Source organism: Physella acuta, unplaced genomic scaffold (genome assembly GCF_028476545.2).
Source record: "Physella acuta isolate Inbredline_101_S28 unplaced genomic scaffold, ASM2847654v3 ptg000579l, whole genome shotgun sequence".
Classification (NCBI taxonomy): Eukaryota; Metazoa; Mollusca; class Gastropoda; family Physidae; genus Physella; species Physella acuta.
The window spans coordinates 623353-745143 of NW_026732098.1; the positions used below are offsets into that span (position 1 = coordinate 623353).

At 37.4% G+C, this 121791-nt stretch overlaps 4 protein-coding genes across 10 annotated transcripts; 3 read left to right on the forward strand and 1 right to left on the reverse strand.

The window, feature by feature from the left end:
• Positions 1 to 8269: 8269 nt before the first annotated feature.
• Positions 8270 to 54293, forward strand: LOC131946980 (dynein axonemal heavy chain 7). 2 transcript variants are annotated; one of them, XM_059308042.1, is made up of 79 exons: positions 8270 to 8394; positions 8740 to 8920; positions 9252 to 9390; positions 9507 to 9615; positions 9801 to 9905; positions 9991 to 10069; positions 10477 to 10675; positions 10845 to 10964; positions 11182 to 11365; positions 11652 to 11831; positions 12136 to 12294; positions 12526 to 12639; positions 12746 to 12873; positions 13030 to 13240; positions 13374 to 13466; positions 13737 to 13883; positions 14090 to 14226; positions 14489 to 14624; positions 14840 to 15103; positions 16261 to 16409; positions 16662 to 16807; positions 16984 to 17111; positions 17393 to 17499; positions 18023 to 18221; positions 18661 to 18822; positions 18934 to 19125; positions 19511 to 19620; positions 19879 to 20047; positions 20299 to 20401; positions 20522 to 20649; positions 20828 to 21040; positions 21505 to 21738; positions 22078 to 22191; positions 22304 to 22453; positions 22675 to 22857; positions 23014 to 23193; positions 23498 to 23629; positions 24041 to 24136; positions 24409 to 24534; positions 24911 to 25108; positions 25501 to 25656; positions 26398 to 26566; positions 26771 to 26897; positions 27067 to 27283; positions 27618 to 27761; positions 27876 to 28048; positions 34947 to 35088; positions 35385 to 35498; positions 37146 to 37264; positions 37572 to 37752; positions 38119 to 38241; positions 38528 to 38634; positions 38743 to 38932; positions 39291 to 39431; positions 39648 to 39851; positions 40027 to 40169; positions 40638 to 40749; positions 41053 to 41192; positions 41421 to 41535; positions 41751 to 41914; positions 42751 to 42904; positions 43089 to 43280; positions 43459 to 43592; positions 43797 to 43929; positions 44146 to 44424; positions 44786 to 45031; positions 45173 to 45265; positions 45890 to 46066; positions 46177 to 46338; positions 46535 to 46735; positions 47227 to 47388; positions 47497 to 47682; positions 47870 to 48007; positions 50055 to 50185; positions 51262 to 51361; positions 51535 to 51785; positions 52079 to 52158; positions 52717 to 52820; positions 52980 to 54293. In XM_059308042.1, exons 1-79 carry the CDS (start codon positions 8380 to 8382, stop codon positions 53184 to 53186), a joined length of 12030 nt encoding a protein of 4009 aa, XP_059164025.1. In that variant the 5' UTR covers positions 8270 to 8379; the 3' UTR covers positions 53187 to 54293. The 2 variants fall into 2 exon arrangements, with proteins under 2 accessions (XP_059164025.1, XP_059164026.1); XM_059308043.1 differs by lacking the exons at positions 52717 to 52820; positions 52980 to 54293 and adding an exon at positions 52273 to 52564.
• Positions 54294 to 54995: 702 nt separating this feature from the next.
• On the reverse strand, positions 54996 to 76793 carry LOC131946988 (krev interaction trapped protein 1-like). Of its 4 annotated transcripts, none has more exons than XM_059308059.1 (20): positions 76477 to 76793; positions 75151 to 75301; positions 74176 to 74278; positions 73943 to 74044; positions 73006 to 73144; positions 72328 to 72604; positions 71985 to 72052; positions 71520 to 71663; positions 70331 to 70484; positions 69988 to 70065; positions 69306 to 69341; positions 68617 to 68721; positions 68295 to 68358; positions 67084 to 67241; positions 65387 to 65547; positions 61618 to 61738; positions 60709 to 60801; positions 60509 to 60583; positions 58585 to 58653; positions 54996 to 57245 (listed from the first exon to the last, which is right to left on the reverse strand). In XM_059308059.1, exons 2-20 carry the CDS (start codon positions 75265 to 75267, stop codon positions 57117 to 57119), a joined length of 2193 nt encoding a protein of 730 aa, XP_059164042.1. In that variant the 5' UTR covers positions 75268 to 75301; positions 76477 to 76793; the 3' UTR covers positions 54996 to 57116. The 4 variants fall into 4 exon arrangements, with proteins under 4 accessions (XP_059164042.1, XP_059164043.1, XP_059164041.1 ...); XM_059308060.1 differs by lacking the exon at positions 69306 to 69341 and adding an exon at positions 69537 to 69572; XM_059308058.1 differs by lacking the exon at positions 69306 to 69341 and having other exon boundaries at positions 69952 to 70065.
• An 8784-nt stretch (positions 76794 to 85577) lies between these two features.
• LOC131947013 (uncharacterized) lies at positions 85578 to 97837 on the forward strand. The gene is made up of 5 exons (XM_059308095.1): positions 85578 to 85803; positions 91960 to 92303; positions 92644 to 93061; positions 97210 to 97426; positions 97815 to 97837. Exons 1-5 carry the CDS (start codon positions 85783 to 85785, stop codon positions 97835 to 97837), a joined length of 1023 nt encoding a protein of 340 aa, XP_059164078.1. The 5' UTR covers positions 85578 to 85782.
• On the forward strand, positions 97819 to 119659 carry LOC131946986 (chitin synthase chs-2-like). 3 transcript variants are annotated; one of them, XR_009387813.1, is made up of 26 exons: positions 97819 to 98110; positions 98981 to 99186; positions 99325 to 99447; positions 99797 to 99978; positions 100577 to 100670; positions 100837 to 101000; positions 101994 to 102073; positions 102329 to 102437; positions 102613 to 102766; positions 102924 to 103029; positions 103349 to 103453; positions 103917 to 104117; positions 104574 to 104740; positions 105115 to 105193; positions 105442 to 105593; positions 106047 to 106252; positions 106365 to 106498; positions 108164 to 108421; positions 108818 to 108927; positions 109450 to 109554; positions 109874 to 109969; positions 110922 to 111080; positions 111575 to 111862; positions 116182 to 116262; positions 116698 to 118050; positions 118231 to 119659. XR_009387813.1 is itself a non-coding variant. In XM_059308054.1 (25 exons), exons 1-25 carry the CDS (start codon positions 97918 to 97920, stop codon positions 117358 to 117360), a joined length of 4212 nt encoding a protein of 1403 aa, XP_059164037.1. In that variant the 5' UTR covers positions 97819 to 97917; the 3' UTR covers positions 117361 to 119659. The 3 variants fall into 3 exon arrangements, 2 of the variants coding, with proteins under 2 accessions (XP_059164037.1, XP_059164038.1); XM_059308054.1 differs by having other exon boundaries at positions 108821 to 108927; positions 116698 to 119659; XM_059308055.1 differs by lacking the exons at positions 97819 to 98110; positions 98981 to 99186; positions 99325 to 99447 and adding an exon at positions 99466 to 99511 and having other exon boundaries at positions 116698 to 119659.
• Positions 119660 to 121791: the final 2132 nt, after the last annotated feature.

The following is a 121791-nucleotide window of genomic DNA, read 5'->3' on the forward strand; positions in this document are numbered from 1 at the left end:
GTGAATTAAATTATTTGTATTACAAATACGTTTTAGATTGTATTAAATATACGGCGATCTTGGCAAGATAGCTTGAGTGATTCGAATGGAATGTCAGCGGATGACACTTTCACAAAAGAAACAAAAACTGTACAGCTGTAACCGAGGTGTTCCACCTACGATTGCTATAAATTGTGTGTGTCATGAACAAGATACTCCTGACGCTTGTATCGGGCAACCCAACAGATTAGCGGTGACACTAATCTGTTTTGTAAAAACTAAATGATAAATACTGCCATTTTTACATTAAATTCTAAATTCACCTTTATTTCACAAGTGCGTGTTGCATAATGTAACTTTTATTACTAGCCTACCGAACTTCTCTATATCTGTATAAAAACAAATATATTGAAATGTCCTCACTTTAAAAACTTATATTTTGACTATTTTCCGTTTTAAATACATTTTAATAAAGTGTAGGCCTATATATTGTGTAGCCCGTTTTAAATTGCAGTTAGTTTTAAAACATCACCGACAACAAACCCATCCACCTTTTTTTAAGTGGTGGGCCAGTGTGACACTCGCTTTCACATCGGCTCGTGTAGCCTCAACAGCTGCAGGCTTTCCCTTCCCCCTCAATAGTCATTACAGAATGACAGATGTCAATAAAGCTTGGCCTTATTGTCAAGATGTTCTGTGCGAGTGTTCTTTGTCTTCTATAGGACTGCAGTTTACTATTTACATATTTTACATTATTTTTTTTTTTGTTAGAAGAAAAATGTTATTAAAGTCATAACGCGTCTTTCGTTTTAACACGACTATTTTTTTTAAAGATCATTAATTGCTAGATTAGTAACATTACAATAAGTTTAAAAAAAAAATCTTTACAGTTTAAGTATGTCCGACGCAATGGTCTAGATTTACTTTGAAAGCACCTATCGCCAGTGGGGGAGATGAGTGGGGGGAGCTGCATGAATAATGTTACGCAACAAAAGTGATTTAGTTCTGAAACTTGTAGCTGGTTAGCTATAAGTGAAAAATAGCATATTATTTTTCTTTAAATGATACCATCGTGTGTATGGCGGGGAAGGGGTGGTGGTGGCGGTTGTAACGTCATTTATACGAGGAGCTGTCTCCAGTGACGTAGTATGGAACTGGTCATGGGGAGATTCAAAACTTTTCTATTCGTAGTATATATATATATATATATATATATATATATATATATATATATATATATATATATATATATATATAGCTCTCTAAAAATTAAGTTACGTCTGGTCAGTAGGCCAATTGTAGGCCTTTGGTCAGTAGGCCATCAGTAGTCGTCTGGTCAGTAGGCCAATTGTAGGCCTTTGGTCAGTAGGACAATAGCGAGCCACCATAGCAATCTTGGCTTATAGGCCGATGGCAGTAGTCACTCGTTTTTGTCTCTATCTGCGTAGCGTCTCATTGATCTTTGATTTGATTTATTTGAACCTCCGAGCTTTTGGCGAAAAGCAACACCCATCTTCAGCTTATTTATTTAAAAAAATGCACGATATAATGACAAGTTATATAGGCCTACACATGGCAAATTAGAGTATGTGTCTCTTTGTACTGAAAGCTTACACAATATAATCTATCAATTGATACGTATGCCTGTATGCCAGTTTGCAATTTCGACAACCTTGACAATAATAGCCCACATCAACACAAGTGGCTTAAAGTATCGATAAGAGTGAAACAATATATTGTTACTCCTGGCAGGACGGTGGAGCCTGTGGAGGGGGGGGGGGGGGGGGTTAATTTGTATGGACACAATGGGGAGGCGGTTTAAAATTTCCAGATAAAATGTGTTGAAAACTAGCGTTGATGTTGTCAGCGCCGGTGGTGCGAGTTTGTTGGTGCGAGTTTGTTGGTGCGAGTTTGTAGGGCCATTGTGGTGGTGCGAGTTTGTAGGGTCATTGTGTCAACCCGAGATGCTCGAGGAGACAGACCACGTGACTATAAGCGAGGGGAAAGTCAGGCCGTACCAGTGGCGTAGGCAGGGGGGGGTTAGGGGGGGTCATAACCCCCCCCATAGACCCCTCGGTATATATAAAAAGTATGAGGGGGGGGGTGCAAATCGAAAGTTTGAGGGGGGGGGGGGTGCAAATGGAAAGTTTGAGGGGGGGGTGCAAATTGAAAGTTTGAGGGGGGGGTGCAAATCGAAAGCTTGAGGGGGGGGGTGCAAATCGAAAGTTTGTCCCCGGGTAAAAATTGGAACCCCCCCCCCTTGAGACGATCCTGGCTACGCCACTGGGCCGTACAATACCATCGCGGGAGTCCTCCAAATTGACACCCCCTCCCCGCCCCCCCCACCCACCACGACCCACACAACGAAAGTGTATAAATGCTCTCTTAACATAATTCCAACGAATACAGACGACAAATTCAATAGGCTCACTGTTGTTCTGTAAGATGAATACTAATTTTCTTGGGTTAGTTTTTATTTCTTCCCTAAGCTAATGGTTGTCCTTATACCGAAGTCCCGAGTTCGTACCCCGGACTCGATAGCTGGGGATAGCAACCCATCTAGGGGAAGAAGAAAAAACAACTCCAAAATCCGTAACTGTTGCCTTGTTCTTGGTTGGACAAAATCTATGGAAGCAAATCCAGAAATAAAAGCATGATGAAATTGGAGTCAAAGGCCTATATGTCGCATAACCAGTTGACACATAACCAGTTGACACATAACCAGTTGACACATAACTAGTTCACACATAACTAGTTCACACATAACCAGTTGACACATAACCAGTTGACACATAACCAGTTGACACATAACCAGTTGACACATAACCAGTTGACACATAACCAGTTCACACATAACTAGTTCACACATAACCAGTTGACACATAACCAGTTGACACATAACCAGTTTACACATAACCAGTTGACACATAACCAGTTGACACATAACTAGTTCACACAAAACTAGTTCACACATAACCAGTTGACACATAACTAGTTGACACATAACCAGTTGACACATAACTAGTTGACACATAACCAGTTGACACATAACCAGTTGACACATAACCAGTTGACACATAACCAGTTGACACATAACTAGTTCACACATAGCTATTTCACACATAACCAGTTGACACATAACCAGTTGCCACGTAGGCTAATACGTGTGTTTCAACATGACAATTAAGAACGAAGATCGGCTTCCTACACGTGTGCGTGTCTGGTGTGTTAAAAATGTGTGGGCCCAGTCTATAATATCATCATATGCAGTGGCGTCGCTAGGTCGAGTTACATCATCTGATGTTTTCGTCCCCCCTCCTCCCCCACACTCCAAAAGAAAAAAAAAAAGCCTATAATACGCCCTATGTATTTGTGTATTATAGGTCTACATATGCCTATAATTTAAATTTATGCCATAAATAGGTGTGTATAAGTTCGTTGATTAACATATCAATTATTAAAAATATTAAACAAAACCTTTTCCCTGTACATTTTGAAGTTGGTGTCAATAACACCCCTTCCCCCCATACACACATACCAAATGATAGATTTAATATGTGTACACTAAGTAAATAGTACCCATGTTTATCTTTAGTTGGTTATTAATACAGTTGGCTATAGCATCGTTTTCTCTATAGTTGGCGAGTTTACGTCACGGTATCACCAGTAGCGTAAGCGGGGGGGGGGGGGGGGGGGGCGGGGGGGCGGTCAATCCACTACGACCATTTTGAGGATAGTGGCGCCTTTTTTTCGGAGATTTATTAAATAAAATTTAAAACAAGTTTCATTAAAAAAAAAACCAACAGCAAACAGATCCACACAGCAGGCGTAGCGACCCCCCCCCTCCCCCGGGTACAAACTTTTAATTTGGCTACCCCCTATATTTTTTATGTTTATAATTCAAAACTGCAGCTAAAATGAGCTTTTAATTTTTTTTGTCCAATCCATTTTGGCGCCCCTATGGTCGGCACCCGGGGACATATGTACCCCCCCCCCCCTTCGTTACGCCTCTGCCACATAACAGAAACTACCAATTTAAAATTGTCTTACTGATCGGCGCCTAGCGAGGCGCCATTTCATCACAATGGCAACCCATCTTTAACGCTTGTTCATCTGCTGTTTGTGTTATTCCTGCTGGATATAGACCGTCAAACCTCCACACACCGTGCTTAGGTTGACAAGTGTAGCCCTTGCTTGAGTTGTCAGAATAACTCAGCTATATATCTGTAAAGTGGGAGGCATGTTTATCTTTGGGTTGTAAGATCAGTCTCGGCATGTAGGTCAATTGTTTACGTAGATTGCGCCCCGTAGAGTAAGATTTTGCTCATCTATGAAAATACTAGCTGGAAGTGACATCTAGATCTAGAACATCATCCAAATGCATCTTGTACAGAGACACAACATATGTGTATTGCATAAAAAAAGTATGTTCAAATATATGGGGGGGGGGGGGAGGTGGAGGGATACAACAAGTACAGATGTACTTAACGAACATACTCGTAAAGACCTCGGGTACATGTAGTTAAAACCGTTGAAAACACTGAAGATAAAAGTAAAAATGTCCCCAGAAGATGAATAACCAAGCTGCAGAAATAAAATAACTAGTTTTTTTTTTAACATTTAAATTTTTATTTTTCAAAAATGATAATTCCTTATATTTTTTTTAAGTAACTATTGGTCATGACAAAGTGACTAATCATACAGTAACTTAAAATAACAATGTTTATATTAAGATGAAAGATCCAAAGATGAGAGCTCAATGCAGAAGAAAAAAAAATTGACTGATACAGATTTACAATAGTAATATTTCTTTCTTACTTGTAGCCTGCTTTTATTCATTTAAGATGGTTTACTTATACATAGATCTAATACAAAACTTCTAGATATAAAGAAAAAATTAAAATTAAAAACCAACCTGAAACTGAAAATGCAAATGTGTAATTAAATGATGATTCAAGGGATTTTTTTTCGCGGCGAAATGCACAATAAAATAAGAGATATATTGACTTCTTTTGTGTTATCGTCAGTAAATTTAATGTGCAACTCGCATTTATATATTGACTCCGCTTTTACTAACATTCTTTGAGCTATGATTAGCATTTATAAAAATAATATATTTAATTCTAACTGTAGAAAAAGTTATTTGCAAAAATAGAATTGCAATAAATTATACAAATTTTTATTAAATAATTAAAGAATGATTGATCTGGATAAATTTTAAAATTATAATTAAAGTTGTCGGTTTTTACATTGATAGAGTAGTTATTTCCCCTACTGTTGTTCAATTTTCTTAAATCTTTTTAATAATACTATTCCAATATTAAAAATAGTTTTTAGCGCAATTTCCATTCTGGAGAATTGCGTTTATTAACTCGTCATTTCTGGGAATGGATGGATGAATGAATGTATGCATGTATGAATGTATGGATGTATGGATGAATGTGTGTCCGGGCTTTAAGTCGTATCTCCTCCTCAACGAAGCAATATCGATGACTAGTTCCAAAAGCAATTATGTTAAGCAAGTTACGAGGATGAACATAGGCCATAAAAATTACGGGTTTCTTTCATGGATTTCCCGGAAAAGCCAAAAAACCTCGAAAAAATGCAGTTTTTGGCCCATATCTCGGCAACCAGACCACTAAGCGACTTGAAACATGTACCAATCGATTCCTGCCATAATTTTTTCCAACCACACCACACGCGTCATCACGTTCAATAGCTGCGCCATCGCGTTCCATGGCTGCGCCATCACGTTCAGTAGGCGCGCAATGGTTTTTAATCATGTAACTCTATTGTAAATAAAACATGTAAAATACTGAAAAAAATTAATAAAAAACGTTTTAATAACTAACCAATGGTTTTACTAACCCTGCTCTTGATTTACGCTACGACAGAGCTATTTTTAGATAACATAAGGAAATTGCGCTAAAATTGTCACTAGACTTTTTAATTACCTTGTTTTAAAAGGATTACAAAGGATTACAAAGCATTTTGTGTTGCGTTTCTGTTTTGTTTTTAGTTGTGTTATGTGCATATTTTGTGTGATAGGTTATTTTGTGTCATACATTGTGTATTTTGTTTTGTTTTGTGTTCTTCAAAGAGCAGCCTACTTTTTAAATGTATTTTACACCGAAGCGAAGCAACCTACAGCTAGTATTATATATATATATATATATATATATATATATATATATATATATATATATATATATATATATATAAGGGGAGGTTACAGCGAGTTTGTTGCCACAGTTTGTTGTTATGCACTGGGTTCTGTGCCGTGTTTCTTCCAGACTTTTTTTCCCGGGGTTCACTTAAAATTTCCGGGGGGTGGGGGTGGGGGGGGGGGGGACAACAATTTTCGGAGGGGGGGGGGCGGACACTGTCAAAAGTATATATTTTCTATATAAATTCCATTTCGTTCGGGGGGTGGGGGGTGGTAGACTTTCTTCGGGGGGGGGGGGGGCGTTGCGCCCCGAAGAGATGCCTGGAAGAGAACTCTGGTTCAGTGTGTTCGGTTTATCTGTGCATACTAGATGGAACAATGTTAATGGAGCAAACCCTAACAACCCAAACTAAACGAGGCTAAGAAAAAAAAAACAAAGCCAAGAGTAAGTATGAGGTACTTCATTCCACAACTAAACTAAAAGAAACCTACACAAGAAATAATTAAAATGTGAAACTATACTCGAAAAAACAAATTTATGATGTAACAGAAAAATACAATTAGGCCAGGTCGAACTTAAAATGCAGTAACGTGTATTCTGGAGTTCTAACAGGCCCTAAGGACGAATAAAACGTACATCGCAACAAAGATGTTCTTTAAGGCTATTGCATAAACTATTTCTAATTGTTTTCCTCCTCCTCTGGTAGACATCGGGTCCAGAGTTTCTTCCAGGCATCTCTTCCAAGTGCCCCCCCCCCCGGAGAAAAAAGTCTGGAAGAAACACTGATCGGGTCATCGGGGAGGGGGAGGGCACAATGCCTTCCTGTCTGGTCGCTAATCTGACTTGCCACTAGGCTCAACCGCACTATAGCGACGCCTTTTCTCGACTCGACCACCCACTAACCCGAAAACCTGCGAACGCCTATGGGTACCCCCCCCCCATCCCCTTTGTCGGAATCGTCAATGCGTACATAAAAGACTATTTAATTTTTATTAATCGTTAATTGAACAGGTAAAAAGCATTATTGTTGTGTGAATTTTGCTACTTTTTTTTTATTTTGGTCACCCAGCACGGCAGCACCCCCGCCGCCTCAGCCTATATGTGTCTATGGTTTAAATAATTTTGTTTCATCCTTTAAAAAATGCAAAATAAATACTACGTGATGCCTTCTTAATCTTATTAATCCCCTCGTTATTGTCGATAGTCCACCCCTCCACCCCCCTCCCCTTTATTGTGTACAACCTAAGCAAAAGTATTTTGAAAGACGCGGAAGTGCGGAAGAGCAAATGTAAACATGGGTAACATTCCATCTTTTAATTTATTAATAAATGATGTGTGTAACTATGCGGCTGCGTGGCTACTCTTCCAGTTTGGAAACGGAGCTTCCTATTTACTATCTATATATATAATTCTCTTCTGGGAGCCGTTAGAAAACAAGCTGCAAGCGCCTCCTTGCAGTCCCCTCTCTTTCTCTCTATCACTATCACTATCACTACCACCCCTACCCCACCCCCACATTGTCTGGTGAGCTGTGTTCACTCTAAATGTCTACAAATTGTCGAGCCGTAGAGCCGGGTTTCTATTAGGGGCAGATAATTTAGTTCGATTTTAAACTTACAGGAGGTAACTAAGAAATAACTAAGAGGACGCTGCTTTCACGGTAAAGGTTAGAGGTTGGGGGAAAGGGGGGTAGTGTTTTAATTTAAAGCAAATATTTTCAGTGGCAGCATTGGTACTGTCGAATTCACAAATTATGAATTACTGAAAAGTAGAAAATAAAACAACTAAATAGCGGCTTATGATACGCCGCGGGTCGGCTCGTTAGAATTATTTTGCTAATCGAATAGTTTACATTCAGTTTCAAATATATCGAGATTCTAGGACTAGGTCACATGTAAAACTGATAGTCGGCTTTTCACTTTGTTATAATAAGGTTTCAAAACAATAGCGATTGTTTTCTAAATTAGAAATTTTCACAGTTAAACCATGTTAAAATAGTTTTAAGCAACTCATAGATAGACTCATCATACATTCTAATTCAAATAAACTTAATTTTGGCTTTTAAAATAAACTCTCGTTTTATTTCACGAGCACGGCACCTAGCAACGGGACTTGCAAAAAGGGTGCCATATTGTTTATTGTGGTGATCAATCTACGCTGGCAACCCTTGCTAGCGGGAATTAGAGAACATTAATGAATAAAGCTAATACATAATTTTACCGTCGGTTGGAATATGGAGCATGTAGTTGTAAGTTTTACGATAATAGTTTACGTTGTGTTTTTAAATTAGAAGATACATTTGATTTTGATAAATTATTTAATTATTAAAATAAACAGTAGGGCCTACTGAGTAGGCCTAACGACTACTAACGAGCCCTTATTATTATATTTTTTAAATTTAAATTTTCAATACAACACAAAATATTCTAAAATGAAGTTTGAAAATCTTTCTAGATCTAAATCTTAGAATGTCCTACATCTAAATTTAATTATTGATATTAAAATTTAATAATAAACTGCACTTTATTCACAACTTTATTGTTAATTAATAATTAATATTAATTTTATTTTAAAATTATTCCAACCAATGTAGAAACTGCCCCATATAGGACCAAGTAAGGGAAAGGCAACAGATGAACCAATAAGATTTCTCCCTGCCTTGCCAACATCAAGAGGAAAGCCAGCATGGCAAATAAATCAACCAACTTTTATGCTATCTAGTCGCAACAATGATGAAACACCTGAGCGCATTGACTTTATAGGTGAAATAACAGGTGTGAATCACAAACATTTTACATTTTGTCACCTCGTTTAAATTTTTTTTGGCTAGACCTGTATTGAACTTTTGAAACAGATTTTAAAACTGTAATTTACACATATTATATTAATCTTAATAAAATACTTTTTTACAAAGTAAAAAATGTTTAACCTTGTAAAAAAATATTTTAAAAAATAGAAGCTCGATTTATACAATCTCATTTTACAAATTTACAACTTGAGGTAAACTTTAATCTTTAATGCACAATTCTTGCAATTGATTAGAATAAATAATATTTTAGCATTTTTGTTCTTTCTGTTTACTGAAGTTAAAAAAAATACTTTTAGGGGATGCCAAAAAGAATAAGAAGCACCCATTGAAGCTTAAACCCCTTGACCAAACACAGAAGAATGGAGATATTGACACATTCAAACAACCTAAAAGAGACAGAGAGAACTTTAGAAAGGCCTTGGTGGAAATCATTATGTGTGTTTTTTTTTCTTGGTGTTAAAATTTAGGAAAGTTAAGATAAAGTTGTATCTAATATGTTTAAAATGAAGTTAAGCAGTTTACATTATTTAATTAATTCAACATTTTTCTAGGGAGCAACAGGGGAGCCTGCCTAAAACAGCAGCAGACATGGTTGAAAATGGTGAAATACCAGATGTACCTAGAGTGCCCTCCCCTACATCAGCAGAAAAAGATGTTTTGGTGAGCTAAGTCATTTATTGATTTAATGATTACTCCCCATAACCTCTTACTGTAAAGGTTACATTTCACCATAATCTATTACTGTAAAGAACATTTATGTGGATGTAACATGACTGCTTACGATGTAGAGTCTACTTATTTTAAAATTAATTTATTATAGCCTGCATATTAAACAAATATTTCAGCGCTACTACTACTACATTAATCATGGCATAGACACTGAGCATGTTGCACCTATGGAAGACTCTTGGCTTGAACATGTTCTCAATCTTGTGTCAGATGACTTAAAGGTGAGTGGAAGAGTCCTCATTTAAAAAAAAAAAATTTCTAGAACATAAAGCAGTGTGTTCACATAGAATTTTTGTTCTGTCTTAGGAGGGTCATGCTGAAACAATTGAAAGCCTCTCAGATGAGATGAAAGAAGACTATTTGCTCAGTGTCAAGAAAGCTATAGGTAAAAATATTTAAAAGTTTTTTTTTTTTTACATGAAACAAAGTTTCATATATATGTGTAATGGTATGTATTAAGATACTAATGAAATATAGGCTACAAAACAATCATATCAGTATTAAAATCATTCTAAAATCTAAACAATTTATAATTAAACCTCACAGTTATGTTGTTTAAATAAATTATTTTGTGGAGTTTATTTGCCTTATATAATTTATATTCCGCTTACCATTTACTATTAAGTACTCTTAGGTAATTTATTGAATACATCTTTTAACTTCACACAATTTAATGACTGAAATTGAAAAGATTCCTGCTAATGTTTTACAGTGGACTTTGTGCTGAAGGATCCTTTAAGTTCACATAATTTAATGACTGAAATTGAAAAGATTCCTGCTAATGTTTTACAGTGGACTTTGTGCTGAAGGATCCTAGACAGCAGGATGATGACAAAGATGAAAAACTTCCACCTCACAGAGAGGAAATGGCAGTCAAGCCAAAACCATGGAACAAATCTTTTTTGGCTGCTTTGGAATACACATCAGAGCATCTCCATAACACCAATCCATGCATGATGCAAGTTCTAGACCTGTGGCACTTTAGCTTTGGGTAAGTTGTACATCCTAAATGTCAAGAATGCTTACATTTTAAAAACATTATTGTGATATTTGTTTTGATATGAATAGTAAAATGCATACATTAGTTGACTTGACATTTTATCTTGATTTATTTTGTTAAAGTTAAACTCAGATATTTAAAAGTGTTTTTTTTAATTTAGAAAGCTCAGATTTATTGACATTGAAGAGTTCCATTCAAGAGAAGAATCAATGGAGTTGGGCATCTTCCAAAACCTTTGCATGAGACATATTGAAGCAGCAAAAGAAAAATTACTCAAAAAGTATGATGGATTTGATCTTAATACAGATTATTATTTCATTTATTTAACTCAGTATTAACAAATTATTTGATAACTTTGATTAAAATGATAACTAGTTTAGACATTTTTAGGGATACATTAAAATTGATTGAATCAAATTTAGTAATTCATTTAGCCAGAAAAAAAATAAAAATATTTGTAAATCATTTAGAAAAAATGTACAAACTATTCTCAACAGATGGTTTATTGAAGTCCAGGGCATTTTCTACCAAGGAAACAAAAGAAAGCAAGTGCCTACCAGCCAAGAGCAAGAAAAACTCGAGTCTTTTTTCAACTGTGCAGCTACTTTGATGAGCCAGAACCTACAGAACCTGACTCTTGACTCCATAGATGACTACACAAATCTGCTTGTACAACCACCTGTAAGCTGGTGACATTCACAACTATTTTACAATTAAATAACTGCCATAACATTTTTTGAGAATATGGAAATTTTTTTTGAAAATAAAAATACATTAACATAGGACTTCACTGGTTTCCGAGCTGCCTCAAAGAAGCAATTAATCTATTTAAGTAGCCTAATAGTTTATCTAGCTTTTTATATTTCATTAGAAATCCCCTTATCTCCCTTTACACAAAATAGTTTTCTCTCTTGTGTTACACTTTTTTTTAAAAGTTTCAATAAAAATGACATTTTTATTTCCTCAGACTTCAGTTAGAGCTTATGAACATTCTGGATTTATTTTGCGTCTAATCTTGGAAGAAACTGAGATCAAATGTGAGCCCACCTTCAGTGATTTTCAGGTGGTGCTAGTCAATGTCTTTGATGTAATAATAAAGGCATCCAGGGACATCCCTCGCATTGAGACTAAACTCTATTCTGAATGGGTGAGAGATTCTTTTCTTTCTTGTCAAACTCAATAAAGTTTTCTCTATTGTAAAACTATAAAAATTAAAAAAAAACCTGTTTGTTGTAGTTGTGTTTCATTTGTGTTATATACTGAAGTTGGAATCTAATCTGTTAAATAGATTAGATTCTTTAATCATATCAAACCAATACCTAATAGAATTTTATTTTCCTTTTCACATTGATGCATGATAGTTCAAAATCAGTAACAGTAAAAAAAGGGTTAATTTAAAAACAATGTTTTTGTTTAAAATATGAATCCATTAAAATATTTTTCATGAGCAGAGTGGCAACAAAGCCAAGGCCTTCCTGCGCCCTGTTGTCCTTGATGAGATTCTTGATGTCCACAAGGCCAAGGTCAATGAGCTGATCATTCAGGAGAGTGTCAGGCCCACAGAACACACAAAGCACTATGAGAAGTATGCTCAGCTCATTAGCAGACAGGTAGGCCACACATCTGTTCAAATATTTTCTCATGACTTTTATTTAGAATAATTTATTAAGACAACTCCAACCTTTTTAAGAGTAAGTGATAAAATGCTGTTTGTTAGTGAGAACCAATAAAAAAAAAGTATTTTGTAGCTAGAGAGTGATTGTCCTTGTGAGAGGGAGCTCTCCTGGTTTGAAATTTAAAAAAAAAGTTTCTACCCAACTAATGTAAACATTTGTTGTCAGGCTGACGAGGATGTCACCAAATTTATTGAAGAGCAGCACAGCTTTGATGACTATGCTAAAGAGTTGTTGAAGTATGGCAAGCTGGTGGATGAGATTATGTACAACTCTGTCAAGGTCAGCCGAACATTTTGTAACACTGGTCTTTAATGCTATGTTCAGACTACGGAGGCTTTAAGCTGCTTCACAAATATCAAGCAAAATTAAAAATTTTTATTTGTAGGTTGTGAGGCTGGGGATGTTTGAAGTACATTGTGATGAACTAATTAGAGCACTGACCAAACGAGCTGAAGGTCTGCGCAGCCGTTTATTGGCCAAAATGTGTGAGGACCACCAGAAAGAAAACAAAAAGTAAGTGGCGGCTTGTTTAAAAATTGTTTGATTAAAATTATCAACCTAGTTAGATCCCTTTTGTAATATGTGATGCGTATTTAAATAAGAATTCGTTTATTTAGAAATATTTATAGTCAGTATGACTATCTTTTTAAAAACAAATCTATTGATCAGGCTTGTGGACCAGTACAGGGAAATATCTGACAAGGCACTCTCCACACCTGAAAACACAGAAAAGCTGGTAGAGCAAATGGCCTACATCAATAAATGTGAATCTGAAACCATATTCCTTCTGGAGAAACAGCTGATCCAAAGCAAGGACCGCCTGACTTTCCTCAGTGACCACGCCAATTTTTCACCAACTGAAACAAGACTAAATGCTGAAGTAATCTACAATACTCTTTTGTTTTAGTTTTAGCAGTTTATAAATAAAACTGTATTACAAGTTATAGTTACATTTTACTCTCTCTACATTATAGTTACTAAAGTAAGAATTTTGACTTTGTCTGATTGATTAGGTGTTTAAATGGAATCAAAGAATGCCCTTGGTATTTGAGGAATACAAACAACAAGCTAATGAGAAGAAGATGCAATATGAGGAAGCTCTTAAGGTATTTTATGATTGTAGATTTACACAAAATATCATTTTTTTTATTCATGCTTATTTTACTTCTTAGACTGATTAGAAAAATATTTGTACTGGTTTACTGATACCTGAAGTTATTGTTTCATTGAGGAAAAAATTTTGATTTTACAAGAGTTTTTTCCTATATTCTTCATTTAAATCTAAAGTGTAGATTTCTTGAACATTCTGTTTAAAATTGAAAAGTAATAAATAATACATTAGCAAAAAATTCTGATGCAAATAAATTTTATTTTAGCTTCGACGTGAGCGCTTCATTGAAGAATTGGAAAGTTATGCTAAACAAGTTGAAGAGTTCCAAGGATTTGGGGACATGTCAGAAATCAACAGATACCTTAAAAAAGCTCAGGCACTGGATAGCAAACTTCAAATTGCGGCTGACAAGGTAGCTGTATTCATTGTGGAATAGTGCCAAGAAATTATTTGTGTTCTTCTATTGCAGCCGTGTAATTTAATTCTGAATGTTGTTGAATTATAGTTTAATAATCATTACTATGGTTATTTTAAAGAACATCTAAATAATGGAATACTTATGAAAATCAACAAATGTAAAAAAAAAGTGAAATAAGTGGTTATATGATATATTTTTAGATTGATGCATTTAATACGGAGGAAGAAGCTTTTGGCTGGGATGTGACCACGTACCCCCAGCGTATGAACATCATCAACAACCTGAAACCTTATCAGCAACTGTACGAACTGACTGTTGACTTCAACACCAAACACAAGTCAGTTTAAATCATTGTTTGTTTTGTGAGAATTTAAGTTTTTCAGAGACTGTATGGATGGCCAAATAAAATTTCTAATGTGTTTTCAGAGACTGGATGGATGGCCAAATTAAATTTTTAATGTGTTTTTCAGAGACTGTATGGATGGCCAAATTAAATTTCTAATGTGTTTTCAGAGACTGGATGGATGGCCAAATTAAATTTTTAATGTGTTTTCAGAGACTGGATGGATGGCCAAATTAAATTTCTAATGTGTTTTCAGAGACTGGATGGATGGCCCTATGAATGGAGTTGACCCAGATGTTGTGGACCAAGAAGTTGGCAACTTCTGGAGGTCATTGTACAAACTGGAAAAAACATTTGATTCTGTACCTGCCGCCAAGAAAATAGCATCAAAGGTAATCTTTCACCAGTATTAAACAATAGAAAAATGTTTATATAAAAATAGGTTTTTAAATATTTGCTTAATGTCTATTGAAAACTGAAGTCTGTTCTCCCTTTCTACAAGTATATAAATAAATAATTTCATACTTTTAAAAGAAATTTTAATAAAATTTTAATTTTTCAAATTATATGAAATTACAATTATATTTATTACTGCTCTAATGTAAAGGTCAAGGTAAAAGTGGAGGAGTTCAAGGACCACATGCCTCTGATTCAAACACTGTTCAACCCTGGCCTAAGGGAGCGTCACTGGGCTCAGATCTCTGAGATAGTGGGCTACAACATGCGTCCTGATGACTCCTACTGCCTGAGCAAGCTGGTGGATATGAACTTGGATCCTTTCATCCCCAAGTTTGAGTCCATATCTGAGTCGGCCAGCAAGGAGTTCTCACTGGAGAAAGCCATGCAGAGCATGAAGAAAGAATGGGCACCGGTAAGACCAATTTTAACATGTTGATTGGATTGAAGTTTTGGGTGCTAGAATTTGTCTAAACAATAATTTAGAAACATGAACCATGCAATTTGCTTTTTTGGTTTACTTGTTTAAAAAGTATATTTTTAAATTGACATTTAATGCTTATAATCAGGATGAAGTTGATTCACAGCCAGTAAGTATGTGTGTATGAACATAAATGGTTGCTTCACGTCTGATTCAAATCACCTATATCAATTACTTTATTGATGAATGAAAGAAGTGGTATCCACATGTGTATTGAGTCCTGCATGCATCTAGGACAGCAGATGTTATGTCACTAGAGTTATGTCCCCGCGGAGATCGCAGACACTACACAAAGCAACACAATGCTACTTTTCTGTTGTGGGCCGTCATAAAATGATATGTTGTTAGCCTATTAATTTTCAGCCTGTTTTCCATCTACTATCTGCACAATGAAGCTGCTCTAATGTTTTAAATGGATGTTTCATCCCACTTCTTTTAAAATATCTCTGGTTAAAATTAAATGTTCACATGTGTTATTGATGCCTAATTGATCCTAATTTTGCATTTACTTAAGACAACTAATGATATAATGCATGAGTCACTCTTACTAGTGGGAGCTGTGTGAAATCTTCTCAGTATAAATATTTGATGTTTTTGTTTCACTGGTATTTACTTTTCATGTTTTTATTGCCTCTGTCAATATAGTCTACTACGAAAATTATTTTGAAATAGCAGTACTTGTATTTGTATATTATTATATCTATTGTAAAATTTAAATAGATTTGTAAAACTAAAAAAAAAAAAACAATTGTTAAGCATTAAAGAATATTTCATTTTTTTTCTTAAAATTTTTTTCAAGAAGCATGTACTTAACGTTTCATCATCTCATAATAAAATTCCAAATAGCATAATATTTAATTTTTGTTGTATAATGTAATTAAATTCAGTTCATTATTTTTAAAATTTTTGATATCCATAAAAATTTCAAATGATAATAGAGAACTTACCAATATAAGTTCACTGAATTTTTATAAAAAGCTGTTTTCATCAACACGTTATACACGAATATATTTACATAGATAATTTTTGGCCACCATAGTTAAAGTAAGCAATGCTATCATTGTTCTAGTGCAAAATTTTCTGGTCCACAGTTTGAGTTTGTAGTCATACCATACAGAGAGACAGGGACGTCAATCCTGTCTTCCATTGATGACATTCAGCAACTGCTGGACGACCACATCGTCAAGACACAAACCATGCGAGGCTCCCCCTTCATTAAACCATTTGAACAAGAAATTAAGTAAGTAAAAGTCTGGCTGCATTATCTAAACAATTACATTTGATGCTCATCAAGTTTCATGTTTTAATGTTGAACTATCACTTTCTGTTACCTTAAAACTGTCAAACTAAGGATATCCAGGAATATGTGATTTAAAATTGGCTAACGTTATTACGCTTTTATTACCTTTAGGAATACAAGTTTAGTAATTTTTTAACTGTTCAGACTGTAATGCATTCATTTTTAATATGGATTAAACACTGTGGGTTTCAGGGAATGGGAAGGCAAGCTGATGCTGTTGCAGGATATTCTGGATGAGTGGCTCAAAGTTCAGGCCACCTGGTTGTACCTAGAGCCCATCTTCAGTTCACCTGATATCATGGCTCAGATGCCGGAGGAAGGGAGGCGATTCGCCACAGGTGGGTTACACTCTAAAACTTTTACTGATCTGGTTCAGTGGTATATTTAAGCTTTTAATTTTTTTTGGTAAACAGTTGGTCATATTACTTAAGTTTTAAAAGATACTTTTAAAAAAAAATGTTTTATTTGTAAAATATACCTAATTAAAAAAAACCTTTAACCTTTATTTTACAAGTTGACAAAAACTGGCGAGACATCATGAAATCTGTAAACATTGACAAACACGTGTTGGCCGTGCTCAATATTGACAAGATCCTAGAGAGATTGAAGAAATCCAATGAGCTTCTTGAACTTATCCAAAAGGTTCCTTTTTGCTTTTTATTTAGTGTGAAACTAATAAAATTGTAATTAACACACATTTAAGTGGTATAGTCTTATACAGACTTATGAAATAAAGCATGTAAATAAATAAATTCATGAGAAAAGGGTGCTAATTTATAAGATTCAGCTAGTCTCCTAAGTTAACAATTCACCTAATTATTATTTGAAAATCTCTGAGTTGAAATTGAGGACTATAATTAAATCTCTAGATAGACTTGATTAAACTAAGTTTTGTTGATTGTTTTTTTTTGGCATTCTCTTAGGGACTGAATGAGTATCTGGAGAAGAAACGACTTTACTTCCCGCGTTTCTTCTTTCTCTCTAATGATGAACTTCTTGAGATTTTGTCTGAGACCAAGGATCCCACACGGTAAGGCTTTACACACTGTCATAGTTGGCATCCTCTGTATTGGTTTAAACTGTTTGTCTGATCTTGAAGTTTTCAGCTTTGTTAATGATGATTTCTTTAAGTTTAACCAGTAGTCCTTGGGTGATGATAGATCAACTGTAAACTATCCAAAATGTGTTTCTGAGAAATTTTTTGTGTGGATATTAGAGAGCTTTGTTTATTATTTCCTGCAGTTAAAAAAACAGTTTAAGTAGCCTACTTTAAAGTTAGACTTTTTTTAAAAAACACGTGTGAGCGAAAATTCAAAAGTAAAAAAATATTCATCCTGCTTAATTTTTTAAAGCAGTTAATTTTGAGTGATGAATTAATATGTATGACGTTGATTTAATTTTACAGTGAATGTCAGTTTTTGGGCTAGTTTCCATGTTAATTAATTGAAATGTTACTATGTGATTACAATTGAATTGCACCAAAATAAAAATAAACATATCACCAACTAAATGTTTGTACAAAATCAATTTCAATGAATTTATTTTACTCACAGTGTACAACCACATTTGAAGAAATGTTTTGAGGGCATCGCAACTCTGGAGTTCACTGATGTCCTAGACATTACCCACATGAAATCAAGTGAGGGTGAAGTTGTCCTGCTCAAGGATGTGATCTCTACCTCCAAGGCCAGAGGTCAGGTGGAGAAATGGCTGCTGGAGCTAGAGGCTGACATGGTTGGCTCTATACACAAGGTACAACACTAGACAGACAACCACTTGTACAACACTAGACAGACAACCACTTGTACAGTGCTAGACAGACAATCACTTGTACAACACTAGACAGACAAGCTAGTCAGATTTAACTGGCTAAATGGCACATATTATGTTGATACAAAATACAAAAATATTTCCCCTTTGGGACAATGAAGAACTAAGGGGAAGAACTTGTGGAATAAAAAAGAATAAACAAATATTTTAACTTTAAAACTGTAATAAAATGATTAACACATATTTTTACTTGAAAACTATACTAAATTATTTAATGAGTTTTGTTAACATATTAAATTTCTAGACTTTTTTTGGTTTATCTAAAATGTAATAGTTTTCATCCTTTTAAACAACATTTCTAGCAGTAATTGGGCCAAAAGTTGTTTTTAATTTTATTTCTTTTGAACCATTTGTAACTTAGGTGATTGGAGAGTCCATTCTGGCCTACAATACAAGTCCTCGCCGTGACTGGGTCAGGAACTGGCCAGGTCAAGCAGTTTTGTGTGTCTCACAGAAATACTGGACATCTTTTATCCACGAGTCCATTCGGATAGGACATGAGTCCCTTGCTAACTACCTTCAAGTAAGTCATCCAACATACAAGTCTATTCATGCAGTACATCAAAATTTCACTATTTTTTTATAAATGAAATTGAATTTGATTTTTTTTCAAGGTTTTTATGTTTTTCTTCAGCTAAACAACACGCAGATTGACGAAGTTGTGGCCCTTGTCAGAGGGGACCTGTCCAAGCAGAACCGTGTGACCCTGCAGGCTCTGATTGTGCTGGACGTCCACGCCAGGGACGTGCTGGCCACATTGGTTGATGACAAGGTCTCCAGTGAACTGGACTTCAAGTGGCTGAGCCAGTTGCGCTATTACTGGGAGGTAGGGATCTCAAATCGTGTTTTTACAGTAGTTTAGGGGAGGTAGGGATCTCAAATTGTCTTCAGACAGTAGTTTAGGGGAGGTAGGGACCTCAACAGTAGTTTAGGGGAGGTAGGGGCCTCAAATTGTCTTCAGACAGTAAACAGTTTAGGGGCCACTATTTGAATTTTATATGATACTGTTGGGCTTTTATCTTAAGATGTACTCTTCAGTATTTTGTCAGATATGTTGTTTCTATATTGTCTGATTATTTAAAAAAAAACATAACTTGCAATGTGAACACAAAAGCCTCAAATAAATTATTATTTGTAATTATTTTAATACATAATGTTTGATTTAGAAGCTGAATATGTAGTAGATTTAATTATTATTTTTATTTTGAAAGGAAAACCAAATGGTGACTAGAATGATCAACTCCAAACTGCCCTATGGCTATGAGTACCTTGGGAACTCTGGACGTCTGGTCATCACCCCCCTGACTGACAGATGCTACAGGTTTGTTTCAGCACGTTTCTTGTTCCTAAATTTAAATAAAACCATCATGCTTGTTGTTGATGGATTGACAGATGCTACAGGTTTGTTTCAGCAAGTTTTTTGTTCCTAAATTTAAATAAAACCAGCATGCCAGACCTCAGTTCTTTTTTAACTACTAGTGGGAGAAATTTTAAAATCCTGTAAAATTTCCCAGAACTTTGTTTACATTTCCTGTAACTTTTCCCAAAACTTTGTTTACATTTCATGTAATGTTTCCAGAACTTTGTTTGGGGCACTTCACCTTCACCTTGGTGGTGCCCCTGAAGGCCCTGCTGGCACAGGAAAAACAGAAACAACCAAAGATTTGGCCAAGGCTGTAGCTAAGCAGTGTGTGGTTTTTAACTGCTCAGATGGACTGGATTACATTGCTCTTGGAAAGTTTTTTAAGGTACAAATAATATAGTTTATAGGCTTTTTAAAAAGATTATTTTTCTTTTTAAAAATTAGAAAATAATGATTATTAATTTTTTAAAATAATTGTGCACTAGTCTTTTATCTAGTTACAATTGTTATAATAGTTATATTACAAATTATTTTTAAAGTAACATTGACTACCATTAACTTTAAGAGTTATTAAATTATGGAGTAACATAAGTTGTTTCACACACATGCAAGGATATTTTTGTTTACTACCCATAGGGTCTTGCCTCTTGTGGCGCCTGGTCATGTTTTGATGAGTTTAACAGAATTGACCTGGAAGTGTTGTCTGTTGTTGCCCAACAGATCCTAACCATTCAAAGAGGTGGGAACTCGACATACAAGTTTATTATTTTACAAATTATGGGAATTTAAAAAAATGTTAGCAGCTAATACAAATATCTCAAGTTATCTTCACAGTACCAATTGTATATTTCTCTGGCAGGTATTTTGGCTGGCTCAGACACACTCATGTTTGAGGGAACAGAGATCAAGTTGGACCCCACCTGTTCTGTGTTTATCACCATGAATCCTGGCTATGCTGGCAGATCTGAGTTGCCAGATAATCTTAAGGTTTGAAAGTCAACATTGAAATTTCAATTTTAGTTTGAATTTGTTTTTAAATAATCTAAAAAATCTGAATTAATTATGTATTAATATACAATTTTTTTTAAAACTTAGAATTTATTAACTCTGTTATATTTGTGAAAATATGCTTGAAATAAAAATCTCTACTCTAAATTTTCTGCAGGCTTTGTTCAGAACAGTAGCCATGATGGTGCCAGACTATGCCCTGATTGCTGAAATCTCTCTGTACTCCTGCGGCTTCGTCAACGCCCGCCCCTTGTCTGTAAAGATTGTGGCTGTGTACCGTCTGTGCTCCGAGCAGCTCTCATCTCAGCACCATTATGATTATGGCATGCGTGCCGTCAAGTCTGTTCTCACAGCTGCTGCCAATCTTAAGGTGAGAAAACTTCTTGTTAAATAATTTGTGTTAGTTGTGGGTGGAAGTACTGCAGGTATTGCACAGTTTTACTGTTTCTAAAAAATAAATGTTGATTATTTTGGTGTCAATAGGGCAGACATTGTACAATTTTGCTGTTTCTAAAATTAAACCACACTTTGGAATTATGCGAATTTCATAAATTTAACCACCTGTAATTCTTCTCAGCAAATGTTAGGTACTCATTTTAGTTGGATGGGCTCTTGGACATTATAGATAATCCAAACTGTTAAAATCACTAATCTGTGAAATAAAAAATCACACTTTACTACACTGAATATTTCAACCGTAAATTAAAAATATAATCTAGTTCATCTAACTAGTATTTTAATAATTCAAATTAATTAATCAATTGATAGCCTGATACAATGAAAATATAAATATATTGATAAAAATGACTTTAAACATCTAAATGAATGTTTCAGCTGAAATACCCAGAAGAAGATGAAAACATTCTGATGTTGCGTTCCATCATTGATGTCAACCTCCCCAAGTTCTTGAACCATGACCTCCCACTTTTCCATGGCATAACCTCTGACCTTTTCCCAGGGATCAAACTCCCAGAGCCAGACTATGTGGATATTAATGCTGCCATCAAGGAAAACTGTGAGAAGGAGAACCTACAGTGCACAAATTTCTTCCTAGAGAAAATACAACAGGTAGCCATTTTACATCTTATCAAACATTTATGTCTGTGTAGTATATTTATTTTGTTAAATAGAAAAAAAACCACATTATATTTATAAAATTATTTTTTTTTTAAAATTCTGAGAAAAAACTTTAGTGAAACTTTTAGCTTTAGTTAATTTCTAATCCACAAAGTAGTCAAAATGTTAAAGAAAAAAATCAATTTACATTAAAAACCATACTTAAAAACAATTTTTTACCATGTTTTAAATATTAGTACTTAATTAATAATTAATCTCTTTATAAATCTGAAGAACTGTGTTTTAAACATTAGTACTTAATTAATAATTAATCTGTTCATAACTCTGAAGATCTATGAGATGATGATTGTCCGTCATGGTTTCATGATTGTGGGTGAACCACTGGGTGGTAAAACAAGCGCCTACAGGACCCTGGCTCAAGCCCTGGCTACCCTCAAGGAGAAGGTGATCTGCCTGTTTTCTGGTTGCTAAGTGTTTACCACAGCTGTGTACTTTTTCTTATCATAACTTTGTACTGTTTATATGGAGCTAATGACAATAATTTTAAACTATGCAGGACCTGATGAATGAGAACAAAGTACAGATAACAGTCATCAACCCTAAGGCCATCACAATGGGTCAGCTGTATGGTCAGTTTGACCCTGTTTCTCATGAATGGTCAGATGGTGTACTTGCTGTGTCCTACAGAGCCTTTGCTACATCCACTGTAAGTTTTAGGGCTTGGCTATTGTTCCATTAAGAACATATATGTTGTTTTTATCCATCTCAACTTTGTGTAAACTTTGCATAAATTAATGATTTGGAAATTAAATTTTTATTAATCAAATTCTGTTTTTGAATGCAGGATGTTCTTGTGGCATTCAACTGTGATAACAACTGTAAAATAATTGTCATAAAAACATAAAGTTGATATTTTTATGATTTTAGTCTGATGATCGCAAGTGGTTGATATTTGATGGTCCAGTTGACGCCATCTGGATTGAGAACATGAACACTGTGCTGGATGACAACAAGAAGCTCTGTCTGATGAGTGGTGAGATCATTCAGCTGGCCCCCACCACCAATCTCATCTTTGAGCCAATGGACTTGGAGGTGGCCTCCCCTGCCACTGTAAGTTTTTTATAAAAAATACACACAAAAACAATACTATTGTTACTGAATTTCTTTTTAAAAAATCAAGAAATGTTTTTAAAAGTTCTATAAATATGTACTTTAGGCTAAGGGACCAAAAACAATAATCATATGTTACTATGACTCCATTTCAAGGTGTCTCGTTGTGGTATGATCTACATGGAGCCTCAGACACTTGGGTGGCGCCCTCTAGTCAAGTCCTGGATGAACAAACTCCCATCAACCCTGTCAGAAGTTCATAAGGGAATCCTCAATGACATGTTTGAAAGATTTGTTGATGCCGGTTTACAGCTGGTTCATAGGGCAGGGGTCAAGGTTAGATTCACAATTTTGTTAAAACTTTTTTTTTCATTTTTGAATTTGTTAGTTAAAAATACAGAATTCCATAAGCTGTATTATTATGATTAAATAATGTACACATAAATTCAGAATGTGCTTATCTTTCTTACAGATAGTTTAGAAACTTTATTGGATGCTTAAATAAAGAAAAGCTGCATTGGTTTTTTTTATAAAATTATTGTTTTTTAAATTTCATTGCTACTCAGATATTTGTGAAATTATGTTTTAGGTTACGGACAATATACATAAATAAAAATATTGTAAATTGTCCCACCAACAGGAGTTATCTCCCACAACAGATTCCAATCTAGTGGTGGCGCTGATGAATCTGATTGACTGCCAGCTTGATGAATTCCATGATGAGGCCAAGATAGCTCAGCTAGAGGAGAGAGAAATCATTACATGGTTGGAGGTCAGTCTAATAAATAGATGATGTAATTTTAAGTCAAAGATAGCTCAACTAGAGGAGAGAGAAATTATTACATGGTTGGAGGTCTGTCTAATAAATAGATGATGTCATTTTAAGTCAGTGACATTTGTGATAAACATTTCCTACAATTTATTCACATATCCAGGATTTTCTAGCATTTTATCTTCCTGCATCAGGGTTAGTGTTTTGCTAGTTTGTGACATTTTTGTAACATCTTGTGCTTCTAATATATATCTCATTTTAATAAATGAAAATCATGTAATTTATGTTGAGGTAAATAAACTGTAAATTTCAGCTTACTAAGATTTTCAAATAAGACTGCATCTTACTGAAATGCACACATACAAAAAGTAAGAAAAGCCAACAACCAATGAAAATTCTTGTTATTTTTAGAGCATTTTCTTCTTTGCCTTGACCTGGTCACTGGGTGCCAGCAGTGATGACAAAGGTCGGCTCAGATTTGACAAGTTGGTCAGAGAATTGAGTTCTGTGAGTACTTTTAATACATGGTGGCCAGTTTTTACTGAATTGGGCAGCCTATCTTTATATAAAATATTTCCTTGTTAAATATTTTCTTTCATTATTAAATTTATCTTACATTTAAAAATTTGAAAATGAACAATATTGTCATCTAATGTTATTCATTGCATTTGGAAACGATTATTTATCTGTGACAATATTGTCATCTGTTATTCATTGCATTTGGAAACAACTATTTATCTGGTATTTAAAATGTAAAACTTGTGACTTCTGGACATTAGGGTGGAATGACAGAAGAGACCAGGAAAGCTATTGGCCTCGTTGATCTCATTGAGCCTCCAATGAAACCTTACGTTAATCCTCATCCACCCAAAGGCAAAATTTATGACTACAAGTTTGTGAAAGAGGTCTGTGCACTTTTTTCTCTTATAATTTTATACTAGTATACAAGATTTGGTTAGATAGAAATTCCAGTGGAATTATACATTAACTTTTAGAATTTTATATTATATTATCATTTAACATAAAAAACAAATCTCTCTTATATTTATACATTCTTTAAAATGGGAAAGCTGAGAACAATGTATTTTTAGAACCAATATGGCAGGAACTATAACAAATTATAAGTTAACTCATACAAATTATAAGTTAACTCATACAAATTATAAGTTAAATCATACAAATTATAAGTTAACTCATATAAATTATAAGTTAAATCATACAAATTATAAGTTAACTCAAATAAATTATAAGTTAACTCATACTAATTGCATCATTGGTCAGGGTTCTGGAAAGTGGGTGCCGTGGTCAGATGAAATCAAGGACACACCCCCAATACCTAAAGAAGCGCAGTTCAACGAAATCATAGTTCCAACAATTGACACTGTGCGCTACAATGCCTTGATGGAGATGATGATTTTACACAACAAGCCATGTCTGTTTGTTGGCCCAACTGGTACCGGCAAAAGTTGTTACATTACTGTAAGTTTTCATATGCCCCTTCATCACTAATGGTTTCAAATTACAGTATTGTGAATTAAAACTTTAGTAAGTTTGAAATAAAACTGAATTTTGTTAGAATTTTGCTAGCTTTTGTTTTCTATGAAAATAAATATGTATTAATATTATTGATGCTAAAAATTATGATATGTTTGTTCTAGGCATCATTGCTTCTTTCACATAACTTATATAATTAATCATTTATTAGTAGTAAATGTTATGAAAGTCTATAGGTAATGAGAGTTTAATATCTGCAAGTCTTTAGTTTGAATGTACCACACCTCACCTGCCTCCACCAATGTTACACCATCCTTCTATTGTGTCTAACTTCACCTGCCTCCACCAATGTTACACCATCCTTCCATTGTGTCTAGGACTTCCTGCTGAACCGCTTGAACAAAGACGTCTACAAACCAAACATCATCAACTTCTCAGCCCAGACCAGCGCCAACCAGACACAGAACATCATCATGTCCAAGCTGGACAGAAGGAGGAAGGGAGTGTTTGGACCCCCACTGGGCAAGAAGGCGGTACGATATGATTGATTACAATCTTTATGATTGCTTGAAGGAGTGATCTAGATTAAAATAATGATGATGAGTTTCTAGTAGTTCAAATATTACTTGGTTAGGATAAGCTTGTTATTTGTTAAAATTTTGGAGAATGGTCTAAATACCAAAAGTAGAACAATTGTAGAGAATATTATTTTTAAATAGTGAGCCATGAACATTTAGGCTTTTTTATGTGTCATTCTAGGAGTGAGATCCTTTATAAGAAAGCAAATATGAGCAATGTGCTTTTTGTAAGAAAAAAATGAGATACCAAACTGAACACTAGTTATAATTTTTGTCAAATACATTTCTACTATACTGTAATTGAGGTCTGTTTGTGGTTGACTATAAGAAAAAGAATTTTGTGAATATCTGTGTTGCCAGGTTGTGTTTGTGGATGACTAAAACAAAAAGAATTGTGTGAATATCTGTGTTACCAGGTTATGTTTATGGATGGCTAAAACAAAAACAATTGTGTGAATATCTGTGTTGTCAGGTTGTGTTTATGGATGACTAAAAGAAAAACAATTGTGTGAATATCTGTGTTGTCAGGTTGTGTTTATGGATGACTAAAAGAAAAACAATCTTGTGAATATCTGTGTTGCCAGGTTGTGTTTGTGGATGACTAAAACAAAAACAATTGTGTGAATATCTGTGTTGCCAGGTTGTGTTTGTGGATGACTAAAATAAAAACAATTGTGTGAATATCTGTGTTGCCAGGTTGTGTTTGTGGATGACCTGAACATGCCCCTCCAGGAGACCTACGGAGCACAACCCCCCATTGAGCTGCTGCGGCAGTGGCTTGACCACTGGAACTGGTATGACCTGAAGGACACATCTGGAATTAAGTTGATTGACATACAGTTTATGGGTGCTATGGGACCTCCAGGTCACTTGTCATTTTATTCTTATCTTTTCTATAGTTGGTAAACTTGTATTTAAACCCTAAGCTTTGATTTTTTTTCAAATAAAAAGCACAAAAATGTTACATTTGAAGCTAATGAGTATAAATTGTTTTTTCATACAGCTTTTTCATGCATATAAATGTTGCTATTATTTTAGTTTATTATCCAACAAATCACTCTACTTGTAGGAGGTGGTCGCAACCCAATCACTCCCAGATTTTTGCGTCATTTGAACACAATAACCATCAATGAGTTTGATGATGAAACCATGGTCACCATCTTCAAAAACATCATGGACTGGCATATCAGTGCAAGGTAAGTGCCTGATTTTTTAGAAATCTTCTGACAAAATTAAAATTCTTCTTTTGCCCAATATGCTGCAAAATGGTTATATTTTGAAATATTCTGGGTTAACAAACATTTTGTGGTGACTTCTGTTAACAACCATTCTGTTTACAACCCTTCTGTTGCCACCCATCTCCAGAGGTTTCAGCAACGAGTTCAAGCTGTGTGCCGAGCAGATTGTGTTAGGAACACTACAGGTGTACAAGGAAGCTCTGCAGAACCTGCTGCCCACCCCCGCTAAATCACATTACCTGTTCAACCTGCGAGACTTCTCCCGCGTCATTCAAGGTGTTCTGCTGTCAACACCTGACACCATGGAGGAGCCCACCTCCATGAAGAGGCTGTGGGTGCATGAGGTGTGTTCTCACTACTGTGGATGTTTTTTTTCTTTTCTTTCAACTCAGCTTTAGTTACAAGAAATTTTGAGATTTCACCTACTGTTGCAATTACAGAAAAACTTACCTTATTCGTATTAGTTTGCTGCGATTTTATAGCTTATATAAAAATGTCATATAATTATAAACAATAGACATTAAATCTCTATATAAAGTAATTTTGTTAATTTATTTCTACTTGACAAATTGGATAAAAAAAAATAGTATAGAAATTTATGTTTGAAATTTACAACACTTTTGTTCACTTAATAGACGTTTGTAGAAAGATATATTTTAATTTGTGTCTATTTTTCAGGTGTTTAGAGTTTACTATGATCGTCTAGTTGACGATGGAGACAGAGACTGGCTTTTTAAGACCACCAGAGAAATCATCAAGGACAAAATGAGGGAAGACTTTGATCATATTTTCAGCCATCTTGATGCAGATAATGATGGAAAAGTAAAATAATTTTTTTTGTCAAAAATAATCTGTTACAAAAATGTGTAAATAATGTAAATGCAAGCTAAAAAAACCTCAGCAAAGAGGGATAACTGTACACTATATCTTACCCAGGTGACAGAGGATGACTTGCGATCGTTGATGTACTGTGACTTTGCTGACCCCAAATCAGACTCTCGTAGTTATGTAGAAGTGCGGGATCTGGAAAACCTGCGTCACATCACAGAAGGTTACTTGGAAGAGTTCAACAACATGAGCAGGAAACCAATGAACCTCGTCCTCTTTAGGTGAGCCAAAACCTTCACTTTGTTCAGGCTACAGGCTAAAGTTTTTATATTCTTCCGTTTAACTTTCACGTGTTGAGTTTACAATTAATTACAAAAGAAATGTTATTGTAAGCCACTGTAGGCAACTGGAGGTAAAATACGTAAATAAATCCATACATGCTAGTAGATTAAAAGGTCAGCATCTTTCTACCAGCCGTCTAAAACCTTTAGAACTTTTGTTTGTTGTTGCTCAATAAAATACCAATCCCTTTATTGTTTGCCTGTTGAAAGGCAAGAATAATTTACTTTTATCACTTGATATTTAGATTAGTTGTTGAGAATGTTTTAAGAACATATTTCACATTACATACAACAATAAGTTTTTCATCAAACATGTATTAAAAACAACTTTTAAAAATACTCCAAACCTTAGGTTTGCTGTAAACATTTTTTTTTCATAACTTTACACCTTTAGTTTTCTATTTAAAATGTATTGTTGCAATTCTTAACCTTACCTTTGCTATCAAGTGTGTTTCAAGAATTTTTTTTTAACTCCATACAATGTTTTCAACTGAACATATATTAAACATGTATTGTTGTAACTCCACCCCATTGAGCATATATTAAACATGTATTGTTGTAACTCCACCCCATTGAGCATATATTAAACATGTATTGTTGTGACGCCACCCCTAAGGTTTGCCATTGAGCATATATTAAACATGTATTGTTGTGACTCCACCCCATTGAGCATATGTTGGCTGGTACCAAATTGTTGATTCTTAAGTAAGCATGTTGGCTGGTATTATATTGTTTATTTTTAAGTAAAATGGTAACTTGGGTGCTTATTAAAGGGGTTTAGGTGACTATGACTAGTTACAGAAACCCAAGGGGTTAATCTAAGATATTGGGGATGAACAGGCCAGGGGAAATCTAAAATTTAATTAAATGTTATTGGCTCACTCTGGTCGTTAATGGCTGCGAGCTCTATGCAGGTGCATGAGTGACACGTAATGATGGGAAGACACCCGCGGTGATTTATGTCTAAAGTTGAGTTCGGACATGCCGCTGGACGTCCCGGTAGAATCATTACTCAGGATCTCTGTTGTGGTCAGTTGTCAGGTGTGAAACGCGGCGGGAGTACCGCGTGGTCGTGCGTTAGCTCGAGCGGTGTATGACACGATCGTTAGCCCTGAGACAACGTGAAGATATATAGCGGTCAGTTATCGGGTGTTCAACGCATGGGTGCATAGTGACCGGTGTTATCTCGAACGTCGAGAGATGGTACGGAGCCCAACTCGGGTTCTATAGCTCTAGGGAGATGATAAGGGGGTGAGACTAACCTATATATGAGGAAGGGCGACTATGTTGGGGTCTCTTTTTCTCTGACAGACACATAGGCTAGACACCATGGTCTAGGCCTCGGATGGTGGCAGCCTTGAAGGCTGGCCACTAAGGCTGGATTATTGGCCCAGCCGATGTTTTGTTGCTGTACATATGTGCTTCGTTCCAGATATTTACATATGTGACCTATGTTTATACATGTGACCAATGTTGTACCAGTGGCCAACGTCTGCCGTGTAGATATGTTCTTCGTTCCAGTGGCCATTATCTTTGTGGCCCGATGTTGTACCAGTGGCCAGATGTTTTATTCCAGTGGCTGGAAATCTTCCTGCCGTGTAGATATGTTATTCGTTCCAGTGGCCATTATTTTTGTGGCCCGATGTTTGTACCAGTGGCTCAATGTTTATTTCAGTGGCTGGAAATCTTCCTGCCGCTTGAGTGTCGAGCTAGATTGTTGTGAGTACTGATGAGTATTCATAGATGGACTTTAACCATGTTTGATTAGTGGAATCAGAATTAGTGATGATAACATTTACCCGTGCGATTCTGGGATTATATAACAGTGCAAGTAGTAAAGTTAGAACTAGAGACGATGACATTTACGTTTTTGATTTTGAGATTACATAGCAGTACAAGTGAAATTAGGACTAGGAAGAATAACTTTGACAAGTGTGATTCTGAGATTACATAAGCAATGCAAGTATTTAAGTTAGGACTAGAGGAAATGACATTCATATGTATAAATTCTGAGTTGTGTAAATGTAGGTTTGCTATCCACACTTATATATGTGTTTTCTATGAATTAATGTCAGTAACTACTGTGAATAATTCCACATCGAAATGTAAGTTGATTATTTTTTGTCTTTTTTACTTGTATTAGAAATTCAAGTGCTGTTTTCTTGAATATAAAAGACTGGCCAGGTCTTATTTGTATTGTGTCTTTGCTTTTAACATATAAACCTTTGTGACGTCAAAGATAAATAAATGCATTTTATGTGTGTTTACTATGTTTTATTTTTAGTTTAATATTGGTGTTGTTTAGATGTAAATTAGTTTTGCTCAGGTCTATTAGACCCCTTTGTCACCACGCAAAGGTGCACGGATGAGTGAATAAGATCAACTTTCGGTTTAAACCCCCCTAACACATATATTAAACGTGTATTGTTGTAACTCCACCCCATTGAGCATATATTAAACAAGTATTGTTGTAACTCCACCCCATTGAGCATATAATAAACATGTATTGTTGTAACTCTACCCCATTGAGCATATATTAAACATGTATTGTTGTGACTCCACCCCCTTGACCATATATTAAACATGTATTGTTGTAACTCTACCCCATTGAACATATATTAAACATGTATTGTTGTAACTCCACCCCATTGACCATATATTAAACATGTATTGTTGTAACTCCACCCCCTTGAGCATATATTAAACATGTATTGTTGTAACTCCACCCCATTCAGCATATATTAAACATGTATTGTTGTAACTCCACCCCATTCAGCATATTTTAAACATGTATTGTTGTAACTCCACCCCATTGAGCATATATTAAACATGTATTGTTGTAACTCCACCCCATTGAGCATATATTAAACATGTATTGTTGTAACTCCACCCCATTGAGCATATATTAAACATGTGTTGTTGTAACTCCACCCCATTGAGCATATATTAAACATGTATTGTTGTAACTCCACCCCATTGAGCATATATTAAACATGTATTGTTGTAACTCCACCCCATTGAGCATATATTAAACATGTATTGTTGTGACGCCACCCCTAAGGTTTGCCATTGAGCATATATTAAACATGTATTGTTGTGACTCCACCCCATTGAGCATATGTTGGCTGGTACCAAATTGTTGATTCTTAAGTAAGCATGTTGGCTGGTATTATATTGTTTATTTTTAAGTAAAATGGTAACTTGGGTGCTTATTAAAGGGGTTTAGGTGACTATGACTAGTTACAGAAACCCAAGGGGTTAATCTAAGATATTGGGGATGAACAGGCCAGGGGAAATCTAAAATTTAATTAAATGTTATTGGCTCACTCTGGTCGTTAATGGCTGCGAGCTCTATGCAGGTGCATGAGTGACACGTAATGATGGGAAGACACCCGCGGTGATTTATGTCTAAAGTTGAGTTCGGACATGCCGCTGGACGTCCCGGTAGAATCATTACTCATGATCTCTGTTGTGGTCAGTTGTCAGGTGTGAAACGCGGCGGGAGTACCGCGTGGTCGTGCGTTAGCTCGAGCGGTGTATGACACGATCGTTAGCCCTGAGACAACGTGAAGATATATAGCGGTCAGTTATCGGGTGTTCAACGCATGGGTGCATAGTGACCGGTGTTATCTCGAACGTCGAGAGATGGTACGGAGCCCAACTCGGGTTCTATAGCTCTAGGGAGATGATAAGGGGGTGAGACTAACCTATATATGAGGAAGGGCGACTATGTTGGGGTCTCTTTTTCTCTGACAGACACATAGGCTAGACACCATGGTCTAGGCCTCGGATGGTGGCAGCCTTGAAGGCTGGCCACTAAGGCTGGCCACTAAGGCTGGATTATTGGCCCAGCCGATGTTTTGTTGCTGTACATATGTGCTTCGTTCCAGATATTTACATATGTGACCTATGTTTATACATGTGACCAATGTTGTACCAGTGGCCAACGTCTGCCGTGTAGATATGTTCTTCGTTCCAGTGGCCATTATCTTTGTGGCCCGATGTTGTACCAGTGGCCAGATGTTTTATTCCAGTGGCTGGAAATCTTCCTGCCGTGTAGATATGTTATTCGTTCCAGTGGCCATTATTTTTGTGGCCCGATGTTTGTACCAGTGGCTCAATGTTTATTTCAGTGGCTGGAAATCTTCCTGCCGCTTGAGTGTCGAGCTAGATTGTTGTGAGTACTGATGAGTATTCATAGATGGACTTTAACCATGTTTGATTAGTGGAATCAGAATTAGTGATGATAACATTTACCCGTGCGATTCTGGGATTATATAACAGTGCAAGTAGTAAAGTTAGAACTAGAGACGATGACATTTACGTTTTTGATTTTGAGATTACATAGCAGTACAAGTGAAATTAGGACTAGGAAGAATAACTTTGACAAGTGTGATTCTGAGATTACATAAGCAATGCAAGTATTTAAGTTAGGACTAGAGGAAATGACATTCATATGTATAAATTCTGAGTTGTGTAAATGTAGGTTTGCTATCCACACTTATATATGTGTTTTCTATGAATTAATGTCAGTAACTACTGTGAATAATTCCACATCGAAATGTAAGTTGATTATTTTTTGTCTTTTTTACTTGTATTAGAAATTCAAGTGGTGTTTTCTTGAATATAAAAGACTGGCCAGGTCTTATTTGTATTGTGTCTTTTGCTTTTAACATATAAACCTTTGTGACGTCAAAGATAAATAAATGCATTTTATGTGTGTTTACTATGTTTTATTTTTAGTTTAATATTGGTGTTGTTTAGATGTAAATTAGTTTTGCTCAGGTCTATTAGACCCCTTTGTCACCACGCAAAGGTGCACGGATGAGTGAATAAGATCAACTTTCGGTTTAAACCCCCCTAACACATATATTAAACATGTATTGTTGTAACTTCACCCCATTGAGCATATATTAAACAAGTATTGTTGTAACTCCACCCCATTGAGCATATAATAAACATGTATTGTTGTAACTCTACCCCATTGAGCATATATTAAACATGTATTGTTGTGACTCCACCCCCTTGACCATATATTAAACATGTATTGTTGTAACTCTACCCCATTGAACATATATTAAACATGTATTGTTGTAACTCCACCCCATTGACCATATATTAAACATGTATTGTTGTAACTCCACCCCCTTGAGCATATATTAAACATGTATTGTTGTAACTCCACCCCATTGAGCATATATTAAACATGTATTGTTGTAACTCCACCCCATTCAGCATATATTAAACATGTATTGTTGTAACTCCACCCCATTCAGCATATTTTAAACATGTATTGTTGTAACTCCACCCCATTGAGCATATATTAAACATGTATTGTTGTAACTCCACCCCATTGAGCATATATTAAACATGTATTGTTGTAACTCCACCCCATTGAGCATATATTAAACATGTGTTGTTGTAACTCCACCCCATTGAGCATATATTAAACATGTATTGTTGTAACTCCACCCCATTGAGCATATATTAAACATGTATTGTTGTAACTCCACCCCATTGAGCATATATTAAACATGTATTGTTGTGACGCCACCCCTAAGGTTTGCCATTGAGCATATATTAAACATGTATTGTTGTGACTCCACCCCATTCAGCATATTTTAAACATGTATTGTTGTAACTCCACCCCATTGAGCATATATTAAACATGTGTTGTTGTAACTCCACCCCATTGAGCATATATTAAACATGTATTGTTGTAACTCCACCCCATTGAGCATATATTAAACATGTATTGTTGTAACTCCACCCCATTGAGCATATATTAAACATGTATTGTTGTGACGCCACCCCTAAGGTTTGCCATTGAGCATATATTAAACATGTATTGTTGTGACTCCACCCCATTGAGCATATATTAAACATGTATTGTTGTAACTCCACCCCATTGAGCATATATTAAACAAGTATTGTTGTAACTCCACCCCATTGAGCATATAATAAACATGTATTGTTGTAACTCTACCCCATTGAGCATATATTAAACATGTATTGTTGTGACTCCACCCCCTTGACCATATATTAAACATGTATTGTTGTAACTCTACCCCATTGAACATATATTAAACATGTATTGTTGTAACTCCACCCCATTGACCATATATTAAACATGTATTGTTGTAACTCCACCCCCTTGAGCATATATTAAACATGTATTGTTGTAACTCCACCCCATTGAGCATATATTAAACATGTATTGTTGTAACTCCACCCCATTGAGCATATATTAAACATGTATTGTTGTAACTCCACCCCTAAGGTTTGCCATTGAGCATATATTAAACATGTGGTAACTCCACCCCTAAGGTTTGCCATTGAGCATATATTAAACATGTGGTAACTCCACCCCTCAGGTTTGCCATTGAGCATATATTAAACATGTATTGTTGTAACTCCACCCTCAGGTTTGCCATTGAGCATATATTAAACATGTATTGTTGTAACTCCACCCCATTGACCATATATTAAACATGTATTGTTGTAACTCCACCCCCTTGAGCATATATTAAACATGTATTGTTGTAACTCCACCCCATTGAGCATATATTAAACATGTATTGTTGTAACTCCACCCCATTGAGCATATATTAAACATGTATTGTTGTAACTCCACCCCTAAGGTTTGCCATTGAGCATATATTAAACATGTGGTAACTCCACCCCTAAGGTTTGCCATTGAGCATATATTAAACATGTGGTAACTCCACCCCTCAGGTTTGCCATTGAGCATATATTAAACATGTATTGTTGTAACTCCACCCTCAGGTTTGCCATTGAGCATATATTAAACATGTATTGTTGTAACTCCACCCCTCAGGTTTGCCATTGAGCATGTCTCAAGAATTGCTCGCATCATCAAACAGCCCAGAAGCCACGCCCTCCTGGTGGGTGTGGGTGGGTCAGGTCGTCAGTCCCTGACACGTCTGGCTACCCACATGGCAGACTACGATCTCTTCCAGGTAAAAAAACACTTTATCACTTAATCGTTTGGGGAAGCTTTTTTTTTAATGCAGTGCAGAAATAAATAAAAATCTCTGATAAGTATTTAAATAAAATTGGGTTTGCAGAAAATTGAACTAGTAATATTTTTGTGAAACTGATTTGTTCTCACTCTGTTATATTTTTTGTAGTTTTATTTGGTTTCTAACAAACATCTGTTTTCAAACCTGGCAATTGGCAGGTATATGTTAACAGTTTTGTGTGGAAATAAGCTGACCAAATTTTTAAAAAAAATTTTTAAAAATTATTTCCCTAGGTTGAAATTTCAAAGAGCTACACAACCACAGAATGGCGAGAAGATTTGAAGAGAATTCTGAGGAAATCCACAGAGACAGAGAACCATGCAGTTTTCCTGTTCTCTGATACACAGGTCAGATATTCATTAAACTTAGTGCCACTAATCAATAAGCTCATTAACCACAATTGTCAGATATTATTCAAAGATGATATTCCAAAACTTTTAATTGCTATTTTTCCGCCATAAAAATAATAATCGTGAAACATAGATTTTCTGCAGTAGTATAATCATATTGAAAATTTTGTTTTACTATGGGTACCATTTGAAATTTTAAATAGAACCACAAAGGTTAGCTCTCAGTTTGATGTAGGAGTTAAAACATACAGAGACTTGAATGCTGGTCACTTTGGTCTTCTGATTCCAATTATTGAAATAATTTTCTTCAGTTTCTAGAAATGGTCATTGTATCACTGAAATTATCCAATTTTTCAAAAACAAAGGAAATTTTATATTCTCTTCTTGGTTTTATGTAATTCATTGTGTGATATTATTAATAATAATGAAACTTATGTAATTCTGTGTTTAATATTATTAATAATGAAACTTTCCATAGTTTATATCAACTTAATATCAATATGTTATATGTAAACAAATTATTTATAAAGATGCGGCATCTATTATTTACTGAGGAATTTGAAGTTCTGTCCCCTTCTGAAATTGAGGTATTGTCTAAATGTCGATCACAGGCAAAAAGTTTTTTTTCACCATATGAAGTCAATTGTTCACAGTAAACCGTTTATTATGGATGTAAAAAACTTTGATTTTAAAAGTTTTTATAAAAAATTTCATAAAAAGCTTCACATTTGACTCACCTGAAAACACAAAAATTACTTTTCATTGATATTCACTTCCATTTGATTTTTTCCAACTCATGATTGGGTCAGATAATTTTCTTATTTTTACGTGTCACATACTTGTGTTTCTCTATTGGACACTCAATTGTTTTTTCAAAAATATTCATTTTACAATTTGACAGCAAATGCTTTCTTTTTTTGCCATAGTATTTTGAGTCAAATGCAATATTTTTCTTCTTGTTTTAATAAACAATTTCATTTTACTTTCAATTATCAATATTTTTCAGGTCTATATTTTTTCTTTTCACTAAATGTTATATTTTAAGAATTTTAATTGTTATTTAAAATAATTACTTTTCACATTAATATAAGCATGGTCACTAAGAGTTTTTTTTAATAGATATTGTAGGATAATATAAAAATAACTGTGTTTACCTACAAGAAATGATTTATTTTAAAGTTTACATTTGAAAAAAAAAACTCTTCTGTTATTAAAGTTGAAGTAATACAATAAGTAATACAATTTGAAACTTAGACATGACACCTAGCCCTCACCCTTGTGATGACTTCAGCTCTAAACATAAATACTCTCTCAAATAGGCTCAATGATATTTTCTGTCACATGTTTAATAAACACTTAAGTACCTAAATATTATATCTGAGAGCATTTTAAAAAGAATTTAATGTTAAATATGAATTGAAAAGTTTATGGAAACCTGCTTGTGTGGAGGTATTGGATTTCTTCTTTATGTAGTTTTTAACATGTCATAGGTTTTTCAAAGATTCATTCTATGTGAAGTATGTGCAAACTTTATTTCCCTTTTAAGGCCTTTAGTAACCTATTTGGATTTCTTGTAGCTGTGAAAGTTTGATTATTTTTAGTTTAGAGAGAAATTTGTGACATAAATTTTAACCAAACTCCCAGATCAAACAAGAGTCCTTCCTTGAAGACATCAACAACCTGCTCAATGCAGGAGAGGTGCCCAACCTGTACCCAACAGACGAGAAGGCTGAGATTTGTGAGAAGATGAGAACTATTGACAGGTTAGTGCAGATATCAAAACAAACTGTTACATACACTGTGTGTAAATAAGTTAATAAATTATTTTAAAAAATTAACTGGTTATTACATTTTTTTAGAAACACGATTGAAAATTAATTTTGAAATCAAATTTAAAAATTTTTTTTATATATATATATATATATATATATATATATATATATATATATATATATATATATATATATATATATATATATTTGTTAGTTAGAATCACTAATATATAAAAAAAACATTGATTAAGTTAAACAAACTATATATTGTTCCACATTCACAACTTTTAATCAACAGACAACGTGACAAAACCAAGCAGACGGATGGCTCAATTGTGGCTCTGTTCAACCTTTTTGTGTCCCGTGTGAGGGACCAGCTGCACATTGTTCTAGCAATGAGCCCCATTGGTGATGCCTTCCGTAACCGCCTTCGGAAATTTCCATCCCTGGTCAATTGCTGCACAATAGATTGGTTCCAGGTTTGTACTCAACAGACTTCCCAAATGTTACATTTAATTTACTCAACAGACAGACTTCCCAAATGTTACATTTAATTTACTCAACAGACAGACTTCCCAAATGTTACATTTAATTTACTCAACAGACAGACTTCCCAAATGGTAGATCTAATTTACTCAACAGATAGACTTCCCAATGTTAGGTCTAATTTCTGTGCAAGTTTTGGTAATAATAAAATTAAAATAGGTGTACAAAAAGATTTCCACATGACTGCTTTAATCATTGTTTGATTAATCTCATTCTGATTGTAAAAAGTAATTGTTAAAGCTTAATTAACCTTATACCTGGCCCCTGAACCTAATTAACCTTTAACCTGGACTGTCCAGAGCTGGCCAGAGGATGCTCTACAAGCTGTTGCCTCACGTTTCCTGGAGGACATTGAGATGGGAGAGGAAGAGAGGGCAGGCTGCATCAAAATGTGTAAACATTTCCACACCTCCACTAGAGATGTAAGATTTTGACCAGTTTTTTTTTTAAATTTTGAAATTAAATCTTAATTAAATACTTTTCCCCCCACCTCCACTTGTTTTTTTTAAATTTTAAAATAAAATCTTAATTAAATACTTTCCCCACATCTCCACTAGAGAAGTAAGAATTAGGCCAGATTTTTATAAAATTATTTTCACACTTTAACTAGAGTAACAAGGTTTTCAGCATAACAGATTTTAAAATAACATTATTTAAAAAATATTTTTCTCAAAAAAAATAAAATAAAATTATGACCTTTTTTTCCAGGTATCAGAAAAATTCCTTCTAGAACTTGAGCGTCACAACTACGTGACTCCTACCTCATATCTGGAGCTTATTAGTACATTCAAATCTTTACTGGACAAAAAAAGAGAGTAAGTTCAATAAATAATTCTAAATAGTACATTATTTTGTTTGCTAAAGCATGTCAATAAATGTAAACCTATATAGCTTACGATTGCTGGAATAATTTTTGTGTGCAGGGAAGTGATGAAACAGAAGAGGCGTTACGAGGTTGGTCTGGAGAAGCTGGACTCTGCTGCCTCCCAAGTCTCAGTCATGCAGAAGGAGCTGACTGACCTTCAACCTCAGCTTGTCATCGCCTCCAAGGAAGTGTCAGAAATCATGGTGGTCATTGAGAAGGAATCTATTGAAGTTGCTAAAGTTGAGAAGGTCAGTTTTGGTGGTGAACCTTTGACAGGGAAAAATAACTTATTTTACATAGCATGATTGTTAATTTAAATATACTCATTGGTTCATTTGAGTTTTATATAAGTTTGGTTAGTATTTGTTTGTTTGTTGTGTTGAAGAATAAAAATATAATAGGTTTTCATTTTTATTTATAATATTAAAGGATAACAATTTATGAACTTGTATGAAGTTCTACAAAACAGAAATCATTAATAGTTTCAAAATGTGTCTGCTTGCAAAGAGTGATAATTCTAGGAAAATAAGAAATAAATAATGTAATGACAACTATGAATAATTTTTGTCAATAAATAGTGTAATGTAAAAATTTTGTGTTGTGCAGGTTGTGAAAGCTGATGAGGCGGTGGCCAATGAACAAGCTAGAGCAGCTCAAGCCATTAAAGATGAATGTGACTCTGATTTAGCTGAAGCTTTGCCAGCCCTCAACGCCGCCCTCGCTGCACTGGACACTCTCACACAGCAGGTCAGTTTACCTCTTTATCAGACAGCAGGTCAGTTTACTCCTCTAAGACCACAGGTCAGCTTACCTATCTCTTGAACAACAGGACAGTTTGCCTTTAAGTTTTCTGTATTGTACTTGACCAATCAGCAAGCTTTATCCTCTCCGTCCCTGTTATTAAACAATTAAAGATAACCATTGATGTGTTTTATTTTAATTTTCCTCCTACTTTCCCCTCAGGACATAACAATTGTCAAGTCGATGAAATCCCCTCCCTACGGCGTGCGTCTTGTCATGGAGAGCATCTGTGTGCTGAGGGGTGTCAAGCCAGATCGTATCCCTGACCCGTCAGGCTCCGGGAAAAAAATTGAAGATTACTGGGGACCTTCTAAAAAACTGTTGGGTGACATGAAATTTTTGGAAAACCTCCACACTTTTGACAAGGTCTGTTCAGAGTTTATTTTTTATTGCTCTAAAATTCTGTAACAGCTATATTTTAAGTTTAGGTATCTTAATTTGATACAAATGTCATTAAAATATTTAGTTTTTAAGTTTAAAATTTTGTAACATATCTTGTTCTGAAGGAAATTAAAAAAAAAGTATTGGTCATTTTTCTTAGGACAATATCCCTGTGGCCTACATGAAGACCATTCGGGCCAAGTACATCCCCAACCCCGACTTTGACCCAGATAAAATTAAAGTTGCGTCCACTGCCTGTGAAGGCCTATGTAAATGGGTCAGGGCTATGGACACATATGATAAGTAAGTGTGGGGTGGGGGGTGTGTGGGTGGGGGGCATGTGTGGGGTGAAATGGGTCAGGGCTATGGACACCTATGATAAGTAAGTGTGGGTGTGTGTGGGGTGTGTGTGGGGTGTGGGGGTGTGTGTGGGGTGGGATGAAATGGGTCAGGGCTATGGACACCTATGACAAGTAAGTGTAGGTGTGTGTGGGTTTGTGTGTGGGGGGGGTGGAGTGTTTTGGTTTTATGTTAACTTGTTCTTATTGTTTACAAGTTCATAACCTGACAATTATTTAGTTACATATTTAAATCTCAAAGGTCACTAAATTACTCTTTTATATTTGCAATATGAATATTTTGAGTGTTTTTTATTTTTCTTCATCTTTACCTTTTTCAACTCCTAGTGCAGCATAGTGCATTTACAACACCCTGCCATGCTATTTTTTACCATATTTTCCTACTCCTTCCAATACTATTTTTTAATGACAGAGTTGCCAAAGTCGTGGCACCAAAGAAAGAGTCCCTGAAGAAAGCAGAGGGTGAACTAGCTGTTGCCATGGCATCCCTAGAGAAGAAGAGAGCATCACTCAGGGAAGTTCAGGTACTGGCCCAACCTGTTTTGTTTTAAAGACAAGGAGGTAACTAAAGTAATTTCAAGGTTCTAGACTAAAATTTTGTTTTAAACACAAGGGGGTAGCAAAACTAATTTCAAGGTTCTAGACTAAAGTTTTGTTTTAAAGACAAGGGGGTAGCAAAACTAATTTCAAGGTTCTAGACTAAAATTTTGTTTTAAAGACAAGGGGGTAACTCAAGTAATTCCAAGGTTCTAGACTAAAATTTTGTTTTGAAGACAAGAAGGTTACAAAAGTAATTCCAAGGTTCTAGACTAAAACTTCCTCTGCAGGAAAAACTGAACAAGCTGCAGCAAAAACTGGAGTCCAACAAGGCCAGGAAAGCTGAGCTGGAGAATGAGGTTGACCTCTGCACTAAAAAACTGGCCAGGGCTGAGCAGCTGATTGGTGGATTGGGTGGCGAGAGAGACAGGTCAGTTCCAACATGGAGGATTGAGGTGGACATTTTTCTTTGAGAGATTGATTAGGTTCAGGTTGTGAACATTTTTCTTTGAGAGATTGATTAGGTTCAGGTTGTGAACATTGCATAATCACAATTGTTGGTGGGAATGGGAGGCAGAACAAATGTTGAAACTAATGAAAAGAAATGACTTAGTTATAGTATGTGCTCTTAATGAGTGAAATAATTTGTTTACAACAGGTGGAGCCAAGCTGCAAAGGATCTTGGGAAGAAATACATTAACCTGACAGGGGATGTTTTAGTGTCTGCTGGGATTGTAGCGTACCTGGGGGCTTTTACCACGGCTTTCAGACAGGTAGTGTGGCTTAGACTGTGTTGACTTCATTAGTGAGAGTTTAACATTCATTTGTAAAACATTTGTTTTCTGAGTTTAACATTCATTTGGTAAAAAATTTGTTTTCTGAGTTTAACATTCATTTGTAAAACATTTGTTTTTAGAGCTTAACATTCATTTGTAAAACATTTGTTTTTAGAGCTAAACATTGATTTAATGTAACATTTGCCTTTCAGGAAACATCCCATGAGTGGTTGAAAACAGTCCAGGAGAATCACCTCCCTTGTTCCTCAGACTTTAGTTTAATCAACACGCTGGGGGAGCCAGTCAAGATTAGAGAGTGGAACATCGCAGGTCTGCCTACAGACAACTTCTCGCTGGAGAATGGCATCATCATCAGGTAAACTGGTAGACACCACATACTGACCACATACTGACCACACATACTGACCACACATACTGCCCACAGACAACTTCTCGCTGGAGAATGGCATCATCATCAGGTAAACTGGCAGACAAAACATACTGACCACATACTGAACACACATACTGACCACACATACTGACCGTACATACTGACCACACATACTGACCACACATACTGACCACACTGACCACACATACTGACCACACATACTGACCACACTGACCACACATACTGACCACACATACTGACCACACATACTGACCACACATACTGACCACACTGACCACACATACTGACCACACATACTGACCACACATACTGACCACACATACTGACCACACATACTGACCACACATACTGACCACACATACTGACCACACATACTGACCACACACACTGACCACACAGACTGACCACACAGACTGACCACACATACATCTGGGACTAGTCCATGCCACACTTTGTTTAGGCAAGCATTCACATAATTCTTTGGCTGACTAACCCATACCACACTGTCTAAGTTTAAGGTCATGCTTTATATCAGAATTTCAGTTTACAAAAATACATTTTATTTTATTAACATAATAACATAGTTCAATATGAAAGTTTACCTAACCAATTACTGAATGCTGATCAAACCACTGATTGATTTATCAAACGACAGATTGAACTCATCGAGTAGTTAAATGATGTATTGATCCACTGAATACATTTGCTAATGATAGATTAAAGTAATATTTCTTAGATCTAATAACTAATTGTATCAGTAAATAATGGAACTAACGACTGGTTAAATATTTTGCCCCTAGCAATGCTCGTCGCTGGCCGCTGATGATTGACCCCCAGGGTCAGGCCAACAAGTGGGTCAAGAACATGGAGAAGGCCAACAACCTCCACGTCATCAAACTCAGCGACGCAGACTTTGTCAGGACGCTGGAGAACTGCATACAGTTTGGAACCCCAGTAAGTTTTTTACACCTGTTTTATGTTCGTTTTTAGTTGATTTGTGTCCTGTTGATCATTGGTACCCCTTTTGCATTCGTCTTGTTGATACTCTGTTGATTACACATGTGTTGAATTAATTTAGATAACACAAATATCAGTGTGTCTCATGTCCTATGACCTAAACCTTGTATGTGTGTCGCAGGTCCTGCTAGAGAACATCAACGAGGAGCTGGACCCTATCCTGGAGTCTCTGCTGCTCAAGCAGACGTTCAAACAAGGAGGGAGCTTGTGCATCAAGCTGGGAGACTCCACCATTGAGTACTCGAGTGACTTCAAGTTCTACATCACAACCAAACTCAGGAACCCACACTACCTGCCTGAGACCGCTGTCAAGGTAAACAAACCAATATGGCTTCCATGGCATTGTGTATCTACATTTTTCAATGCTTTTTCTTGTTTTTCTAATGAAGAGCTTTTTAAAAAAAACATAAAGTGCTTATTTGTTTAACTAAAAAAAAAGGTATTATTGTAATTTAATTGGGAACTTAACTGCTGTTGTCTGCAATCTTCAGGTCACCCTGCTGAACTTTATGATCACGCCAGAAGGTCTGGAAGATCAGTTACTTGGTATTGTTGTTGCAAAAGAGCGACCGGAATTAGAAGAGGAAAAAAATCAACTTATACTTCAAAGTGCAGCTAACAAAAAGTAATGTAAAATTATTGTATTTTGTATTTTTAAAGTAATATCAATGATAACTAGTACAAATATTTTTTTTTACTCTAGAAGGATACATGTCAACATATTGGTATAAATTTTCATGTTAAATTTTTTTCATTAATGCTTTCTTTTTGTTGCAAATAACCCCACCTAGGATTTAAAAATCTAAACACTTTTTGTTTTTTCTTCCAGGCAACTGAAAGAGATTGAGGACAAGATTTTGGAAGTTCTGTCTTCATCAGAAGGCAACATTTTGGAAGACGAGACAGCCATTAAAGTTTTGTCTTCATCTAAAAAACTAGCCAATGAAATCTCAGAGAAACAAGTACAGCCATAAGTTTTAGTTTTTATTATTGGAGAAACTTTAGACCTTTACAAAAATGTTATAAAAATAATTTTTTAAATTTCTTCTAAATGTTAATCAGTACATAAAAAATTATTACGAAAAAATAATCTTAAATAAATTGAGAATATATATTATACAAAACTATAATGCAAGCATACATTAACTTATTGTATAAATGTAAACTTAAATCCTCAGGCCATTGCAGAAGTGACAGAGAAGAAGATTGACACCGCTCGCATGGGCTACAAACCAATCGCCATCCACAGCACCATCCTGTTTTTCTCCATCGCTGACCTGGCCAACATAGAGCCCATGTACCAGTACTCCCTCACCTGGTTCATCAACCTGTTTATTTTGTCCATTGAGAACGCTGAGAAGTCAGAGAACCTTGACCAGCGCCTGCACAACCTACACGACCACTTTACCTACTCTCTGTACTGCAATGTGTGTCGCTCTCTCTTTGAGAAGGACAAGGTTGGTTGGACCAGAAAAAATTGGACCAGAATAAATGGTTTCAAAATTTAGAAACCAACTCCTATGTATTGTTTTGTTAACAATCTTTAACTTGTATATTATGAATTAAGTCCACAAAAGTCAGTCATAATTTATTTTTCCTTGATGGGTAGTCAAATTAAAAAGTCATTGCATCAAATAAAATTAAATACTGCATTTGAAATTTTAAAAATATATTTTTTACAAAATAAACATCCACAAGAGTTTCAATTTGTGCACAGCTAACCTGTCATAAAATCAATATAAATGTATCATGAATATAAGTGTGCTGCAAGTTTGTCACTATCAATTGATCAAGTTTTCCCCTTGTGTTGTTCCTTAGCTTCTCTTCTCCTTCTTGCTGTGTGTCAACATACAAAAACACAACAAGGAGGTCAACGAGGATGAGTGGCGCTTCCTGCTGACCGGAGGCATCGGCCTGGACAACCCTCACTCCAACCCAACCACCTGGTTGCCCTCCAAGTCTTGGGATGAGCTGTGTAGGTTGGATGACATGGAGAACTTTAAGGACATCCGCAAGAAACTCATGACACAAAAGGAACAATGGAAAGTTCTCTATGACAGCTTGGTACGTTGTACATGTTAGCACGAGAAATATTTTATTTTTGTTTAGCTTAAACTGTTATAGTTTGTAGGTGGAATATTTGTTGACTTACAAAATGTTTACACAGAATAGATTTCTGATTTTCCCAAATTCTTCCAACTGCAGGAACCTCACCATGAGACCCTGCCTGGTGACTGGAACCAAAAGCTGGGATCTTTCCAGAGACTTCTTGTGCTGCGCTGTTTTAGACCTGATAAGGTAAGGGGTTGTGGCACTTGTTGCTAGAGGCTTTCTGTGGCACTTGTTGCTAGACTTTCTGTGGCACTTGTTGCTAGAGTTTCTGGCACTTGTTGCTAGAGTTTCTGTTCCACTTGTTGCTAGAGTTTCTGGCACTTGTTGCTAGACTTTCTGGCACTTTTTGCTGGACTTTCTGGCACTTGTTGCTAGACTTTCTGGCACTTGTTGCTAGCGACTTTCTCATAAGTCACATTTTTACTGTAAATATGCTATATAAATTAAAATAATCCAATACATATATTGTTATTAAATGCTATTGTTATTTTAAATCATACTAATAATTAATAAATTCAGGAGCACTGTAATGTAGTAATAAGATTGCAATAACTTTAATGAATAAGAAAAGTTTTCAAATTGTTTGTCTACATAAATCTTATTGTATATGAAGTTATATTTTAATTTAGCTGTTTTCCTGATAAAGACGAAATTAGTATTGTATAGAATTAAGACACTAATAAACTAAAAATCAAAGGAAGATTTGAAAATGCTTTCATTTGATAGCTATTGATGTATGCAGAAATTTGGTTTTCCAAATAAAAGATTTCTGTATTTACTGATGGGTTTCCTGTTGTATTTACCGTGCAGGTTATACCAGCAGTGCAGGAGTTTGTCACTGAGAAAATTGGTAAACATTTCATCGAGCCTCCGCCCTTTGATCTGCCGAAAGCTTTTGGTGACAGCAACTGCTGCGCTCCGCTGTTGTTTGTCCTGTCTCCTGGTGCCGACCCAATGGCTGCCCTGCTCAAGTTTGCTGACGACCAGGTCAAACTTTTAAAAACTTTAACTGGAGATATCAGAAAAATATTTATCTGGCCACAGATCTATACTAACCAATGGTTTTTCTAATTATTTTTTCATTCTGTTATTTATAGGGCTTTGGTGGTGGGAAATTTGATTCCCTGTCCCTTGGTCAAGGTCAAGGCCCAATAGCTCTGAAAATGATAGAAAAAGGTGTGAAAGAAGGGACTTGGGTCATGCTGCAGAATTGTCATCTAGCCTCGTCTTGGATGCCAACACTGGAGAAAATTTGTGAGGTAAAAATTCTTAAGTCACTGCATTCTAAAATCTTCTTAGTATTTGATGTAGTTTTAATAAGTAGACATTTACATACAATTTGTAATTACACACATTTAAATAATTTATTTGGTACAAATCATGAAAATCCATAATGTAAACATTCCATAAATGTAAAATTGTTTTAGTTTCAAACAAGTTTCGTTTTGCCTGCAGGAGTTTAACCCCGAGACAACCCACCCAGACTTCCGTCTGTGGCTCACATCCTATCCATCGGATAACTTCCCTGTGTCCATCCTCCAAAATGGTGTCAAAATGACCAACGAGCCGCCCAGTGGTCTGAGGTTTAACATCATCAAATCTTACATGAGTGACCCGATATCTGACCAGGAATTCTTTAATGGATGCAAACAACCAGTAAGTCAAACAAAAAAAAACAACTTTAAAATTATTTTTATTCGCTTAGCCAAAATTGAAATTTTAATGGCTACTTTTTTATAACATAGAAACCTAAAACAGGTGTATTAATTTCAAACCAGTGTTTGAAAGTGACTTTATTATCATATCTTCCAAGAAAGTATGTTAGATCTAGGCTGCTGGAAATAGTGCTTACCCCACTGTCCCTTCATATGCCTAGGTCAATGAGTCAGATAAACTCTACTTCATCTGCCCTTGTGTCTTGGGCATGAACAGGATTAAGAAGAAGATGTTGCTAGTGCTTCAATTATTAACTTATATTACCATACTTGAACCTACTATTATCAACACTAAATATAATCCAATCCGTAGTCCAAAAATCTTTAACTTTCATAGTAGGGGATAACCTGATTTAAACATTATTTGCTGAGAATAGTTTACCTAAATTACATTTAAACGGTCACAGCACTAGTCTTGTTGTTTTTTCACAGGCCAGATTCAAGAAGCTCCTGTATGGTCTGTGTTTCTTCCATGCCCTGGTACAAGAGAGGAGGAAGTTTGGACCCCTGGGCTGGAACATTCCCTACGAGTACAATGAGACAGACCTGCGCATCAGCGTCCAGCAGCTGCAGATGTTCCTAAACGAGTATGAAGTAAGTCTTCGCATTTTAGTTTCATTGATAAAAGTTTTATTTTATTTGTTTTGTTTTAACTTAAGTTTTTCAGTTTCACTGATAAAACTTTGACTTGACTGCCCACAGGAAGTCCAGTACGAAGCCCTCCACTACCTGACAGGTGAGTGCAACTACGGCGGCCGTGTCACGGATGACTGGGATCGCAGGACGCTGCTGACCATACTCAACCAGTTCTATTGTCCAGACATCATCAACAAGGACAACTATTTCTTTGATGACAGTGGCTTCTACTACAGTCCCAAGGAGGGAGATGTAAGTGTAATCAGGGGGGTGTAAGTAATGCAATCAATGGGGGGGGGGTGTGTAAGTCAACGTAATCAATATTAATCATGACAGCCAGTTAAACTGGTGCACCATTTTAGTATAAGAGCCAGTTAAACTAGTTAAACCATTGATTTCAGTATGAGAGCCAGTTAAACTAGTTAAACCAATATTTCAGTATGAGAGCTACCTGGAGTACACAAGGAACCTGCCCTTGAACCCATCACCTGAGATTTTTGGCATGCATGCTAATGCTGACATCACCAAGGATCAAAAGGCTACTCAGTTATTGTTTGACAACATTTTGCTGACACAGGTAGTTTACACTTTCTTTCTGTATGGAATCCACAATCCATTACACTTTGACAGTAAAAGTGATTATCACATGACATCAAGATGTTATAAAATGTGTGCACGTTTGTGTTAACAAAATAGATAATTTGAGAGTGACTTTAGTGTGTGATTTGTGTGTTTAACAAAATAGATAATTTAATTAAATATGTGTTTTGCACTTTTTAAAATGAGTTGTAAACAAACATCAAGGCATCAAAACTGTTGTAAATCTATATGCCAGAATCAAATCTAAATCATATTGCAGGTTTTTTTTCCTGGCATTTGATGTATGACACTTGAATTATTTGTTCAACCTTGATTTGTATTACAATCCTTGTGTGGTGTGGTACAGATTGGCACATCAGCTGTGTGCTGTGATACTTAGTTGTTGTATCTTTAGTGCCGTTACTTACTAAATAGACTCTTTTATCTACCGAGTACAATTTTAATGAAGTTGGTTACAGTAAAATCTGAACAATGCCTCTCTAAATTTCCCAAAATATAAACAATTAAATCTTACATCAGTAGGCCCTAGTTCAAACTAAAATGCCCAAATTCTTCTCTAATAAAATATTATTTTCTTTTGAAAAGTCTCAAGCATAATTTCTATTATGCTTATTGTTACAAATAAGATTTCTTGCCAGGTAATAAAGATGCCCATTTTTTTATGTTCATTTAATTTTGTCCCTTACAATTTAATTTGCGACACAAATAACTGACACATTAAATTTGTTAAGTACTTATTTCCATGCTCTGTTTTGATCTCTCTTTCTAGAAAAGGGTAAGATCCATTGTTTTATTTTCAATTTCTGAACTAACATTTTATCATTAGGGTTTGATTACTGCAATGATTACATAATGAGTCACCATCATGCCAGAACAATGGCCTTTAAAATCTTCTGGTCATAGCAGTTTAAAAACTATTAACCTGAAATTATTTTTTTAAATGTGTCATTGCAGTATTAGTTACTAACAAAACATATATATTTAGATCTTTAACAAAACTGTTATCTTCTGTTTGTTGCTAGGTTTATGTTTTTAGTTTAAAAAAAAAACTCAACTACATTATCTTCATGTAGAAAAATGTACTACATATTTATTGATCTATTTATTTTTATATCTTTTTATATTAAATAGTCTTCAAATCAAAAGTACATATTCTGGTATTTATTATTATTATTATTAATATATATATATATATATATATATATATATATATATATATATATATATATATATATATATATATATATATATATATATATATATATATATATATATATATATATATATATATATATATATATATATATATATATATATATATATATATATATATATATATATATATATATATATATATATATATATATATAATCCTTTCATTATGCATATACTTTAATGTAGCTATAAATATATTAAATAGGTCTGTCTAACTATATTTAGCTGTTTACTTTGCTCCATATGTTTATGCTGTTAAATGTCTATTTTTTGAATGTCTGTTTAATTCTGTTTATGAACTAATTTTAATTTGTTTTGATAATTATCATACTTTATTGGATTTGCTTTTTCTTTTCATTTTTAATGTATGAATTCTTATACCCATTTAAAAAGATTACCTGGAAATATATTTTTTTAAATTAAAAAAATGTAAGATTATAATATTGTAGTAGGATTACTGTAAGAGAGAAATACATAATTGAGCTGACTACATTATAGTTATATTACTGCTAGTCAATAAAAGTAATTATATTTACACTTTTTTCAACAACTAAATTAGGCCTATATTCATAGATATGTTGTTAAAGACTACATCTTTTATGATTTCTTTTTCTATAAACGATATGAATAGGAATTGATACAATATTTAAAAAAAAGAATTTGAACATTTAATTAAAATTGTGCATGAAATTACTGTGTGGAAATAACAAAGATTACATTGTTTTTGTACTGGGTAATTGAAGATCCACTAGAAATTAAAATGTTCGTGCTATGTTACGTCTTGACTCATACGTTCACGTTGACCTCAGGCTAAAGCATCCAGTAAGGGAGGCAGGTCCACTGACGACATCGTGGATGATGTGGCTTCAGACATTCTCAGCAAACTCCCACCCAACTTTGATACAGATGCTGCATTGCGTAAATACCCAACATCTTACAGGTAAAAACATCTTACAGGTAAAAACATCTTACAGGTAAAAACATCTTACAGGTAAAAACATCTTACAGGTAAAAACATCTTACAGGTAAAAACATCTTACAGGTAAATTCTGGTACATTTTATTATGGAACATAAGACATGTGTGAAGAGAATTTTTATTGTCAGGTTTCATTAGTGCAATGTGGCAGTGGCGTAGCGAGGTCGGGTGTGACCCGGTGCGGCACTTAATGGTGTCACCCTTCCAGAGGCGTAGAGACTCTTCCCGGGGACAAACTTTCAATTTTTTATTTGCACCCCCCTCCTCGAACTTTCGATTTGCACCCCCCCCCCTCAAATTTTTCTCTATATATTTTTACTATTTTTTGCCTTGGTGTCACCCCCTTAAATGGTGTCACCCGGTGCGGTCCGCACCCCCCACCCCTCGCTACGCCTCTGCAAAGTGGTTTGTTGACAAAGGCATAAAAAAAATATTGGTATTAGTTATTTGTTCCATTGTAAACAAAAGTTAAACTTTTTATTTCTCCAGTCAGAGCATGAACACAGTTTTGTCCCTTTGTAAACAAAAGTTAAACTTTTTATTTTCTCCAGTCAGAGCATGAACAAAGTTTAGTTCCATTGTAAACAAAAGTTGAAATTTTTATTTCCCCAGTCAGAGCATGAACACAGTTTTGTTCCATTGTAAACAAAAGTTGAACTTTTTATTTCCCCAGTCAGAGCATGAACACAGTTTTGTTCCATTGTAAACAAAAGTTGAAATTTTTATTTTCCCCAGTCAGAGCATGAACACAGTGTTGGTCCATTGTAAACAAAAGTTGAAATTTTTATTTTCCCCAATCAGAGCATGAACACACTTTTGTTCCATTGTAAACAAAAGTTGAACTTTTTATTTCCCCAGTCAGAGCATGAACACAGTGTTGGTCCATTGTAAACAAAAGTTAAACTTTTTATTTCCCCAGTCAGAGCATGAACAGAGTTTTGTTCCATTGTAAACAAAAGTTGAACTTTTTATTTCCCCAGTCAGAGCATGAACACTTTTGTTCCATTGTAAACAAAAGTTGAACTTTTTATTTCCCCAGTCAGAGCATGAACACAGTGTTGGTCCAGGAGATGGTCAGATTCAACAGACTTCTGGCTACTGTACGCACCAGTCTGGCTAACATTAAAAAGGCAATCAAGGTAATTGTCTAATTAATCAAAGTCTTCTTTTGTAAGTTCTTATTTATTCAGTATTTTGTAGCTAATAAAATAAACCAGTTCTACAGTTAAAACATATTTATTTTGTGTGTGAAAGAACCAATGAACCCTGTACGAGTCTTAAGGTCCTACAAGTTAATTTCTCCCACGACTAGGGTTTGGTGGTGATGTCAGCGGACCTAGAGGAGGTGACCCTCAGCATCCTGAAGGGCAAGATCCCGGGCATGTGGATGAAGAGGTCCTACCCCTCCCTGAAACCTCTGGGCAGCTACATCAACGACTTCATCACAAGGCTCAAGTTCCTACAAGACTGGTATGACAATGGACCGCCTTCAGTTTTTTGGATTTCCGGATTCTTCTTCACACAGGCCTTCCTTACAGGCGCCCAGCAGAACTATGCTAGAAAGTAAGTGGCGTTGGAGACGTATTGGGTTTTCACAAACAAAAAAATAAGACCGATTCATAAATATTTACTGTTAAAAAACTTATGTTAAAACTATATGTTTATCCTCTTCATTTAAAAATAAAAAGTAATTTTATTTTAGTTTTTTTTTGTTGCACTTTCCCTCTTGACGTTAGTTATAGGCTGCCAGTGGAAGAGTAGTCTGTTGAATTGTTTCAATGTACATATAATGTTACAATGTAATAAAGTGTTACAATCATATAATGTTACAATGTACTTATAATGCCTGGTTCCAGATTCACCATCCCAATTGATCTGTTAGGCTATGATTACGATGTGCTAGAAGACAAAGACTATGATACACCACCAGAAGATGGTAACTTTACCTTCAACTTTAAATTCAATATTCTTTTATGATCCTAAGAGTATCTGGTATTCAATAAATATTATTGTGCAGTAGTTAAAACAGTGTGTAATTGTCTGGTTACAGGTGTGTTTGTCAAGGGTCTGTATGTTGATGGTGTGTAATTGTTTACAGGTGTGTTTGTCAAGGGTCTGTATGTTGATGGTGTGTAATTGTTTACAGGTGTGTTTGTCAAGGGTCTGTATGTTGATGGTGTGTAATTGTTTACAGGTGTGTTTGTCAAGGGTCTGTATGTTGATGGTGTGTAATTGTTTACAGGTGTGTTTGTCAAGGGTCTGTATGTTGATGGTGTGTAATTGTCTGGTTACAGGTGTGTTTGTCAAGGGTCTGTATGTTGATGGTGTGTAATTGTTTACAGGTGTGTTTGTCAAGGGTCTGTATGTTGATGGTGTGTAATTGTCTGGTTACAGGTGTGTTTGTCAAGGGTCTGTATGTTGATGGTGTGTAATTGTTTACAGGTGTGTTTGTCAAGGGTCTGTATGTTGATGGTGTGTAATTGTCTGGTTACAGGTGTGTTTGTCAAGGGTCTGTATGTTGATGGTGCCAGATGGGACCGGAAGATTAAGAAACTGAACGAGTCCATCCCAAAACAGCTGTTTGATACTATGCCAACAGTAAGTGGTCGTCTCTTTCTTCACAAACTTTTGTCATTTTTTTACCTTGGTTGTAACTGCTGATTAGATCTGTCAAATCAAGCGCAAGAGTTTACTTTTTATTTTTGTGTGAGCTGTATTTAAATTTATTTAAAAAAAAATTGCAATAAATTTGTTTAGATGTGGCTGAAACCATGCAAGCGCTCAGATCTGTCAGATAAACAAGCATACAGATGTCCAGTCTACAAGACCAGTGAAAGAAGGGGCACGTTGTCTACCACTGGTCACTCTACAAACTTTGTTATTGGGATGATGATTCCATCAGATAAACCACAACAGCATTGGGTACGGAGAGGTGTGGCACTCCTTTGTCAGTTAGATGACTAGGTGGGGTGTGGTTGTGTGAGGTACTGCTGTGGTTGTGTGGCTGATCTAGGTGACTAGGACACACAAGCTAAAGAATTCAGGCTTCTTGGTTTGTCAATACAAAGTAAAAGGGAACTTTGAAATTTTCCTTTATTCTTTAATACAGTTATTCACAGTAACAATAATTTGCATGAGCGATCCTTTACTTTGATCTAAACATAAAAAATAAGCCTATGCATAGTTTATGTAGATTAACATTTATTTTCTGCTATTCAATTAAATATTTTTTACCTGTGTTGTGACTGACAGGATTATTTAAAGAAAGTATTAGTGAGAATGTTACTGTAAATATATATTTGTTATATTTTTATTATGGATCTAAAACATGTTTACTCTTTAATAGTGAAAACTATAATTTATGAACATTATCATACTATTAGTTTTAATGCATACAAATATTTAGTTATTAATTCTGTAAAATATGAGAGAGCTTTATCCTGTTTAAAATAAGTTGTGTTAATGAAAAAAAAATTGTGATATTGGTTTTACTGTACCTTATAACAAATGTAACATATTATGTTTTTTTTTTTTCAAGTTGTTTCATGTGATATTATACACTAGCATTACAACAGTATGTTTATTGTTTGTAAACTTTACGTTATCGTTTTAATACGTAACAATTAAAACATTTTTATACCAGTATTTGAGTCTGAGGCTCTCCGTCCTAAATAAATAAACTTATATTTTTCTCTGATTGTACACCTTGTTCTTAGAACTTTTCTTGTATCTGTTAAATGAATTAACCTGTGGGGTTTTGATAATGTAACACTTGATTATCACTAGCTCATGTCACTTTCTAATGGCCTTCACATTCAACTCATTTATTTTATAATCAATCTAAAAATTTATTTGATTCCAGGTACCTAATTAATTAGCATATACAATTTTTTGTTTTGTTAACCGAGTTAGGAGAATGAAAAATAATTCTTCATTACGAAAAAGTTTTCTTTTTTTCACATGTATATTCAATGGTCTAAACTTTGTAAACTTCAGTTGTAAAAGTGTTTTTTAATAAACACATTCCAAAATGTTGTTTAACGTCAACTATTCACAATAAAAATGATTTTTATAAAAAAAAGGATTGTTTTATTGCTTAAATAATTGTTTAATAAAAACTGTTTTTATTATTTAAATAATTATGTTACTTCTCAGATGTGTATGGGTAAATACACACATTATAGTTATATAATACATAAACCTCAGCAAAGCATGGAGAAAATGTCAACTTTAGGATTTTGTCAGAATGAGCTATTTATAAACACTATCATTACACAATGTACCTGGATATATGTGGGAAATGATTATTATAGCTATAGAACAGACATAATTAACAACACTTTGGCGAGTTATAGTTAGCTTCTTTTACAGGCCAACTTATTTATATAATTTTTGAACTAGTTTCACGGATGTTTCAAAACGCAATATTTTGGGGTATGTTTCAAGTATAAGTGCAACAAAAAAAAACTTGGGTTTTTTTTCTTACTGTATTGTGGCAACGGCATTCATGATTTAATTTCATGTAAGAGAGCAAAGATTAAAAATGTTGGATGAATTGATGAAATAAGCATCTTTTGTAGCATCTAATGTATACACACAATTCTTATTTCCTCTATGGCCCATTGGTGGAGAAAACTCATTATGACTAAATATGAAAGACTTTTTTTTCCCCCGGAAATTGATTTGGTAATGTAAAGACAGTCACACATTTAACTGTAACACCACGCAGAACAGCAAACAAATAAATCACACCAAATGTTTTTGTTATTATTTATTTGTTATCACAAATTCTTGCCATAAAAATATTCTACACTGCTAGTCTTACATTCAAAATGAACAAAATTTCATAAAAAATAAATTGTAAAACATCACATCGTTCAATTACACCTCATTCTAAAATCATAAAAGTTAAGTTTGCTAAAGCACAATTGGTATAACTATTTACATCTGTGTAAGATTATGGCAATATTTTTACAAAATAAATTACAATTTGTAAGCAGTTGAAACAATGAACATTTTTATTTTGATCTTAATCCAACATGGCAAATAAAACAATGACCTAACTTCAACAGGAAAACCAACATCATTAGATCAAATGAGCTCTGTTCAAATGAGCTTTGTCATAAACACAATATTTTTATTGGCTAGAGATAGTGTTGGTGGTTTTAAATTTGCAAGTCTAAAAAAGTTACAATTTTCAGTCAAGTTTGCTGTCAAGTTTGATAGCATGGTAGACAACAAAGGCACCAGACAGGTGAGAGATTGTTTTTTTTTTATACAGGTATGTAACAGCTCGAGAGCTAGAGAGCCAGGTGGAGGTGAGGATTTGCTAAGCCAAGGGACAGCGTGGTCGGGTGGGAGAACACATGATAGCTGACTCCAAAGGCCTGAGTTCAGACTAGGATGGGATTTGTTAGCTGGAAACAGCAGCCCAACTAGGAGATGAATCCTAAACTTCAAACAACTGCTGACTTGTAGATTATTATTGTATTGGACAAAGGCTGAAATTAGCGGGCTAAATTTTGCTACACAACCTGATGGGTTGCTACACAACCTGATGGGTTGCTACACAACCTGATGGGTTGCTACACAACCTGATGGGTTGCCACACAACATGAAGGGTTGCCACAAAACATGAAGGGTTGCTACACAACATGAAGGGTTGCTAGCTACCACTATTAGTTTCAACTGAAGGATACAGCTAGTCAACAAATACAAGACAAACAGGACTGTTTCTTTTCAATTACAACTTTACTCATCTAAACACAAACAAAACATAAATACAGAAACAAACAAATAAAATAGACCAAACAACCAACAAAAAAACAGACAAATGCAACAACCAACAAAACAGACTAATGAAACAACCAACAAATAAAACAGACAGATGAAACAACCAACAAATAAAACAGACAAATGAAACAACCAACAAATAAAACAGACACATGAAACAACCAACAAATAAAACAGACAAATGAAACAACCAACAAATAAAACAGACACATGAAACAACCAACAAAAAAATAAAACAGACAAAACAACAAACAAAGCAGACACAGACTGGAATGTAAAATGGGAAGTCTCAGAGATCAGATCTCGTAATGTTTAGCCAAATGTTGGCAATATGTCAAACCTGTACGGCCAACATGCCCAAATGTTGGCAATATGTTAAACCTATATGGCCAACATGTGAAACCTATATGCTCAATATGTAACACCTATATGGTATGTTAAACCTTTATGGGCAACATGTGAAATCTATATGGGCAACATGTCCAATTTATATGGCCAACATGCCCAACCTATATGCTCAATATGTAACACCTATATAGGCAACAAGTTAAACCTAATAGGCAACATGCTAACAAGGCAGGGCAATTACCAACATGACACTTTCTAATCAACAAAATGAATCACATCCTTAACCTTGGTTTAAAATGTAATAAGGTCACTTTTTATCACAACATTATCAGCTGCTTGGTGATTAATTATTAATTAAATTAATTAGTTTTTATCCAAGCTGCAATACTATTTGTCAATATATCCATGTTAACATTAGAGCATACATTAATTTAAAACAACAAAATAAATTATGCATCAACGAGGTCCAGCTAAACTAAGCTCTAGTATCAACCTAGTATCAACCTAGTATCAACCTAGTATCAACCTAGTATCAACCTACCCTGCTTGGATGTCATTTCTCAAATTAAGCCCAAGACAACAAGCACAAAATATATTTTCTACTTAAATCTGGTCACTGACCCTGTGGTTAACACAATTTCTCTGGGATCTACGTCAGCAGGCACTTAAGTGCTCACTCACACACACTCCTCACACACACACATTAAAAAATGTGTGAGCAGACACAAGGACCTCACACACACCCCCACTCCCTCAACGGTTGGCGTAGTCTCCGGCCATGCGTGACAGCTGTTGCATGAGGTGGTCTATCAGACCTGCCTGGCGCGTCTTGATCTCAATGACCCCTCGTTGGTTACGGTTCTCTGGTTTTGTGGCCTTGACCTACGGATCATTGGAAAAGTCAAGGGTGAAAAAGTCAAGGGTTACAAATGTAACAACATCACAATGTACACACCACTTCTGACAATGTCTTACAGTTGCCACCACCACCACCACCCACACAGTTGCTACCACCACCACCACTACCACACAGTTGCCACCACCACCACACACAGGTTGCTACTACCACCCACACACCCACACAGTTGCTACCACCACCACCACCCACACAGTTGCTACCACCACCACCACTACCACACAGTTGCCACCACCACCACCACTACCACACAGTTGCCACCACCACCACCACCACACACAGGTTGCTACTACCACCCACTCACCCACACAGTTGCCACCACCACCCACACACCCACACAGTTGCCACCACCACCACCACCCACACAGTTGCTACCACCACCACCACTACCACACAGTTGCCACCACCACCACCACTACCACACAGTTGCCACCACCACCACCACTACCACACAGTTGCCACCACCACCACACACCCACACAGTTGCCACCACCACCACCACTACCACACAGTTGCCACCACCACCACACACCCACACAGTTGCTACCACCACCACACACCCACACAGTTGCCACCACCACCACCACTACCACACAGTTGCCACCACCACCACCACTACCACACAGTTGCCACCACCACCACACACCCACACAGTTGCCACCACCACCACCACTACCACACAGTTGCCACCACCACCACACACCCACACAGTTGCTACCACCACCACCACTACCACACAGTTGCCACCACCACCACACACCCACACAGTTGCTACCACCACCACCACACACCCACACAGTTGCTACCACCACCACCACTACCACACAGTTGCCACCAACACCACACACTCATAGGTTGCTACTACCACCACTACCACACAGTTGCCACCACCACCACTACCACACACCCACACAGTTGCCACCACCACCACCACCACACACACACAGTTGCCACCACCACCACCACCACACACACACAGTTGCCACCACCACCACCACTACCACACAGTTGCCACCAACACCACACACTCATAGGTTGCTACTACCACCACTACCACACAGTTGCCACCACCACCACCACCACACACCCACACAGTTGCCACCACCACCACCACTACCACACAGTTGCCACCACCACCACCACTACCACACAGTTGCCACCAACACCACACACTCACAGGTTGCTACTACCACCACACACACACAGTTGCCACCACCACCACCACCACACACACACAGGTTGCTACTACCACCACCCACACCCACACAGTTGCTACCACCACACACCCACACAGGCCAGCCTTACCTCAAGAATTGTTTTCTCCTGTACATGTCTCCAAGAGATTTCTTTGTATTTCAGTGACTGGATCATTTGCTAGGGGAAACAAAAGTTATATTTCAGTGACTGGATCATTTGCTAGGGGAAACAAAAGTTTGTATTTCAGTGACTGGATCATTTGCTAGGGGAAACAAAAGTTTGTATTTCAGTGACTGGATCATTTGCTAGGGGAAACAAAAGTTTGTATTTCAGTGACTGGATCATTTGCTAGGGGAAACAAAAGTTTGTATTTCAGTGACTGGATCATTTGCTAGGGGAAACAAAAGTTTGTATTTCAGTGACTGGATCATTTGCTAGGGGAAACAAAAGTTATATTTCAGTGACTGGATCATTTGCTAGGGGAAACAAAAGTTATATTTCAGTGACTGGATCATTTGCTAGGGGAAACAAAAGTTATATTTCAGTGACTGGATCATTTGCTAGGGGAAACAAAAGTTATATTTCAGTGACTGGATCATTTGCTAGGGGAAACAAAAGTTATATTTCAGTGACTGGATCATTTGCTAGGGGAAACAAAAGTTATATTTCAGTGACTGGATCATTTGCTAGGGGAAACAAAAGTTATATTTCAGTGACTGGATCATTTGCTAGGGGAAACAAAAGTTATATTTCAGTGACTGGATCATTTGCTAGGGGAAACAAAAGTTATATTTCAGTGACTGGATCATTTGCTAGGGGAAACAAAAGTTATATTTCAGTGACTGGATCATTTGCTAGGGGAAACAAAAGTTATATTTCAGTGACTGGATCATTTGCTAGGGGAAACAAAAGTTATATTTCAGTGACTGGATCATTTGCTAGGGGAAACAAAAGTTATATTTCAGTGACTGGATCATTTGCTAGGGGAAACAAAAGTTATATTTCAGTGACTGGATCATTTGCTAGGGGAAACAAAAGTTATATTTCAGTGACTGGATCATTTGCTAGGGGAAACAAAAGTTATATTTCAGTGACTGGATCATTTGCTAGGGGAAACAAAAGTTATATTTCAGTGACTGGATCATTTGCTAGGGGAAACAAAAGTTATATTTCAGTGACTGGATCATTTGCTAGGGGAAACAAAAGTTATATTTCAGTGACTGGATCATTTGCTAGGGGAAACAAAAGTTATATTTCAGTGACTGGATCATTTGCTAGGGGAAACAAAAGTTATATTTCAGTGACTGGATCATTTGCTAGGGGAAACAAAAGTTATATTTCAGTGACTGGATCATTTGCTAGGGGAAACAAAAGTTATATTTCAGTGACTGGATCATTTGCTAGGGGAAACAAAAGTTATATTTCAGTGACTGGATCATTTGCTAGGGGAAACAAAAGTTATATTTCAGTGACTGGATCATTTGCTAGAGGAAACAAAAGTTATATTTCAGTGACTGGATCATTTGCTAGGGGAAACAAAAGTTATATTTCAGTGACTGGATCATTTGCTAGGGGAAACAAAAGTTATATTTCAGTGACTGGATCATTTGCTAGGGGAAACAAAAGTTATATTTCAGTGACTGGATCATTTGCTAGGGGAAACAAAAGTTATATTTCAGTGACTGGATCATTTGCTAGGGGAAACAAAAGTTATATTTCAGTGACTGGATCATTTGCTAGGGGAAACAAAAGTTATATTTCAGTGACTGGATCATTTGCTAGGGGAAACAAAAGTTGTATATTTTTTTAATTTAACATCATACAGGAGCTGCACATAATAAATTAATTTAAGTAGATATTATAACAAAACTGTATGAATAAAAATTGCATTGCGTTGCAATTTTTAAAAAAAGTTATAATAAAAAACTGCTGTACAAAAATAAATTATGCTTTTTGCAGAAAAACCCATTAGATATTTGATCTAGATTCAGTGTCCACATAATTTCAACTAAAAAAGCTGACATAATTCTACCTTAGTCTGTACGCTGATGATGTGGATGCCGATGTCGTTGACTCCGACGTAACAGTGGGTGTTTGAGCTGGAAGACTACAGACATTTTTTAAAAATTATTAAACGTGAAGAACAAGATAAGATAAACAATGTAATAGAGTACTGAATTTTTAGCATTATTAAAACTTATTTTGTTTTAGAAATTAAAAAATTCCACTTGCCCTTTTAGATTGTGAGGAAATTGTCCCAGTAAAGAAAGCCGAGCCGTACACTGTGAGCCGCTGACATGCGCTAAGGAACTGGGACTTGAGTTGCTGGAAACAGAGCCACAATATGCTTGTATTGCACAAATTGTTAAACTTTTTCAACATGAGAGCTTCTACCTCTCACATGTTAGAAAACAAGAATAAAATGTTTACATCAATACACTTTTTAAATGCTATAGTAGTCAAACAGCGGTCAGTAAAATACTTAAAGTGACCAACACTTTTAAAATTATAGCCTTTAAAGAAAAGTAACATTTATTCTTATTTTAGTGTAGTATCAGCTTTATTTTCTACTATTTAGTATTTAAAAAATGAAAAAATAAAAGATGTATGTTAAAATTTGTTCTAACCCTATAAAAATATTTCTACCTTCGTATCCAACCTTTCCTAAGTACCCAGTCCTCACCTGACTAAATGTTCTTTAAACCACATGACCATGACACACAGATCAGTGATTTAAAATAAGATATTCTTGTGCTGTCATCACATTTAGCATGGGTCAAAACTGAGCTACAAGTTTTAACCACAAATCTACACTTGGCCCTAATTGAAAGCTTAAAATTAAATGATAATTACTCACTTGTTTTGACAAGTCTTTGATGGCGCCGTACTCTATAGATTTTGTTGACCCATTAAATGATAATTGCTCACCTGTTTTGACAAGTCTTTGATGGCGCCGTACTCTATAGATTTTGTTGACCCATTAAATGATAATTACTCACTTGTTTTGACAAGTCTTTGATGGCGCCGTACTCTATAGATTTTGTTGACCCATTAAATGATAATTACTCACCTGTTTTGACAAGTCTTTGATGGCGCCGTACTCTATAGATTTTGTTGACCCATTAAATGATAATTACTCACCTGTTTTGACAAGTCTTTGATGGCGCCGTACTCTATAGAGATTTTGTTGACCCAGTGCCGCGTGTCTTTGGGTTTGATGGGAACAGCTGGCATTAGCTCCACTAGCTGGGGGTGGTTTAAGCTGAAATAAACATTTTGTTCTAATGAGCGCATTACAGTTAGCAGAGGTGCAGAAATCTGGACGGCCACAATTCTCCAAACAACACATCTCAGAAATTTCTTGCAGAAAACAACAACAGTAAATTAAAAATAAAATTCAAGTTTAAAAAAATTACTCTTTGAAAAAAAATCTCTAAAAGTAAAAAAAAAAAAAAATTTCCTATAACAATAAGAAAAGCTTAATCTCTGCTGAAAGATGGACAGAACAAGTAACTGACTGAAGGAATGACTGGATGACTTTGTGAGTAACTGACTGAATAAATGATTGACTAACTAAAAGAGGATGGACTTGATGTTGGTGGCGCCCCAGTGACTAAATGACTGACTGACTAAATGACTGACTGACTAAATGACTGACTAAATGACTGACTATATATCCAGGCCTTACTTGGAGAGGATGGACTTGATGTTAGTGGCGCCCTAGTGGCTAAATGACAGACTGACTAAATGACTGACTGACTAAATGACTGACTATATATTCTAGCCTTACTTGGAGAGGATGGACTTGATGTTAGTGGCGCCCTAGTGGCTAAATGACAGACTGACTAAATGACTGACTGACTAAATGACAGACTATATATTCTAGCCTTACTTGGAGAGGATGGACTTGATGTTGGTGGCGCCCCAATGACAAAATGACTGACTGACTAAATGACTGACTGACTAAATGACTGAATGACTAAATGACTGACTGACAAAATGACTGACTGACTAAATAACTGACTATATATTCTAGCCGTACTTGGAGAGGATGGACTTGATGTTGGTGGCGCCCCAATGACAAAATGACTGACTGACTAAATGACTGACTGACTAAATGACTGACTGACTAAATGACTGACTATATATTCAGGCCTTACTTGGAGAGGATGGACTTGATGTTGGTGGCGCCCCAATGACTAAATGACTGACTAACTAACTAAATGACTGACTGACTAAATGACTGACTGACTAAATGACTGACTATATATTCAGGCCTTACTTGGAGAGGATGGACTTGATGTTGGTGGTGTGACCTACTTAGGTCACAGTAATGTTTTATTTTGACATTGTATAATACCTTATATGGATTGATGGTGCAACTACCGGGGTTTTTCCACTGTCTTATTAAGGGTGTCTAAGACTAAGAAATTTTCCATCAAGATCTGATTGATTGATTCGGATCAGATGACTACCCCAACCAATGGCTACATGAGTTGAGGATAACCTCCCCTGTGGCCTAAGCAGGGCTGCCTACCCCAAAAATTTTTTCCCCGTAACAAGAGCATAGGTTTTCCGTAATTTTCCGTAACTTTCCGTATTTTTACACATTTTTCTAAATACAATGTAAATAAGACCCATATTATATGATCGTAAAGCTCATCAGCGTAATGATGACAGTCGGCGACTCGTGCTACTTTTTATTTTATGGACTAATAATTAGTTTTTAAAAAACGCCGTGAAATTCAGAATGTAAGGCGACAATGGAAAATTTCAAATAGGAATTGTTCTTGCAATGAGTAGTATGACGTATGTTATAGGCCAACACTACGGATATCTAAACCAATGTGAACTCAGTGACCCCTCGACTGTGTGTGTGTCAGGATTTTTTCTCCCGCGAACAAGAAAACGTAAGCGGCCGACGGGTGACGATGTTTAGAATTAGCATATTTCTTGAATATTTTTTTAAAATCTACATTTTATCAATGTAAAAATATGATCCGTAATTGATCTAGGTGAGCCTAGATCTCGTTGTTTAGTAAAATCTTGTCTTCTCGCACATCTCAAACAAAATGCCTCGATATCTCGCTATTTAGGCATTTAGCCGTAATACCGCCTCAGCAAATATGTCTCGCCAGGCTGCGCGATGAGACTTTCAATGATTTAGGCCACGCCCTTTTTTTTCCTCTACGGACAACACCGACTCATAAGGTAACAGACCACTCGCGGGGGGGAGGGGGGATTGTTACGGAAGAGGCTGAGAACCTTAGAACCGGATAACACACTGAAATGAAATACTGAAATATAACTAGCTAAATTAAAGTATATAACTCAGACCGGGAACATAAAGTTAAGTTACCACCAGAAATTTTTTTTTTTTACACTAAAGTCGATTTTGATCTCTACTGAAATCAAAACCGTAATTTTGCAGCATAATCGTAATTCCGTAACCTGGGTGTCAAAATCGTAAAGTTACGGGCAAAACCGTACAAGTAGGCAGCCCTGCCTAAGTCTTTAACTAGGTCGCACACACGCGACACGAGGCAGTCTACCTTGATCAAACGGTCTATTAAGACCAGGCCGTCCATTTTGTCCGGCAATAGATTCTGACCATTTGAACGTGAGAGAACTTAAGTCCTGAGTGTGCCACGCTTTCTTAAGTTGTTTTAGTCTTCTAGTATAATATTACTTGTCGCCAAGTGATTCTTGAAGCTATAGCAGTGTTGTGTGACCTGTGGCTATTTTTATACAGTGTTAAAATCTGTGATAGTATTTTTTCTTACGCTTTGTAAGTTGGGTTTTGTTATTTTCTAAATTAAATATTTTATCTCGTTTAACCTAGTGTTCTGCCACAACTGTGTTCGCTTATTAAAGGTTGTATGCAGATTGGATGAGTGTTAACTTCAATAGTATCACTAGTTTTCCCTAGACATCAAATCGAGCCCTAGTGTGTTGTTGAGTTAGTGTTCATTCATTTAGGCTTTAAGTCATTTGCATACAGCCCCGAAAAAAGAATCCGGGGACGTTCACCATCTATCTGGCTGGTAGATAGGTAAACGTTACAGTGGCGCCCCAGTGACTAAATGACTGACTGACTAAATGACTGACTAAATATTCTAGCCTTACTTGGAGAGGATGGACTTGATGTTGGTGGCACCCCAGTGACTAAATGACTGACTGACTAAATGACTGACTAAATATTCTAGCCTTACTTGGAGATGATAGACTTGATGTTGGTGGCACCCCAGTGACTAAATGACTGACTGACTAAATGACTGACTAAATATTCTAGCCTTACTTGGAGAGGATAGACTTGATGTTAGTAGCGCCCCAGTGACTAAATGACTGAGTGACTAAATGACTGACTGACTAAATGACTGACTGACTAAATGACTGACTAAATATTCTAGCCTTACTTGGAGAGGATAGACTTGATGTTGGTGGCACCCCAGTGACTAAATGACTGACTGACTAAATGACTGACTAAATATTCTAGCCTTACTTGGAGAGGATAGACTTGATGTTGGTGGCACCCCAGTGACTAAATGACTGACTGACTAAATGACTGACTAAATATTCTAGCCTTACTTGGAGAGGATAGACTTGATGTTGGTGGCACCCCAGTGACTAAATGACTGACTGACTAAATGACTGACTAAATATTCTAGCCTTACTTGGAGAGGATAGACTTGATGTTAGTAGCGCCCCAGTGACTAAATGACTGAGTGACTAAATGACCGACTGACTAAATGACTGAGTGACTAAATGACTGACTATATATCCAGGCCTTACTTGGAGAGGATGGACTTGATGTTGGTGGCGCCCCAGTGATTAAATGGTTGACTGACTTACTAAATGACTGACTGACTAAATGACTAACAGACTGTATCCGTGTATATTCTAGCCTTACTTGGAGAGGATGGACTTGATGTTAGTGGCGCCCCAGTGTTGCAGGCTGAAGATGATGGTGGCGAAGCTGATGGTGTCCTTATCCCCACACGGGTACAAGCCACTCCTGTAGTTGTGTCGCGCTTCATAGAACAACAGGTCCAGGGCTTTTGGGTGCTGGAGCTGTAGACAGGGGGGCTTCATGTCAGGTACAGCAGTCACAAGTTGATGTCAGCAGTCATAGTCAGCAGTCATGACATGATGTCAGCAGTCATGACTTGATGTCAGCAGTCATGACATGTCAGCAGTCATGACTTGATGTCAGCAGTCATAGTCAGCAGTCATGACTTGATGTCAGCAGTCATGACTTGATGTCAGCAGTCATGACTTGATGTCAGCAGTCATGACTTGATGTCAGCAGTCATGATTTGATGTCAGCAGTCATGACTTGATGTCAGCAGTCATGACTTGATGTCAGCTGTCATAGTCAGCAGTCATGACTTGATGTCAGCAGTCATGACTTGATGTCAGCAGTCATGACTTGATGTCAGCAGTCATGACTTGATGTCAGCAGTCATGACTTGATGTCAGCAGTCATGACTTGATGTCAGCAGTCATGACTTGATGTCAGCAGTCATGACTTGATGTCAGCAGTCACAAGTTTATGTCAAAGGTCACAAGTTGATGAGTTCTGCTCACCTGTCTACCTGACCTATGTCCCCACCTGACCCACCCATCTACCTGACCCACCCGTCTACCTGACCCACCCATCTACCTGACCCACCCGTCTACCTGACCCACCCGTCTACCTGACCCACCCGTCTACCTGACCCACCCGTCTACCTGACCCACCCGTCTACCTGACCCACCCGTCTACCTGACCCACCCATCTACCTGACCCACCCGTCTACCTGACCCACCCGTCTACCTGACCCACCCATCTACCTGACCCACCCGTCTACCTGACCCATGTCCCCACCTGCCCCATGTCCCTACCTGCCCCATATCCCTACCTGACCCACCCACCTACCTGACCCACCCACCTACCTGCCCCATGTCCCTACCTGACCCACCCACCTACCTGACCCACCCACCTACCTGCCCCATGTCCCTACCTGACCCACCCACCTACCTGACCCACCCACCTACCTGCCCCATGTCCCTACCTGCCCCATGTCCCTACCTGACCCACCCACCTACCTGACCCACCCACCTACCTGACCCACCCATCTACCTGACCCATGTCCCTACCTGCCCCATGTCCCTACCTGACCCATGTCCCTACCTGACCCATGTCCCTACCTGACCCACCCACCTACCTGACCCACCCACCTACCTGCCCCATGTCCCTACCTGCCCCATATCCCTACCTGACCCATGTCCCTACCTGACCCACCCACCTACCTGACCCACCCACCTACCTGACCCACCCATCTACCTGACCCATGTCCCCACCTGACCCATGTCCCTACCTGACCCACCCACCTACCTGACCCATGTCCCTACCTGACCCACCCACCTACCTGACCCATGTCCCTACCTGACCCACCCACCTACCTGACCCATGTCCCTACCTGACCCACCCACCTACCTGACCCATGTCCCTACCTGACCCACCCACCTACCTGACCCATGTCCCCACCTGACCCACCCACCTACCTGACCCATGTCCCCACCTGACCCATGTCCCCACCTGACCCACCTGTTTACCTGACCCACCTGTTTCTCCTTCTCTACACTGACTTTAACATTTCTCCGCCATGTGAGGATAGGTTCCTCATCAGATGGGTTTCTCCTGGAGGTCAGCATGTTGACGCAGCGTGTGTACCACTGCTGCAGCTCCTTGACCACCTCACTCTCTAGCTTCAGCTGCAGCTCTGGGGAAATATTTAGCTCTGTCTTAGCTCAGTACTACTTACATAGCCCTATATAAAGATTTTGTTATGGTCAGTCTTAGCTCAGTACATGACAACTCTATACAAAAGTTAAGTGTCCAAAACAAAAAGTTCAGTCAACGTGTGGTAAATACATGACCAGGACAAAAAAAAAATTTGACCACTTACCCAAAAATTTGACCACTTACCAAAATTTGTTACCACTTACCCAAAAAATTTGACCACTTACCCCAAAAATTTGACCACTTACCCAAAAATTGACCACTTACCCAAAAACTTGACCACTTACCCAAAAGTTTGACCACTTACCCAAAATTTTGACCAATTACCCAAAAAATTGACCACTTACCCCCAAAAATTTGACCACTTACCCAAATATCTGACCACTTACCCCCAAAAATTTGACCAATTACCCAAAAATTTGACCACTAACCCCAAAAATTAGACCACTTACTCCAAAAATTTGACCACTTACCCCAAAAATTTGACCACTTACCCCAAAAATTTGACCACTTACCCCAAAAATTTGACCACTTACCCAAATATCTGACCACTTACCCCAAAAATTTGACCAATTACCCAAAAATTTGACCACTTACCCCAAAAATTTGACCACTTACCCCAAAAATTTGACCACTTACCCCAAAAATTTGACCACTTACCCCAAAAATTTGACCACTTACCTAAATATCTGACCACTTACCCCAAAAATTTGACCAATTACCTAAAAATGTGACCACTTACCCCAAAAATTTGACCACTTACCCCAAAAATTAGACCACTTACTCCAAAAATTTGACCACTTACCCCAAAAATTTGACCACTTACCCCAAAAATTTGACCACTTACCCCAAAAATTTGACCACTTACCCCAAAAATTTGACCACTTACCCAAAAATTTGACCAATTACCCAAAAATTTGACCACTCACCCCCAAAATTTGACCACTTACCCAAAAATCTGACCACTTACCCCAAAAATTTGACCACTCACCCCAAAAATTTGACCAATCACCCCAAAAATTTGACCACTTACCCAAACTCTTAGAGCCAATCCACAATGTAAAAATGTCGGAATAATTCTGTGGTAGATTAAACTCCTGACATGGGAGAAATATTTGATTGAAATTTTTACAAGAAAAACAAGGTGAACTGTTTAACCTTTTATAATTCACAGGTAAATATCAGGTACACAAGTAAACAACAAGTAAACAAATAAGCTTCAGGTACACTGGTAAACAACAGGTATGCAGTAAGAAACAGGTAAACACATAAACTTCAGGTACACAAGTCAAGTTCAGGTACACAGGTAAATATCAGGTACACAGGTAAATATCAGGTACACATGAGGAGTGTACCTTCATGAGCTGCTCATTGAGTTGCTGGACTGTTGTCTTAAAACCTGAGATCAATTTGAGGTTTTTACTGGACTTGTCCATCAAGAAAACTGCCACGGTGAAGCTCTGTTTGAAAACATCAAACATCTTTTCAATGTAAAAACATCAGTTGAACATCTAAACATTTTAAAAATATTGCTGTTTACGTTTTCATAAATAATCCTAGTAAGGGGAAGCTGTACAATCCTTGAGACAACTTAACAAACCATGAAATCACTAAATACACAATGTTGGAAAATTCTAACCATTGTTGGCCAAGCTATAAAGTTTTCTTTTAGAACTGATATCCCACATGGGGCAGATAAAGTAGAGTTCAACTAGTTCTATGAACCGAATGTGTGGTCTGCACTATGTCCAGCCAACATTCACAGAATCAAGTCAAGCACCCATCAGAGCCGAGTAGACTCAGTCATACTGCAGTCTGAGAGGTGAGCATGAGACTTCTGGGTCAGCCACTTGTGACTTACCACTTGACCATCCCACCCCCCCCCCCCCCCTCACAGGTCTCTTGGCGGCCTCTTTGATCAACTTCTCCACTAGCCCCCCTCCCCATAACAAAACTTAAGTGCCCCTCACAGGTCTCTTGGCAGCCTCTTTGATCAGCTTCTCCACCCCCCCCCCCCCCCACAACAAACTTAAGTGTGCCTCACAGGTCTCTTGGCGGCCTCTTTGATCAACTTCTCCACCTCCCCCCCCCCCCCCCCCCAACAAACTTAAGTGCCCCTCACAGGTCTCTTGGCGGCCTCTTTGATCAGCTTCTCCACCCCCCCCCCCCCCCCACACCAAACTTAAGTACCCCTCACAGGTCTCTTGGCGGCCTCTTTGATCAACTTCTCCACCTCACCCCCCCCCCCCCCACACCAAACTTAAGTATGCCTCACAGGTCTCTTGGCGGCCTCTTTGATCAACTTCTCCACCTCACCCCCCACAACAAACTTAAGTGTCCCTCACAGGTCTCTTGGCGGCCTCTTTGATCTTCTCCCCCCCCCCCCCCCCACACCAAACTTAAGTATGCCTCACAGGTCTCTTGGCAGCCTCTTTGATCAACTTCTCCCCCCCCCCCCCCCACAACAAACTTAAGTGCCCCTCACTGGTCTCTTGGCGGCCTCTTTGATCAACTTCTCCCCCCCCCCCCACACTTAAGTGCCCCTCACAGGTCTCTTGGCTGCCTCTTTGATCAACTTCTCCCCCCCCCCCACACTTAAGTGCCCCTCACAGGTCTCTTGGCTGCCTCTTTGATCAACTTCTCCACTTCCCCCCCCCCCCCCCCCACAACCAAACTTAAGTGTCCCTCACAGGTCTCTTGGCGGCCTCTTTGATCAGCTTCTCCACCTCCTCATGCTTGACCGTCTTGTCCAGCACAGTGGCGCAGATGTCCACAGCCCTGTTGCCATCTTTGTCCTTGATGCTCTGGTCAAACAAACACAACTCATGGTAATGTTGGTTACAGCTACATGTTGGCCACAGCTAAGTTATGGCTACAGCTACATGTTGGCCACAGCTAAGTTATGGCTGCAGCTACGTACTGGCTACAGCTAAGTTATGGCTGAATAAGTCTACGCCATTCTATAACTTACAAACTTTATTCTAAGATTTGTATAAAATATCATATCCACAACCATGTCAGCTAATGTACTGAGTACCTACCAGGTCTACAAATGTACTGAGTACCTACCAGGTCTATATCAGGACACTGCAACAAACATTTGGCCAACTGGACGTGGCCTCTCTTGGCCGCCGTGTGTAAAGCTGTGTTTTTCTCAACGTCCACCAGATTAGGGGAACATCCAGCAAACAACAGCGCCTCAACAACATTGACATGGCCATACCTTTATATAGACAACGTTGACATGGCCATACCTTTATATAGACAACATTGACATGGCCATACCTTTATATAGACAACATTGACATGGCCATACCTTTATATAGACAACATTGACATGGCCATACCTTTATATAGACAACATTGACATGGCCATACCTTTATATAGACAACATTGACATGGCCATACCTTTATATAGACAACATTGACATACCTTTATATAGACAACACTGACATGGCCATACCTTTATATAGACAACATTGACATGGCCATACCTTTATATAGACAACGTTGACATGGCCATACCTTTATATAGACAACATTGACATGGCCATACCTTTATATAGACAACATTGACATGGCCATACCTTTATATAGACAACATTGACATACCTTTATATAGACAACACTGACATGGCCATACCTTTATATAGACAACATTGACATGGCCATACCTTTATATAGACAACATTGACATGGCCATACCTTTATATAGACAACATTGACATGGCCATACCTTTATATAGACAACATTGACATGGCCATACCTTTATATAGACAACATTGACATACCTTTATATAGACAACATTGACATGACCATACCTTTATATAGACAACATTGACATGGCCATACCGTTATACAGACAACATTGACATGGCCATACCTATATATAGACAACATGGCAAACATGGCTATATACAACATTTCAGGTGTTAAAAATCTATCAAATTTTAAAGCAGAAAATTTCCTTCAATAGAGAGAAATGAAAAAGCTATCAAAAAAATTTCCGTGTAATAATTTAGTTAGTGTACAAAATTTTCTTGTGATACATGTCCCCACAAATTGTTTATGTGATACATCCCCCTCCCCAAAAATAATTTTTGTATGTGATACATCTCCCCCCCCCCAAATAATTTTTGTATGTGATACATCTCCCCCCCCCCCCAAAATAATTTTTGTATGTGATACATCCCCCCAAATATTTTTTTAATGAGATACATCTCCCCCCCCCCCCCACTCCACAAACCAACCAACCTGGCAGCATAATGGATAGGTGCACAACCAACATTATCCAGCACTGAAGGGGAGTAACCTTGTCTCAACAGTAGCTCAACTGTACGTTTCTCCCCCTGAGCAGCGTAGTTATGTAAGGGGTATCTGTCCTGCCATCTGCTGCCTCTATCAGAGACACCAAGAGAAAAACATACGGTTAAAATAAGGGGTATCTGTCCTGCCATCTGCTGCCTCTATCAGAGACACCAAGAGAAAAACATACGGTTAAAATAAGGGGTATCTGTCCTGCCATCTGCTGCCTCTATCAGAGACACCAAGAGAAAAACATACGGTTTAAACAAGCACAACATCAATAGATATGAACCTATGTTAATGATAAAAATAAATTTTAAAATTAGGCCTACATAAAATAAAAAGTGCTCCCACCCCCCCCCCCCTGCCTATTGTTTGTATATCGTATATAGTGAGAATGGTAGCCAAACTTACGTGGAGTTGTTGCTGACGTGTACGCTGGGCATATTTGGCCAATGCTGGTTTATCACATACGTATTTGGCTGAAAAGTTTGGTCGATCAGTTATTTAACACATTTTTAATCATTTATTCAATTTAATATTTTATCAGTTATTTAATCTTATATGTGGTCACATTGTGAAGCTTATAACTTGGAGAGGTAGGGGAGAGAACATTTAACTAGTTGATCATATCAGAAAATAAATAACACACAATTGACTTCTCAACAAATTTTTAATGCTAGCTGCAGTTAAGCCCCCCCCCCCCCCCTCCTCCCCTCCCCTCCCCCCATTACTACAGGTGTTCCCAGGAACTGACCTTTGTTTTGTAGGGCAGGGCAGATCCAAAAAGTGGATTGATCACAACCGTATTACATTTCTCTATGGCCAACATTTTGGCCAAGGCTTCGTTGGCCGTCTTGACAATCTCCTGGGGGACGTTCCCAGTTTTACCGTTGGACCCTGAGTCGACGTCGACAGAGAGGCGACTATGAATGAAGACGGGGTTGTGTACGGTGAAGTGGATGCGGTAGTCGGCTCTCTGTTGGAACATAAACTCAATGGCCGTTTGACGCTGATGTTTTTCTTCCAACCAACTGAAAACATTTTTAAAGAATTTTTTTCTCAAAGCACAAAAATAAAGCATAACATAAAAAAATCATTAAACTCTAACCAACCAGATATTGAAGTTGAATGAAGTTAGGTTCATCTACCCTGCTTCTTTTTAAAAACGCATTAGTCGCCAAAATGTGCAAGAGATTTAACGAGGAGCTACTAATGCTTCATTAAATAATTATAAGCAAGTTTTATTTATTTTTAATTTTTAGTTTATTATTATAAAGTTTTTTTCTAATTTGTTTTATTTTCTCTTGTTTTGTAATTCATTCTTATTGTAATTGACACCACATACGACTACAAATATCTGCCACAACCAACAAACAAACAAACATTGTGAAGTAGATAAAAAATTATTTAAAAAGTGACCAAAAGAGCTGACCTCTCCAACTGTAACAAAAATGTCCGTGTGGGTGAGGGGAAGTGGATAGAGTTGTGGTTGACCGTGTGGATGACGTACTCTAGTGGGTAGAAGCTGGGTGGGGTCTGGGCTGGGTCAGTGACTTTCTTCACCACTTCAGCTGGACAGACAGGTGAGAGAATATATTGTTACGGTAACTCAACAGGTGAGACAAATATTGTTACAGTAACTCAACAGGTGAGATAAATATTGTTACAGTAACTCAACAGGTGAGACAAATATTGTTACAGTAACTAATAGCAACAGGTGAGACAAATATTGTTACAGTAACTCAACAGGTGAGATAAATATTGTTACAGTAACTCAACAGGTGAGACAAATATTGTTACAGTAACTCAACAGGTGAGACAAATATTGTTACAGTAACTCAACAGGTGAGACAAATATTGTTACAGTAACTCAACAGGTGAGACAAATATTGTTACAGTAAAATCAGTGTTATTACTTCAGTTGCAACACACAAAAATTATACAAGCTCTAGACAAAAATTAAATTTTTGCATGCATTGGAAGATAAATTCTTCATAAATAGAAATATTTAACTATTTTTTTAGTTAATGTAAAGGTGATTAAAATTGTTTTGTTACATACGGGATGAATCAAAATAAGTTAATACATTTTAAAGCAAATATTATCTACATGGGAGAATTAAATTTTACCAATAATAAATTTTCTTTTTATTAACAAGTTCACTTCATAGCAAACCCATTTTTTAAGTTTGAGAAAAACAAAAAATAGCATCACAAATCAATTGTGAAAGAACAAACTTGAAAAATATAAAGTACAATTAATTATAATCTTTCTGAATTTATTTGAAAAAAAAAAAAAAAAAACAGCTGCAAATTTGACAGGATATCAGTATAGTAAAAGAACAACCATATCTAGATAGATGAACTCACCATTTAGACTAACAGGGACAAAGTACAATGAAAATCTGGCCAATGATTCCCTGTGAGCACTATGGAGGCTGTTATTCCACTGGACTAGCAGGGCACGCTCACCTAGACAAACAGGAAATTTGTTCAAGGTCAAGTTTTCAGACGATAACAATGTTGGTGGAATGTCATACAAAATATATAAAGAAAACGTTACTAAAATCTACATAAAATTTATGCATAAAACCCCCAGTGACCTTTGATCCCAGTCAAATTGTGGACTTGGGTCAGCACTAGCTCTCTGGGTTCCTCATCCATAGACTTGATGGTCATCATGGGCAGATATTTACTTTGTTTACCCTGAAACATCATGTCATAGTACAGGCTTGAGAATACAGTCTTTTAAACATCTTATGATGTCATAGTACAGTCTAGAGAATACAGTCTTTTAAACATCATAGTATGTCATAGTACAGTCTTTTAATCATCATATGATGTTATAGTACAGTCTTGAGAATAGTCTTTTAATCATCATATGATGTTATAGTACAGTCTTGAGAATACAGTCTTTTAAACATCATATTATGTCTTAGTACAGTCTTTTAATCATCATATGATGTTATAGTACAGTCTTGAGAATAGTCTTTTAATCATCATATGATGTTATAGTACAGTCTTGAGAATACAGTCTTTTAAACATCATATTATGTCTTAGTACAGGCTTGAGAATACAGTTTTTTAAACATCATATGATGTCATTGTACAGTCTTGAGAATAGTATTTTAGTTTTTTACATTTTCAATTCATTCAAAACAGTAATTTAACATCTGACTACAATACATTGTAGTAATTATACATCAACAAAGCTGCATTCTGATAAAACAGTTGGGTCAAGGTTTTCAAATGTGGTCAGTGATCAATGTCTTCAGTTTGGTCAACCCATACGATACCTTCTCCCTGGGTGGCATTTTGTAATGTGTTCAGTGTGTTTAATGTGTTCAGTGTGTTTAATGTGTTCAGTGTGTTGAGTACAGACAGTGTTGGCAACTAGGTGGTATTTGGTAATGTGTTCACTGTGTTAAGTAGAAACTAAAAGTTGACAACCCATACCTTCACCCCGGGTGGCATTTTGTAATGTGTTCAGTGTGTTTAATGTGTTCAGTGTGTTGAATGTGTTCAGTGTGTTTAGTGTGTTTGATGTGTTGAGTACATACAGTGTTGACAACCCATACCTTCTCCCCAGGTGGCATTTTGCTGTCTAACAAAAGTATTTCGTACAGCTGGGGCCTGTAGGTCATGGTAGCATGGCCAGGTTTGGCAGGCTTGATCACAGCCACTACTATATCCATGGTAAGGTGGGGCTCTCACACCTCTCATCAACACCTAGGAGAAATTTTTTAAAACAAAAAACATTAAATGAGACAAATTATTAATAAATAGAATTAAACAACATTATAAAACTAACCAAATAGATTTGCCTAAAATGAATCAATATATATAAATAAGAAGTTTTCCACCACATTCGATGTAGTAGCTAGTAAGGGGTTGTCCATTATTATATTTCAGGAAATTACAATATTTTAGCCAATATTAACCACTCCCTTACATTACAGCAGATCATCACTAAGTCAATTTATAAAATTTTTATTAAAAGAGGATGTGCCACTACTGCCACCTATGATTGATATTTTATAGATATTCTCCAAATTAAATCTGTGACTATAACATTTCTGACTGGCATAATCATAAGTCTATATGACAAATAAATATAGCAAAGATGGCAATGCGAGGCTTAGCATGATGATCAAATGGTACACTACTGTCGAACCAAGTTCTGGGTTCAGATCATGAATTTCATTTCACTCAAATTTTTTTTCATTAGTTTTGAAAGGATTTTTATATTTTAAAGAATTTTTCATAGTGCATATCGCCAAATGGCAATGTGTGACAACGAAATGAAACAAAGTGTAGTTAAATTCTTCTCATTTGTGATGTGATCACACACATTTTAAAAAGAAAAATAAGATAAAAAAGTATTGTACTGGAAACTAAAACATTGATAATCATTAAATATTATTTTATTTTATAACCCATTTGTTAGCCTATTGGATTTTTAATAATTAGCCTAATTATTATTAATTAGTCCAGGTATTTGCTTACCCTTATTATACTATAGGATAGGCTAGTTAAAATTAAATAATAAAAACAACAGGCATCCTTTTTTATTTTATCAGATTTAGGCTAGGCCCTAGAGAATATAATTAATTTAGGGCCTATAGGCCTATTTTAAAATGTTTAGGCGTAGGCCTAGTTAATAAATATAGTAATTAAAATATTTTATTCTTTAATCAAATTGATGAGTGACAGACTGTTTGGTCAGAATTTAGTCAGAATCAGATGTTCACATACATAGTCACATACAACAAAAAAATTCACATATCATATTTTTTAGTCTCTCGTAAAACTGGCATCAATCATAAATCATATCCCTACAAATATTATTGTATTTATTAATTATTGTAGGCCCCTATTTCTAACTATTTAACTACGTTACTTACCAAATCATAATGACATTTATTTTAATCTGCAAAATTTTAAAAAGTCCAACAGTCGAAATTAAATGTTATCGGAATTAGGTTATTTAGCAAAATCCGACGTAACTATTATTTTTTAGGGACTTGTTTGACAGGTTGATAATCGAGTTTCCCTCTGTAATTCAAATAAATCTATAATCTATCATTTTAAATATAGATTAGACCTTATAATTCAAATTTAGCCATAATTTGTTTACATTTATAAAAGCTAAAATGATCTGGATTCTAGAGTGGTAACTTAGAGTAACAAAATAGTAAATAGTCTAGAGTCTAGTCTAATGTTTACAAATACAAAGAACAGGCAGGAAGTCGAATAAAGTCGAAATAGTTTTGTTATTTTAGTCGTAGTTTTTAAAACGTTAGGTCCTATATTTAGAACTAGCTAGTATGGGGTTTCTTTTAATTACTGCCAGTAGTAAAGAGCTAGATCTACTCTACTCCATCTACTGTAAACTACTTGATGATGGGATCTAGATCTAGAGTAATCTAGACTTATGTGCTCTTATTATAAGATTAGTTAATACACTAATTCATTTTACCCCATTCTCTATTTATTCTGAAGACTTACTTTCATAAACCCCTGCGTGATTCTCTATAATCTAGTGGTCAGAGCCGGCGTTAGCGGTACGCGGGGCCTATGGCCAACCATCCGCGCGGGGCCTTATATTTTTTTCATTGGTGTATAATTAAATAAAACATGTACAGTGAGGCGTTTTTCTTTCTTCTCAAAGCGAATTAATATTTATAACGATATATATGATATTTTTAAGCTGTTTATCAATGTCGTATTAACATTAAGGCACATTAACAAATAATTTGTTTACTTAGAAGTGCTTTTGAAACGTTGCTTGTTTCTGTTAAGGCTTTTTGTTTGAAAAGTAAAAAATAAAACAGATATAAGTTTGAGACACGCATTAAAGAGACGATGAACGTCAGCTTCAAACCTGATTTTTTTTCCATTAATGTTTATTTATGAAAATCTTACCAGTACGTTCACAAATGAAGATCTACTTTTCTTGCCTTTCGTGAGGAAAATTCCATGATTATATCATCATAGTTTAAACTGGAGGCTATGTCTTTTTCTATTGACAGAATCGACAGGCCGCAGAGCCTGTCTTGGGACATCGTTGACCTCAAATAGTTCTTGATCAACTTCAGTTTGGAGAAACTTCTTTTGGCACTTGCCACAGTGACTGGAACTGTTAGCAAGATTCTGTAGGCGATCGCCGTATTGGGAAAGGAATCCCCAATACTCCAAATGTACTGAAGGCACTGTTTGGCTGACTTAATACCTTCGGGCACTTTAAAGCATCATTAAATCGGTCCACAGTGGCAGGTGATAGTATCGATATTTTCTCAATTTATCGAGTGTTAACAGGGGCATTCAAAGTGTGTGGATGCCGGGGAAAATAGCAAAACATTGATAGATTTCGGAATAAGCTCGAATCGTGAAAAACACTGTTTACAGCTATAGATATCCAAATGAAATGACTCTCAAATGTAATCACGGACGCTCAGTAAGGTGGAACACTTGGGGGGGGGAGTGACAGTTGGTGGGGTGAGGTGAAGCCCGTGAAGGATAACTGTACATTTAAATCTATGGGTCGCCAAACCCTAAAAAAAAAAATCAGTTCGGGTACTACGTTAATGATCTCTGACCGCAGCCATTCAAGAGAAGGTGCGTGTTTATAGAGCGTCCGAGTATTACATTACAGATTAAGACCGCGTTCTCACAAGAGAAGGTCCGTATCTATAATTAGAAAGTGAACCATGTGACAGCCAGCTTCATGTTATTTATGAGTTTCGCGATGCCGGTAATTTAGACGTTTTAGAAATCAGGAGAACTTTACCATAAAACAGTCTCGGCCCGATGTATCAAACAGTATAGACTTTATAATTTGTTTAGTGTGCCTACACTATTTTAAAACAAGAATCACTATGGCCTTAACTATTATACTTAACATCCCTACACAGAAGCGTAGCGAGGGGGGGGGGGGGGTGCGGATCGCACCGGGTGACACTATTAAGGGGGGTCACACCAAGGCAAAAAATAGCAAAATATATAGAGAAAAACTTGAGGGGGGTGCAAATCGAAAGTTTGAGGTGGGGGGGGGGGTGCAAATCAAAAGTTTGAGGGGGGGGGGGGTGCAAATCGAAAATTTGAAAGGGTTTTTTCCCGGGAAGGGTCGCTACGCCTCTGGGGGGGGGGTGTCACCATTAAGTGCCGCACCGGGTGACACCCGACCTCGCTACGCCACTGTCCCTACAATTAATTAAAATAAACATGTGCTTAATCACTTTACGAATACCGTTAAAGTTTACCAAAATGAAAATGGACATAATTACTGTATAAATGCTCTTCAAAAATATAAACATAAATACAAGTATAATGTATTTAAATATGACCTGACAATATATAAAATAAATATGAACATAATTACTGTATGGATGCCTATCAAACGTATCGTGGTGAATATGCATAATTACACAAAAGATGCCCATACAGTGTATAAATTATGATTTTAGGGATAAATAATCTGGATTTCCGGGGCATGTCCCCATCCGCTCTCCCCCCCCCCCTCCCTCCTCTGCAAGACATCATTAGGTCACTGACTGTTTACTACAGACACCCCCGCCTGCTCACTAAAAAAAACGTCTTCAACGGTCCATAGGGTATCTTTTTACGTTTTTTCCCGATTTTACCTCCCATGTCAGGTCGGGGGCTAATTCGCGACCGCCATCTCTAGTCACCTCAGGACAATAGCGAGTCGACCGTGTCAGCGATTTGTGACACTAATGTCTTTCTTTAGAATAACAGTCTGTCCCAGTCCATGTAGAGTAGAGGATAACTCACTAACATCAGCCTTGGCCTCAGTTTTAACATACAACAACTTCGGCCATTTAGTAGTTTTTTTGTTTTTTAAATTTAATTCGGCAAAGATTATTTAAGTTTACAAACTAATTCAGGCAACAATGGCCTTGCTGAAGCGCGGGGCCCCTTCAAGCGCGGGGCCTGGGGCGGCCGCCCCGTTTGCCACCCCCTAACGCCGGCTCTGCTAGTGGTATCTATTCTATGGCCGTCTACCTACCAGCCAGTGGTTCCTAACCCCACCGACTTTAACCGAACCCTTTTTAATAGAAATGTTTTTTTTTGTCAAACTCAAAACATAATGCAACAGATACCATGGGGTATCATTCAGGGGGGATTATTTAAACCAGGGGTCTCCAAACTTTTCAGTCCGAGGGCCGCATTAACTATCAAATTTCAGTTCAGGGGCCAGTTTCTTCCAGGCATGTCTTTGATTTTTCTGGGCAAAGTTCCTCAGCCATCACAAACAAACGTTTTTTCCGTGGACAAAAAAATCTCCGCGGGCCGGATAAGAGGACCTCGCGGGCCGCATCCGGCCCGCGGGCCGTAGTTTGGAGACCCCTGAGATTTTAAACCATTTTTTCTGGGTAGCGGCCCATGTGGAACCGCAACTGTTGATGTTATTTTTGTGCTCTTCGGTGAGCAATGTTTCCCCGTGTTTCCCATGTCATGTGACCTCTGTGTAGTTGTGAATGTGTCAACTGGATTCAAACCCCAGTCTGCGGGTGATCAGGACAGTATACTGACACGGACATAGAAGAACTAGAGTAATGTATATAGACCTAATGAAGGGCTTTATGATTTTATATCATACTAGTGCCACATGTTGCGGACTAGATATGTGAAGTGAGTTCATTATAATGTATATTTATAATACTTGTTGGCATTATATTCAAGTAGATCTATATTGTCCTACTGTATTAACACTGTATTATTTTACGACAAAGCTGCATGGTATGTAAGCATCGGCATCCGTGTATTTGAATGATATAGCATACATGTGGTATTGTTAAATAAGTATGTAATCTATTATTGTGTTCAGAGTTTCTTCCCTGCATCTCTTCCCCCCCCCCCCCCGAAGAAAGTCTACCACCCCCCCCCCCCCACCACCGAACGAAATGGAATTTATATAGAAAATATATACTTTTGACAGTGTCCGCCCCCCGAAAATTGTCCGCCCCCCCCCCCCTCCGCCCGAAAATTTCGAGAGCACCCCCGGAGAACAAAAAATCCGGAAGAAACACTGCTTGTGTTGTCCATCTTCATGTAGCTCAAGGGTGTTCTCTTAGTATTGCCAGTGCTTGACTAGAATTGCTCAACTTGACACAAATATAATACGTTTAGGCAAAAGCGCTAATGGTCAGAGACAGGTAAAAATCTCGTACAACCCGAAAGGTACCAAATTTTAAAAAAAACTGGATTAAAAAAAAATCGAGTCATCCTTTAAACTCATTTCAAGGGTTGTTTCAGGTATGCGTGCCTACAGTTTTGATGAAGTAGAAACTATACTTTGGTCTAGTATTTGTCACATTTGAATGTGATAAACAAAGGTAATAATATCAGCATCAATAAACTATGAGCCAGTATGGAGTTTCATTAGGTCGAGTCAAGCCGAGGTTCCGCTGGGTTGGACCCCATTGGGACGAGGTCCCGTTGGGTTGGACCCCATTGGGACGAGGCCCCGTTGGGTTGGACACCATTGGGACGAGGTCCCGTTGGATTGGACCCCATTGGGACGAGGCCCCGTTGGGTTGGACCCCATTGGGACGAGGTCCCGTTGGATTGGACCCCATTGGGACGAGGTCCCGTTGGATTGGACCCCATTAGGCCGAGGTCCCGCTCGGTTGGACCCCATTGGGACGAGGTTCCGCTGGGTTGGACCCCATTGGAACGGAACGAGGTCCCGTTGGGTTGGACCCCATTTGGCCGAGGTCCCGCTGGGTTGGACCCCACAAGAACGGACCCCATTGGGCCCAGGTCCCCGCCTGTCCGACCTTTCAGATGTTACATAGCCTTATCGTTATGTACACGTGACCTCTTGCACCTAGAAACTCGATTGACCCGAGGCGTTGATGCGAATCTTGTCCCCCCCCCCCCCACAATCTCGACTCATCCCACACAGCCATCTGAAGACAATGACAAAAATAACTTGTCAATCTTGACAGGGCGTGGGAAGGTCTAAGTTAACAAGCAACTAAAAATTGCGTTGGTGGACTTGTCAGTTTTGGGCGCCTCTACTCTAGAACATGCAGTTTTGTAAGTTCTGAACTTAATAATACGCATTGATGTAAGTTCTGAACTCTATAACATGTAAGTTCTGAACTTAATAATACGCATTGATGTAAGTTCTGAACTCTATAACATGTAAGTTCTGAACTTAATAATACGCATTGATGTAAGTTCTGTACTCTATAACATGTAAGTTCTGAACTCTATAATACGCATTGATGTAAGTTCTGAACTCTATAACATGTTGTGTTGTAAGTTCTGAACTCTATAATATGTTGTGTTGTAAGTTCTGAACTCTATAATATGTTGTGTTGTAAGTTCTGAACTCTATAATATGTTGTGTTGTAAGTTCTGAACTCTATAATATGTTGTGTTGTAAGTTCTGAACTTTATAACATGTTGTGTTGTAAGTTCTGAACTCTATAGCATGCTGTAAGTTCTGATTTGCCTGGATTACACTTCACACATCCACAGAACAAACGTTCTTGATCTCAGGGATCCTGGTAGTCAGAGCTTAGTGCCAGGTAGATTTTACAGGTAAGCCAGCTTTTGTTATATTTCAAGCTAGAAAACAAGATAATAAGAACAAAACGATAACATTTATTGACGTTGATCTATCAATAAAATCCAGAATAAAATCAATAAAACGTTGAATACATCAATAAAATCCAGAATGCACAAAACAAAGTACTCAAACATTTTCACAAAACATTGGTGCCAGTCAACCTCTATTACTAGAGGTAAGTTGTCTAACAGCTTATTAGGTATCTTTAACTACCGATGTCAACCGTAATAAACAGCTCAGTAGGCATCTATAACTACTGATGGCACATGTGATAAGCTACAATTTATGTCACAATGAGGTGAACAGACGTCCTTTAAAGACGTTGCCAACCTGACGTCATCAATCAGTGAATTAAAGACGTCACCAACTTGAGGGCTAAGGGTCATTCTGACCTTTGTTACCACGTGACTTGACATAACAAACTTCGTATCTTCTAAACAAAAATGTGGTGAAAATTATGATACGCTAAATTAGGAGAGAATCGTGTTTATGTAAGGAAGTGGAATGGAACTTGAACAAAACGGCGCCTACAGTTGGGAACATTGATTGTCTGTAAAGACATCTGATTAAATCTGATCAACCTCACACGTTTTGGGCTCGTCGCCTTAAATAAACTTAAAAAAGGATGGGTGTTTTACATAGAACTTTTACGAATGGTGGGGTGGGAGGAGGGGGCGCATGGGTTGTGTAATGTATGAAAAATGCTATGAAATTTTACTTTTGAAAGGGGACGCTTTTATTTATTGCCCGGGCCACTTTGTCACAACCAGCCCACACTACTGATGAGAAAGGGCACTAAATATATTGGTATTTTTTCCCCTTAAGTTTTGATACATCAACAGCAAGTAATTACCAGACAACAAATGCCCTAGCTACGCCACGCTGATAGGTTAAGGGTTTTGATAAGAGTTAATTGAATGGTGGCCTGTATCCACTTACACGTAATTGATAACATCACTTTTTAAAGTAGGCAACTGTTTGATGACTTCAAATTTCTACTTCACACAAAGATAACTTCAGAAGGAGGAAGTTCTTTTCTACGAACCAATCAGATTACGCGTTACATCCGTCTTCATCTCGCCGAAAACTATCTCGGCTTGTGAGCTGGTGACATCACAGTGACGTCACCAGTCCACATCTGTTGGACCTGCACATTGGGTAGGGAAGGTGGGGCTCAAGGTCACACGTTGTCTGGTATACTTGACCCAAGTGACTTGGCATATAATCTGTTATGGACTACCCGTAAAAACAAAGAATTTTAATTTTTCTTGTTTTAAAGTAAGCTAAAATAGTCGTAGGCTTATAACTAATACTAATACATAGCTAGGTGTACTAAACTATACAAATAAAAAAAAAATTTTTTTGCTATTCGATGCGGCAGAAGATAGGATCAACCATTTGTGTTAAAAATGTTTAAAATTTTAAGCCGCCTCAAAAAGATATTTTTCATCTGATCCTTCAAATAATACAAGCAATATTTAAAAAAAAAAAGTTATAACTTGATCAGTCTGTTTCTAATAAATAAAAAAAAAAATTGAGTCACACGCTATTCCCAGGTCCGAAGCTATCTTCTCCTTAAAAAAAAGGTAATTCAACATATAGTCGAATGATGTCAAACTAGTAGGGGGGAGGGGGTCCGTAAATTTATGCCGATGTGTGATGAGGGAGAGGGGGTTCAGATGTTGTGACGTCAACCTTTTGCATTATAAATAAACCGGGAGTGATCTCTCCTAAATTTCTCGAATATTCTTATATAACACTACGTGGGATGGCAACTCGGAATATCGACATGATTTTCAATTACTTAAACTTTTTGAAATAGAATAGAATCTCGTAGAAAAAAGAATTGCGCACCAAGCGAACGCCAAGCAAAATGTGTATAATAGCGCGGAATATTATTAGTACTTAATAAATTCTCATGCTATTTTTTTTTTGAGAAATTGGAAATAACAAATATTACTTCTCCCGACCAACGAAAATTATTCAAAATTTGACAGAAGGCAGAGAATTAGATCTTTTACTTACTTATGAAATTTCATTTATCTATCTGAAATATTACTAACGTTATAGGATTTTGAAAAATTGAAAAAGTTCCACTTTCGGTTATCGGATATCGCTCAAAAGTTGATACGGATCTACGATTTTGATATAATAGTTATATATGAAATTTCACCAACCTAGCTGTAACCGTACTCAAGTTATCATGTTTACAGACACACACATACACACACAGAGACATACGGAAAAGATTGCAAAACTATGTTTTTCCAACTCAGGGAGGTGTAAAACGTCGAGATGAGCAAAAATCTCGATTTTTTTGTACGATTACAAGACTTGGTAAATACGAGAAAGTAAAAAAGCAGTGTTAGAATACGAAATTTAGCCATTGTTTCGCGTTTTAGAAAACTGTTTTAATAAATTGATATAGGAAGTGATTAAATTACTCTAGGTTGACAGAGTCTATATACGATTTTCGAAAAATATCGATGTTTTAAGAAAAATTAATCTGCAATTTTGAGGGGGGGGGGGGGGGGCACGCCATTTAGGGTCCCATAGCCGACCATAATACATTTTTTATAGTTAAAAAAATAATTTTCTTGCATTCTTGACTTGACGATAAAAGCTTTTATAAATAACAAACAAATCTACTACAGTAGTGATGTTATACAGTAACTAACACATGCTGTTGCATAGAAAAAAACATACATGCCTGAGCTGTAGTGTGAAAGATAGGCAAACCTTCAAAACACTTCCAAGACTTATTTCCTTTTTTTAAATAGTTAAATATGGGTACTCATAAGCTCCTTTTGATATATTTGTACTAAACAAATTAAAAAGCTATTACTTCTCTTAATTATTATTTTTTAAAAATTTCAATGGCGGAACTAGAAAAAAAGGGCCACCCCGCAAATAATTTTATTTGCGGGGTGGCCCTTTTTTTCTAGTTCCGCCACTGGGAGGGGTTCTGGCTTTTTGTGACGATGTGTGACTGAGGGGACGGGGGAGGTAAAAAAAAAACACGTCAAAAAGCGTGACGTCATTTACGGATGACCCCCTTACCCCTTAATAAAGTATTAGTATTACAAATACGATGCTCTGTCTAGTCTTCAACTATTTATTGGTTGGAAGAATTCAACAGATAACAGACGTTATCAAATATCTGTGTAGGATATACTGAAGCAGATAATTAGATATCGGCTGCTAAAGTTAGGTTAAAAAGCCCGGTGAAATTCAGTTCTTCGTTTCGATATCACGATCTGGACTGTCTATTAGTGTTGCTGGCAGTCTATTAGTGTTGCTGGTCAGTCTATTAGTGTTGCTGGTCAGTCTATTAGTGTTGCTGGTCAGTCTATTAGTGTTGCTGGTCAGTCTATTAGTGTTGCTGGTCAGTCTATTAGTGTTGCTGGTCAGTCTATTAGTGTTGCTGGTCAGTCTATTAGTGTTGCTGGTCAGTCTATTAGTGTTGCTGGTCAGTCTATTAGTGTTGCTGGTCAGTCTATAACTGTTGCTGGTCAGTCTATTAGTGTTGCTGGTCTATAAATACAGCCAACACTGAACTTGAACTGTACAATGTCAGCGGTGTGTGGGTGACGAAATAGCTGCGATCATGGGCGAGAATTACAGCGAGGTAAGCACGAGTTATTTCCATTTATGCCCCTCTCTTCAACATGACATACAAAGAAAAAAATTAAACTAAAACAATTCATAAAGAAAGTTTTAATAACAAGCTGGGGTCTCTTCCTAAATATTTGTAAAGGTATCCAATAGATACTAAAGTTACCCACGTTTTTCTGTATAGTTATTTAAATAGTAGTGTATAATTTATTTTCTACTTTTTAGTGCACGAGCCGGCCCGCGGCATACCATACGCCGCTATTTAGTTGTTGTTTTTTCTACTTTTCAGTAATTCATAATTTGTGAATTCGACAGTACCAACGCTGCCACTGAAAATATTTCTTTAAAACACTATAAGTAGCTCGTTAAGGACGATACCCCCCCTCCTTCACCCCCACCCCTCCGTTAACGTAAACTCCACTTAGTTACCCCCCCCCCCCTACGTTTAAAAAACATTTTTTATGAATTTATTACCGAAGTTTAATTTTTTACTTTCTCGTATATACGAAGTATAGAGAAAGTCTTGTAATCGCGCAAAAAAAAAAAAAAAAAAAAAAAAAGGATTTTTGAAAATCTCGACGTTGTACACCCGAGTCGGAAAAACATAGTTTTGCAATCTTGTCCGTATGTCTGTGTGTCTGTGTGTGTGTGTGTAAACATAATAACGTGAGTACCATTAAAGCTAGGTTGGTGAAATTTCATATATAAGTATTATATCAAAATCGTAGATCCGTATCAACTTTTCAGCGATTTCCGATAACCGGAAGTGGAACTTTTCTACTTTCAATTTTTCAAAAGCCTATAACGCTAGTACTATTTCAGATTGATAAATGAAATTTAACATGTAAGTAAAAAGATCTAATTCTCTGCCTTCTGGCAACTATTGAGTAATTTCCGTTGACCGGAAGTAGTAATTTTCGCTACTTCCGATTTATCAAAAAACAAAACAAAAAAAAAAACAACGCATGTAAATAAATTTATAAAGTACTAATAATATTCCGCACTATTATACATATTTTGTTTTGCGTTCACAACCTACTAATTAGACACAATTTTAATTAATTCATTAAAAAAATAATGTCTTCAAGTAGTTTTCATGTCTTGACCCACGTACTAACTACGAACCGTATCTGTCAGTTAGAAGTGACTCTAATTTCGCTCGGGCATTTCGATCTAAACAGACTAACGACAGACGGACGACAGACGGATGACAGACTGACGACAGACTGATGACAGACTGACGATTGACGACAGACTGACGATTGACGACAGACTGACGACTGACGACAGACTGTCGACAGACTGACGATTGACGACAGACTGACGACTGACGACAGACTGGCGACAGACGACTGACGACATACTGACGATAGACGGACGACAGACTGACGACAGACTGATGACCAGGGGCGGAACTACAGTGCCGCCAGACCCCGCAATGCGGGGGAGCCCACGCCGTTTAGGGGGCCCACAGCGGCCCATAATAATTTTTTTATAGTTAAAGTTAATTTTCTTGCATTTTTGACCTGATGGTTGTTTTGAAAAAAGAATACTGTAGCTGCGGTTGTAGTATCTTTATTCTATAGACACCATCCTACGCTCTTGTATATTCTTTTTCCTACAATCAAACACACACTGTTGTCGGCAAAATTTTTAAAAAAAAACATCAATTGCACGAGAGGCCGCTAGATATTAAGACGGCTTTTTGAGACCATCCCAAATTTGGTACTGATGGATAAAAGCACATCGGTGCTTTGTTGTCCCTTTTAAGTTCCGTTCTCAGACCTCCCCTCCCGCTCTTAGCCTTACAAGAAGCGAATAGATAGCGCCCCAACAACTAAGCTGCCTCGTATCGGTGGTAGTGTTGACAAAATAGCGCTCTAACAACTAATAGCCAAGAAATAAAGTACCGACATTGTTTACGTTTAATAACCACTGTTTTAAAAAACAAGGCAAACGCCTCAAATAAATACACGAATGATAGCGTGTTATATATATACATATATTAGTTTCGTCACTGGCACCTTGATAGTTAGTGGTTTTGTAAAATAACAAACAGATAACAGATCTAATACTGTTGTGATGTATATAGTAGCTAAGACATGCTGTTGCGTAAAATTTAAAAAAAAAATATACACACGAGCTGTAGTGTGAAAGATAAACGTTCAAATCACTTCCATAAATTATTTCCCTTTTTTGAAATAGTCAAATAGGGGTGCTTATAAGCTAATTTTAATAGATTTGTAATAATCAAATTAAACAGCAATTACTTATCTTAATTATTATTTTTTTTAAAAATAAGTACTAAAGAATGGTAAAGTATAAAAATGAAACATAGTTAAAAGGAATAATATAAATACGAAAAATCATAAATATAAACATAACCCGAGACACCATTACTTATACAAAGCTTCATGATTTATATACTTTTGACCGACTTAATAATTAGAGGTATTAAGGTAAACATAAAAGAAAACAGATATTCAAAAAACAGACCAATGCACACATACACACGACATGTTGTGATTAGATTTAATTGAATTTTTCTTTTCAAAACCCGATCAGGCCAGAAATGAGTATCCTATGTTCGTATTGTGTTTGTGTGTATATATATATATATGTATATATATATATATATATATATATATATATATATATATATATATATATATATATATATATATATATATATATATACATACGGGGGCCCAAAAAATTTTTTTGCGGGGTGGCCCATTTTTTCTAGTTCCGCCACTGCTGATGACAGACTGTCGACAGACTGACGATTGACGACAGACTGACGACTGACGACAGACTGTCGACAGACTGACGATTGACGACAGACTGACGACTGACGACAGACTGGCGACAGACGACTGACGACAGACTGACGATAGACGACTGACGACAGAATGACGACTGACGACAGAATGACGACTGACGACAGACTGACGACAGACTGGCGACAGACTGGCGACAGACTGGCGACAGACTGACGACAGACTGGCGACAGACTGGCGACAGACTGGCGACAGACTGACGACAGACTGGCGACAGACTGGCGACAGACTGGCGACAGACTGGCGACAGACTGGCGACAGACTGGCGACAGACTGACAAGGAAGTGAGTTAAATAAAAACTTTTAAAAAGTAATTATTTTACTGAAAAATCAAGCTCCTTTAGCTTTAATCATATCCCCACCCGACAAAAATTACGCTACACTTCCTTAAATGTCGAAGTTCAGAAATTGTTTTAAAAATTAAAAAGTTTGACTTGACATGAATATTTAGACCACTACTGTACAAATGTAAGTAAGATGACGTGGTCTGGTAGTAGAGCACACTAGAAATCACCAGTCCTTGATCCCTGTCTTCTAGAAATCACCAGTTAGGTTATTGACCCCAGTCTTCTAGAAATCACCTGTTAGGTTCTTTACTCAAGTCTGAGCTTGGTTAGGTTAGGTTTGCCTACTGGGACATAGGCCGCTGACAAGAGCTTTCCAGACGTCTCAGTCCTGGGTTAGTCTCTCCAACTGTCCCCAGGTGTATCCTGTCCTGGGCTAGTCTCTCCAACTGTCCCCATGTGTATCCAGGCTAGTCTCTCCAACTGTCCCCAGGTGTATCCAGGCTAGTCTCTCCAACTGTCCCCAGGTGTATCCAGGCTAGTCTCTCCAACTGTCCCGAGGTGTATCCAGGCTAGTCTCTCCAACTGTCCCCAGGTGTATCCAGGCTAGTCTCTCCAACTGTCCCCAGGTGTATCCAGACTAGTCTCTCCAACTGTCCCGAGGTGTATCCAGGCTAGTCTCTCCAACTGTCCCCATGTGTATCCAGACTAGTCTCTCCAACTGTCCCCAGGTGTATCCAGGCTAGTCTCTCCAACTGTCCCGAGGTGTATCCAGGCTAGTCTCTCCAACTGTCCCGAGGTGTATCCAGGCTAGTCTCTCCAACTGTCCCCAGGTGTATCCAGGCTAGTCTCTCCAACTGTCCCCAGGTGTATCCAGGCTAGTCTCTCCAACTGTCCCGAGGTGTATCCAGGCTAGTCTCTCCAACTGTCCCCAGGTGTATCCAGGCTAGTCTCTCCAACTGTCCCCAGGTGTATCCAGGCTAGTCTCTCCAACTGTCCCGAGGTGTATCCAGGCTAGTCTCTCCAACTGTCCCCAGGTGTATCCAGGCTAGTCTCTCCAACTGTCCCGAGGTGTATCCAGGCTAGTCTCTCCAACTGTCCCCAGGTGTATCCAGGCTAGTCTCTCCAACTGTCCCCAGGTGTATCCAGGCTAGTCTCTCCAACTGTCCCCAGGTGTATCCAGGCTAGTCTCTCCAACTGTCCCCAGGTGTATCCAATCTTCTTGGTGTTTTCTTCCTCCTGTCATCTGGTGCTAGGGCCTTGTCGTGGCTTGGCAGCTTGTGTATCCTGACCACCCCCAGAGCTATACCAGCGGCAGTGTAAACTCCTAGTAGGTTCAACCAAGCTGGGAAGGTCTGCGTGGGTAGGGGTCAGACGAAAGCTAGCACCCCAGTCCTCCAGGTTGGGGGTTGAGCATACGGTCAGCAACCTTATATCGTAAAACAAATTACTCGCTACAGAAACTAAAGCCTTGAGTCTATCCAAAAAGCGGCTGGGTACTACCTCTTCATGTTCGATGTTTCGGTAACACATAAACTCTACTTCATCTGCTTTATTGACCTCTGTAACTTGAATCTCTAGCTACATAACGTGAAAAAAGATCTAATATTAATCGGGAATCCAGTTGTCGAGAATAGATTATGTGATATTAAACAAACATTTGAAGAATGATCTAACAGCTTAATTTAACTTTAGTTATCTCAATATTTATTTTTCAAGATCATCTACAGTATTCTACATCTTTATTGATGTGGGGCTGGCAGTTTCATGGTCTGTGTGTATCTGTGTGTATCTGTGTGTATCTGTGTGTATCTGTGTGTATCTGTGTGTATCTGTGTGTATCTGTGTGTATCTGTGTGTATCTGTGTGTATCTGTGTGTATCTGTGTGTATCTGTGTGTATCTGTGTGTATCTGTGTGTATCTGTGTGTATCTGTGTGTATCTGTGTGTATCTGTGTGTATCTGTGTGTATCTGTGTGTATCTGTGTGTATCTGTGTGTATCTGTCTGTATCTGTGTGTATCTGTGTGTATCTGTCTGTATCTGTGTGTATCTGTCTGTATCTGTGTGTATCTGTGTGTATCTGTGTGTATCTGTCTGTATCTGTCACTGTAGACGGAGGAGGAACAAATACAAGCCCTCACACAGCATTGGCCCGTACCTGATACATAGATATAGATCTATAGTAGATTTAAAAAAAATATCCTGGGATACAAGGCGTTAGACAAGCTTCACAGTGTACTATTTCGAGATGAGCTCACGCTCGGCCTGATGTCAGCAGATGACGTCATGCGTAACCACCCGTACACGATTGGACGTTTCTTGACCCTACATTTGAACTCTGACCCACCAGATGGGTCTGTTATCGTTACATCATGTAGATGCTAATCTGTTTTCAAACACTCAATGTGGTTCTTATTTCACACTGGGATTATAGTGCGTGATGTTTTAATATGTAGGTTATCTTTTTTGTACATGATTAGAAATAAATATGTGCGTTTATATATATATATATATATATATATATATATATATATATATATATATATATATATATATATATATATATATATATATATATATATATATATATATATATATATATATATATATATATATACATAGTTTAGAAATAAATAAGCATATTTATACGTATAGGCCTTGGTAACCTATGTGTGTGGTATACAATATAAATGATACACTTTTTAATTATATATCTGCATAAATGTAAAAGTAAAATGACTCTTTCGGACCTGGTGATTCATGGGGCTGATGGAGTAGAGTTTATCTACTTCTTTTACCTCGGCACATAAAGGGACAATGTGGTCAGCACTAGGCCCAGACGCCTTCCCAAACATGAGTCAGGTACTTATAAGAGCTGGGTGAACTCAGCTACGTCGAGTATGGATCTGAAGTAGGAGAGCAGATGTGCATACATATAAGTACATTTTTATGGCAAATCTTATGTGTGCCATTGTATGTGTTTGTTATATCCAGACACCATTGTATGGGCGACTTCTATATAACAGAGTGTCGAATGTTCTAGATATCACCTGACCCCAACATATTCCCAAGCCTGATGGCGTTTCCGGGGGTCGCATCCAACCACGGAACTCTGTACAAACTTCACGACAAAACTGGACTCGTCCAGACCGGGGGTGGCAGGTACGAGAGGCGGGGCTCTCGAGCTGGGCCAGCCCATGTCAACTTTGCTTATGAGACGGACATGCCAGACCACAAGAGCTATGACGTCAGTGACGCCGTTGAGTCGTTGGAGCGTGCTGACTCCGTGGATGATGAAGTCTTTATCAAGAATGACGTCATAGCAGGAGACATACGTCAGTCTACGAATGGATCTGAAAACCTGACCCACAGGAAATCGTCTTTAAAGTGAGTAGTTCTCTGTCCATAGTTTCGCTCATCCGATAAACTGATCTAGGTCAAGCCTCACTTTGAGGTCACTCTTCTAGCCGGCAAACATTTCCACATCATGTGAAACAACTCCCCCCCCCCTTTCCCAGAAAATTAATCACACGTAGGCGAATAACTAAGTTACAGTAAGAAGCATACTATGTAACATAACATGTAGTAGGGTGTAAAGTACATAGCACCACATACATTCGGTCATACAGTCAATAACATGAAGACAAAACAAAGTTACCACGAACTCCATTTACTTGACCTCCTTTATATATTTAGAATCTAACACTAATTTATTTCTGGCCTGCAGACCCAACCGACGGAAAACATGGGATGTATTCTACGCCAACCCCGGGGACGAGGTCAAGTCGACCTCCGAGGCGAATTCTGGGAAGACGGCGCGAGTTGTCCTCAAGTTAGTCTTTCTCGTCGTCTGCTCCATAGCGGTCCTGACCTTCGCGGTCTTTTCCCGCCTAACGCTGCTCATCACAACGTTTTATCTGCGTCCTAAGAACTCGAGCTGGGCAGACGACTCGTTTACCATCGATGCACGTGGTGTAAAACGTCTGCACATATTTTTAACAAGGACCCATCCCAGCACTGATGTTAGGTGGGTGTGGTCAGTGGTGCTTATCATCGTGGCGCCATATTGCTTCATCTTCTGCGCAGCAGCCTGGAAAGTTATTTTCAACGTGACAAATAGGATCTCAAAGGGAATGCTGTTTGTTGTAAGTTTTAAGTTGTAGGGGTTTTAATGTGCTAGCCAGGGAGATCCCCCCCCTCCCACTCTACTCAAGAGTTCTGGGCTGACTATTCTATCCCATATAATCTCATTGCCCTCAATTTAAAAACAAATCAAGTCTAAAGAGCTTTTGATATTTTATTTAAATTGCTGCAATAATCAAATCACAACTGCCTCAAAAATTTGGTAAAGCAGTAAGTCTTAATCCGACTGGTCTACTCCCCTGCACCGCCTTCCCCAACCACCACGAACCGTCACCAAAGGCAGATATGACGTCATAACTTGTGGCCTGATATCAATGCTTATTTCCCCCCCCCCCCCCCCCCTCCCATACCCTGAGGTAAAATCCAATAAACACAGTAGCGAAGCATGGGTGTAAGCCAGGGGTCTCCAAACTTTTCAGTCCGACTATCGAATTTCAGATCGGGGGCCAGTTTCTTCCGGGCATGTATTTGATTTTTCTGGGCAAAGTTCCTCAGCTATCACCAACAAACGTTTTTTTCCGTGGACAAAATGATCCCCGCGGGCCGGATGAGAGGACTTCGCGGGCCGTATCCGGCCCGCAATTTGGAGACCCCTGGTGTAAGCTAGTGTATATGCATATATATATATATATATATATATATATATATATATATATATATATATATATATATATATATATATATATATATATATATATATATAAACATACATTTATACACACTATAATACACACACACACATAAATCTTGCTGCCCCAGATCCCAATTGTTCAAATGTAATGTATCAATTTATTCATCATTTATGCACCATTTTGTTCTATACCACTAAGGCAACACTGTATTAGAATTGTGACCATATTTTTTTTATCATTGTTACACAACCATTCCATTTGACCAAACACTGAATATAGAAATGGTAAGGAAAACAAGTTACACAACCATTCCATTTGACCAAACACTGAATATAGAAATGGTAAGGAAAACAAGTTACACAACCATTCCATTTGACCAAACACTGAATATAGAAATGGTAAGGAAAACAAGTTACACAACCATTCCATTTGACCAAACACTGAATATAGAAATGGTAAGGAAAACAAGTTACACAACCATTCCATTTCACCAAACTGAATATAGAAATGGTAAGGAAAACAAGTTACACAACCATTCCATTTGACCAAACACTGAATATAGAAATGGTAAGGAAAACAAGTTACACAACCATTTCATTTGACCAAACACTGAATATAGAAATGTTAAGGAAAACAAGTTACACAACCATTTCATTTGACCAAACACTGAATATAGAAATGTTAAGGAAAACAAGTTACACAACCATTTCATTTGACCAAACACTGAATATAGAAATGTTAAGGAAAACAAGTTACACAACCATTTCATTTGACCAAACACTGAATATAGAAATGTTAAGGAAAACAAGTTACACAACCATTTCATTTGACCAAACACTTTAATATAGAAATGTTAAGGAAAACAAGTTACACAACCATTTCATTCACCACACACTTTAATATAGAAATGTTAAGGAAAACAAGTTACACAACCATTTCATTTGACCAAACACTTTAATATAGAAATGTTAAGGAAAACAAGTTACACAACCATTTCATTTGACCAAACACTTTAATATAGAAATGGTAAGGAAAACAAGTTACACAACCATTCCATTTCACCAAACTGAATATAGAAATGGTAAGGAAAACAAGTTACACAACCATTCCATTTGACCAAACACTGAATATAGAAATGGTAAGGAAAACAAGTTACACAACCATTTCATTTGACCAAACACTGAATATAGAAATGTTAAGGAAAACAAGTTACACAACCATTTCATTTGACCAAACACTGAATATAGAAATGTTAAGGAAAACAAGTTACACAACCATTTCATTTGACCAAACACTGAATATTGAAATGTTAAGGAAAACAAGTTACACAACCATTTCATTTGACCAAACACTGAATATAGAAATGTTAAGGAAAACAAGTTACACAACCATTTCATTTGACCAAACACTTTAATATAGAAATGTTAAGGAAAACAAGTTACACAACCATTTCATTCACCACACACTTTAATATAGAAATGTTAAGGAAAACAAGTTACACAACCATTTCATTTGACCAAACACTTTAATATAGAAATGTTAAGGAAAACAAGTTACACAACCATTTCATTTGACCAAACACTTTAATATAGAAATGTTAAGGAAAACAAGTTACACAACCATTCCATTCACCAAACACTGAATATAGAAATGTTAAGGAAAACAAGTTACACAACCATTTCATTCACCAAACACTTTAATATAGAAATGTTAAGGAAAACAAGTTACACAACCATTTCATTTGACCAAACACTTTAATATAGAAATGTTAAGGAAAACAAGTTACACAACCATTTCATTCACCAAACACTTTAATATAGAAATGGGAAAACAAGTTACACAACCATTTCATTTGACCAAACACTGAATATAGAAATGTTAAGGAAAACAAGTTACACAACCATTTCATTTGACCAAACACTTTAATATAGAAATGTTAAGGAAAACAAGTTACACAACCATTTCATTTGACCAAACACTTTAATATAGAAATGTTAAGGAAAACAAGTTACACAACCATTTCATTTGACCAAACACTTTAATATAGAAATGTTAAGGAAAACAAGTTACACAACCATTTCATTCAACAAACACTGAATATAGAAATGTTAAGGAAAACAAGTTACACAACCATTTCATTTGACCAAACACTTTAATATAGAAATGTTAAGGAAAACAAGTTACACAACCATTTCATTCACCAAACACTGAATATAGAAATGTTAAGGAAAACAAGTTACACAACCATTTCATTCACCAAACACTGAATATAGAAATGTTAAGGAAAACAAGTTACACAACCATTTCATTCACCAAACACTGAATATAGAAATGTTAAGGAAAACAAGTTACACAACCATTTCATTTGACCAAAAACTTTAATATAGAAATGTTAAGGAAAACAAGTTACACAACCATTCCATTTGACCAAAAACTTTAATATAGAAATGTTAAGGAAAACAAGTTACACAACCATTTCATTTGACCAAACACTTTAATATAGAAATGTTAAGGAAAACAAGTTACACAACCATTTCATTTGACCAAACACTTTAATATAGAAATGTTAAGGAAAACAAGTTACACAACCATTCCATTCACCAAACACTGAATATAGAAATGTTAAGGAAAACAAGTTACACAACCATTTCATTCACCAAACACTTTAATATAGAAATGTTAAGGAAAACAAGTTACACAACCATTTCATTTGACCAAACACTTTAATATAGAAATGTTAAGGAAAACAAGTTACACAACCATTTCATTCACCAAACACTTTAATATAGAAATGGGAAAACAAGTTACACAACCATTTCATTTGACCAAACACTGAATATAGAAATGTTAAGGAAAACAAGTTACACAACCATTTCATTTGACCAAACACTTTAATATAGAAATGTTAAGGAAAACAAGTTACACAACCATTTCATTTGACCAAACACTTTAATATAGAAATGTTAAGGAAAACAAGTTACACAACCATTTCATTTGACCAAACACTTTAATATAGAAATGTTAAGGAAAACAAGTTACACAACCATTTCATTCAACAAACACTGAATATAGAAATGTTAAGGAAAACAAGTTACACAACCATTTCATTTGACCAAACACTTTAATATAGAAATGTTAAGGAAAACAAGTTACACAACCATTTCATTCACCAAACACTGAATATAGAAATGTTAAGGAAAACAAGTTACACAACCATTTCATTCACCAAACACTGAATATAGAAATGTTAAGGAAAACAAGTTACACAACCATTTCATTCACCAAACACTGAATATAGAAATGTTAAGGAAAACAAGTTACACAACCATTTCATTTGACCAAAAACTTTAATATAGAAATGTTAAGGAAAACAAGTTACACAACCATTCCATTTGACCAAAAACTTTAATATAGAAATGTTAAGGAAAACAAAACTTAAAACTGGAGTAAGATCAGTCTGGTTCTGAAGATGCATACATTGTGTGATAGTGTTAATGCCATGTGTACAATTTTTCCAGGCGCTGGTCAAAGAAAGTCTCCACTCCTTCGGCCTGTGTACCTTGGTCTTTTACGTCCTCCCCCACCACGATCCGCTGGTGGGTAACTTGCTGTTGACCTGTGTTGTTGCTGTGCCAGCTGTACTAACCACCCTCACACCCCACACAGCTGCACCACCCCACACAGTGGATATAAAGAGGTATGAGTTAATAAGTGAAGGAAAAATTGGACTCCATTGTAGGTCTGTTTCTATTTAAAAAGCTTTGAAATCAATTTTAAAAAACTTCATTCTAAATGTAATATTGTAGGTCTGTTTTTGTTTAGAAAGTGTTTTATGACTATTACATAATTTTTAAAATCAATGTCAAAAACGGTGTAGTAGAATTTGTTTTTTAGTATTGTATACTCCAAAATTGATTGCAAAAATAATTTTAGATTATAAAAAATGTCTTTAATTAAATTAATTACTTAATAGATAGACCAGTTATATAAATCAGGTGTCATTTAACTATTATTTAAACTAGTTACATAAATTAAGCATTGGTCAGTCACTTACAGGTTAGACAACTCATCAGTATACATTTTAAACAGTTCATGCATTAAACTTTTTTCTGGAACTCTTCAGTGAATTCTTGTGGAGGCTGCTGAATTTAGTGTCTTGCCTGACTCACTGGGCGGCCATTGCCTTATGGACGTACAGAGCCTACACCCACACAAGCTCCTGGACCATGGTCATCTTGTTGCCAGTTTCACTTGTCTTTGTCTCACTTGCCAGTTGGGACAACTATTTCATCTATAAAAATTCACCAAAAAAAGGAGATGATGGCTGTAGTGCACAGATGAGGAAGTTTTTAAAGTTACTGACCAGAAGGACTAAAATCTCCCTGTTGATGAGCTTATGGAAGATTGGTTTTACAATTGGTTAGTCTGTATTTGTTTCAACTTTTTTAATTATTTAAACTTTACACGGTTAGTTGATTTTCACCATAAAAACCCATTTTGATTGCTTAGTTTTTTATAACAAAAAATATGACATTATTTTGTTGTTTTTATACCATGAATCTTCATTACAATTGATTGGTTGTTTTGCTGAAGTGTACTTTTACTTCATGTTAATTGGTTGTTTGGATGTTTGGTTGTTTGGATGTTTGGATGTTTGGTTGTTTGGATGTTTGGTTGTTTGGATGTTTGGTTGTTTGGTTGTTTGGATGTTTGGATGTTTGGTTGTTTGGATGTTTGGTTGTTTGGATGTTTGAACCCTGGGCAGATGATGCTTGTCAGCTGGGGACAAAATAATATTCTGAACTTAAACGGGAGTGGAGCCCCTTCGCCAAATGTGGTTACCAACTCTGGTTTCCTTTGGACAGCTCTTAGTTAATTCCAAGTTGCGTATGTAACATCCTGTCCCTTGGGTCCATCCATTATTGTGGGGAGAGGGGATGTGATACACAGGCAACATCTGGCCCTTCTCAACTTAAGACCCAGAATTTACACTTTGATTTCCAACACACAGTCATCTAACAGTCTATTAGACTAAGAAGCCATATACATTATAATTCATCTAACAAATAAAAAATTGGAATTTTTTCTATTATTTTGGAAACTTCCATTTAAATGACTGAATTTCCAGCTTACTATAAAATACAATTGCAAAATAAAACTTTTAATTAAAATTGCGCTTGAAACTATTTATTTAGTTGCTAGGCTATAATATAAAATAAATATTCATCTTTAATTAATGAAACATATTAAAGTTGTTTTGATAATTAAAATTATCATCTGTATTGTCAGTTTACGCTGTCCTGTACTTCAGTGGGGGTGATCAAGCATGTGTGAAGACTATATTCTTGTTGCAAGATTCCTCTAAAAACTGCTCAGTGTTTAAAGACCTTACTTTATCCAATGACGTGGAGATTCTGGATATGCCATACTGTAACACATTGATTCCCGTTTTCATTGCTGTGTTTAGTGTTGTAGCCAGTAACGCTTGTTACAAGGTTGGTAACCAACAGTGGTTGATTTGGTTGAATGTTTACTGATACTGTCTTAAGTGGTGCGATTTACTTTTTTAATATTTAAAATAATACATAAAAAATAGGAATTCATTATGTAATTTAAAAATATTTTTTTCTTAGTTCAGTAAATCTGCTTGTCAAGTTTTGCTGCAGACGACAAGTTTTGCCCTCCCCTTGTCCTTGGTAACACCTGTCACTTTTGGTATTTTGTGCTTAATGTACAAACACCCAGAATATTTACAGGTAATTTCAGTATATCAATTATTTGATTTTGTGCCTAATGCATCAACACCCAGAATATTTACAGGTAATTTCAGTATATCAATGATTTGATTTTGTGCATAATACCTCAGCACCCAGAATATTTGGAGGTATTATCAGTGTATCAATTATTCATTAACAAAGCAGCAAATTCTATCATGAATATATCCCAAAGAGGTAGTGAAGTGTAGTTTTCTGCATACCTTATGTATTTTAAGCCCTGGCCTATATAATAACTTCATCTTTAATAAGATGAAACTGGGATGAGTGATGAAAAAAAGTAAAAAGTAAAAAAAAAATGTTTATCTATGTTTTGAAACCTTTTGCATAGAAATTTTTTGGATGTGCCGTATCCTGGTCTGATGTGGGGACTGACAGTTCGCTAGCAGAATACCTCAGCAACTTGCAGGATAGATACTGGATCATTGTGGGGGTGTTTGGCTACTTATCATTTCTCATTGTCACAAACCATGTCTGGACATCCAAAGCTGAGAGGATGGCAAGAACTGAGAAGTAAGCAGATTTTTTTTACTGCTAGGTGTGGACAGGTATTTTTTTACTGCTAGGTGTGGGAAGGTTTTTTTTTACTGCTAGGTGTGGGCAGGTTTTTTTAATGCTTGTTGTTGGAAGTTTTTTTTTTTTTATGCTAGTAGTAGGCAGGTTTTTTTTTTTTACTGCTGGTTACAGAATGTTGTAGTATTAATGGCTAAATGACCTGTTAAAATCAAAACTACATAAATGAAATCACATTTATCAGGTCTCTGTAGGCCTACAAGTATTAGACCCTAATCCTTGATTTATTTAAGGATGAAAGTTGACAATAAAGAAGGACAAGCATTGATTTTATGAAAAAATGAAGGTTGACTTTATGAAAAAATGCAGGTTGACTTTATGAAAAAATGCAGGTTGACTTTATGAAAAAATGAAGGTTGACTTTATGAAAAAATGAAGGTTGACTTTATGAAAAAATGAAGGTTGACTTTATGAAAAAATGCAGGTTGACTTTATGAAAAAATGCAGGTTGACTTTATGAAAAAATGCAGGTTGACTTTATGAAAAAATGCAGGTTGACTTTATGAAAAAATGCAGGTTGACTTTGCTTTGTCTGTAGATTGTTTGTTCAGCCTCTGTACTGTGGCATTTTACTGGAACAATCTATCATGGGCAACAGGCGTAGGTTTGATAATGAGCCAAAGGAGGATAAGGTAGGTTTCATGTTACATTTGTAATTAATTAAATGTTTCTAATTTTAAAGTAATTACGGTGTAAATCTAAATGCTTTATTTATTTCAATTATTTTTCATCTTAACACACATCAATTTCTACATATTTATTTTTTACACAATTTCTTGCATCAAACAACAATTTCAGCATATCGCAAAGTGGATGGATGCTCCATTTGGTGAAGAATTTGTAAACCTAGAGGAGGCACGATCTAAATTAAGAGGGGAGAACACTCCCATAATTCATGTCTGCGCCACCATGTGGCATGAAACGCATAACGAAATGATTCAACTTTTGAAATCCATTTTAAGGTAACTAGATTCTACCACCATTTAACATTTTAAGGGAAAAACTATTACCTTCCTTCATTTACAGGTTCAAAATTTTACATGCCACCATTTTAAGGTACAAAAAATGACATTCCACTACTTTAAGGTACAAATTATTACCTTCCATCATTTAAAGGTATACAATTTTACCAGCCACTATTTTAAGGTACAAACTATTAACTTGTATAATTACACAGCTACCGCAGTTGATTTGTTCTAAATACACATTTTTTTTACAGTTTGTTGCCTTCAAATCTATATATATATTTTTGGTTCTTATAGCCACATAATTAAACATTCAATCAAGAATCACCAATCTGCAACCATTTGCAAAATATTTCTGATAGAACAGGTTTATGAAGTCAAGCTATTTCTGCTATGTTGAACTTAATTTTCAAATATCTAAAACTGCTATTTCTGCTATGTTGAACTTAATTTTCAAATATCTAAAACTGCTATTTCTGCTATGTTGAACTTAATTTTCAAATATCTAAAACTGCTATTTCTGCTATGTTGAACTTAATTTTCAAATATCTAAAACTGCTATTTCTGCTATGTTGAACATAATTTTCAAATATCTAAAACTGCTATTTCTGCTATGTTGAACTTAATTTTCAAGTATCTAAAACTGCTATTTCTGCTATGTTGAACATAATTTTCAAATATCTAAAACTGCTATTTCTGCTATGTTGAACTTAATTTTCAAATATCTAAAACTGCTATTTCTGCTATGTTGAACATAATTTTCAAATATCTAAAACTGCTATTTCTGCTATGTTGAACTTAATTTTCAAATATCTAAAACTGCTATTTCTGCTATGTTGAACTTAATTTTCAAATATTTAAAACTGCTATTTCTGCTATGTTGAACATAATTTTCAAATATCTAAAACTGCTATTTCTGCTATGTTGAACTTAATTTTCAAATATCTAAAACTGTTGCTACTAGTTTGTTACACTTTGTTTTCTCCACAGATTAGATGAGGACCAGAGTGCCAGAACAAATGCTCAGCTTGGTTTTAAAATAGAGGACCCGGATTACTATGAGCTGGAAGGTAGTTATAACAGGATGGCCACACACGTAGGCCTACAATATTTACTATCTAGAAAAAATCATTGACCAGAACGACAGTTTAAAAAATCCTGGATTTAGAACTAGTTATTTTTTTACATACTTTATTTTTGTTTTTTTATAGATAAAAGTTATAATAAAAAACCATTAGTTATATTTACTATATATCAGTTGTTGACAATATTTAGTAATTTGAATGTATTACCTTTTTTACAAGTGACTGATTCATATTTTTTAGCTCACATATTTTTTGATGATGCGTTTAAACTCCATCGTGAAAACGACACAAACTTCACTGTGAACAGTTTTGTTAAGGAATTGGTGGCAGTGGTCAATGTAGCAGTTAGGTAACATTTCCTTACACAGAATTTATCTCATTGATTATCACATGCAACTGATTTCTAATTATAAAGACTTCCAGGAAATGGAGTAGTTTGCAAATTTTCTAAAGTTATGGAGGAAAAAAACTATCTATGACCATTGAGGTATGTCAGCTGATTTATCTTTTAATCCACGATACAGCGCTGTCTACAACTCAGTGATCAAACTGCCTCCACCCAAACGTTATGAGACCCCTTATGGTGGCAGGCTTCAATGGATACTACCAGGTGGCAACAAGCTGACGGCTCATCTAAAAGACAAGATGAAAATTAGACACAGAAAAAGATGGAGCCAGGTAAATTATTTTTCTTCAAAGTTTTTGCATTTTTTTATGCTGAAATGGGAGTTTAAAATTTTAGCAGAAAGTTTGTTAAGTTTTCACAGTTTTATTTACAAGTGTTGGTGATCATTAAGAAAAAAATCATCAGGCAGATTTCACTATATTTCTACAGGTCATGTACATGTACTATTTCCTGGGGTACCAACTTCTGTCCAGCAATAAGAGCAGAAAAGATAAAAGAATTCAAGCAGACAACACATTTATTTTAGCTTTAGATGGTAATAAAATAGTCTCATTGGTTTTTAAATGCATTTTATAATAAGTAAATATTAGCATTTTTTTAGATAAAAGAAAATTCAAAGAAATAATAATTCTCTTCATTAATAGCTTTTTTTTTCCAAATAAACAAAGTAGGTTTATAGTTTGCTTTTAAATTTTGTTGTAGGAAAAAAAAAGGTTAAAAATAAACTAGTTTTAAAATGTTAATAATAGCTGTGAATGCTCCCAAGATAAGGCTAATTTAAATATCTTACTAATTTTACTAATTAACAAATGGAATAATTTTATCTCAGTGGTATGAATTTCACAAATTCCCAGGAGACATTGACTTTCAGCCGGATGCTGTAAAAATTTTGGTCGACCGCATGAAGAAAAACCCAGGGCTTGGTGCTGCCTGTGGGAGAATTCACCCAGTTGGTGCAGGTACTAGTAGGTTTTAGGTTGGTGTAGGTTTTAGGTTGGTGCAGGTACTAGTAGGTTTTAGGTTGGTGCAGGTACTATCTCTTCATATGCCGAGGTCACAGAAACAAGTGAACTCTACTTCACTTGCCCCATAGACTGTCAGATTTACTTTTATAGGTACTAGTAGATAGAGATAAGATAGAGCTGGATATATTGGAGAACTCTTTTAGTTTGTTCAATCTCTTGTCTAAGATAAGGCTGAATTTATTGGAGAACCATTTTAGTTTGTAAAATCTCTACTCTGATAGAATCGGATGTATTGATATAATGGCTTGTGTGCTTTATAAAATCAAAAGTGTAACAAATAAAACCTGCTACTTTATTTGTTGTAAAAATTGTCTACAACATGAAACTGATTCTTTTTTTGCTGAAATAAAATGAGGAGTGTAAAAAATCTAAAACTTCTCCATCGTTTGCTGTGCAGGTCCCATGGCGTGGTACCAGAAGTTTGAATACGCCATCAGCCACTGGCTACAGAAGTCCACAGAACATATGCTAGGGTGTGTCCTCTGTAGCCCCGGATGCTTCAGCTTGTTCCGCGGCTCAGCCCTGATGGATGATAATGTGATGAAACGCTACACCACGCCCCCTACAGAGGCCAGGCATTACGTCCAGTATGATCAGGGTAGGAACATAAACTCAAACTCAGAGTTAATCCCAAATTTGTACAAAACAAAACTAGGAACATAAACTTTAAGTTAGGGTTAACCCCGTTTTTGTACAAAACACAACAAAACTAGCAATTATCACCAAGTTCCCTTCCAACTGGACAAATTTAATAATAATAAACAAAATATTATACCGCGTTTACACTTGTGACATGTATACTATACATTTCTAGGGAAAAAAAAAACTTCGCTATAGGGCCTAAGATAATGGGGGAGCCTACTCACTTACTGCGAAGCTTTTTTTCTAGACATGTATAGTATACATGTCGCAAGTGTAAACGCGGTATTAGAATTTGTTAATAGAAGTAGAAAGTGTATGATACATTTAGTCCTGTATCTAGCATAAGTCTAGCTTTCATTGGCCATGTTGTAGATGTTGTAGATGACCTAATTTTGTTGGTTGTTGTCTGCAGGTGAGGACAGGTGGTTGTGTACACTTCTGCTCCAGCAAGGCTACAGAGTTGAGTACTGCGCTGCCTCGGACAGCTACACGGTTGCACCTGAAGGCTTCAGTGAATTTTATAATCAGCGCAGAAGATGGACACCTTCAACTATTGCAAATATTATGGACTTACTCGAGGTCTGATTACAGTCTTACAAACTCTTGTTGTAAAGTTAATTATCTATGCTAAGACTATTACCGTGTCTTTTAAGTAAAATACTCAAATGAACCACTTGACGACTAGTACAGATTTTGCATGCAAACATCTGGTTACAAAAAGCTTTAAAATATGTTTTGAAAATTAAAATTTTTAGTTAAGTTTACTGGTTTTATGACAATCTAAAATGGCTGAGTTTACTGGTTTTATGACAATCTAAAATAGCCAAGTTTACTGGTTTTATGACAATCTAAAATGGCCAAGTTTACTGGTTCTATGACAATCTAAAATGGCCAAGTTTACTGGTTTTATGACAATCTAAAATGGCCATTATACATTTTTTTCTTCCCTGCAGAACTGGCGCAGTACAACCCAGAATAACCCTGACATTAATATTCTCTACATTTTCTACCAGCTAGTCCTGCTAGCATCAGGCAAGTGACTCTCCTACTTACAAAGTTCATCAATTGTTTGGGTATTTGTTTATAGAGAATACCAAATCCAAATTTTTGTTATAAAAACACATTAAACAGGGAGTAGTTATTATATAATATAAAAGCAATTAACAAAACCTGTCTGATTGATAATTATTAACTTGTTTTGCTCTGTAGATGTTAAGGGAAAGTATATTGTAATTTAAAATAAAAATTTCTAAGTGACCAGTTTTTTCTTGACTGTCCAGGTATGATAACTCCTGGCACAATTTTTCTGCTGATCCTTGGAGCAATCAACACGGCCTACCCAGATATCCCACTGTACGGAGCCCTACTCATCAATCTTATACCTGTTGTCATTTTTGTCATTTTGTGCTTCAAATCTAATTCTAAAACTCAGGTTAGTATTTTAACACAAGTAGGCTGGTACAATATTTTGGTATAACTCTATAATTAATACTGCAGGATAATTAGTTAATTTAATTAAAAATTATGTTAAAAAAACCAATCTGATTGGCTGCCAGACTTTGTAAGTCTGTTGGTTTTTTCATGAAGAAAAAATTTGGACACCTTGATTGTATATGGTTTAATGAATTATAAAAAATGACATATTGTATTACAGTCTCAAGGAATAGAATAACTTCAAACATTCAAAATAGCTGCACATAAAAGTTATTATAGTTAATTCAATGTTACATATGAAATACTTAGTATTATATAAAAAAAATTAGTTTTCTTTTAAAATGAACAAAACAAAAAAAAATCTTGTTTTGTGTGTTGACAGTTAGCGTATGCAGCCATCATATCCTTGATCTACTCCATGCTGATAAAATCTTGTTTTGTGTGTTGACAGTTGGCGTATGCTGCCATCATATCCTTGGTCTACTCCATGCTGATGATGCTGGTCCTGGTGGGGCTGATCAAGCAAGCTGCCACCTACGGCTTTTGTTCCGTCTCCACCATCTTCCTTGTCACAGTCATCAGTATATTTGTTGCTACAGCCCTTCTTCATCCTATGGAGTTTACATGTCTGCTGCATGGGTTTCTCTACTTCCTCTGGTTGGTGGCTGATGCTTGTACATTTAGTTCTTTTATTGTTCTCAAATAACATGAGTACTTTATATAAAGCATGTATATATTGTGTATGTATCTGACTACCCCCACTCCCCAGCATCCCATCAACCTCCATGCTGCTCATCATCTACTCCCTGGCCAACCTCCACGTTGTCTCCTGGGGCACCAGGGAAGTTCCCCAGGAACAAGCTCCAGCTCCTGATCCAGGCCAAGACACAGAGAAGGGCTCAAGTAATTTTGTGTTTTATTCTTACATTGTCTCTCTTTGATACGATTCTATGATAAATTAGCAAACTTTCAGGAGCTATATCTACATTTAATACTAGGCTTATCAGTTAACTATAAAAATTTTTTACGTCTACTTTTTCCTATTTCCTATATTAAATTTCCCCTATAGCAGTTCCCCCGTACCAGTTCCCCCTGTACCGTTCCCCCATACCGTTCCCCCTGTACCATCCCCCGTACCGTTTCTCCCGTACGTACCGTTTCTCCCGTACGTACCGTCCCCCCCCGTACCGTTTCCCCCCCGTACCGTTTCCTCCCCGTACCGTTTCCTCCCGTACCGTTTCCCCCCGTACCGTATCCCCCGTATCGTATCCCCCCGTATCGTACCCCCGGTACCTTTTCCCCGTACCGTTTCTCCCGTACGTACCGTTTCCCCCCGTACCGTTTCCCCCACGTATCGTATCCCCCCGTATCGTACCCCCCCGTACCGTTTACCCCCCTCCCTCAGTACCGTTCCCCCCCCCCCCCGACCGTTCCCCCCGTACCGTTCCCCCCGTACCGTTTCCCCCTCCCACCTACCGTTTCCCCCTCCCCCTCCCCCCACCTACCGTTTCCCCCTCCCCCCCACCTACCGTTTCCCCCTCCCCCCCCACCTACCGTTAAACCCTCCCCCTACCGTTAAACCCTCCCCCCTACCGTTAAACCCTCCCCCTCCCCCCGTACCGTTCCCCCCCGTTCCGTTCCCCCCCCGTTCCCCCTCCCTCTCCCCCCACCTACCGTTTCCCCCTTTCCCTCCCCCCACCTACCGTTTCCCCCTTTCCCTCCCCCCACCTACCGTTTCCCCCTTTCCCTCCCCCCACCTACCGTTTCCCCCTTTCCCTCCCCCCACCTACCCTTTCCCCCTTTCCCTCCCCCCACCTACCCTTTCCCCCTTTCCCTCCCCCCACCTACCGTTTCCCCCTTTCCCTCCCCCCACCTACCGTTTCCCCCTTTCCCTCCCCCCACCTACCGTTTCCCCCCTTTCCCTCCCCCCACCTACCGTTTCCCCCTTTCCCTCCCCCCACCTACCATTTCCCCCTCCCCCCCTACCGTTTCCCCCTCCCCCCCACCTACCGTTTCCCCCTCCCCCCCACCTACCGTTTCCCCCTCCCCCCCCCCACCTACCGTTTAACCCTCCCCCCCCACCTACCGTTTAACCCTCCCCCCCACCTACCGTTTAACCCTCCCCCCCCCACCTACCGTTTAACCCTCCCCCCCCCGTACCGTTTACCCCCCTCTTCCCCCGTACCGTTTCATCCCCCCGTACTGTTTCCCCACCCCCCATACCCCCCGTACCGTTCCCCCGTACGGTTTCCCCCCGTATGGTCCCCCCCCCCCCCATACCCGTACCTCCCCCGTACCCATTCCCCACCGTACCTGTTCCCCCCCCCCCCGTTCCGTTTCATCCCCCCGTACCGTTTCATCCCCCCGTACCGTTTCATCCCCCCGTACCGTTTACCCCCCCTCCCTCCCCTGTACCGTTCCCCCCCCCCCCATACCGTTTCCCCCGTATCGTTCCCCCGTACGGTCCCCCCATACCCGTTCCCCCCGTACCAGTTCCCCCCCTGTACCAGTTCCTCAACAGTTCCTCAATAAAAGTTCCTATTTTCTGCCTATTTCCTGCTACTCTAGAGCTGTTGGAAACCTTGACTGGGAACAAGAACAATGCGTCTGCTTACAGCATTTCCTTTGGTGACCTGTTCAGCTGTTTGTGCTGTCCTCGTAAGCAAGTCAACGAGTCTGAACTTAAGCTGCAAGCCATCTTAGACAGGGTGGACAGCCTAGAGAAGAAACTCACAGGATCCCCACACAATAAGCTGCACAAACAACTGAGTTTCTCCAGTAACTTGAAGGGAGACAATCCAGATGGTACTAATGAAGCTGATGAAAGTGAGCTCCCTTTATCTGATTTCATTAAACTGTGTCCCTCACATGTCACTTTGGAGTAAAAAAATTAAAAGAAAATGCCAATCAAATACTAAAAATTATGTATTTTTCTCACACAGTTTACCAAATTGCACTATCTGTTAATAAATTATATTTTATTAAATTGTGTCGATAAAAGAAAACAAACTGATGCAATGTTGGAAATGTCAGATTCAGAGTTTCTTCCAGGCATCTCTTTGGGGGTCTACGCCCCCCTCCCCACCAAAGAAAGTCTACCCCCCTCTCCCCCATAACGAAAAGGAATTTATACAGAAAATTTATACTTTTACCAGTGCCCCCAGAGAAAAAAGTCTGGAAGAAACGTTGGTCAGAGATTACTGTAGTCTTTCATTTTGTCACCAGTTGATCGGCTACAAGAAAACAAACAGAGCAAGATTACCTCCCCTTCCAAGTGGATTGATGATGAAGACCTGGGCAAAGGTCAGGAAGAAAAACTGGACGAGAACGAGGTTTGTGTTTTTAAAAAGGTCAACTCACTTATGCTAATTTGTTTAAAACTAGACGAGAACGAGGTTTGTGTTTTTACAAAGGTCAACTCACTTATGCTAATTTGTTTAAAACTAGACGAGAACGAGGTTTGTGTTTTTAAAAAAGTCAACTCACCTATGCTAATTTGTTTAAAACTAATCACTTAAAAATTTAACTCTGGAATTAAAGAGTGCTTAAACTAATGCTTCAAAATTTTAGCTCTTGAATTAAAAATTGCTTAAACTAATCATTCAAACAAAAGTTGAATACACTAATGCAAGCTTGTTTGAAACTAATCCATAATAATTTTAACTTTTATACAAGTTTGTTGCCACTCAAAACTTTTACTTTCTTGTGATGAGGGTTGGAAGTTGATTTGATGCTAAAAATAAATTTGTCATGTCTTTAATTAAAGACATGACAACATATAGACATTCAAGTAATAATAGAAGTTATTTATTGTATCTTAATAAAATTTACTTCCAAATGTTTTTGTTGAACAGACTGAATTTTGGACGACATTCATAGAAAATTATCTCAAGCCCCTGGATACAAACCAAGCCCATGAGGAGCAGGTGCAGAAGGAACTTCTAAAGCTCAGAAATAAGGTTCGACTTTGTAATGCACTTAACTGTATACAAGTTCTTTTATACAGGCTGAACAGTGACTAATTATGTTGTGATTAATTTCTGATTTGTCTACTTATTCTAACATTTTAAATCAATTCAGTTTCATATTAATGTCTATCTGGAGTTAAAAATTGTTTCAAACTGATAGGATTTTTTTATATTACATTAATAGTAATACACAAATAATAGATTGAAAATTTCACCCTTTAAAATGGTATATAAATGTATTTAATGACACTTTAAAATGGTATATAAATGTATTTAATGATGTTTTTTATTTTATTTTTTTGCTTTTCAGTCGTGCTTGGCTTTCTTCATCATAAATATTCTATTTATAATCCTGGTCTACACACTACAGACAATATCAGAGTACACAACAAACCTCTCCATCAAGGTAAAATATTTGCCAATCATGAAATGTGCTGTAGGTGCTAGTTAAGGAATGAATCAGCGACTGATTTATAGATTGTTTTTCAGAAAATTAAAGGGTTATGTCATGTTTGAGATGGTATAAAAACAGAGGTGGAGTGATGTTTGCTGGTGGTAGAGTGGTGTTTGCTGGTGGTAGAGTGGTATTTGCTGGTGGTGGAGTGGTGTTTGCTGGGGGTGGATTGGTGTTTGCTGGGGGTGGATTGGTGTTTGCTGGGGGTGGATTGGTGTTTGCTGGGGGTGGAGTGGTGTTTGCTGGGGGTGGAGTGGTGTTTGCTGGGGGTGGAGTGGAGTGGTGTTTGTTTGCTGAGGGGTGGAGTGGTGTTTGCTGAGGGTGGGGTGGGAGTGGAGTGGTGTTTGCTGGGGGTGGGGTGGGAGTGGAGTGGTGTTTGCTGGGGGTGGGGTGGGAGTGGAGTGGTGTTTGCTGGGGGTGGGGTGGGAGTGGAGTGGTGTTTGCTGGGGGTGGGGTGGGAGTGGAGTGGTGTTTGCTGGGGGTGGGGTGGGAGTGGAGTGGTGTTTGCTGGGGGTGGGGTGGGAGTGGAGTGGTGTTTGCTGGGGGTGGGGTGGGAGTGGAGTGGTGTTTGCTGGGGGTGGGAGTGGAGTGGTGTTTGCTGGGGGTGGGGTGGGAGTGGAGTGGTGTTTGCTGGGGGTGGGAGTGGAGTGGTGTTTGCTGGGGGTGGGGGTGGGAGTGGAGTGGTGTTTGCTGGGGGTGGGGTGGTGTTTCTTGGAGGTAATCAGTGAGAGGCTGCAAAGCTAGATAACTTTTTGTGAATGACTAAAAACTAAATAAATTAAGTAAGGTATCACATCTGTATTTAGAATAAACTGAATATGACTGTCAGGTGAACTCTACTTCACCTGTACACGACTCAGTCACGTGAACATGATGAAGACTGACTCAATGGTTTCTTCTGCAGATTCCATGTGAGATGGCTGGATTCAAAGGAGAGAAAATTGAGCCTATTAGTGTGGCCTTCACCTTGGTATTTGGGATTATGCTGACCTTGCAGTTTATTGCCATGCTGTTTCACCGCTACTCCACGATGTTGCATGTCATTGCCATCACTAACCTCAAGGTATACCCACATTATCTCCCCTTTGTTAGATCACTAACCTCAACCACATTATCTCCCCTTTGTTAGATCACTAACCTTAAGGTATACCCACATTATCTCCCCTTTGTTAGTTCACTAGCCTCAAGATATACCCACATTATCTCCCCTTTGTTAGATCACTAACCTTAAGGTATACCCACATTATCTCCCCTTTGTTAGTTCACTAGCCTCAAGATATACCCACATTATCTCCCCTTTGTTAGGACACCATTCTGATAATAAACAAATTATACTAGGCCTTATTAAGTTAAGACAATATTTAAGGCTACATTTATTTATAAAATAATTAAAATATTAATATATATATTAAAAAACTTGATTAAAGTCCTATTTTTTAAATTTATTTTAAATATTTTTTTATAATTGAAAAATGCAAATTGAAATCAATGACCTTACTAAACACATTACACAATTATAGCAGAATTTCTGTGATGAATGAAAACATTTTTTAAAAGAAACCTAGCAAGAAGACTGGAAAAGACAAAGACAGTAGCGCACCCAGCCCAGAGGAAGCAGTCAGTCTGGCTAAAAAAATGCAGGCGCCAAGTTCTGATGGTGACACAAACTCTCTGGCGCCTACCATTTCTGGTGATGTCAGTGAAGATGACATTAGTGAAGATGACATTAGTGATGATGACACTAGAGACATAAAGAAAACATCAGAAACACCACCTGGCACTATGATCAGAAAAAAGAGCTACAGTGTTTTAAACCGCATCAACTCCAGGAAACATGTGGTCAAGGTACCTGCTTGTTTTGATTGGGTGGTGTGATCAGCTTGTTTTGATTGAGTGGTGTGGTCAAGGTACCTGTTTGTTTTGATTGGGTGGTGTGGTCAGCTTGTTTTGATTGTGTGGTCAAGGTACATGCTTGTTTTGATTGGGTGATGTGGTCAAGGTACCTGCTTGTTTTGATTGGGTGGTGTGGTCAAGGTACCTGCTTGTTTTGATTGGGTGATGTGGTCAAGGTACCTGCTTGTTTTGATTGGGTGATGTGGTCAGCTTGTTTTGATTGGGTGGTGTGGTCAGCTTGTTTTGATTGGGTGGTGTGGTCAGCTTGTTTTGATTGGGTGGTGTGGTCAGCTTGTTTTGATTGGGTGATGTGGTCAGCTTGTTTTGATTGGGTGATGTGGTCAGCTTGTTTTGATTGGGTGGTGTGGTCAGCTTGTTTTGATTGGGTGGTGTGGTCAGCTTGTTTTGATTGGGTGGTGTGGTCAGCTTGTTTTGATTGGGTGGTGTGGTCAAGGTACCTGCTTGTTTTGATTGGGTGGTGTGGTCAGCTTGTTTTGATTGGGTGGTGTGGTCAAGGTACCTGCTTGTTTTGATTGGGTGGTGTGGTCAGCTTGTTTTGATTGGGTGGTGTGGTCAAGGTACCTGTTTGTTTTGATTGGGTGGTCAAGGTACCTGCTTGTTTTGATTGGGTGGTCAAGGTACCTGTTTGTTTTGATTGGGTGGTGTGGTCAAGGTACCTGTTTGTTTTGATTGGGTGGTCAAGGTACCTGCTTGTTTTGATTGGGTGGTGTGGTCAAGGTACCTGCTTGTTTTGATTGGGTGGTGTGGTCAAGGTACCTGCTTGTTTTGATTGGGTGATGTGGTCAAGGTACCTGCTTGTTTTGATTGGGTGGTCAAGGTACCTGTTTGTTTTGATTGGGTGGTGTGGTCAAGGTACCTGTTTGTTTTGATTGGGTGGTCAAGGTACCTGCTTGTTTTGATTGGGTGGTGTGGTCAAGGTACCTGCTTGTTTTGATTGGGTGGTGTGGTCAAGGTACCTGCTTGTTTTGATTGGGTGATGTGGTCAACGTACCTGCTTGTTTTGATTGGGTGGTGTGTGGTCAAGGTACCTGCTTGTTTTGATTGGGTGATGTGGTCAAGGTACCTGCTTGTTTTGATTGGGTGGTGTGGTCAGCTTGTTTTGATTGGGTGGTGTGGTCAGCTTGTTTTGATTGGGTGGTGTGGTCAGCTTGTTTTGATTGGGTGGTGTGGTCAGCTTGTTTTGATTGGGTGGTGTGGTCAAGGTACCTGCTTGTTTTGATTGGGTGGTGTGGTCAGCTTGTTTTGATTGGGTGGTGTGGTCAAGGTACCTGCTTGTTTTGATTGGGTGGTCAAGGTATCTGCTTGTTTTGATTGGGTGATGTGGTCAAGGTACCTGCTTGTTTTGATTGGGTGGTGTGGTCAGCTTGTTTTGATTGGGTGGTGTGGTCAGCTTGTTTTGATTGGGTGGTGTGGTCAAGGTACCTGCTTGTTTTGATTGGGTGGTCAAGGTACCTGCTTGTTTTGATTGGGTGGTGTGGTCAGCTTGTTTTGATTGGGTGGTCAAGGTACCTGCTTGTTTTGATTGGGTGGTCAAGGTACCTGCTTGTTTTGATTGGGTGGTGTGGTCAGCTTGTTTTGATTGGGTGGTGTGGTCAGCTTGTTTTGATTGGGTGGTGTGGTCAGCTTGTTTTGATTGGGTGGTGTGGTCAAGGTACCTGCTTGTTTTGATTGGGTGGTCAAGGTACCTGCTTGTTTTGATTGGGTGGTGTGGTCAGCTTGTTTTGATTGGGTGGTGTGGTCAAGGTACCTGCTTGTTTTGATTGGGTGGTCAAGGTACCTGCTTGTTTTGATTGGGTGGTCAAGGTACCTGCTTGTTTTGATTGGGTGGTGTGGTCAAGGTACCTGTTTGTTTTGATTGGGTGGTCAAGGTACCTGCTTGTTTTGATTGAGTGGTGTGGTCAAGGTACCTGCTTGTTTTGATTGGGTGGTCAAGGTACCTGCTTGTTTTGATTGAGTGGTGTGGTCAAGGTACCTGCTTGTTTTGATTGGGTGGTCAAGGTACCTGCTTGTTTTGATTGGGTGGTGTGGTCAGCTTGTTTTGATTGTGTGGTCAAGGTACATGCTTGTTTTGATTGTGTGGTCAAGGTACCTGTTTGTTTTGATTGGGTGGTGTGGTCAAGGTACCTGCTTGTTTTGATTGGGTGATGTGGTCAGCTTGTTTTGATTGTGTGGTCAAGGTACCTGTTTGTTTTGATTGGGTGGTGTGGTCAAGGTACCTGTTTGTTTTGATTGGGTGGTCAAGGTACCTGTTTGTTTTGATTGGGTGGTCAAGGTACCTGTTTGTTTTGATTGGGTGGTCAAGGTACCTGCTTGTTTTGATTGGGTGGTGTGGTCAAGGTACCTGCTTGTTTTGATTGGGTGGTGTGGTCAAGGTACCTGCTTGTTTTGATTGGGTGATGTGGTCAAGGTACCTGCTTGTTTTGATTGGGTGGTGTGGTCAGCTTGTTTTGATTGGGTGGTGTGGTCAGCTTGTTTTGATTGGGTGGTGTGGTCAGCTTGTTTTGATTGGGTGGTGTGGTCAGCTTGTTTTGATTGGGTGATGTGGTCAAGGTACCTGCTTGTTTTGATTGGGTGGTCAAGGTACCTGTTTGTTTTGATTGGGTGGTGTGGTCAAGGTACCTGCTTGTTTTGATTGGGTAGTCAAGGTACCTGTTTGTTTTGATTGGGTGGTGTGGTCAAGGTACCTGCTTGTTTTGATTGGGTGGTCAAGGTACCTGCTTGTTTTGATTGGGTGGTCAAGGTACCTGCTTGTTTTGATTGGGTGGTGTGGTCAAGGTACCTGCTTGTTTTGATTGGGTGGTGTGGTCAAGGTACCTGCTTGTTTTGATTGGGTGGTGTGGTCAGCTTGTTTTGATTGGGTGGTGTGGTCAAGGTACCTGCTTGTTTTGATTGGGTGGTGTGGTCAAGGTACCTGCTTGTTTTGATTGGGTGGTGTGGTCAAGGTACCTGCTTGTTTTGATTGGGTGGTCAAGGTACCTGCTTGTTTTGATTGAGTGGTGTGGTCAAGGTACCTGCTTGTTTTGATTGGGTGGTCAAGGTACCTGCTTGTTTTGATTGGGTGGTCAAGGTACCTGCTTGTTTTGATTGGGTGGTGTGGTCAGCTTGTTTTGATTGTGTGGTCAAGGTACATGCTTGTTTTGATTGTGTGGTCAAGGTACCTGTTTGTTTTGATTGGGTGGTGTGGTCAAGGTACCTGCTTGTTTTGATTGGGTAGTCAAGGTACCTGTTTGTTTTGATTGGGTGGTCAAGGTACCTGCTTGTTTTGATTGGGTAGTCAAGGTACCTGCTTGTTTTGATTGGGTGGTGTGGTCAAGGTACCTGCTTGTTTTGATTGGGTGGTGTGGTCAAGGTACCTGTTTGTTTTGATTGGGTGGTCAAGGTACCTGCTTGTTTTGATTGAGTGGTGTGGTCAAGGTACCTGCTTGTTTTGATTGGGTGGTGTGGTCAAGGTACCTGTTTGTTTTGATTGAGTGGTGTGGTCAAGGTACCTGTTTGTTTTGATTGAGTGGTGTGGTCAAGGTACCTGCTTGTTTTGATTGGGTGGTTTAAGTCTAGACTTATGGAAGTAGTAGCTTGGTTAAGTCACATCACAGGGTTAGGGTTTGCGTGAGTGGGTCATTTGCATTTAGCAAGTAACCAATGAAGTGCTGAAGTTAAGATTAATTTAATAAAATAAAACAATATGTTCGTGTGTTGGTCAGTGTTCCTCCTGTTGTGGGAAGTCAATATTGTTGACGTGTTGGTCATCATTTTTGGGTTGGTCAATGTCTTGGGTTGGTCAATGTCTTGGGTTGGTCAATGTTTTGTGTTGGTCAATGTCTTTGGGTTGGTCAATGTCTTGGGTTGGTCAATGTCTTGGGTTGGTCAATGTTTTTGGGTTGGTCAATGTTTTTGGGTTGGTCAATGTCTTTGGGTTGGTCAATGTCTTTGGGTTGGTCAATGTCTTGGGTTGGTCAATGTTTTGGGTTGGTCAATGTCTTGGGTTGGTCAATGTCTTGGGTTGGTCAATGTTTTTGGGTTGGTCAATGTTTTTGGGTTGGTCAATATTTTAATGTTGGTGGTCAATGTCTTGTGTTGGTCAATATCTTAATATTGTTGGTCAATGTCTTGGGTTGGTCAATGTCTTAATTATGGTGGTCAATGTCTAGGGTTGGATCACGTGTTTGGATCAGCCAGTATAGTTGAGCTGATATCTTGAACTTCTAAAGGTGAGAAACTGGCAATATTTCATTGTTAACATTTTGTTCCAGGGCCCTCAGTCCTTGTCTAGAAACTTCCTAAAGCGGTACAACAAGCTGGCAATACAACTACATGATTCATCAACAGATGAGGTGAGTGTTAGAAGAGTTTAGTGTTTGGGGAAGGGTGGAGGCGGGGGGGGGGGGGGGGGTCAAAGGTTGTTGGGATGGTGGGGTATTATGCAGGTGGGATGGTAGATGATGTGGAGGGATTGATGTGTTGGTGAGGGGAATTGTTAGCTGGTGAGGTTTTATGTCTTTTTCAGTTTTTTTAAATTTCAAATATTCTCCCATGTTAATGTGCTGATAGACCTCACATATATGGAGTGATTTTTTTCCTATACATAGTCCTAATCCTTCTGTCTTTTTTCTTGAAACTGTACCATACAACCATGTAACCATATCACGATACAACCATGTAACCATATCACGATACAACCATGTAACCATATCACGATACAACCACTCTCCCTCCAACTACCATTCAGTTATCCAACCACTAAACCCTAACCATGTTTTTATGGCTAGATTCAAGTGGAATCTATGGTCAACAAAGACATTTTTAAAGGCTTTGAGAAAGAGAATCTGTCCACCATTGCCAAGCTGAGCCGCCACAAAGAGATGAAGGAGCACATTCTCAAGAGATCTCACGACCTCAAGGGGAAGGTGCAGAATGTCTTCGACCTGATGAAAACAAATCGAAAAATGCTGCACAGATCCTCGGCACCAAGCGCGCTGTCTGCCATCCGGCGCTATGAAGATGGGTCAAGGTCACAGGTCGAGGCAGACGGCCAGGTCCCTAGAATCAGGTCACAGATTGAGGCAGACGGCCAGGTCCCTAGAATCAGGTCACAGATTGAGGCAGACGGCCAGGTCCCTAGAATCAGGTCACAGGTTGAGGCAGACGGCCAGATTCCTAGAATCAGGTCACAGGTCGAGGCAGACGGCCAGATTCCTAGAATCAGGTCACAGATTGAGACACGTGTCCAGATAGAACGTGAAGCTGAATCAGAGTGGACAGTTGGTCCACAACCCCGCCCACAACCCCGCCCACAACACACAGAGCCCCGCCCACAAGGTGTGTCGAGCAGGGAGGAAAATAACACAGGCAGCTATGACATTGAGCTCGTAGAATTAAAATCAAGTCCCAGTGAAACCAGTGATGGATTTTTGTTAAGTGAGGCCCTCTAGCTGCCAAATGGTTAATTTTAAAAATGTGTGGCTGCTAAAGGGTTAATTTTTAGAATTTGTGGTTGTAAAGAGTTAATTTTTAACATTTGCAGTGGCAAAATTTACTGCTAAAATTCATATATGCTAAAGTTCGTATATGCTGAAGTATTGATTGATTTTTAACAGCTGCAAAAAAAAAATAGTCAAAATGTTCAGCTGCTAAAGTGTTAACTACTAGAACATTTAGCTATTGAAGAGTTAACTGTATGTTTGGCTATAGCTGCCTCATATGATGACTTGCCACAATGTACATAAACCTCATTGTATTCACTGTTTTAGTGCTGAACTTCTCAACTGACATAATGTTTGTGGAATTACCATTCACGTGATAATGCTTATATTATGTAGACAACAATATATCTTTACTGACATAATGTTTGTGGAATTACCATTCATGTGATAATGCTTACATTATGTAGACAACGCTATATCTTTACTGACATAATGTTTGTGGAATTACCATTCATGTGATAATGCTTATATTATGTAGACAACGCTACATCTCTACTGACATAATGTTTGTGGAATGAGATAAAATTGCATTGTAATTATTGACATGAATTAATTATTTTAGTGCTGTATAATAAATTAATTTTATAACGACAAAGTTTATATAAACCTTGGGATCAAGACCAGCCAATGGGTAGAGAGGTTGTTCTGGTCAAGATATAAACATTTGTCCAGTCTTGTAAAGTAGGTTTGATTAGAGAGGTTGTTCTGGTCTAGATATAAACATTTGTCCAGTCTTGTAAAGTAGGTTTGATTAGAGAGGTTGTTCTGGTCAAGATATAAACATTTGACCAGTCTTGTAAAGTAGGTTTGATTAGAGAGGTTGTTCTGGTCAAGATATAAACATTTGACCAGCCAATGGGTAGAGAGGTTGTTCTGGTCAAGATATAAACATTTGACCAGCCTTGTAAAGTAGGTTTGATTAGAGAGGTTGTTCTGGTCAAGATATAAATATTTGACCAGCCTTGTAAAGTAGGTTTGATTAGAGAGGTTGTTCTGGTCCAGATATAAACATTTGTCCAGTCATGTAAAGTAGGTTTCTCATGGATGGAGAACTTCACCTCACATATCAGAAGGTTTAAATTGTTTTCATTTTACACAAAAATTGTAAAAAAAATTCACTTGAAATTATCTATAGCAAAATGTCTGAAAAGTTTCATTTAACTGATGCGGTAGTTGTAGTAGGTTGTGAATTACTACTCAGGGTTTGGAAATATTTAATAGCATTATATTTTGTTGTATAAACTTAGATTAAATCTTGTAAAAAAAACTTTTGTAAAAAATATGTAACATTATTACTGTGTATACTTTTGTTGATTCAAGGTTGGCTACTGACATGATTTTGTTTTATTCGCTTTATAGATTTTATACCCCATAATGTATGGTCAACTAAATGTATTGAATCCATATGCATGTCTCCTTACTCATATTTTAGGTGCTACATACAAAAACCTACCCTCACGTGAGTTATGATCTAGCTCACTAAGCCTCGTAGGCCTATATATAGCTCACTGCGGTATAACATTTGCAGGCAAGTCAAGGTTTAACCCCCAACCCCTGTACATTTTATTTTACACAACTAAAGGGAAAAATTATTTACAGGTAAGGGAAACAATTTAGCAACAAATTAATGAATCATTTTATAGATTATTTCCCTTAGGTTAAACAAGCATTTGGGGGGGGGGAGGGGTGTGAGAAGCGTAGGTGGTGGGAATGGGATTTTTTTTGGTTTAAAATAATTTACAAGTCTACAGACCCACCCCTCCCTTTAACATGAAACTAGTTGTGTTAAAAAGTGGGACTGTCAGTCGGACGACGAGACCCATAAGCTAGACATACACACACATACACGCCAATTAATATGGCAGGTTTTTAACAATCTATTGTTATTTGTGAAAACATGAAAATAATTTGTGTGTGATTATGAATTCTGCTCTTTATGCGGAGTCAATGATCAACATATAAAGATGGGAGAATGACTAGCCTACCAGGACAATTATAAAACAAGAAAATCGATGCAATAAACAATATTTTTAAACTATGAAGTGTACCCCAAGCATTTCTAAACATGATTTTTAGGTCTACACTTTTATACGTTTTTTAAATATAATCTTTGCAGTTGTATGTCTGATCAAATGCTTTCAGTTATTATATGCCTTTTTATCCACTTGGAGGGGAATGAGAGGTTACAGGAAGGAAAGTGGGTTGCTACCTAGAGGATGTTTCTTAAATACAAAAGTACCTACAACACTAATAATATTAATAATCCCCTTTTTAAAAATATAACAAGCCCTGTCTGTACGTTTGGCTTTCTTGTATTGGCTGCAGATAGACGATGGCGATTGGCGATTGCGACATTCAAATTTAAACGACACAATTTAAAACTTCGCCTGGAGCATGTCTACATCGTGATTTGTCAAACTTTTGCCATCAGGATAGACAATTCTCTAACATTTCAGCTACATTTTAATTCTCATTAGTAAAAAATTAATTAAAACAATTAATGAAATGTTGAAATCCGTAGTCGTGATGTCCATTTTTTTCTGTCCCAATGGACAAGCATCTGAGTTAAAGTCACAATGTCCAACGTATTAAACAGCCGATGTTTTGTCCAGCTGTGTATCTGAATTAGGGGGGGGGGGGTTGGGGGTGGGAAGGGGTTATTAGTCTGAGAGGAATTTTTGTTTTCCTGTTTACGAGTACCTGTAAAATTGTTAAACAACTTCAAAAAGTTCAACATAAAAGTTTAACAAGTACGGAAATAGGAAAGTTTGATAATGATATCCAAAATATAATTTTATATATTCCATGACGTGAACTTTAAAACCACGATTTGTTTTAGGTGGAGTAGAGTTTCATCCGCCCAGACTAATCTAGAACCACCGAAAATGACGTCAGCTTAATGTAGGAAGCATGTAAATAAAGCTGCCAGCTTACACGGTAGCCAAACTAGAGCCGCACAAAAACAGACGTAGACAGGGTAGCCACTAAAGAACAGACGTAGACAGGGTAGCCGGACAATAACAAGACGTAGACAGGGTAGCCACACAAGTACAGACGTAGACAGGGTAGCCACTAAAGAACAGACGTAGAAAGGGTAGCAATACAAAAACAGACGTAGACAGGGTAGCAACACAAGAACAGACGTAGACAGGGTAGCCACTAAAGAACAGACGTAGACAGGGTAGCAACACAAGAACGGACGTAGAAAGGGTAGCAATACAAGAACAGACGTAGACAGGGTAGCCAAACAATAATAAGACGTAGACAGGGTAGCCAAACAATAATAAGACGAAGACAAGATGACGAAACATCACGAGAACGATTGGCAACTTGGCTCCAACAGGAAATGGAACCATTATTGACGGCCGGCTGGAAGGCTTACTGCTGTAGACTGCTGTAGACTGGCGCTATTGTTTCGTTAGTGAGAACCGAGTCAAGATTGTTTTTCTGGGGGGGGGGGGGGGGGGCTGTGTCACGTGTATGTAGCACGTGACTTTGAATATATGGCTTAATCTAATCAAGCCAAGGTAGCCTTAATCATCAAACAACACGAGGGTTAGGATTAGTGTTAGGATTAGTGTTAGGATTAGGGATAGGGTAAAGGATAATGAGCGTGATAAATGTGGGAAGTACAGGTGGTTGAACTTTTGTTGCGATGAGTAGGGGGCAGCAAATAATATTACCTTTTTCCCGTTGCCCGCTAATTCAAAGTGAGAATTAAAAACACGATGAAAACTGAATAGGTCGGAACATTCTATTGAATTCTATTAAATATTGTATGTATAACGGAACTGAAACATATATACTTCAGGTTAATCATTTTTATCTGTGTTATAAATATTACCATACACATACAATCTACGCATATATATCTTAATGCTTACATTGCATTTATTTAATTGCATTTTGTACTTTCTGAATACACTGTGTACAAAAGTATTAACAAATGCCACGGGAAAACAAGTTTGTGACTTTATTTCCTGAAACGTTTTTTTCTATGAATTTTTTCCTACAATCCTAGCTTAATGTAAGGACATGCTAGAGTGTTATTTTAGCAAGCAAGGTCAGCGACCTTGACATTAAGACAATGGCGTCGGTTGATGGACGGTCTAAAGAGGCAGCACTGCTAGAGTTCCTGGCTCACAGACCGGATATTGGAGATTTGCGACTTTTTCCTTTTTGTCGCTGTTTGGAAATGTTCATTCTGTTTCTAGTTTATTTGAACTTTCACTACTATATATTGATTGAATGGGGAAAAGACCAGTCGATAGTGGTTTGAGAAAAGTCATGAAAAAATAGAAAACTGACGGTAGAAAATAAAAACGCCCCTCTTGACCTTTCTCGTTCAAATCCCGCGAGACAATGGTCCACTGACACATT

Coding starts and splice junctions, on each gene's coding strand:
- LOC131946980 (XM_059308042.1), top strand. Junction 37,265..37,571: donor AAGATGAGAACTATTGACAG/GTTAGTGCAGAT, acceptor TTTAATCAACAG/ACAACGTGACAAAACCAAGC. Junction 46,339..46,534: donor CACTGGAGAAAATTTGTGAG/GTAAAAATTCTT, acceptor TTTTGCCTGCAG/GAGTTTAACCCCGAGACAAC.
- LOC131946986 (XM_059308054.1), top strand. CDS start 97,918: ATGGTCATCTTGTTGCCAGTTTCACTTGTCTTTGTCTCACTTGCCAGT. Junction 109,555..109,873: donor TTCTAAAGCTCAGAAATAAG/GTTCGACTTTGT, acceptor TTTGCTTTTCAG/TCGTGCTTGGCTTTCTTCAT. Junction 109,970..110,921: donor CAACAAACCTCTCCATCAAG/GTAAAATATTTG, acceptor TTTCTTCTGCAG/ATTCCATGTGAGATGGCTGG.
- LOC131946988 (XM_059308059.1), bottom strand. CDS start 75,267: ATGGATATAGTAGTGGCTGTGATCAAGCCTGCCAAACCTGGCCATGCT. Junction 74,045..74,175: donor CAATTTGACTGGGATCAAAG/GTCACTGGGGGT, acceptor CTGTTTGTCTAG/GTGAGCGTGCCCTGCTAGTC. Junction 68,722..69,305: donor AAGAGGCCGCCAAGAGACCT/GTGAGGCACACT, acceptor GTTTTCAAACAG/AGCTTCACCGTGGCAGTTTT.
- LOC131947013 (XM_059308095.1), top strand. CDS start 85,783: ATGGGCGAGAATTACAGCGAG. Junction 92,304..92,643: donor CACAGGAAATCGTCTTTAAA/GTGAGTAGTTCT, acceptor TCTGGCCTGCAG/ACCCAACCGACGGAAAACAT. Junction 97,427..97,814: donor AGGAAAAATTGGACTCCATT/GTAGGTCTGTTT, acceptor GGAACTCTTCAG/TGAATTCTTGTGGAGGCTGC.